Source organism: Protopterus annectens, chromosome 14.part0 (assembly GCF_019279795.1).
Source record: "Protopterus annectens isolate FY-2018-M chromosome 14.part0, PAN1.0, whole genome shotgun sequence".
NCBI classification, from domain to species: domain Eukaryota; kingdom Metazoa; phylum Chordata; order Ceratodontiformes; family Protopteridae; genus Protopterus; species Protopterus annectens.
Genome location: NC_056748.1, coordinates 974653040 through 974797218, shown reverse-complemented (window position 1 = coordinate 974797218; position 144179 = coordinate 974653040). Strand labels below are relative to the sequence as shown.

The window sequence follows — 144179 nt, the reverse complement described above, 5'->3', positions numbered from 1 at the left end:
ATTTTATGACTCTGTGCCTTTCTATACATAAGACACAGTAATCACTGAGTGCAGCAATTTCAATGATCAGTGCTACTTTTGTCTTCTTTTCATGGACTACTATATTTGGTTTTCTTGTATCTATTTTATTAACTGTTGGTAATGGGTGATCCCATGTGATATAAACCTCATAATTTTCTATAATGTTTAGTGGCTCATGTTTCCAATCCTTCTCAGATACTTCAGTATTGTAATGTTTGCACAATTCCTTATGCAACAGTCTTGCTGCTTTATTATGCCTTTTAGTATACAGGCCTTCTGCCATTGTTGTATTGCACCCAGCAACAAGATGTGTGACTGTTTCCAATTCTGTTTTACAAAATCTGCATTTGTCTGTTTTTCTGACATGTTCAATAGACTTTGTAAACCAATGTGTATGCAGGCCACTATCCTGGCCCACCAATATTAACCTTTTGTCTTTTGATTTAAATTCAGCTCTCCTTAACAATTCCTGTGTTAGATCCTGAATGACATGAGGTTGCTCTAGGAGTTTTCTGTACTTGCAACTATATTTATGCATTTTCCATATTTCTTGCCTTCTCATCTGATCCTTTACCTTATATTGTTTTTTTCTGTTTTTTAGCACATTCAGTTGCTGCCTGATTTTTATCTACTTCTGGTTTGATTTCCATTCCCGCTTGTCACTGATATGCTTCTGCTAACCTAAGCAGGGAAGTCATCTTAGAGTTGTTCTCTTCGTGTTTTAAAACTTTCACTGTGTTTGGATCTTGTGAGGTCAGCAGATATGCTTATAGTGCTACAATCGCAGATCTATACATGTAATCAATATTGAGGAGTCCCATACATCCTTCAGAACAGGGAATATATAATCTTGGTATACACTGATTTTTATAAATCATTTGATAAGCATGACGCTTTTTTCTTGTTTTCCTGTCCAACTGATCCAATGCCAGTCAGTCACCCCAAAACTGTAGGTTAGAACAGGAAGAGCAAATTGGCTTATAGCTTGGACTTTGTTTCTAGTTGTCATGCCTCTTTTTCAATATTGATTTTAGTCTTCTAAAATATTCCTTACTAAGTTTTATTTGCATTTGTTCATGTTTTATTATTGATCCTTCATCAATTCCTAAATATTTATATACTCCCTCTTGCTCAAGTTTTTCTACATCACATTCCTTCCCCAGACTGATGTTTTCTTGGTGCTATAGCTTTACTGCTTTAAAGGTTGCTTTTGCACATTTATCAAGATGAAATGACATTCTTATATCATCTTAGAAAGTTTTGACCACTTGCAGTTGTGCTTTCAGTTCCTCATCTCATGAACTATATAGTTTTAAATCATCCACAAAAAGAAGATGAGAAGTCTTTATACTTTGTTCTTTTCTGGGAACCAAATTGTAGCCATGACCTAATCTGTTAAGTGGACAGCTTAATGGGTTATAAGGAAGAAAAAAGAGCAGGGGTGACAAAATGTCACCCTGGAATATCCCCCTTTGAATTTTTTATCTCTGGATAATAATTTGTCCTTTATGATGGCTTTGCTTTAAAGTAGTTTGCCACTGTTTCCTGGTCACTGCAGTGTAATCGATCAGTGTAAGGTGTATCTTACACAATTGTAATCACTTTTTTATCCATTTATGTGGGATGCTGTCAAATGCTTTATAGTCTGTCCATGCCATATTTAGATTCTTTCCCTTTTTACAATTCTCCCTTATAACTTTATTTAACAACAAATGATCGTTTGTTCCATATGACTTTTCATTTGTTACCCTTTTGTTCTATTGTCACAATTTTCTTTTCTTTGAAATGACTATAGACTCAATCCAGCGCATAGTTTATATGTTGTTGGAAGGCAGGTTATTGGTCTATAGTTTTTAGGATGGCTTGCAGGTTCACTCTTAAGGAGGAGTATCATTTTTCCTGTTGTAAACCAGGTTGGTGTCTGTTCGGGGTGCACATATAAACAGTTCTTATTCATGGCTAAATTGTCATGTAAATATGTTATTACTTTTAGCCAGAAGTTAGGTATTGCATCTGGGCCTGGGGTTTTTCATTTAGGAGTTTTTCTTAATTTTGTTTCAATTTCTCTGCCCGTTACTTCATCACATTTCATATCCTGTACATTTGAACTTGTATTTCTTCTTTTACTTCTTCTATCCCTTCAACATCTTTGTTATGCTCCACAGGATCTTCATAGACATTTCTCCAAAATGTGTCTCGCTCTTCTTTTTTTGGTGGTGCTCCTATTCCTTTTTGCATTGTTTCCCAATTTTCTGTAACAGTTTTGTATTTTTCTTTTATATTTATCTGTGTATCTTCTAAGTTTTTCTGCCTGTGCTGATATCTTTAGTTTATTATTTTCAATAGTGCATGATAGATCCCAGTCTGTTTTGATACTGCATTTTGCTTTTATCATGTCTATCTTTCTGAGTATTTTTGTTGATCTGTTCCTTCTTCTGTACTCTTTTACCAGTGACACTTCTTGTCTTAATTGCTTTATAATTTTCTGTATTTGATACTTCCATGAAGGCATTTGATTTCTCCCTCTGTTTTCATGATAAGACTTTATCTGTTATTAATGTAGCTGCACAGTAATATATCTTATTTACTTTTGTTATATTGCATGAATTTCTATGGACAGTCTTGATTACTTTATTCATTTCTTTTATCAAACTTCTAATGTTTTGGGTCACATTGACATTCTGTGGTCTAAGGAATTATGTAGTTTTGCATCACATAATTTAGTCTCATATATAACATCACACTGTAAAAAATGAGAAAATAATAAAACAGATCATATAGCAATATTTAAACAGTCCTTATTGCAATCAACAGCACACATTATCAAAGCCAGCCACACCTGATATTACATGTAGTTTAAATGATACGTTGTATTCAAGTATTTTAAAGATGTTTTACAAAGTTATTTTTCTGTCTTGCTCTGCAGTTGTTTTCACTTCATGCTAGGTCATTGTGCATCTCTATAGAGTAGTAATCTTTTGATCAAAACAATAACCAAAACTGCAGTATAATATATTGTTTTTCTCTTCTGGTTTATTTTACGTTTTGAATCGCCCTACTTATTACATAAACGGTCATTGTCCATTTCATTTTGCATGCTTTTTCTCACTACCTGAAAGCTACAACTTAATGGGTACTTTGTCTTCCTCAATTTGGTCTGATTGTTTAGTCCCTCCTTATGTTTCATTGCATGTCTTTCAAGAGTTTTTAATCATCAGTATCACTTCATGGGATATCATTATATACTATTTTGAGGAGAAATGAGTTATAATGCACATCAGGTTATCATCACATTATCAAATGAGTAAATATTCCTTACTAGCAACACATATAAGTAAAAACAGTTCTGCCTCAGAGCTTTCCATTTGAGTGAACAAAAGTAAACAAAGCGTATTGGAGAGTAGTAAAGATGAAAACTATAACTCACTCGTGGAACTATATCTGAAACCCATATCCAAGATTAGAATAAGTATATTTGAAGGATAACAAGGAATCCCATTACTTGGCCTGCACTTGACATATATTCCAGAGCAGTGGGAGATGCTGGGTGATGAATCTAGCCCTCCATTTTGCTTTATTTATTTCTTGATGTAGATTTAAAGGTACAGCTACTGCCCATCAAGGAATTGAACCCTGGTTCTCCATATGCACAGGAAGGGAAGGGATACTTACCACTATACTAATGAGGAAGACAAACAAAAGGGCTCATCTATGATTTGAACCTGGTACCTCTGACATCCAAAGCAAGAATCACCCCCCCCCCCCAACTGATAAGCCACATTGGGAAGGTATGAGAATTATGGAAACTGAATTGATTGATGAGTCTGACTGACATATGACTGATGAGATTACTGTCAAATAGTGCAATGTGATTGGGAGTTGGGATACACTAGCTAGAAATGACTGGAGTTCGTTGTCCATAACTGGGTCATCTTTCTTCTTTCCTATATGGCCAGGCACTGAATGACTTCCAATGCATAAGTATATGACTGATGCTGGATATGAGTTTATGAACTGGAAGTCTGCAGGCACCAGAAGTGGTAGTGGAAAGGAGATGTTGCCAGTAATGAACCTTTTACTAGAAGCTTCTGTGTGGAGGAGGCAATATAAGGTGGCAAGTTAATATGTGGAGTGCAGCACCCCTTCTAAAGGATGGGAATCCTCAGTACAAACAAGCAAAAATAATTCATTCCTTTTATAAGCCAGTCAGGAGTTTATGTATACCTGATCACCCTCTGATGCTGACCAGGTATATGCCATCTGTGCAAGTGACTCTTAGATTCTGAAATGCTTAGTTTTCCCACTTGAGAATGTCTTCATTCCTAATAAATATAGCTATTGGTATGCTATACATAGATATTCAATAGTGTGGGACTGTGTTTAAAGCACTGAGTTGTGGAAAAGATACATTTAACAGCTCTGGGTCTGAATCTAACAACTTTTACTTGCAGACTGTGTGTTTGAGGGAGGTTATTAAGCTTAATCAGGACAAACTCTCCTAAATTAGCAATGAAATCTACTTATTATGGTGAATGGATTTTACTTGGTGAGAAAAGATCCGATTCAGTAGCTTTGATCCATAAGGAAAATTACAATTGCTATTCCTCACCTATTTGAAGTTAATCACATTTTATTCACAAAAGAGATTTCTGGCCATTTCCAAAATGATAACTGATAAGAAACTAAAAACAGAGGTCATTTAAGAATGCTATTTAACTTTTTGTCATTTCTTCTGTAACTGACAAATATTTTTTTCTCAGAATTACTTAAAACATGGACTGTATGATATCAAATTTGCACCACATTGTGGTGATACTACTACTACTACAGGCAGCTTATGTTTAAAATTATTTTAAATTTTACTGTACTTACGATTAAAGTCAACCTCTTGTAGTAAAGTAAATCTTTTTTCCTGTAATTCCAAATAAAGTACTACTGTGGCATCAAAGTCTCTTTACATCTTTTACTACACACAGTTCTTGGGTTCAAAAATATAGCCAGTAATTATCAGACTTCTGTGTACATGACCCCTGGCCAGTCAGTATTCAGTCTGCTCTTTAACTAACCATACAGTCTAATCAGGTTTACCTAATGTTGTGAGTAGAACTGGGTCTGCTAGTCTAAACGTAAACACAGTAATAAGCCTGGGCAGTCCTGCAGATGTTGTGACCAGCATCAACTCTGAACCTATTGTTTATGGCTTCACTTTGATTTGTTTATAGAACAGCCCAGAATGTAAAAAAGGCCTTGTAACATCCAATACTATGACATCTAAAAAGTCAGCTATTAATTACAGGGGATGGTTAAATGTAACACATGCAAATATATAAATGCCCCATATCATTTTACTCATCCCATCACAGGATTTTGTGTTTATTTTATGCAGGGACTGCAATTTAAGTGGATTTATCTATTTGGTTAGTTGTTGCTGTTCAACATTTTACACAAAGAGAGCCAAGCAGGCACTAGATAGCAAGGAGGCTGAACATCAGATAAAAAGATGTAATGAAATGAATGCGCTATTTGAACTTTTAGTTGATGCTGACCATAAAGATGTGTTTTTAGTTCAAGTTTTTAACTTGTGAAAAGAGGTTTTCTAGCTGGGGGTGTGGATACTTCTAAAATGTCACATGCCACACAGTGGAGATGTTAGGGTAAATTAAATACAGGTAAGGGTAAAGGGTTACAAAATACATTTTCACTGAAATAATTTTACAAAGCCGGGGTGATACAAAGTTCATGTGGAGAGGAATATATTTTGTATAGGATATGGCCACACAATTGGATGCACTAATACCGAATCATGGTAAATTGATCAAAAGATTGAAACACAGAACATCAAAGCCATTTGCTACTGGCTTTTTTAGCAGCACAAAAATTAGTAGCATGTTGTGTGAGATTGTGGTACAGTGAGGACTGTTTTTTTTTTTTGCCTTTCTCTTGTGGTACAGTGAGGAATATTTTCTGGCCTTTCCCCAAAGTAGTTTGATATGTAATTAGCAGGGGGTGTGCATGGTTCAGGGGGCTTGGCTTGACAGATGCTGTTTGTTGTGTTTTCAGTTCCATGCTTTGACCTTTTTGGTTGATGTTTTGTGATTTGATATTGGTGGGTTTGATGTTATGAACGTATTCTGTTTTGTATACAGTAACATACTGACCAACGTTTAATAATTTTATTGCTATAATTGTTTATGACCAATTAGTGTGAGGCAAGAGGAAGGTTTTTTAGTATTCTGTGGTAGGATATTAATCTGATTATTTAATGAGATTATGATAATCTGATTATTAGTGATTAATACTGCATAACTGTGGGATTTCTTTTAGCTTTTTTGTCTTTGTGTTTGTACTTGCAAAAGGATGTGTTTTTCTGAAAGCATTCTCTTATTTTATTTTTAAATGTTTCTTTATTGCTGCTAGTCAACAATTGACATATTTATAATACAGTACTTGCATATCATAAAGGGACATTTTACATTCAATTTCATTTAGACTTTAACTCTGCACTCTATCAGCTTCCATCTTCATACTGTGGTGCTCTATTCCTTTATTCTCTTAGCTGCATGAATCTTCACATTCTGGAAGTTGATTTAAACACTTCTCAAAACTTAGGAAATCTTATCACTAAATAATCATATAACTTTCCTTTATATTAACACACAATATACCTGAGAAGAAAGTTAAATATATTAACCTCCCACAACTTGGAACTTATTATACCCTATTAACCAATTATCTTCTCAAAAACATCAGTAAAATACCCTTATTTGCCTGTTTTCCTTTCTGTCAAGCCACCAGCATCTACAATCTTCTCTTCTAACCTTCTTGTTATATTATTACTATTTGCCATATCCCTTTGTTCATGAATGTGATGTTTTCTAGCCTTTTTCCAAAATCTTTAATCAGTAAACAGGTTAAGAATGTTCATTAAACTGTCCTATGACAGTTTAGTGCAAAAAAAAAAAACTATTTAAACTCTCAGATCACTCTCCTCTTTTAAACATTTCCTGCCTACATCTTATTAATAACTTACTAATCTAATCACTTTCCAAATGCATTTACCATTATTATCTTATCAATTTAAGCTTAATATTTTATTACTCAGTTCAAAATGCATCTTCTTATCAATATATAATATCCAAAATCATGCAGCTCATAATAGTGTGGTCATATTCATTAAATTTTATACTTGCTGACTTCACCATTCTGTATCATAACCCTTTCTACAACCAAGACATCACCACATCCACACATCAGCCTAATTAACATGGGATTAGGGGGCCTGTTCTTTATTTTTTGTCATCAAAATTTTAAATGCCTTCCATAGCCATCCTGTCAAGTCAAATAAAGCAGAGTCAACATGAGTAGTGTAACTATTGTAGATCACATATATTCAACAATCTACTTGAAACCATAACAATTTATACCCATCACATCTAGTTTTTACTTACTTCATCATTCGGTATTGTATCCCTGCTTTGATGAATGCATTGTTTGATTTCTCATATTGCCAACCAGCATAGTATAAAGAACCTATTATCACCTTAACTGTAACAACTATTGTAGACATCCAACACGGTCTCCTGTCCAGTCAAATAAAACATGGTCAACACAACTGACATAAATCTTACACATCTCATAACCACTTCATTCTTACAATGATATGCAACATTGTCTTCATGACTAAGCAAAACTCCTCCAGTCAGGGTCACCAGTCTTTCATAACTTATGAAGAAATTCTTAAAATTTCTGTTAGCAACATCTAATGTTCCTCTTACTGATCCCCAGCAGAAATATTCATATCTAACTTTTAGACTTCATATATGAACTCAGTTGAAACGCCTTACTATGGTCTATCCCTTTGCAATCAATCATTTTATTTTGATTTTAACTCAGTGTTAATATACTACTAATATTTAGCTATCTCCTCATTACATATAATCACATACACACCTTGCTTGGCATACCTTACTTCATTACCAACTTTCAGTCTTGCACTGTCTCCTTAAATTTGAAATCAGTCTCAGTCTTACAGCTACTTCTTTGTATTACGCATTGTCTCGAGAGTTCCAATCACATATCATTTCAATGAACACTGCTTCATGCTGAAAACCACATAAAACATACATAACACATACTTTTTCCTTCTATTCATTTATTTATTTGTAATTATAATGCTTCTGCATGGTTAATGCATCTCCATACTCTGCACTTTTTATTCACCTCTCAGCACTCATCATATAATGGGTACTGTACCCTTTCTAATCAAATACATATTAACAGTAAAGTATGAAAATGAAAACTATGATAATGATTATCATCCTCAATGCCCAATGCTGCAAACATAAGTTAACTAATAGAAAATGAGAAAAGCAATTAAATGTTTAAATATTTTAAAACACAGCACACATAATGTTTTGCACACTTCAAAAACTTGCTTAATCATGTGATTAATACTTCAACATATAATGTAGGGTTAGTATTTTCCTTTGACTGGTGTTTTGCTATATTCTTAGATATTTAAACAGTTTCAATAAGTGTCACACTTATTCAGTATTTGCTATATCATAAGGGTAATACTTCATCATATTCTAAGTCAGTCCTGATACTAACATTTCATGTGATTGGTACTTCACCTTACTCTCATGAAATGTATACAGTTTCAATAAGTATCATAATAATATTTGTATCCTATGGTTACAAAGCGTATTTAATTGCACAGTTAATACTTCATCACATTACAGTTTCATCGTTGTATTAACCCCTTCATATAGTTGTTATTTAACCATATTCTCTAATAGCTGGGTAACGTCAGTATTGGAACTGTTCGATAATATGATTGCACTTCACCATACTTAATTTCAAACATAATATTAACATTTTTCATATAGGTTCATAGGTTCATACTAGGCTATCTGCCCTAGGGCATTTATAAGCCTAGCCAGAATGTGTTTGGCTTTCGCCACCCATTTTAAATTTTTTTTGCTATGCCCTTTTTCGAGGTTAGTATACTGTGCCTCTGTCTAACAGTGACACAGAAGTGATACCTGGGGTAAATCTATGATCTCCCATCCACTCATCAAGATTTCTCTTGAAGAGAGTCAATGATGGACTCTGCCCAACCTGGACTGGGATTTTATTCCAGAGTGAAGGGAGCCTCTGGGTTATGAATCTGTCACTCCAGCATGTCCTATTTATTTCAGTGCTGAGGTTCAAGTCTCTTGAGCGCGTAGCATGATGCGATTTGGATTTTCTGAGGTGCAGCATGTCCATTAATTCTGGGTTGGACATGGCTTTATACGTCAGGCACAGATCGCCTCTGAACAGGCGGTATGCCACTGAGTAGAGCTGGAGTTTCTTTAACCGGGCAGCATATGGCATCTGTTTGAGCCCTTTGATCCTCTTGGTGAGGTACTTTTGGGGTCTTTCCAGTTGCTGCAGGTGTCTGGTAAGGTACATCCCAAAAGGGGCATTGTACTCAATTATGGGCCTGATGAGGGATGAGTAAAGAGGCACGATGACCTCCCCTGATCTAGATGTGAATCCTTCATGATTAGGTGGGCTATATAAAATGTTTTCTAACCACTTTGGCCACGTGGTTGTCAAATGAGAGATTGCTATCAACTTGGGTCCCCAGGTCCCTAATTACTTCTTCTGTACTTAATGGATTACCACTTATGTGGTAATTTGTGGGCACTTTGTTTTGCCAAAGGGATGACTATACACTTTTGGCATTTAGCTTGAGGCCATGGCTCTGGCACCAGTTGTCTGTTTCTATGAGGCCCTTTTGGAGGATGCTTGTGTCGGCTGGAGAGTCGATTATGGCGCCCAGTTTGCAGTCATCTGCGAACTTGGTCAGCCACAGTCCTTCCTTGTTGGCCTGTACCTCCGAGAAATATATACCGAACAAGAGAAGTCCCAGGACTGAGCCTTGTGGGACACCACTTGTAACTGGTTTGGAGTCTGACATGGCTCCAGCAATTCTAACCATGTGGGTTCTGTCCTTGAGCCAGTTTGCAATCCATCTAGTGACATAGGGGTTTATATTTAAGCTGGTGAGCTTATCTATAATGCCAGAGTGGGGTATTGTATCGAAGGCTTTTGCGAGGTCCAGGTAGGCTGTGTGGACCACCTTCCCCTCGTCAATGGTCTTGGTGACTGTTTCAAAGAAATCAACCAGGTTTAAGAGGCAGGATCTGCCCTTAACAAAGCCGAACTGGGTAGGATCCAGTCTCTGTAGGTCCCCAATATCTTTATTTATGAGGTCCATGATGATCATTTCCATAGCTTTGCAGACCAAGCTAGTCAGGCTTATGGGGCAATAGTTTTCAGGATCCGTTGAGACACCACCTTTATGGAGAGGGACTACTGTTGCTGTACGCCACTCTTTGGGCACATATCCTGTAGTAAGGCTGAGATTGAACAGTAGTTTTATGTTTATGACTGATACTTCATCAAATGCTATACTTTCTAAATAGTCTCAATAAATATTTCAAAATTTATTTCATGTAAGCACTGTCTGAAATATGTTACAATCAATATTCCTTTTTTCTATTGAGCAAGAAGGAATCAGTTACAAGAAACCTACTTCAAAGTTTATCCTTTTTGGTATTATACTGGAGAAACATCATGGGAAACTCAGCACCACATTTTTGATTACATGCATTTGGGAAGTTCATTAATCCATAAATTCATTAAAAGGACAAGAACCAGCAATATCAAAGACTTATTTTAGTTGGAAAGAGATCAAAGAAGTCTCCTGAACATTATACAGCAGACAATGTCTCATCCACAACTGACACAGATTTTGAATACAGCCATTCCTCACCTGCAAATAAGCATTCCTATACTAATGTTAATAAAAAGTCATCTAATCTTTTGACAAAAGACACATGGGGGTGGAAAGCTCAAGAATAAGCAGAGAAATTCTGGGCAAATACCAGAAAATCATGACAACAAAATGCAAACTGGTACCTTTATATTGGTGTTAATTATTTCATATAAAACGTTTCTGATTATCAACTGAAAACACATAAGGTACAAGTATTAAATAAAGATTTAAATTTCACTTCTCCTTTTTGCACATCTGAGCCTCAATTAGTAACATATTTGAAAGTGTATTGTAGAAACTCAACATTATTTTTATATGTATCTCATACTGATGGTTCCAAGAGAGATTTTAGATTTACCCCTTCAGCTTTTATGTCTCATAGGTTCATAGATTCATAGAGGTTTACTAGGCTAATGACCACAGGGGCCTTTTTAAGCCTATCCATGCATCCCAAATCTATGACAAGTTCTGATACCCTTGATAAGTGTAAGCATGGGCCTGGAAGATGAACCATTTACAGGTTACCTGTGTCCATTAGAGACATAGGTGCCAAACCAAGGATGAATTTCTGGTTTCCCATCCAGTTGTTCAAGTTGCACTTGAATTGAGTTAGGGAGGAACTTTGCTTCACATGGATGGGGAGCCTGTTCCATAGATGGGATAGTCTCTGGGATACATACCTATCTCTCCAGCAGGTCCTGTTTATAGCACAGGCAAGGTTTAGGTCTTTAGAATGGGCAATTCTGGTGCTGTTTGTTTTACGGCTATGCAGGAGGTCCATCAAAGTGGGGACTGACAATGCCCTGTATGCCAGGGATAGATCTCCCCTCAAAAGCCTGTAGGAGGCAGAATACAGGGATAAGGCCTTGCGGTGGTCTGCAGAGGACATATTACTTATGCCTTGTATTCTTTTAGTGAGGAACCTCTGTGGGCATTCCAGTTGTTGGATATTCCTGGTTAGGTACATACCAAAGGGGGCATTGTACTCAATGATAGGTCTGATGAATGCCAAATACAGTGGAACAATGACTTCCTTGGACTTAGATGCCATACCTTTGTTTATAAGTTGTGTAACATAGAATGATTTCCTCATCACTGTAGATGCATGATGATCAAAGGCTAGATTACTATGTGTGTCCCTAAGTCCCTGACTTCTGGCTCAACCCTAAGGGGTGTGTTGTCAATATGATAATTACCAGGGATGGATGACTTCCCAAAGGATATTATTATGCATTTCTTGGCATTTAGTTTTAGTACATGGCTCTGACACCAGTTGTTTGTCTGTGCCAGCCCCTCCTGGAGAACATTTGTGTCAGTGTGACATTCAATGGCAGTTCCTAATTTGCAATCATCTGCAAATTTAGTTAGCCACAGACCACTGACATTTGGTCTTGACTTCTGAGAAGTAAATGCCAAAAAGGAGCAGTCCAAGGACTGATCCCTGAGGGACTTCACTTGTGACTGGCTTCTTTTTAGAGGTGGACCCCCCAATTCTAACTTCCTGGGTCCTGTTTGTGAGCCAGTTGTCTATCCAATGGGTGACATACGGGTTTGTACCTAACCTCTTGAGTTTGTCAACAATGTCCGAATGAGGTATTGTGCCAAATGCCTTGGCCAGGTCAAGGTAGGCAGTGTGAATGATTTTACCCTCATCCTTTGCTTTGGTTAACTTCTCAAAAAGGTGCAAAATCTTGAGTAGGCATGATCTGCCTTTGATGAAACCAAACTGGTTTGGATCCAGTGTCTGGAGGTTTACTATATCTTTATTGATCATCTCCATGATTAGTTTTATATGTAAAGCAATAGAAAGAATTGTGAGACTTATGGGTCTGTAGTTTCCAGGGTCTGTAGATGGGCCACCTTTGTGCAGAGAGATGACTGTTGCCTTTCTCCATTCATGAGGCATGAAGCGTGTTTGGAGGCTACAGTTAAATAGTAATTCCAGAAGCCCTGATAGGTCATGTTTCATGCTATTTAGAAGGCATCCTGGGATATTGTCTGGGCCCATTGATGCAGTGTTCTTAGTCTTAGAGAGAACATTAAGGACCTGTTTCCTAGTGATAGTAGGGGAGTTGTATTTGATGATATTTCCTGAGAGAAGGTTGAGGGGGCGAGAGGAGTAAAGTTGGAGCTGAATTTATCAGCCAGGAGGTTTTCCTATATCTTCTGCTTCAGTATAGATGGCTCCATTTACAATTAACTCTGCACACAATTGTGTATTGTCTTTGAGGTTGCTGACATAGCTAAAGAATGCTTTGTGGTTGCCCTTGGCCTGGGAGGCCAAACTTACCTCAAATTTGGCTTTGGTAGACATTATTTGTCCTCTGAGTTGTTTGTTTAGATTGATGATGGGGCTTTTATCCTGCTGGGTGCTGCACCTCCTAATTTTTGCCATGGTTTTCTTCCTCCTGTTATACAGCCAATTGATTTTGTGATTCTACCAGGGTAGCTTGTTTTTTGAGTTAGTTCTGTACTTCTTCCAGGTGGGTACAGCTGCCTCTATGCAGCTATTAACATGGTTGTACATGGTTTCTGTGAACAGTTCTGCATAGACAGAAGTGTTCTCAGAGTTTATGGGGTCTTGAAATTTTGACAGGTTGTCACTTAATAGCAGGAGGTTAGCCTTAGAATAGTTCCTGAATATTCCAGGTTTAGTTGGGGGTCCAGGTTTTATTTTTACTTCAAAGAAGACCATTTTGTGATCTGACCTTACCAGAGAAGGCATTACAGCAGGGGGTGTGTAGCAGTCTCCCATATTAGTGAAGAACAGATCTAGTATGGTTGCACCCCTGGTTAGTGTATTGACTATCTAGTTCAGAGAGTTTGTGTTTAAAAAATCCGGGAATCTCTGTGCATGTACGTTTGGTGTCTTATAGGATTCCCAGTTAACAGTGGGGTAATTAAAGTCACCCATGAATATGGTATTGGGTTGGATGGTTAGTGTTTCTAATATGTTTAAATACATGGTATGGGTTACCTGGGTCCTAGACAGTGACATATAGCTTGCAAGGAAGTGGTATTGGATTTGGGTCTATATTATATCATTGAACGCTTAAAAAAGTGAACAATGAATAATCGACCCCATGTAAGTGAAAGCTTACAATCTCAAAAGCTCAGAACAGCAATTTTTTTCCAAGGGAAAAAAAAAATCGCTGTTCCAAAAAAAAAAAAAGAAAGAAAAAAAATGAAAGAATACATAAAGTGAGGGGCTTCACCCCTCACATCCCCGATGTGGGGGGCTGTGCCCCTCACACCCCCCTACTTAAATATCCCGACTCAGAGAGCACACTACAGTGCCGAAAAAGGCAAAGTAATGGAAACGGCCAAGCAAATTCTTTCCCTGGGAAAGAATTCACTTAAAAGCCGCTTCGCTATTTTGCTTTTCGTTGTTTTAAGTTTGACCAAGATGCATTCAATAGAATGCGTCTTCAGTCATCTAATAAGAACCCTTGGATTTTACCTGTGGTGATTTGAATATGGAGCAGCTCAAGTGCATTATCCTGTCTGACCAGCCTTGAAGTATATTTACTTTTGATGTAAATAGAGACACCTCCACCTTTAGTTTTTGCCTGTGAAGTAGCTGGCCTAAATGTGTGGAAGGCATTATAACCTTGCACTGTTGGTGTGCTCTCCACAACTTTAAACCATGTCTCAGTGACCACACAGATGACAACATTCTCTAGGGTAAAGAGAGTTTCTAGGGAGTGGAGTTTTTTTGTTTAGAGTCCTAGCATTGAGCAGTAATACCTTTAGATTTTCTTGGTTTTGATTTGCCATGTTGGAAGTACTTTCAGTCTGGCATTGCCTAAAAAAGGCACTATGGGTGTAGACATATCTCCGCCCATTTCTAGTATCACAACCCTTGAAAACACTGTAATGCAGAACCTACATTTACATAAACAACACATTCTACTTTCATTATAATTTAACAAGATTGGAAAGAGTGGATTTGAAATTGTTACCACACAGTAAGTCCATTATTATTTTACTTACTAATTAAGATGGTAGTGTTGTGGTTTGGAACCAGAGTAAATTCATATCTGAAGATTTAAATCTGTTGTAATATGCCAAATGTATTATAAAATAGTATTGAATCCAACACAAGGATTTAAATGGGAAGTTGATGCATACCCTGAACTAGCATTGAATTAACTTAATATTGTTAATTGATTGGTGAAAGCATTTCAGTCCAGTATTTTTTATGAACTGTTCCAGATTCATAAGAAGACATTTAGTCTTCCAAATAAGCTGGTAGTAGCTGGCAATGGCTCTGTAACAGAACCCTTATCTGATTTTCTGGTATAACTGGCCCCTTTATGGGAATACTTTTGAGCTGGATAAAGCACATCATACATTTTGCAATTAATACAGGAACGACCTTTGGAAACACACCGGTTCTTATGTACATTGGATGTGAAATCCTTATATGACAAAATTCCATGCTGTGTAGTTTTATAAGCCTTTAACTACTGGATACATAGGGACAAATTATACTAACCTGGATTTAATGCATTTTTGCTGTACCTAAATGAACATGCACTGACCAAAAACATAAAAGACATATTTTACTTTGATCATTTTTTTATATATATATATATATATATATATATATATATATATATATATATATATAGTTTAGTAGACTGGCTATGGAGGCATGTTTTCCCCTAGTTATGATGATTTATTCAGGGCTTATTTTGAGGAGATTATGCTATATAATCCTGAAAATAACTTGTTTCTGTATGTATGGCTATGTGTGTAGGTTTGTAGATGACTGCTAGTTAATATGGACTACTAATGTTGCTGAACTGCAAGAGATTGTTTTATGTTTGAATGAAAATAAGTGGGAGCTACAGTTTAGTGTAGAATTTGACTATTTTTCTATTTCATTTTTTGAAGTACAGGAAAAGTGATTGTATAATAACACCGTGTCTATATTATGCGGAAAACCATCTAATGACAACCCAATGTTATGAGCGAATAGTTATCACGCCCTTACTACATATTTAAACGCTTGCCAAAATTCCAGTTTTATAGGGTTAAGATTATCTGTTGCACTACAGATGATTGTAATTATCATGCACAAGATTTGCTGGAAAGTTCTTTTGGCTAGAAGATACAACAGTGACATTCAGGAAGCTAGGATGGAAGCAGAGGATATTGAGATGACTGAATTATTACAATGTAAGCAAATAACACATGAAAATAAAGTTAATAAAGCTTTTATGATTACTTATGCCACTAATACTAAAGACTTTGTAGAGGTCATCCAAGATCATTACAATAGTTTATTGGCTAATGGTAAAATTGCTGAAACTTTGCTAGACAGATGTAAGTTTTCATACTGAAAAGGAAAATGTATTGAACAGATTCTGGGACACATCAAGATTAATATTAGAGGAGCTCCTTCCCAAACTATACTTTATAGTGAACATCTGGTTGGATGCCTTCCCTGTAGTAATTGTTTATTTTGTTCAAAAATAAATAAAACTAAAACTTTTACATCTAACACATTGAAATAATTCAAGTTAAAAAAAATAATTACTTGTAACACCACTGTAATAATTTTTTTATCTACCTGTATTTGTACTGAACGTTAGTTGTAGAAAAGCTTCTAGAGCTTTTAAATATCACCTCTGTGAATGTTTAAGTTAAATAATATGTAAAAGGGCTTCAGGTGCCTTATATAACTACAAATTGAAACATCCACATGCATTTACAGGTATGGATAGAATAGACAGGAAAAGCAAGCATAAATTAGCTTATAATAAATTATTGCATAAAAATGAACATAAATGGATTATTAATTTAGAGGCTATGTTTTATCCTAGTCTAAATGCATATTTCAATTGATGCAAGCAGATACTTTACAATAGTTATCTTTCAATTTTGTGTGTGTGTGTGTGTGTGTGTGTGTGTGTGTGTGTGCGTGCGCGCGCGCCATGTGTGTATTTATATTGTATGTGGCTGTTTATTTGCTTTGGGGTGGTGTTTTGTTAATGAGACGTAAGCACTTGCATGTAAATTGCATTGGTTAGTTCACTGAACTAGACCATATTGATAAAGGTGGGAGTCCCACTGAGACCAGATCGTGATTTTGCTGGTTCATGACCTTTTACTGAATTGATGAATTAATAAAGTTCCCAAATACATGGAATCATGACTGTGGTCCTGTTCATTTTTTTTTTGCATTATTGGAGGACCTGCCATGCTACAGGAAGTTATCTTGTGGTTGAACTGATATTTCACATGTAAACGATTATCTTTTCTTTGTGGATTTTGCCTCATCTTTCCACTCATTTTCTATTTCTCCAGCAGTACCAGTGTCTCTCAATCTAACTCTCCCTGTCTCCTCTTGCTCATCTTGTAACCTCATCAATCTCAATGACAATTCCTTTATTTTTGCTACTGATTGATCAGAATGTTCAGCAAGCAACATACACTGATGGTGTTTTGGACTGGAGGTATCAGGAAATGTCAGTTTGTGCTTCAGCTTTCTTATAATGCATTTTCCAATAACATGAATACTTGATGTTCAAGGACTCAGAATCCTCCATTTCAACCACTTCTGAGCATTTCAAAAATTGTATAAACTGTCTTTTCAAGTTTAACAGTTTTGTTTTTATTTTCTCAACATAATTTATTATCTCTGAAACATTTAACTGTATCAGTTTCCTCTGACATCTAGCGGATGATTGTAAAGCAGCACAAATGCCCTACTCTGACTTATGAACACTTGACTTGCTCCATCACCAAATTTCTCAGCTTTAATTGCACATTTCACTCCTTCCATCAGCAGTTGGTAAATGATACCATTAATCTTCTGTACAGTAAAAATTTGTTGAATTAAGTACTTTTACTGTATATTTTAGGAGTTTTACTTATTTAAATTATGGATTGGCCTGAAGAGGTAACCATCTTTGCCAAGCGCTGTGAGATTTCCCACTGTGTTTTATTATTTTATTAAAGAGTATATTTCTCTCATATTTTGTTCTGAAGCTATATTTTGTCTTGCAGTCATTTAATCCTACCCAGTGTCTATCAGACTCCTTCGCATTACATTTCTTCCAGAATCTTGGCCACATCTCCTCAAACTTACTCCTATCTGTGTAGAATACTGTAGATGCCCATAATGTAGTATGCATTCCCAAATAGAAATGTTAAAATGCAGAATATGTGGCAGACAGAGATCACTCATATCAGCTATAGCTTGGAGATGCAAAGGGTGATAAGGTTACATCTCTACAGGTTATAAACCCCAGCACTATTTTATGAGTCAGTGTGCATAGAGTCATAAAAATCAGCATTTTTTTCAAAGTACTGTTAGAAATTTCAATCCAAATCCTATTTATTTTTGGTCATAAGTAAAGACTAAATTATGTAATGCCTTTCACACAGTCAACCATATGCTCAGTAATGGTGATTACTTCAATAACATTCAAATTATAAGATTTTGCTAGACTGACTGATCACCCCCATGAGTAAACCCTCACCTTCAGCAAACCACCTCACATATCTCAATATGGCCTCTCTCTTCTGCTGTATCCAACTAATGTTACAAACCTCCTAGGTAAAAATACTGACAATTTTGCACCAAGAAGTGGCAATCTGCTTCCCTCATCATCTCACACCTTCTGCTATTACTGAGTATCAAACCCTATATAGATCAGTGCTAGGAATAAGGGAAAGTCATCATAAACTGATTTGAGTGAAAGGACGTTTAGTGAAAAGGACCTGTCCATTCCCAGATGCTAATATCAGGAATGGCGTATGTACAAACTACAGCTTCGTTGACAATTATTATGCCATGATAACAATTCCTGATAGTAACAAAATTGGTCACTTGACTCAGTAACTGATAAATAAACATTTAATAACTTAATCTTATTGTGCTTTCTGCAAGCCTCATAGCACCATGATTACCTTTGTTACTTTTCCAGAATATTTTAAAGATCTTAATATTTAGTGATCTAAAACTCTTATGAAACATCAATAGAATGGTCTGAATGGACAGGTTTATTTCCCAGATGATACTGCTGCTATGGAACAGATTCCCCATTCACACAAAACAAAGTTCATCCCTATCCATTTTCAAGCCCAACTTAGGTCTAGGGATGGGAAACAGAATATTTACCACAGGACTGCACCCTGTACTGCTAATGGACAGATGCAGCTCCTAAATTCTTTATCTCATGCATCCCTTCAAATTATCTATGGTATGATCGCAGTTATTCACTTTAGGGGTAATATGTAATTATCGACCTTGGATGGTTAAGGCCAGTCTATAACCAAATGGGATTGGTTATTCTGAGCACAAAAACAGAACTTGGTTAGGCTTAAAATGGCCTGCAAGGGCAGCTATCCTAGCACGTACCTATGAATCTATAAAGGTTTGCTTAATTGTGATATGCTCATTTTCTCTATCAAGCACTATTACCAGTTTAAACAGTCTAATCTCACATAAGGTAACCATTTTGGAATTCAAGGCATTACTCTTGATTGCCTCTCAGATTACCTATTACATCAAACCAAGGAAGTCAGACACAGAATTGTAATAGAAAACATTAAGTTCTTTACAGAACTGCCTCAAAGATCATTCCTAGAACCCCTATCGCCTGTGTGTCTATTACAGTTAAGTCAATGTCTTCCTTCACTGACTACTTGCTGATTTATATTGATGACTTAAAAATAATTTACTCTACCAGCTTCAAAGCATGGATTGAAACTCTTGCTGCTGACTTCACATATAAACAGAAATTAAATGATAAAAATATATATATTTAATGCAAGCAAAATATACTTTATGTTCATTGGAACATGTACCCAAGTGAGAAATAACCCACCTTGCAGAGTATAAAGTCAAAATCATGTTTTTACTACTTAAATGTATCTTCTCTGGCAAATAATTTGATGCATAATGCAGTCAACAAGTTGTCTGCTGTCTGCATTCTCTGATAGTGAAAACCCCATTGCTTTCTGTGATGGTACTCCTTATGCTCCATATCTAATTTGGGGGAGGGGCAGTCCTTGTGTGTCCCCATAACTTAAGACAGTCTCATGTCATACTGCATCCCTATAAAAATGGCATGCTGAAAGTGCAGTTAACAGGTACTGCTAGCATATCAAAGACAGATGGCATAACTCCACATCCACAACTAGCCATTAATAATACACCCCATATACAATTAAAACAAATGCCTTTCCCCATAAACATAAACTATATTACAGTCAGCAACTCACAGACACATCTGGTCACATCCATGACGAGCCATAGACTGAAAACTTATGAGTACAAATTTGTATATTTCAGCACTCTCACCTCATCTCAGTTCAGTGTTGGCCAAGGAGATGTACAGAAGGCTGTGCCAGCTGCTGGTCATATTTCCAATCTCACTAACACCAGTATATCAGTCCAACAGTTCAAATGGGAAAATTTGACTTGTTTTATCATAGTCACATTAGTAAGTTAAGGTGATAACTCTGGTTAAAGTAGTTTTAGATAAGCATCGGGAAACAAAATGGAAGTATAAGTATCAGTCTATGGCTTCACTGAAAACCACAGATTCAGAGTATTCGCGTCTTTTAATCTTAAACTTAGTATAATTTACAAATCGTTTAATATGTTATCAATTAAGCCAAACTGGTCTCTGAGAGTAATCCCTTCCTTGCCATGCTTTCCTTAATTACCTGATCCTCTCTGGTGATGGCAGGCACCTTCATAGTAATCTCTTATCTTTTGAGTTACAGCTGATAGCCTCTTTGACTGGCTATCTCTGTTACCACTCACTGCTGGGCACTGAGAGATAAACCAGCTTCCATATTGAAGCTAACCTTTTCACAAAGCTGAGTGAATGAGATGGTTAATTTCCCATAGATCATCTGTACCAAAGTTTCAGAGGAGAAACATTTTCAATACAAGTGCTTTTACTGGCAATAAATGTGTATTACATATTCCATATTGATTTTAGAATATATTTATCATGACAAAACATGAGAGAATATCAACTTGACTTGTCATAACAGCATTTTATTTTTGATGTGAACTCATGATATCTGTTTTGTTTGTTAAAATTGTTAAAATATTGCTTCTCATGAGTACAAAGTATATATATTTAGTCTTGTAATGTGTATTTGCCCTAAAAATGTTTTAACTGTGATTTTACCAAATTATTCTATAACTGGAAGTGTCATTTCCATACATTCCTAGGAATGTGTTGGGAAACATGGAGTTCAAGGTTTAATTAAAAAAAATCTAGTTCTGCTTGAGGGTTTTGTGTGTGCATTTCACTGGTTTAGATGGGAGTTTATTCTTAATAGATAGTTCAGGGTTTTGCAAATTTGTTGTCTGATATTGCACTACAGCATTTTTCTTTGAAGATGTGCACCATGGTGCTTTCTATTGTTTAAACATGGCACAACTTAATAAAAAACTAGAAAACTAGCAATAGTAAACAAATATGTTAATTCTCCAAAGCATGTTGCTTTTGACAAATACACAGGCATGAAATTGTGTTTTCAATGGCTTGTTTCAACTGAACTGTTCATTCCGAGGCAACTGCCTTGAATTATCATCAGAACAAAACCAATGATAAAATGAATAAATCTAATCCCCAAAAAACCCTGTTAATTTTGAATGTGATTAGCAGATGTTTGCTAAGGTTTATTTTACACTGTAACCTGATTTCATATATCCATCAGAAATGCTCCTGCCACCATTAACTATGTAAATTATTTTAAAGTAGCTGTTAGATTAGAGACATCCATTTTAAAGTATGCCAGCATCCCAGCATTTCTACAGATTGTTATTGTTTATCAGCACTGTTAATGAAGACAGTGTTTGAATATTGCGAACATCTAATAAAGCCTTATTAAATGAACTACAGTGTTTGGAGAATTCATTCTGAAAAGTATACAAGGCTTGGCCCATAAAGGAGAGACTGGCACCTGTTCAGCATGAGTTTGGGTAATTAACAGATAAAGACTTTCATTCCAGTCTCATTTCAGTCGTTTCCAGTTAATTACAGTAAAGTCAGAATCTCATCAATTCTTACAATGGCGAGCCACTATGAATGGGGTAAAACAGTTAAAGTGACTCCCAAAACCCCATAGCAACCTTGCATCAGCAGTGAGACTACGTGTGTTCTACAAAAAATCTACAGAACAGCAGTGTTTTGTTCAACTACATGTGTTTACAGACCACAAAATAGCAGTTTTCATTCCAAGGAACCTTATCAGCACTACATGTAAAACATTTCTTCAGAACTTCAGCATACACAGCTGTAGAGAGTAACCCTTTCAAGTACAGTTTTTAGTGCAGCACTCCATGTTTCGTTCAACTACATGTGCTCTACACAGCGAGTATTCCAAGCAGCCTTATCAGCGACACTTCAGAACTTCACCAGAAAGAGCTGCAGTAAGTAACCCTTTCAAGTAGAGTTTTAGTGCAGAAGCCAGTTTAACATCAAGGTTTCATTAACAGTTTACAGTCATACTTTTTCCAGTCTATCAGTAGCTACAGCAGTTTTTTCATAACAGAATTTTCAGCAGCACACCAGTGTTTTTCCATAACTGAAGACTTTCAACTCTGTACAGAATAAACCAGAAATAATGGCACTACAGTTTCTCATTACAGAGCAGACCTTTTTGTAAGACAACACTAATATTCCAGATGTAAACTTCATGCACAATACGGACAGAACAGACAACCTCTACATACAGTAATTGCAGCTGTTAAACAAATTGCTCAGCATCAGTGTTTACTTTAGGAAAAAGCCTCAAGGAATTCAACAGACCAGCACTAAATCAACAAACTTCAGCAGTTTTCCTTTAGAACATAAAAGACATTATCCAGTTAACACCTCTAAAAACTTTCAAGTTTCCAGTGTGACATCACACAGCCAAGAAGCAAGAAAAATGTTAAAAAGCTGCAGACAACAGGACACATTCTTCTGCAATCATAAAGGTATGTAAGACTTTATATGCATATTTTAGTTAATAGCTCAAAAAAGTTTAAATTCATCAATAAAAGTCATTTGCATATCTGTTGTATAAACATGTCAAGTAATACTTCTACAGTTAGGACATCCGTAAATCTTTGGTTTAAAGTTAAAACCTTAGTAAAGCAGTTTAAAAAGAAAACATGTTCCAGAAATGTTTTTTTTATTTTAAGTTAAAGGTTATTAGTTCAGGAATGTTAAATATTTCTAAATGCAAAAGGGTTAAATCACAGAAGCAGGCTATCAGTATGGTTTCAGATACAAGTTCTTGTGTAAATGCTTCAACACATACAATTCAACATACAGAGTTAAGTTGTAGTACAGTTTCAAATGCAAATGTTCAGAATGTAATAAATTCTTGTTTACATGTATTCAAATACAGAATTATGTTGCAGTATTAAACATACAACTGTCAACACAGTCAACGCACATAACATGCAGGCAATGTCTCAAGTTCACATTACTTTACCTAGTTTCTTATTTTCAGAAGCAAGTGCAAATATTGCACTGAGGGGGTTAAGATGGATCAGAGTGCAGATTTTGAAAAAGTAAATTCCAGCATATCTGAAAAACAGACTTCAACGCAAAGTAAAATTGCTACTGTTTCAGAGAAAAATAAAGAATGCATTCCATAGCTATCTATAAAGGGTGCAGCAGTCCAACATCAAACCAGAGCATTGATCTGTCATTGTTTAAAGTTAAATGAAATGACAATATTTCATTGTTTACAGACAAATCAACTTCAGTTACACATAGATCTTTATTAGAGGACACACATGCAGTTTTGTCAGGATTTAAAGGGTCAAAGATTACAGCAGCAACAGTTCAAAGTGTAACAGCTCTGTACTAGGTATGAACATGTCATTAGAGTTATATGTTGTTTTAGACTTCAGTGACAAGATTTTTGCAAATGTACATAATATGAAAAAATGGTTATAACAGGAACATGCAGATTTATGGTTTAAAGATAAAATAAGTTCCAGTTCGGCTGACACAGCTAAATTGCTCAGAAAGACATATTAGGTGTGGCCAGTTAAAAAGAAAAAAGGTAACCATATGTATCTATGTTGTGTAAGGCATATCAGAAATGGCAGTCAAGTTAATTTGCAGAATAAAGGGTTTACAGTTACAGATTTTGGCAAATTATTATTTTTTTTTGTTGTTTAGCAGTCATTAGTTAAGAGCTTTGTATTAAAATGTTGCAATGCATAAACAATATCTTAATACAGACAGAGACAAAAAAGCATTCACAAATATTAAATAATGTTTTGTTAGTTTACAGAATGTGAAAGTCAATGCTACATTGTAAAAGTGATAATGCAATCAAAAGTTCAAATCCTATGCATAAAAACAGCACATCATAAATATTATGTGTCAATAAAGCCACAGGTTCAACTCTTATGTTAGAAAGAATAGACAAATAAACTTCCAGAATCAGATAATTTTAAATCTGGTAATAAATGTATTTGTGTAATCAGTTTAAGATGGTATATATTTCATACAGAAATTGAAGTTTACCAGGCACCAGATTACAGCTAGTTTAGGAAGCTGAATTAAAGACAGCACTGTATGCCATAATGCAGTATGATGAAAATCAATTTAATGCATTTACAGGTTTTAATATTTATCCAAGAAAATTGTGGACAGTAATGATAAATTCTTGCATTATTCAGTAGTACTGAAAGGTTAAATTATGTTAGCTAAAGAAACGGTTATGGTGAGATGGTGGGTGGAGTTTCACTCACTGAACAGTATGTCAAAATCTAAGGGTCACGAGAGAAAATGTAAAAAGTTCAACACTTAAAATTAATTTTATATAGGTGCAGAAATGCACAGTATTACATTACTACTTTAGTTTCATTTGAAGTTATCAGTTTGCTTACAGACTTGCAAGAGTTTATTAGTAGCAAATGTTTATTTCATGCAGAAAAATGTAAAGTCAGCAGAATAAGCAATGCTATCAGTTTATAATTGTTAAAACTGCAAATGTTTATTTCATGCAGGAAAATGTAAATAAGGTTAGGGCAATAAGCAATGCTATCAGTTTATAATTGTTAAATGCAAATGTTATTTTAAGGACTTGATACTAAATACAGTCAAGAACTTTAGCCACCCAGCCTTGCACAAGAAATGAAAAGAAGAGGTTTAAAAGGCCTAAATATAAAAAGGACATTTCAACATTAAAGCAGGCCTTTCTTTACCTCATCAGTGACTGGGACAATGCAGAGTAAAATTTGGCAAGAGCTGTGGTGCAGAGGTTGACTGTTTATGTGTTTCAGTTATTTCTTCAGTGTTTGTTTAAAGTTAAAATGTATCAGTTAATGCAAGTATGTGTGTTTCAGACAGTTATATAACAATATTAGTTTCAGTTTATTTTTTATCTATGTTCAGGTAACACTGTCAAAATGGTCTCATATTTTCAGACAATTATACAACAGTACTAGTTTTCAGTTTATCTGTGTTCAGACAATGATGACAGAAAAACAGATTTCAGTTTATTTTTTATCTATGTTCAGGTAACACTGTCAAAATGTTCTCATGTTTTCAGACAATTGTACAACAGCACTTGTTTTCAGTTTATCTATGTTCATACAATACTGACAAAAAAAGGTACTAATAGTTTGGTTTTCAGAATATAACATATACCCGTTATGCTTTTATCTGTGTTCAGTTAACAATGGCAAACTATATTTTAGTATTAGTTTAATTAGTTTCAAGAATATACACAGCTATTTTAACTGTTCAGTATAAATATGTATCATGCTAATGTAAATTTCAGTCAAGATTCAGAATATGAACAAAATGCTGGTATAGGCACTCCACGATAACACACAGCTCGAACAGGAAATATTTTATTGTAAATCCAACAGTACACAATACCAAACGTTGTGTGATAAATCGAAATAAGTTTTAAAATCAGTTAAGCGCTTTCATCTGTGCAAAATACAGACTTCATCAGAACTAAGATTTGACTTTTAAAAACACCATTTAAATAACCTCTTTGGCGCCAAAAAACTGCATAAACGACATTTATAATTTAAAGAAACATTGCCTAGATAATGAATAACTAATAATAATTCCCCTACTATAAGATAGTCTGGTGAATAAATGATATCATATATTTGATAAAAATTATATCATATGTTTGATAAAAATATTTGTCAACAATAAATATGCATTAATAAATAAACATATAAATGTGCAATGAAAATGCACTATAACAATATATAATTTATAAAAACATATATAAAACCAATACTATGTCATAATGAGAAATGGCTTAATACTAATATGTTCATTTATACCATGAGATCTTGTAGAGTCAGTTATAATTTGCCATTTACTTTCTTTACTAGCCAATAACGCTTTCCAGTTTTCTTCATATGGTGAAACATCAACCTGATCTATTATGGCAAACTTGAATTGATGTGTATCTCCTTTAACAGACAAATGTCTGTTTAGTGCATTATTTTTATCCTTCACTGTTATTCTATAAATATGTTCATAAATCCGTCATTGCACATTTATATGTTTATTTATTAATGCAGATTTATTGTTGACAAATATTTTTATCAAACATATGATATAATTTTTATCAAATATATGATATCATTTATTCACCAGACTATCTTATAGTAGGGGGATTATTATTAGTTATTCATTATGTAGGCAATGTTTCTTTAAATTTTGCAGTTTTGGCGCCAAAGAGGTTATTTAAATGGTGTTTTTAAAAATCGAATCTTAGTTCTGATTAAGTCTGTATTTTGCACAGATGAAAGCGCTTAACTGACTTTAAAACTTATTTCAATTTATCACACAACGTTTGGTATTGTGTACTGTTGGATTTACAATAAAATATTTCCTGTTCGAGCCGTGTGTTATCGTAGTGCCTATACCAGCATTTTGTTCTACTTCTTTTTCCAGTGTTGCCTGCTTGTTAAGATTCAAAATATGACATTCATACTTAGTTATGCATGTTTGGTATAATACATTTCAGTCAAATTTCAGAATATAAAAATAATATCCAGTTATTTCACATTATTCAGTCATTAGTTAAGGGTAAAGTGACAGACTTATTTGTAACAGGCTTATTACATCATACATTTCTACTACATCATCCTTCACATTAAGTCATTAGTTAAGGGTAAAGTGACAGAATTATTTATTACAGGGTTATTAAGATAAGTTATCTAAATAATAGGTAGTAATAGTTATTCAGTATACTCCAGGCATAACAGGGCAGGTTTAATTTATTAATTAATTTACAGACTACAGTGCACATTTACAGATTACAGTGCACTTTGCATAATTATTGTACATTAGAAAATTAAAAGGATATTAACAGACAATGCAAGGGTATAGACTTAAAATACAGAAAGCATAGGTTTTAGTAAACTATTTTAATTCATAAATATTTATAGAATATTTCAGACACAAATTTAGGAGGCAAACATCTATTACAGCAGATAAAAGTTAAAAAGGTAAGTAGCATTATTAGCAAATCTAAATGAAAATTTATAGACACAAGTTAATACAATATATGGTAATTATGCTTCAAGACAAGTTATAGAGTTATCTCTTTAGTGCTGATTTCAATTAGTCTGCAGAAAATTGCTATCATGCTCAATAGACTATACAATAAAAAACAAACAGTACAATCTTTAAAAATGCAAATCTAAAAACAACAGAAAAATGTTTCATTTGCTATAAAAAGAGGCATCATGGTACACTAAGGCACCAGTTCATAAGGTAAAAAGCATAGAATGTTACCATTACAGCATACAGACAGGGAACAAATAGGCAGGGTTAACAGTTCGTACTCTGTCTAACTTAAGAATGTGTGTGGCAGTTTCTAATCAGCTTTAAAAGCCACAAAATTAAAAGATACTAATTTTCCGAATAATGTACTGGTCTTGGATATATCACTCACAAATCAGAATTTAGACTTAAAGACTCTAAAAACTATGAATCTAGGTAATATGGAAATTAAATCATAAAGTTATCAGACTTCAAGCCTAGTGGTCAAAATGAAAATTGTAAGTTTATTCACCAGATAAAGAAAAACAATTACCTAGTTATAATTAAATCATAAAGTTAAGAGACTTCAATCCAAACAGGTCATAAAGGCTCAAGTGACACCTAATGGTCAAAATTAAAATTGCAGGTTTATTTACCAAATAAAGAAAATGTATTTTCAGATGATGAGTCAGGTAGCATAAAGCTGTATACAGTTGTTAGCAATACAGATGTAAGATAACTTCAAAAGTAGGTCCCTGTAGACTTTTGTCAGGGACCTCTGGGGCAACTGTTAGATTAGGGACCTCCATTTTAAAGTAGTTAAAGCTGACCTGGTGTGACTTAGTGTAAGTTTCTTCATTGTATGGATCTTTTACTGTTTTTTGTGTAACTGAATGACCTGCTGCTAAATTCTAATTCTGCATAGACTGCTCTATTTTTTTGCAGAGGCTCTATAAGTAGCTAGTGACTTTACTGAATTTCTGTGGTAATTGTGTTTAAACTGAACCTGTACCTACAGAAAGTGTATAATCAGAGCTCCTACTTGCTGCATGTGTTTTTAATGTTTAAATTGTACACACACATTGAAGAAGTGCTTTTATGACCTGAATAACTTGGGCTAGCTATACCTGAAGTGCTTTTACTGGCAATTTTCCAGTTGTACAATTGTGAACAATTGATTTAGTTTTTCTGGTATATCTTTAAAATCTGGCAATTGTTTATTTACTGCATTGCTCTCTTGCTTAGGTTTCTTAGCTATAAATCTTAGTTCATTCTGAAGTGTTCTACTTAACCCCCCCACCCTCAAACCTTTCTGAATGTATTATTATAAAATAACTGACTGTTGTTGCCTTTATGCTTACCCTAGAATCTCTGCTTTTCTCTTTTCCTAGTTGAACTCTACATTTTACCTATAAAACGGAGTCTACAGGACTGCAATTGGTCACCATAACAAAATCAGTTTCTCTCAGCATTTAAGCAGAGTAGTTTGCACACAAAAAGCATTTGTTAAGCTTTCACTTACAGTAATGTGTAATTAAGCAGGTCACCATTTTGGTCAGCCATAGGGCTCGTTTTTCTACTTGAGTGTTTTCCTCCTTCCCCTGTAACTTAAGTAAACTGACTCTTACATTAAGAGCTATAATACTTACCTTATAGCTTTAGGACACCTTAGGAAACCTTGTAAACTGCAATAGCCCCGCTACATTCGCCCTTGCTATGCTCCGGCTCTCTTCACTCCCCTTCCTGCCCCCAATTCCCTCCCGCCCCCAATACCTCTAAATTTAAAGTACTGTAGCCACTCCCCCACTTTCTAGATCCTATCTGCTTTCATCTGGGATAATTCATCCCACCCCCATTCTTCTACCTACATTTTAATAGCATCTATTAGCTTCCATCTGGCATTCTCCCATCCCCCTTCCAGTACCTTTACCTCACCAGTCTATCTTCTGGTGTTGCATCACCAGGTAAAACAGTTCCTTAACTCACTAGCTGAATCACAAATAATGTTATACTCCTCTTTACTACCCCTCTTGTTCGCACCATGCCTCCTTATCTTGTATGAAAACTAGTTTCTCTCGGGATTTCAGGTCCCAAAAGGCCATACTATCACCCCAGCTGTACATCCTCCCACATTCAACCATATTTACAGTACCAGGTCCTATCCAACATCTTGTTCAGTCTATCAACAGCTCAACTCCAGGCACATTAGCTCTAGATCCAAACACTACCACAAACTAATAAACAAATTCCTGAAGTTCATCACCAAGTATAGACTTAACCTAATACTCGGTGGTGATATTCACCCCAATCCTGTCCCACCCACTTCAGATACGCATACCCCCTCTACTTGCAATCTAAGCTACATACCTACAATTAATAGGCCACCTAACTCTCTCCTAGCCTGTCATCTCAATATTAGAAGCATTAATAACAAGGTACATGAATTGCATGCACTTCTGGATGTCCACTCCCCAGAGAGTCTCTGTTTATCTGAAACCTGGTTAAAACCTAACACTACAGACAATGACGTGTTACCACCTGGGTGCAACATACACAGGCTGGATTGTGCTTCCAGGAAGGGGGTGGGGTAGCTGTACTCTATAAATCTGAGTTGAATGTCACCATAGATGTAATACAACCACCTCAGATTAATAACTCAGAGATTCTTGCCACCAAATTGCAACTTAATAAAAATAAATGCATTAATATCATCTGTATGTACATTCCTCCAGGTAACAATATATCTACACTTGAATATATCCTGCACTGGCTATCATGTCACTACCCCCAAGAAACCCTACTACTTTGGAGACTTTAACATAGATTGGGGCACCTGTTTCTCAGAATCCCCAACCACCCATATTAACCTGCATGCATTTCCACAAATCATATCCACCCCTACCAGGATAGGTAAACCCAACCAAAAAGAAAGCATACTTGACTGGGTACTCATAAATAGTCACCCCCAACTGTACACCTCTGATACCCTCTCTGATACCCTCCCTGTTGGCCTAAACGATCACCTTCTCACATATGTAATTAAGCACAAAGCCATTAATTCCCAACAACCCTTACTCAGAAAGGTTAGAAACAATAAAAACGTTGACCCTGCCAAATTCCAACAAGAACTAAACTCATGTAATCGGTCTATTCTAAAGCACCTCCCCTTAGAGGAAGCAGTAGCATACTTTAACAACAAATTCCTTGATATCCTTGATTTGCATGCACCTGTTCGTTCAAAGAGAACAAAGGCAAAAACTGTGCCATTGCTTTCTAAAGAGACTAAATTCAAAATTACCCTTAGAAACAAAGCATGGGCTTTATGGCATTCTTCTAAAGACCCTCAAGATCATATTAAATACAGGCAATCCAGGAACGAAATTAAAAAATCCATTTTACAAGACAAAAAACAATACTACTGTAATTTACAGACAGTAACTCAAAATAACCTTCAGAAGTTTTGGGCAGGTTTAAATAATCTACTACATCCTGGACAAACTTCAACCCCAATCCCTGCTGCTACTATTGATAAAACCTCAGAAGATGTTTCTGACAGTTTTAACCGATTCTTTACTGAGACAATTCAAGCCCTGGCTAGCCAACTACCTCCTAGCTCCCCTGGTCCTGAAAGTACCACCCCTAGAAACCTACTCGCGTTCAGCTTCCAACCAGTCACCACTTCACTTATCCGTACCTTGATCAAAAAATTAAAACCCACTACACTTTCTGCTGATCAACTCCCTGCCAAGTACCTACAAAAATCAGCTGATGCTATTGCTTACACGTCTCAATACTAATCAATTGAACCATAGTAGAAGCTAAAATTCCCACCATCTGGAAAATATCCTATGTAAACCCACTTCACAAAGGAGGCAGCTCTACTGAATTCTCCAATTACAGGCCAATAGCTATACTCTCTCCACTTGCAAAGATTATGGAAAAATATATTCATAGACAAATCATGCACCACCTAATCCAGAATCACCTTATGGCAGACACTCAACATGGCTTCCGTCCTCATCACAGCACTACTTCAGCCCTCCTAGCCTTTACCAATGCCATAAGCCATAATCGCAACAATAATTATATATCCTCAGCCCCCTTCTTGGATCTTTCCAAGGCATTCGATATGGTTGATCACCAACATTTAATCCACACCCTGCAAACATTCTGTCTAGATACTAGAGCCCCTCAATGGTTTCAGTCCTATCTGAATGGTCAACAGCAGGCTGTCCTCTGGCAGAACAAACTCTCTAATCTTCTACCTAGCACCCTTGGAGTACCACAAGGCTCTATACTAGGGCCCTTGCTGTTCTCCATCTTCATTAACGACCTTTATACTGTCATCCCAAAAGTCAGCTGTATCCAATATGCTGATGACTCTACTCTGATTTGCTCAGCCACATCTCCAATAGAGTTATGGTCAGCTACCCAGACCACCTTTAATACAATAGAAAACTAGCTTTCTGAATGTCGTCTGATGCTAAATCTCAAAAAGACTAAAATGCTGTTATTTTCACCAACATGTAGGTCTACCACTTTCACCTTTACCATAAATTCAAATGATGGCACAATAATCTCCCCTGAACCCTCTACAAAACTATTAGATGTCATCATAGATAATAATCTAAAATTCGACCTACATGTTAACCAAACTATCAAAACCATCAATAAAAAACTAGGGTCACTTTACAGAATAAAAGCCTTCCTAACCCCTCCAACTAAAATTGCCATAGCTCGCTCTCACCTTCTTTCAACCCTTCTGTATGCATCCCCTCTACTCTCGAATTTAAACAAGACTGTCCTTAACAAACTCTCAATTTGCTACAACCACATTGCCAGGTTTGCCACTGGGCTGCCTTTTAGGACACATCATTGCATCACTCTAAATCAGCTTGGGTGGCTTGAACTACCCAGCCTAATCCAGTATAACCAACTGATTATGACATATAAAATCCTTTATAATCCGGACAATACTCCTGCACTTAAAAATATTATCACCCCCTATAACAATCCTAGACCGCTTCGATCCTCTAACAAACTACTAATTCAGACTAGCAAAATTAATAACACAGCTGGTGACTGTCTCTTTGCAAACTCTGTAAGTAGACCCTGGAACTCACTTCCAGCTGACATTACCTTACTTTCTACCTTAGGTCAATTTAAAACTAGACTCAAACAACATTTGTCACTTAACTGGCTATGTCAATGTATCAAGCCTGGCTAACTCTCTCTAGAAGGTGTAGAAATCTGTTAACCAGTTTGCTGTGTAATTTAATTTAATCCTAACTTACTCTCGGTATTAACTCTAACCTGTGGAACTTGTTTAACTTTCTTACTTATGTAATCACTGTAAATAGCGTGTTTGTAATATGTAATGCTGGTATTATGTAATGCTGTATCTGCTTATCCTTGGAGCTTTTCTCCCCGGGCCTACACTGAAAATGGACATGCATCCAGTCGGACTATCCCGGTCAACAAATGTAAAATAAAAATAAAATAAAAGTTATTAGGCATTATGCAGACTTATAGGTAAAATATGTAGTGTCAGACAATTTACAAAAGATTTAATTACAGTAAAGTAGAATCTCATCAATTCTTACAATGGCGAGCCACTATGAATGGGGTAAACAGTTAAAGTAACTCCCAAACCCCCATAACAACCTTGCATCAGCAGTCAGACTACGTGTGTTCTACAAAACATCTACAGAACAGCAGTGTTTTGTTCAATTACATGTGTTGTACGGACTACAAAATAGCAGTGTTTTCATTCCAAGGAACCTTATCAGCACTACATGTAAAAAGGGCTTTGGTATTATTAAAATATACTTCAGATACAGTTAGTGAAGTCATTCCATTAGTTCAGCCTGTTGTACCAAAAAGATTAAATATCCATTTCAGAAAGGAAGCTACAATAAAGACACTTGAGCCTGAGTACAGAAGACAGAACAAATAAAGACTGTTACAGTTTACATTAATACACATGCAGAAACTTTGGATATATTTAGCAGCACTGTTATTACTAACCAGCATCCCAGCATTTCTACAGACTGTTATTGTTTATCAGCACTGTTAATGAAGACAGTATTCAAATATTGTAAACATCTAATAAAGCCTTATTAAATGAACTACAGTGTTTGGAGAATTCCTTCTGAAAAGTATACAAGACTTGACCCATAAAGGAGAGACTGGTATCTGTTCAGCATAAGTTTTGATAATTAACAGATAAAGACTTTCATTCCAATCTCATTTCAGTTGTTTCTGGTTATTTACAGTACAGTACAATCTCATCAATTCTTACAGTGGCATGTTAGTAAGTTTGTGCACTTGAAGAGGGAAAGTGTAAAAAAATCCCTACAAATTCTTGGAATTATTGTCTGAGCATTTTGAGTGAAATTCTGTCCGAGTTTTGAAAGAAGGGCAAATGCTTTACAAGTTAACCTGTACTGCACTGTCCAAGGGACACTCCAGCTAAGAACCCCTCATTTTCAGTCCATCTTCTTTTACTTGAGAACATGGATGCTTTATGACACAAGATTTTATTTGGCTTTTGTTATTCCTAATAATTTTAAGGGATGTTAAGTATTTTATAATTTGTCTGTAGACTTTAAGCAAATTCAAGTATCTATTTCTGTCTCTTTGTCTCTGTCCTAATCTTGACCACAAAGAATCCATTTCAGAAAGAACAGAAAGTTCTAATACCAAACTTTTTACTAATTTAATAGCGGTGAACTCTACAGCATATATTAATTATGCCAAACTGATGTGATCATTCATTTTTATTGTGCTTAGGGCTTTATGTTTGCTAATGTTTAAAATTAGTTGTTATAATCATGCAATGGTTTAGCTCATTTTAATTGTTGATGAGTGGCTAATATTCTGGTGATGTTAAGATGTGTAAATGGTTGAATGCTGCAGATAATGTGTAACTACATATTTATGAGTCTGCTTTTTATGTTGCTTATTTTAGCTATTGTCTTTCATGTCTGCTACTGCTGATGCTATGATTAGGAAACACACTTTGCTTAAATGACAGCCCTGTCTATGCAATGTTGCTTCTAAGTTTAGAAGTCTTTCACTGCATTTCAATGTACTTTTTGAAACTCATGATACTGCATTTATTCATGACTTAGAAAACAGGGGTAAAATTAAGGACGGTCTTCTAGATAGTTCATGTTTTTGTGGGCAGAGGTAAAACCTTTCCATTTTATAAAAAGAGATATTCTGATTAATACAAATCATGGAGAGATGTCATCTAAAGCAAGTCCTTGTGGTGAGGGTTGAATCTCTACCTTCAGTAAGTAGGGATGTTTCAGGACTGTGACAAATTAGGGACCCCGTATTTCTTACAAATTGTCTCCTGACTCTTCCTAATCTTCTTTAGAAGGGAACCTCTCCAGATCAATCATTTCTCCTGGGTACTAAGTTCTGCCTCCATGAGTGAAAGTCCTTTCAATGAAAGTTGGAATTTCAAACCTTCTAGAAAAATGAGCAAGCATCTGAATTGATCTGTGACTGAAAAACATTCTGAAGACTGGTTATAAAACAAAAGTTTTTTTGTCAAAGGCCCATGTCTGGCCTGTTACAATGATATCTGCACCTCTTATTAACAAAATAGGAGTGTTTGTGTGAAATGTTCAGACAAAAGACATTAGACATGCCTACCCCTCCACATTACAAGTACACTGGATGCTGTTCTAGATTAGGAACATACTAAGCTAGCGATAACATGGACATAAATTCCTAGCCACCCATTTCAAGCACTTAATTTGTGTTTACCCATCCAGTTATCGACTGTCCTTAAAGGAGCTAAAGTAGTACTTCATTGACCTGTAGTGGTAACCTGTTCCATAGGGTTGCAATATTTTGAGTTAGGAACTTACCTCTCCAGTGAGTCTTATTTGCTGGTACAGCTGTAAGTCCTTAGTGAAGGTGTTTGTAGAATCAATGGTCTTGCAAAGCAATAAGGGGCCAAACAGGACTGAGTCCTACACAGCTCAAAATGTAAGACAAAGGTCATCTCACAGTGACCTGTAGGATACCAAGTATAAGGAGAACTGTACTGATTGATCAGGGTAGTTGAAGGATTTAAAATATGTAATTATCTTGGTTAGAAATCTTTGGGCCTTTCTGATTGAGCAATATTCTTTGATTTGCACATACCAAAGGGGACACTGTATTCAGTAATGGGTGAGATAAGGGAAGACTACAGTGGCAGGATAACTTCTTTGGATCTTGAAGATATTCCCTTGGAAATTAACTGAACCAGATTGAAGAATTTCTTGACTGTGGTGGAAAAATGATGACTGAATGAAAGCAAGCTATCCATATAACTTCCTAGGTCACATATGATTGTATTTGTCTGAAGAGGAGAACCATTTATAACTTATGAGGTGGGAGCAACCTTTCTGACAAATGCTACTATGCTGCACTTTTTTCGTTTAGTTTGAGACTGCTTTTGATTAATCAAATATGCCCATATTCCATCCCCTGCTGGAGCTGTTTTGTATCAGTGGATGAGCATATAACAGTGCCTGGTTTGCAGTCATCAGCAAACTTGTTCAAACACACTTCTGGGATATTTATTTGGATGTTGGCAAAATAAATGCCAAACAGGAAAGGACCAGAACTGATCTCTGTGGTACCCCAAAAGTTACAAATTTGTATTCAGAGATGGAACCATCAGCTTTCACATCTTAGGATTTGTGGCTAGCCAATTTACTATCCAGCAGACAATGTAGAGTTTTACATTAAACTTGTCTACTTTTCAATAATACCAGCATGGGGGATATTATCAAAAGCTTTGGCCAGGTTGAGATAAGCAGTGTGAACAGAATTACCACAGTCCACAAAGCTTATAACCTTTTCAAAGAAGCTTGCTAGGTTTGTGAAACAGAACTTGCACTTCACAAAACCAAAGTGATTGGGTTCTAGCTCAGGTAAGATGCCTGCATCTGCATATAAATGAGTTATGTTATGATAAGTGATTGGGGTCTAGCGCAGGTAAGATGCTTGCATCTGCATAAATGAGTTATGTTATGATAAGTGATTGGGATCTAGCTCAGGTAAGATGCCTGCATCTGCATAAATGAGTTATGTTATTGCTAAGTGATTGGGATCTAGCTCAAGTAAGATGCCTGCATCTGCATAAATGAGTCATGTTATGATAAGTGATTGAGATCTAGCTCAGGTAAGATGCCTGCATCTGCATAAATGAATTATGTCACGATATGTTTCATGGCTTTGCATATAGAGCTGGTGAGGCTGATGGCTCTATAATTACATGCATCTGTACAGGGCCATCCTTGTGTAGGGGAGTCACAGTTGCTCTTCTCCAGGCTTCAGAAACAAACCCTGTAAATAAACTGAGGTTGAACATTTTCAGTAATGGCTCAGATAGTCATTCTTTGCACTGATGAGAATGCAGTCTGGAATGGTGTCTGGTCCCTTGGAAGTATTATTTGTAACCTTTGATAGGGATAATAAGACTGGCTACAAGGTGATTACAGGGAAAACCAAATACTCAGCGATAGCAGGAGCAACACTGTGGGTATTCCTGAGTCAAAAGGTTTACTGGAATCGAATCCTGGATTCATAAAACCTCAACAGGTATCTCAAAGTATTGAAGTTCAGGATAGCAACTATTCAAGGCCTTCTGTCCTTGCTGTCTCTAAAGGCTTAGATGGTCACTTTTGAGACCCTTATACTTCAGAGAAAACAAGTTATCCAAATTGTGGCACTTCCAGTTTCTCCACATTGGGATTTTGACCTGGGGTGTTACTAGCTACTACATTATGACATTTATCAGACCCTTGTACTTCAGTGAAAAAATGGTATCCAAAACCAGGTATGTTCAGCTTCTTTACAAATGTACAGGTTGGGGTTTTTACCTACAGTGTGTTACAAGCCGCTCCATCTTAACAAGTACTTAATATGTTTACCTTGTAGTCAGTGTAGTTGATCTGTGTTTTACTTGTATTCTGCTGGTCAGATAAGGAATTTTTCATTCTCATTACAAAAATTAAGAAAATTATATTTCAGTAACCTGTGAATCTGAAACCCATTGTACTCGTATCATTATAAAGTGTAGTTAAAATGAATATGTAAACACTTGCAATCAAAATACAACAGCTTACACTTGGAGAGAAGGTGGAAAAGGCATTTCTATTGAGGCAGCTGCTCATAGGTTTAGGTTCATAGGTTCATACTAGGCTATCTGCCCTAGGGCATTTATAAGCCTAGCCAGAGTGTGTGTGGCTTTCACCACCCCTTAGGATGAGAATACTATACCCATTAGTTTGCTGTGCCTCTGTCCAGCAGTGACACAGAGATGATTCCCGGGGTAAACCTACGATCTCCCATCCACTCGTCAAGATTTCTCTTGAACAGAGTCAGTGAGGGGCTCTGCCTCACATGGACTGGGATTCTGTTCCATAGTGTAGGGAGTCTCTGGGTGATGAATCTGTCCCTCCAGCACATCCTATTTATATCCGTGTTGAGGTTTGAGTCTCTTGCTCTCGTGGCTCTGGTGGATTTGGATTTTTTGAGGTGGAGCATGTCCATTAATTCCGGGTTGGACATGACCTTGTATGTCAGGTACAGATCACCTCTGAGCAGATGGTATGCGGCTGAATAGAGCTGGCGTTTCTTCAGTCGGGCATCATATGACATATGTTTGAGCCCCTTTATCCTTTTGGTGAGGAACTTTGGGGTCTTTCCAACTGCTGCAGGTGTCGGGTAAGGTACATTCCGAATGGGGCGTTGTACTCAATCATTGGTCTGATAAGTGAAGAGTACAGGGGTACAATGACCTCTCCTGATCTGGATGTGAATCCCTTCATGATCAGGTGGGCAATGTAGAAGGTCTTCCTAACCACTTTGGCAATGTGAGTGTCAAAAGAGAGGTTACTGTCAACTTGGGTCCCCAGGTCCCTGATAACTTCTTCCGTGTTTAATGGATTACCACCTATGTGGTAATTAGGGGTTACCTTGTTTTTCCCAAAGGGTATGACTATACATTTTTTGGCATTTAGCTTAAGGCCATGGCTCTACCACTCATCAGTTTATCAGTCCCTAAGGGACCAACTCACTGAGCTCAACTTTGTTGTAATAAGGGGTTGGGGACTGACATAATTGTTAAGGTGTTTAATGGGGTACAGGGGTTCTTTTTTCACTATAAGATGAGCACTCTGCATGTCTTTGAAACCTGTTAAGTGTTTTGTGTTAGGTCAGGGGTGAGGGGGTTGGCATAATGATTAAAATCTTTACATCACAGATAGAAGGTGTGAGTTTGAATCTGACCTCTAGTTATTGGCTAGGCTTGTCATAACCTGCAGACTGATAGTATTTACCTATAAACCTATGAATCCATGCAGTTAAACTGCCCATTTGCTATTTTGCAGTAATTGTGCTTTTCTTTGTGCTGGCAGTGATTCCTTTCTTTGTGAACATTTCACATAATTTTCATGACTATGCAACCATGGATTAGTATATAGTAGTTTGGGGAGCTCCCACAAGGAGAGTGGAGGAAATTTGCCCCTCTGCAAAAAAAATGCTTACATTTTTATTTGTTTCATGTGGTTGATTTCTCAAGCATTTGTGCTTGGCAAGTTGGATCCTCAAGGACTTGTAACTTGATGAGTCATAGTGAAAGCCCACGAGCCAGCTACCCCAGACAAATGGTATCTGCATTGACAAATCTGTGCTTATATCATAAAAGGTAGGTTCACAGGTTCATAGGTTCATAGATTGGTACTAGGCTATCTGCCCTAGGCCCTATACAAGCCTAGCCATAACAATTCCCTGGCTATTTCTTCCCACACTATTTATTTCCCTGGACCCCTGTCTAGCAGGATGACTGACATGATCTCCGGGGTGAATTTCCTTTTTCCCATCCAATCTTCAAGGTTCCTTTTGAAGAGGGCCAAAAAGATGCTCTTCTTGACATGTATGGGCAGTCTATTCTGGGGTCTGGGGAGTCTCTGGGTCAGGAATCTATCCCTCCAGCATGTTTTGTTTATTGTGATGACAGGGTTTAGATCCCTGGAGCATGTGGCTCTGAGAGACTGGGATTTCTTTAAGTGTAGCATGTCCAACAGCTCTGGGTTTGACATGGCCTTGTATGTTAAGCAGAGATTGCCTCCGAGTAGATGATATGCGACAGAGTATAGCTGGAGTTTTTAAAGGTGGTCAGTGTAGGGCATCTGCTTTAGGCCTGTGATTATTTTAGTGAGGTATTTCTGTGGCCTTTCCAGTTGTTGCAGATGTCTTTAGAGGTACATACCAAATGGGGCATTGTATTCTATAGTGGGTCTAATGAAGGACGAGTACAGTGGGACAATGACTTTCTTTTTTCTGGATGTAAAGCCCTTAGTGATGAGGTGTGCCACATAGAAGGATTTCCTGACTGTTGTGGTGATGTGGTTAACGAAGGTGAGACCACTGTCCACCTGTGTCCCTAAGTCTCTTATCACACTTTCGGTGTTTAGTGTACTGCCACCTATGTGGTAATTCATGGGTACATGTTTTTTCCCAAAGGGGATAACTGTGCATTTATTGGCATTGAGCTTGAGCCCATGGCTGTGGCACCAAGCATCTGTTTCTGTAAGGCCCTTTTGTAGAGTATCCACATTATTTGGGGATTCAATAATGGCTCACAGTTTTCAGTCATCTGTGAACTTTGTTACTCAGAGTCCCTTAGTGTTAGCCTTTACTTCAGAGAAGTAGATGCCAAACAAGAGTGGTCCCAAGACTGAATCCTGAGGTACTCCACTTGTCACTTGTCTGGAGCTGAATTTGGAGTCGGCTACTTTTACAGTGTGGGTTCTGTCAGTAAGCCAGTTGGCAACCCATCGAGTGATGTATGGATTAATGCCCAGCTTAGTAAGTCTATCTATGATTCCAGAGTGGGGGATGGTGTCAAAGGCCTTGGCAAGGTCCAGATAGGCTGTGTGGACCACCTTACCCTCGTCCATGTCTCTAGAGACTGATTCAAAGAAGTTAATCAGATTCAGGAGACAAGATCGGCCCTTCACAAACCCAAACTGGGTGGGGTCCAGTGTTTGAAGGTTGCCAATGTCTTTGTTTATAAGTTCCATGATAATATGTTCCATGGCCTTGCAGATTAGGCTTGCCAGACTGATGGCAGTTCCCGGGATCCAAGGTGGATCCCCCCTTGTAGAGTGGGATAACTGTAGCTGTGTGCAACTCAGTACGAACCCTGAGGTGAGGCTATGATTAAACATGACACTTAGGTGAGGTGTCAGTTCATTTTGTAGTTCATGTAATACACAGCCTGGGATGTCATCTGGTCCTATGGATGCTGTATTCTTAGCTTTGGAGAGTGAGTTTTTACCTGTGTGGCCATTATTACCTGAATTTGGCAGTCTTCCGGTATTGAGATGGGCAATTTAGGGGGTAAGAGGGGGGTGAAGTTGGCACTGAATTGATCTGCCACGATACTGACAATACCCTTGGGATCAGTATATTTAATGCCATTCTGTTGTAGCTCAGAGCAGATCTGAGCATTGACATTTAAATTTTTGACATAGTTATAGAATGCCTTGTCATTGTCTTTGAAATCTTTGCCAATTTTATTTTCATAACTAGCTTTGGAGGATTTTATGAGGTATCTCAGCTTCTTACTGCGGCTGGTAAGGGAGTTTTTTGCATCCTGGGATTTTCCTCTTTCCTGCAACAGTTTCTTCCTTTTGTTGTAAAGTTTGTTTATGACAGGGGACCACCAGATTGGCTTCCTTTTTTTGGAGGAGAGGATCTTGGTTCTATTTGGGATGGCATGATTCATGCATGAGTGGATGTGCTCATACAATGCCTTAGTGTAAGATTCAGCAGTCAAACTTTCAGTTCCCGTCTGCATGGGTGTCATGAAGTTTGTCACTTCTGACTTGAGTAACATGAAGTTGGCTTTGGAGAAGTTTTTTATGGAGGTTTCCTTACTCGGGGGTGGGATGTGGATGATAAGGGTGATTAGCTTATGGTTAGACCTGACCAATGAGTGGGTGACCATAGGTGTGGAGCATCGATTTCCCATGTTGGCAATGACCAGGTCTAGGATATTGGAGCCCCTGGTGGGACTAGGATTAGTAGATCCAGTACGCTGGAATTTATGAATTCCAAGAACCATTGGGCAAAGGTGTTGGTACACGAGTAGTTTTCCCAATTAATGGCAGGGTAGTTGAAATCACCCAGTATTAGGGTGTTTGGTTGTTATCTTAATATTTTACAGTATGCTTAGAAAGGTGTAGTGAGAATATTGGGGCATAGTGGGGGATCTATAGCAAGCTACAATTTGGATTGCAGTCCTACCTAGTGTTAGTTGCACCTGGAGAATTTCAGACACATTGTGTTGGACAACTAGCCTAGTGGTGTGACTATCCATGGTGAATATGGACACTCCTCCACCTTTAGTGTTTCAGTCCTGGCTTGGTGGCCGAAAAGTGTTGTAAGAGTTGTAGCCTGGTATTACAGGGGTGCTCTCTGGAGCCTTGAACCAGGTCTCAGTTACTGCACAGATATCGATGTTCTCCATTTTTAGGAGTGCCTCGAAAGAGTGCATTTTGAGGTTTAGACTTCAAGCATTGAGTAGCATTACCTTCAGAATTTGCATGCTTGTACCTGTTACGGTGGTGGTTTTGTCCTTTGAACTTTGCCTGAAAAAGGTGCTACAGGGGTGGCAAGAGCTTAGCCAGTAACCTGAATCCCAGGGGTGACAGGCACAGACCATCTCTGGCAAAGCATCGTGGTCTGCCAATCATGTCGTCCCAGGCAGACAGATACTGGATCCCCCTTGAATGACACCAGAAGCTTAGCCAATTGTTGAAGTCAATCATTTTGTCCTTATATTGTCTCAGCTAGAGCGTCTTCTGTGTGGAGACATGCGTGAATGGGCGTACCTTCGTTGAAGGTTGTGCATCAGGGCCGGCAACACAGCACGTAAAAATCTACTGCCAATCATTAGCGGACCAGAGTTCCTCTGTGGTGAGCCCTAACCGGGAAAAGCCGAAAGACACAACAACATTGTGGTATCATTCTGGGTGAAGGCACGATGCTACTCAGAACTAGGGTCATACCTGCCTGGGCCACATGATCCGAGAGCTCTTCCATCTCTCTTTTCATGTAGTCCAGTGAGGTACATCTCAAGTCATTCACTCCAACATGGACAATGACAGAGTCATATTTGTACTTGTTGTGGAGTGACTTGAGTGCATGTGTTATGTGGCGGATCCTGGCACCCGACAGGCAGCTGACTGTAATTTTCTCCTTGTTCAACCTGGTGAGTGGGACATCAGTGTGCCTGACTATAGAGTCACCTCTGACTAAAGTGTTAGGTATGTTGTCTTGCCTTAGGAGCTGTTGCTGGGTGGCACACTGGTGTTGTGAGCTATGTGACACTTTGCTTGTGATTGGTGTTTGTTTGCATTTCAGCTTCGGAGGTCCTTGTTGCTTGAACAGGTAACAGTTAAGGGCCTCCACATATGTGGATTTAATGTTGCTATGTGTGGGTGTTGGTGTGGGTTTAGAAGGGCTATGTGTTGCTTGAGGTGTAGTGTGGTTGTTAACCTTCTCCTCTTGACTGTCTAGCACAATCTTGGGTGGAGAGAGCTTTGCTTCCAGTTTGGCTATGTAAGTGCATCTCTCACAGGTTGTAGTATTGGGTGGTAGGAGGAGAGGGTTGGCTGCGTACATGAGGCAATTGCTGCATTGCCCCAGCATGTCCAGATTCACCAGGTGTACAGGAGAAATCACCAGAAGCTGACCCTTGGACATGCCTGGTTTAGTGCTTTTTTTGTAAAGTACAGGAGCTGTTTTCCCTTGCCTTAGCAAGGTACTTTGCAATTATAGGCTGTTTAGTGCCTATGATTAATTTCTCCTTATTAACAAGGAGAGTTGAGTGTTTGTATCAGTTTAAGGCTTCCTAGTACTTTCCAGCAGGTTTTAGAGCAAGTGCTAGTCACAGGGATGCTTAAAGGTAAGATGAAAAAAATGGTTAATCCTAAACACTGCAGTGTGCACTAGATATGTTAGATGTGAAAGTAGGTAACTTAAGTTTTACCTGTCTAAAAAGTTATGTTTTAGTGGAGAGTCACTATTTTTAAAACAGCAAGATAGATTGAAAGAGGGTGGTCACTTTTGTATTCTGGTACTATGGAATACAGTAGGATGGTCAATAAATTTAAATAGTTGAAGGGGAGTGATTTCACAAAATGATAATTTTGTGCTTACTCACACAAGCCAGTGAAAGCAGCGAGGAAATTAAATATATGGTCAAATTAACATAAGAGGCAGGCAACTAGAAAGACAGTGGAATTTAAGAAAATGACGGTGAGCGGGTGGGTGGGTGAGAAAAAAATTCTGCCTGACTCACAAGAGACAGAGCTGTGGTCTCTTTTAAAGTTTTAATATGCAGTTAAAAGCAGAATACAAGTAAAACACAAGCTAAAGAAAACAAATCACAGTATTCAAAATATAAAAAGGCAATAAAGTAATACAAAATACAACAAATAAAAAGCAAACTAACCTTTCCTTCACAGCAAAGTGTAGCAGATTCTGGTGAGCTTTTCTAGTAAAGCTCTGAAATGTTTTATTTTACCCCTTAAATAGAAGGTTTAGTTCCTAGCTCCACCCCCCTCAGTTCACAAATGATTAACCTTAAGTGACCTCTTCTATCTTATGTATGAGTCCTTACTTGATCAGTTCTAATTTCTGCATACCTTCCAGTCAAAGGAAAATATATAACTAGATCAAGAAAATAATTTTAAAAATCCGTTATAATTTCACAAGTTAGTAATTTAGAATAAATGCATATCTTGTTTTAGTCACTAACTTAACTCTAATATAATACATATGATGTCAAGAATCACATAATTATGTTGCCTGCCCCCCTGGAGTTTAACAAATGTCTACATATCTTTGGTAGGTGTTCTGTCAGTTTAAATCTCCCACACTGGCCAAACAAGTCCTATTTCATTAAGCCATTGTTGTTTTGCTAAATATATTGATTTGATACAGCACCAGTAGTTCCAACCCTGTTACATGTCTGGTTTTCTTCTGATCAACAATCGATTCTGATATATTCATTTAAACAAAACATCAGGATGTCCTCTGTAATAAATTACACTATGAATTTCTGAAAGTGTATTTGTATGTCTGTTTCTCTACACTGTGATTTTGCTATATTTATGGATCACTAAAATGTGGTGGTTTTCCAGGAGCTGTCATTTCATTATGTTTCCAAGGTAAATTGGCAAGGTTCATTGCAAATGCATTTATCTGAGTCTGTGCCATAGTTCTAATAATTGTATCTCAAAAATCAGGAAAAACATGAAAATAATCAATGACAGTCGTCCCCAAATCAGGGACACTTTTAAACACTTTTATTATTCACTTACAAGTTTAATAGAATAAATGTATTTGCAATGAAATATATTTTCTGAAGAATATGAAATATATGACTGTATTATCTGTCATTATATAGTGACTATAATCCTTAGTATATTTTACAGAGTCACAGATTTTTGTGAGGAGAAGAACAAAATATTGGGGCAAAATTATAAATAAATCTCCAAAATTCAGACATGGTTTGATTTAATTTGCATTTTCATCAATGTATTTTAGTGTTTTCCTAAATAAAATGAAAATAAGTATGCAATCATGCAGAATGTGACTTTATTGTTGAAGGTAATATGCATTTTATTGTATTGCCTCCAGCTTTCCATATTTAGATAAGATATCTTACAGCATAGCTGTCAACCACTTACCTAAAAAAATAGGGATAAAGGCTCCACATCATGAACATATTTAAAATATGAAGTTTATTCACTTAGGTAAAAAAATAGAAATTATTTTGAGAATTTTTAACTTAACATTGCCAAGATTTAAAAAAGTGTTTCTACTTTTAAGCATTTCCCTAAACATATTTTGATCAATGTATAACTCTGGAGATAAAAGTAGAAAGACACAAACTCAGGTTAAAAGCATTTGTGTGCCAAAATTACAGGACTGTTTTTTTTTTTTTTTTTTTTTTGTATGTTAAAATACAGCCCCGTGAAGAAGGACTACGGGTGCATTTCAAAAGTATTCAGCAATCATGCATTGTGAACTCTTAGACAAGCAATGATAGTCAGGAACATATTGTTTAAATAATACTCCTACTTTAAACTTCTGATACGTTCCTGTAAAAAAGTGTTGCCCCTTGTAAATTATCACGTTATTGAAAACAAACACGTACAAATATTTGTAAATTATAGTTTCCCATGAATAAAAGGTAGACTCGTATTTGGTAAAAAATACGTCAGAGGTCACGTGACTAAACAGAACTCACAAAACCATGAATCAAAACGTCTTTAAATAGTGTTAGAGTCAAAAGGTTTTGCCCCCCCCCCCACACACACACACACACCTCTCTCTCTCTATATATATATATATAAATATATATATATATATATATATATATATATATATATATATATATATATATATGTGTGTGTGTGTGTGTGTGTGTGTGTGTGTGTGTGTGTGTGTATATATATATATTTTCCCTTCAGCCTTGATTTGTAGGTATGTACTACAAACTTTTATATCTAAGGTCATTGCATTAATAACGTGCCAGTCAGTAAAGGAAATGTGTAGTGGTGTTCCAGAAAACAATATTTTTGCGAAATATTACATTTTTTTTCCATTAAACGCTTGTCTCAATGTAATTATACAGAGCTGATTCAAGCTTTAAAGTACACGTACAAAAATATTACTATTTCTTGTAATCAGTAAATCAGTGGCAGTTTAAGACGGTCTTGAATCAGGCCTCAAGGAAGACAGTATCTATTTATTTTGTGTATGACAGTGTGGTATTTCTTTTACAACTGTCAATGTAACTAAACCGTACCTGACTGTCAAAGTATTTAAGTACTCAGCTTAGATGAAGAAATAGTACAGAAGGTTTTGATAGTTACCTCTCTTTATCAGCTTTAGAAGTAGGCAGAACCAAATTTAAAGATTTATTCTGCACTGCGAATGAGGCATGATTTGGCAGGTATATTAGAAAGACTGGCTTATGTACCTATACACACTCAGACACACATGCATACCCTTTCGCTTGACCAGAAGATATTTTTGTCTGCTTGTATGCAGCTTAGCCCTCATCCCTATTAATAAACCAATGATACATATGTGTGTCTATTGAGCCAGGTGTTCATAAAACCTAAAAGAATTATCTAACTGTATATTTATCAAATATAGTATACCCCCAGGCTGAGTCTGAAAATTTTCAAGCGTATCAGTACCCTGGTTAAGTACACACGCACACACACACACGCACGCACACGTGTTTAAATATAACTAATCTTCTGCATAAGTAAACGTATGATTAGAAACTGTATGTTGTATTGTTCTGGGTCACACATACAATTATTAAGTTTATGGCTACAACAAACACTAAACAGTTAATAAGCATCACAGATTGCTAATATTTATTGATCTTATTGCAATGATTTTTGCGTGTGTGTGTGTCTGTGTGTGTGCGTGCGTGCTTGTGTGCACGATTATCTGGCTGTGATACATTAAACAGCAAATGTTTATTTTCGAGAAGTATTAGGGTTGAATCCTGTCAACCTGAGCATCGTTTTTGGGTTTAAAAAAGGCAAAATGTTTATCCATCGATCACTCTGCACGTATATATGCATACATACGTATATATATATTTATATATATATATATATATATATATATATATATATGACAATCGATCAGAAGTATAGTAAATGTTAATAAGTGCACTGCATCTTTAATAGGATAGGCACGAAACAATTTTAAGTAATTTAATAATATATTTCAATTACAATATCAGTTACACGTCCAATATACTTCCAAAACTTGAACTACTTAGCTAAAGTGTGTGTGTGTGTGTACGTGTGTGTGAGCGCTGGATTGCTTCTCAGCCTTGCTTTATTACTGCCTACAATCTTTATTAAAGCAATCACTGTGTGAGCTACACACAGGGATAAAGAAACAACAGAGGATGCGTCCCTTCATTAAACTGATGATCCGTACATGAAGTCAATTAACTCCATGAATCCACTGGACATCAAGTGTAGAGGGGTTATGGGAAATTAAAAGCAGTCACCTTGGTCTTTAGAAAAATGCACTCATAATATCGTCAATTACAACTTTGTCCAAGCGTATCCTACTGCCTCAATTTTACTAAATGGAAAATTAATTTTGTTGTATAATAAAATGAAAAACACTTCACTACATCTACAAAACATTACGGTCACATTAGTCACGTTGTATAGAGGTGTTATATTTGCAATATTACAAATAAATGCAAAAAGTGTGTGTGTGTGTGTGTGTGTAAACCCACAGCTGTGCATAAAGCATCATGTATGGTTTTGCGTGTTTGTTGTCTATTGCAATATTTCATCAGTTGAAATAACTGGTATGTTAATTAAGGCGTGTAGATTGATGTTTTTTGATGTGATCACCGATTAATTTTCAGTACTACATTCCTTGCTACTATTACAAACTTTTTACAGTTATAAAACAGATGGCCATCTGAAATCCAAAGGAAGAAGCAGAACAGACTATTGGAAAGCAGAGTGACTTGATGCTAACCCCCGATTTATCGGTGGAGTTGGAAGGGTAGGCTTCCTTACCTCTCCATGGTGCTGAAATGCGCTGTCCTTCTAGAGTACATAGGTTGAGCAACAACTTAGTTTTACAACCTCATCCCCTAACAACGTAATTAAATAAAAAAATCTATTTCGTATAATGTACGTTTTTCATCTGTTTACATCGCCACTGTGAATAGTTGACCCCGCCAAAACCTATAATTCAAATGCCCCCAAACATAAACAGTTTTTGTAAGTGGCGGTGGCCCTGGCGCAATGTTGCTAGTTGTTGATAGGTGGTTGAAAAAAATGGGAGGTTGGGGTAAAGAAGAAGAAGAAAAGCAACTCTAAAAAAGTAAAATGCGCAACAGAACGAATGCACATAGACTGTAGAACATAAGTGAAGTGCATTTGTTGAGCTGCAAACAAATAATTCTTGCAGTTGTTGTAGCGCAGCGAAAAGCGTATGCTCTAAACATGAATTATAACCCACTTAATGGCATTAAACAAAGTTACCGAAGTTATCTTTGATTATCATTTGGAAAGAATCATACGCTTGGGTGTGCATTCAGAAAACTTACAATGTGCTGCCCTTAATAATAAAAATAAAAAGTGTGAACATGTAACATAACTTGAATAAATACAATGCACAGAGGTGCGTGAAAGGTACAATTAAACAAGTGTAACAGAATGCCTTCCGTCAGTTCGTTGAGAACATTAAACATATCTGATATTTCTTCCCGTTTGCACTTTAACAATGATACTCCACATCACGTGAATCGATCTTATTGCACTTAATTGGAGTGTACAGTTTTTGTTTTAACTTGGGACTGGATATCCAGACCTCTGCAAGTGGTCACCATGTATTTCAGGACTTATTTTTACCTATCACTTCGCTACTAAACTCCATACTACATCGAACAAAGCACACGATCAGCCAAATGAACGTATATGCTGTAATTATTAAAGGTAGATTCTGATAAAGTGCTTAACTAAAAGTCACTGAAGGCCATTTGCACAACATAAGGACAACACGGACAATACTAAATGTTGCAGACATGCTGCAGTTAATGGATGTTTACGCAGCATGTTTCGCTTTGCTTTAAACACCTGTCTGCACTGCCAGTGGCCAGTAGATAGCAAAGTGCGTACCTCCGTTGTTTTATTATTTCCCTATCTTCAGTCACCCCAAGTGTATTCAGAAGTGTGGTACTTTTTGATTGTGGGTGTAGTGCCAATCAAAAAAAAAAAAAAATACATGGGCTGATATTTAGAAGTACTAGTGTTCTAAAACCTCCACATTAAACTGTGACAGCATTTCTGTTTGAGTGATTTTCCACAATAAAGGCCAAATATTAATTTTGATTAGAAAACAAATTTATGACGTATTACATATTGTTTTAATGTATGTAGCATACATGTGCTATTATAAAGCTTTATGGACTAATTTTAGTATAGTAGTTTTGAATTATGTCACAGATAGTACTCGGATGTTTTGAAAACAACAAAAATTCAGTTTTAAATAATGAACGCAATCACCACCTCCAGTCTCTGGGGAGATTTGAAGTTCGAACTTTCTGAGTGATTTGGCAAAGCTCATTATTAATGCCATGGATGCTAAAGTTATCTAAACTCATTTGTAAGCTACATATGATGCTATGTGCCTTTAACTGAAGAGCAGCGTCTACTATTGTATTTGTTTTCCTTCACCAAGGAATTGAAAACGTTTATAAAATATTCAATTTGTGTTGAGCGTCCAAGGAGCAATCCAACCAAAATATGAAATGTGGTAGTCTAGACAACACACAGACAAAACTTATCAACAGTTGTCTGACTTCAATTTTTCTGACGCGTCCTGCAGTGGGGTCATGATGCTAACTTTATTTTCACTGGTGCATAAATTAATTACACGCATTTAATAACCAAAATATCATTATATCCCTCCTTAATATCATAAAGGCTTTACGCCTGGGAAGTACTTAATAGTGCAGGGGGCCATAACAGGCTATTATCCTTGTGTAATGCTGTTACAGATCCAATTACGCGCCATTATAGCTGCTCTTTTCTGCAGTTTATGTGATTTGGTCCAATCCTGAGCCCTTGGCTTGAAAATTTCAGCTGGCACTTGGAGTCTAATTTTCACCAGGCAGTAGAAAGCGTGATCACCATCCTTTGGGTCTCTGATGCATTTTAAAAGTAATTGGAAGGGTCCCGCTGCATATCATTTGTGGATGATGAGCGGGCATAAATCTAAGGACTCATGCTGTGAACAAAATCAAAATTCTGCGGCAAGAGACGTTTGGGAAAGCGAAACTCACTCCAAAGTGTCCCCAACCCCACCCAAATGTTCAATTATTGACTGATCGTAAATGTAGAATACATGATGCTGTGATAACTGCAGGTTTATAAAAGCGTATTATTTTCCCGCAAGAGCATCCAACGAGGGAGGACGGTATCTGTTTACGATATGGGGAGGGGTAATCATTACTCTCCCACATACTGCAAGCTCTGTGTACAAAGAGAACACAAAGTAATAATGTTTCTTGCTTTTTTATGTGAGTGTGCTGATGCTTGCTGAGAAATGACGTTCCAGGCCACGTGGGTGTTGTAGGAAGGCCCTGTAGACCTATGGGAGGTAGTCAGTGTGGAAAGCGCTGAAAATAATCTGATTAAGGCCAATTAGGCGTGAGATTATAAAGGCAACTGCTGAAGGTCTGCTGTCAAGCGCTTGTCGCGTATTGAGCATATATAAAAGCCATCTGGCCATTGTGTACAGGGAGCATATCCATCATCAAACCGGTTTGTTTCCAGTAAACTCTTCTAGCAGTTTACACCCTACAAGACTGGTATGGTCAACTACTAGTTTGTGAGGTATGTATCTCTGTATTTAGCTGGCTCCTTAATGACAGATGAAGAATAAATTAAGGCGTTTGGTTTTAGTTACTGAACGTGTCCGATGCACCTGCAAGAAGTACTCGGCATATGAGGTGGCTGAGAGTGGGTACCCGTCTAGATAAATAACTAACAAGTAACTATAGCCATGTATTGTGAATAGCAGTTTTAGTTAACATAAAAAAATTCAGCATAAATTAAACAATGCTTGAAGAAGGAGCTCTTATTACAGTACGTAGTTGTTCCAGCGTGGCTCTCTTAGAACTGTTCATCTTCATTGCTAGTGTATTTGCTTGTAAATGCAAATAATATAATTACATGCAGGTTGTATGCATTACAAAGTGGAGAGATCCCTCTCCTAAATTTGATCACATACAGCGTAAAAAACACATTGTGGAGGAACAGTAGGATAGCTGTCATCAGTTTTTAAAAATGTTTCGACCACTTATCATTGTTTTCACTGCTTTTGTATTTTGCCTGTAAGCACGCTTTCTTCACCGAGTCTTCACAACTTACTTAAATGATACTGAGTGTTGATGAACTTATTCTGTTAGATACTACAGGCAGCACGGGGTGACAATAACTTAACACGTTTCACCTCTTCATTTACAGAAAACAGAACACACCATCGTCCCCTTAAGCCTGCTGGATTTGTGCTTATTCCATTTTAAACATGTTTTATTTCCATTGCCCACCACAATTAGACGGTGAGTGTTGTCGCACTAGTATTAGCAAATCCCATAAGTATAATGTGTATTTCAAGGTAGCAGAACTATAATGCATGATGTTAGTATCACAACTGGGGATGGCATTGAGATTGTGTGTGTGTGTGTGTGTGTGTGTGTGTGTGTGTGTGACGGTTAAGGAGGCTGTCTTGTTGGACATAGTGCATTTTTGTCCTCTAGTTTAGCACTGTTATAAATATTATTGTATGCAGTACACAACTGTTTCTCACAATTTGTTGTAATAAAAGTCTGAGGCATCTATTTCATATGAGACTAAGTAATAAATTAAGCATAAAACATTGCTGTTCTGAGTGAGCAGCACCTGTCTGAAAAACTATACAGTAACAAGGTTTCCAAACACTTTCCTAGATGTTCTTTTGTTGCATTAGCATTTCGTACAAACTGTTTGTTCTGTATGGTCAGAAGTTTGCATATTTCCTAGTGTGTCGTTAACAGGTTTACCTTACCAGGCCTGCGATCTTCCTTAGACTGGACACCAATTGTAATATTTCTTTTTGACATTGGGTCACACTTTCTGTATCAGTTCTTTGCATTCGGGTACTCATGTATTCATCCATGGTATCTTTCTTATCTGAAAGTGTTGTTTCAGATTTTGCTGGGACACTTTCAGACATATGGACAGTAGCACACGCGCGCTGAATAAAAAAAATGTTAGTTTGAAGATAGTTATCCTGCAAACAGACATTGAAAAAGCAAACCCTAGCTGGTCGCATGAGGCTAGAGGGCTGTCTCAGCACGGAAGGTTTAACAAATATTATTTGGGGCATATCCGTGTCACAGTAAAATTTCCAAAAGTTAATCAAACTGAAAGACAGAAATATTAAAAGAAACTTCTTTTGTGATGGATAAAGTAGCACTCGTTTAGCCTTTCAATCTGTTATTCGGCATTTTAGTGGAACGCATTTGCCCTGGAAAATTAACCGCTTTTTTCTAACCACATTTTTTCCACCTGCCTCCTTCTTCCACAGTCTCTTTCTCTGGATGATCCTACCCTCGGGCTATCAGAAGACATTTCTTCTTACCACAGATGTTTGGTGTCATGCCTCCCAAATTAATTGGCACGAAAGGGGCCGTCACGCTCCACCCCTCTCCAAACGTTGCTTGCATGCATGTTTCATGGGTGTGATTTTTGCAAACATCTGAGAAATGAAAACAGTGTGTGTGTGTGTGTGTGTGTGTGTGTAATATTTTTTTCAACATCTTGTTTGGTACAGTGGCAGTGCAAATCATTTACTTTTTATATGCGACTATTTAAGTCTTATTTTAATAAGCCTACAAGATGTTAATTGGACAAAAATGATCTGGCAGTTAGGAAAGATGGCTAAAGCTCTGAGATGTTAATGAGATGCTTCATGTTCCAAGGGCACAGGGCTTGAATCTTTTCACCTTCATTTGCCTACTGTGTGACCTTGAGCAAGTCACATAACCAGACAGTGTTTTGGGGTATTGGAAATGCAGGCTAGGCTCCTTAATAGTTTCCTGGACTGCATGGCTAGTAACTATAGATGAACCTATGTAACGTTAATGATTTGAATTTTATTAATAAATTATTAAATGTCAGTGTAATTTAACCTTTCTTGCTTGGAATATATGTGTTAGGCCTTCAAGCTTGTATATATGCTGAGGGCACTAGGCATGATGCATGACAATAAAAGTTAAGAACATTTTTGTGTTTACTAATAGTGCAGACTATAAACCAGTTTCACCTTCTCTGACTGTTTTCTCCATTTAATACTAGTTTACATATATGATTAAACAATTATTTAGCCATGTAGCTGTTGGTTACCTTTGTCATCTGCTAAATTACCTAACTGTCTTTCTATCTTTCTAGCTATCCAGGGAGCCTTAGTTTGTTGGGAGCTGATTTGCTATGGGAGAACAATGATTTAGTAAAACATTGACTTCTGAAACTCGTGTTCCTCTTTAGATAGCTAAGAAACAAGCTATAATGAATTATGAAATACCAGTTGCCTGATTAATCTTTTAGAACTGTGCAAACTGAATAATATCCATGTCAATTTATTTTTTTAAGATACAGCAGTTCCATTTTTATGAGATTATTTGTGATTGATACATCTGATGTTTGTCAGTTAATTGTATCACTCGTTTAATGCCTTTGTAAACACCTAGAAGAAAACATTGCATATATCGAGCACCACATAATGAAAACTTAAACATACAAGCTATGTTGAGTGAGTGATTCTAAGTAACATATTCCATTCCTTGATTTTATTCAAACAGCCCATATTCTGGATTTTTTGATGGATTTTCCCTGTGGTCTTGCTCTTAATTGTGATTATTCATCTAAAATTACAGTAAATTTCATTATTTCCAGCACACCTATCTAGTGAGCAGCTCTACGTGGTAAAAAGTGAAATATGAAATCTGTTCATACAGTAATGAGTAATGCAATTAATGTGGACAATTAGACTTCCAGAACCATAACAGTGCGATACTGATGGTAATCATGATTACAGTGATAAAGCCTAAATGTATGGTTGTCACCATACATGTTCTTTGGCATGGTCATGTAGGATTACATTACAAAACACAAAATTAGTGTAGAGTTAATACAAAGTTAGTACAGAATTAACAACTAAAGGAACACAATGCTTGTTGACTAATGCACACAGGGAATGAAATGGATTGTTAAAGGATGTAGCTGTCCTTTAACAGTAGTGATGGCAACCAGTTACAATTACAGCAGTACAAGTCCAAACCCTCAGCCTATTGGCCAAAAAGGAATACTCCATTGCCATAACTATTCATACCTATTTGTTAACTGACAAAATAGTGAGCTTACAAAGAGGTTATTGTTTTGTCTTCTTTTCACCTGCATGTGTTTCATTTGATTCATAGCTCTTTGGAGATAAATCAGTAGCAGGAAACTGGGCACGCTGTTTTAAATAGGAGTAAACTGACTAATCACTCATTTCCATGTTTCTTGCTCTGCCATTACTATACATTATTACTGTTGCCACTAAAGTAATCAGCTGACATTCTCCAGTGTAGGTGGTTAACATATGGTCTTAACCCATTTTCTTTTGCAGTAAATTAAAAAAATCTTAATTGATTATGTGCATTTTTCCAGCTAGGTAAGATTCCATTTATGGATCGCCATACAAAAGCACTACATTCATTTTTATAGATGTTGTGTCATAATTATCTATGCTGAAAAAGATGTATAATAAATGGTGTGGCATTTTATTTGGGGAGAATAAGTTTTTATTAACCTTTTAAATGGTTTATGTTAGAGTTTTGTTTATTTACCCTTTAATTAGTTATGGTGGTATAACCCCCACTTGATCTTTTACAGCCAAGACCCAGGCCAGAAGAGAAGATCAAAAATTCAAGAACAATATAAAGAACATAAAATTAGCATAACAGGATGTTACAAAAATCACAAGGCAATTAATAACATTCATTGTGAATGTATTCACATGTGAACCATTAATTAACCACGTTTATACAATATATTTGTTATTTCCAGTTCTCATAACATTTGGCAGACAGTATTTTGTCCACTGTCCACTGATTTGCCATTATACCTGCAAATGTGATAGGGATGGATAGTATCAAACAGAATTGCATCACACCAGAAATACTGGGGAAAAGGTTAACAGGCAACACTGACTTTAGACTTGAACAAGAAAAAAGTTATCTGTATATCCTCACTCCTTTGCATCAATACATATACTAACTCTGTTATTGTGCTACCTTAAGGGCAAAGAGAAACTCCCCTAACCCCCAAATTCCTTAGTGTTGTGTAGAGCACTAGCTTCTATTTGTCAGAAATTGGATTTGACCAAGCATGATAGATTAGTCCCATTGTGATTAACGTCACTCAATGGAAAGTGTGTGTGTGTGTGTGTGTGTGTGTGTGTGTGTGTGTGTGTGTGTGTGTGTGTGTGTGTGTAAATATATATAATATCCTGGGCAGAAGCACTTTACCATGATAATGAGCAACTTCAGTGGACTGTAAACAACATCTTTCCATAGTAGTTTCTTTAACTAATGCAACATGAGGAAATGTTTAATATTGTTTTGATTGGTTGTTGCTTGAAGATGCCAAGAAATTGATGTTGGGGTAGGGCGAACACCTGTTAACATGAACTGCATTGCTTAATATATTTCATTCCATTTTCCAGTGAATTCCACTTCCTTTGGTAGCCATGCTGCAGGAGATTTTGATGATGGGTTTCTTCGAAGAAAACAACGGAGAAATAGAACAACGTTTACTCTCCAGCAGGTATTGGCAGCGAGATATAAAAGGGTTGTTAATTTGTTCCTCTGTGTCTCCAGTATATGTTTTCTTGTACTTTCTTAAAATAATTTGGACATGAGTTTTTACAGCTTCTGATGTTTAGCTGAAATAACTGCAAAATTAGGCCAGAAGAGACATATATGAGAGTATGGTTTTCTTCAATTAAGTTTATTCAGTACAATTCAGAGGCGTAAAAGACAAACCAGATTCATAAAAAAAAATTGTCCTTTAGTACACCAGTCTGTTAATACTTGGAAGTAATGTATATGGAAGTGAGCAGAAATACAAATAGTATACAGAATGAACTTAGTGAGGAGACAAGAGACACTGTTTAGCAAAACTGAATCATTACCTGCCTCATTTCGTATGATCCACTTCAAAACTGCTTGCCTTTTCTAGAACAAAAAAAAAGTTTTATTTCATTAACTCTGTTTTAGGTCCTATGAGTGCTGGGCCCCTGCATCGGGAAATAGTTGCTATGGAGTTTTAGCTTTGCTGGCTGAATATGAACATAATCCATTGGCTACATCCCCCCTAATCTGGATATATGCAGAGCATCCATTGGCTGCCCCATTGCACTAAATTTCTGCATATTTCTAGCTGTATGGACATTTGATCTCTTCTGTATGTCAGTCATCTTGTGTACACAATGTAAAATCGTAGAACTGATTGTTTTGAACCTCTCCTAATGTCCTACAGCATAACCCTCTTCCCAACACACACGCACGCTCACACCATTCTCAGTGCAGTCATTTTGAGTTTTTTGAGCGAAAGTTTAAAATTTCTCATATTCTTCACATTCTTTTTTAGCTAGAAGCTTTGGAGGCTGTCTTTGCACAAACACACTATCCTGACGTCTTCACCAGAGAGGAACTAGCCATGAAAATAAATCTCACAGAAGCCAGAGTCCAGGTAGCTATGTTTTTTCAATATTTTTAAATTATTCAACCATCTTTGAACTGGTAAAGTTTTTTTTCTCCTAATGCAAAGTGCACAGTTGGCCAAAGAAAGTAAATGAATACTATCTGTCATTTTCATGATGCACTTTAATAACATCAACATAATGTGGAATATTAGATTAGGTTGATTAATCGGTCATTCATAATTAACCAGTGATAATGTTCTACACTAATTTGTCCGCGTCTCTAAGGTACTAAATTACATCAGCGCACATCCATTTCCTTGGCTTAGAAAAGAGCTGAGATGGAATTCTTAAAGGCAAATAGTCCCACTTGGCGGCAGACTCATGATGTGTGCCAGCAATACGTAGATTAATATACAACGCTATTTTTTGTGAAGTGATAACAAGACTTAAGATATATGCGTTTGTGCGGCACGAAAATACACCGTATCTGTAAATATCTGTATATTGTATGTATAGTCGCCAAGTGTGCATATGTACATAAGGGTTAAATTGTTTTACAAATAAGTGTAATGTACTCCTTTTCCTTGCTTCATCCAGAGCATCGCATCAAAGTCCATGTTTTGCAAAGCTAATGCATTGTTCTGCTTTATTGCATTATTATGTTTGGAGGTACAGAGAAAAACATCAAACTTTTTTTCATGATCGTGCATTCTGCTAATTTCACACAGCTAGGATTCCAGCTGTCCCTAATTTTGCCTCAGAACTTTGATCTGCCTTACATCACCAGTGGTGCTATTTTGACACCAGATCGACTGTATTTAATAAATAATGTCAAACATCATAGTTCTAGCTGTCTTTGTCTTCAAACATGAATAGAATAGGTCTATCTTTTTTTGTATTTCATTTTATTAGCGCATTGTTGTATATACAGACCACACAGGGAATTTAAAACATTACTACAGAACACCTACACTAATACAGACCTTTCGTACTTTTAAAAGTACCAGATTTTTTTTGGACATTTTCTTTATTGCCGGATTTGACCTTGATCCATGGGGAAGTAGGGCTGAAAGCCAGGTTATACAGCTATATTGCATAAGCATATATAATGTATTTCTTGTGTTTATTTCATTGGCTTCCGGTAACATACAGACGCAAATCTAATTGAGAGAAACATAATACTGTGGTTTGCCTTCCCTCTCTCACTTTCATCTTAGTGTCGCTTAAAACCAGTGGCTGAAGCGAGATAATATAATTCACTGCTGCAAATTGGGGGATTGTAAACGCATTATTCGCTTTCTTAATCGGATTAGGCGATCCTGATTATTAAAGATGAACACGAATCACTGGGCATAGTGAGGGCAAATTAAACTTGGATTATGAGCAGAAAAATGAAAATCCTTCCTGTCTGCTCCCTTTTAACTGGGATGTGGCTGTATAGGCACCTTTTACTACTGGTGCCTAAAGTCTAAACTAAAAATTGAGATAAATGGAACAATTATGGATCCTTCACAGGCAGTAGATCATCACTTAATGCTAAAAGGTGCAAGGGTGAGATAGGGTTGAATAATTCTGTTCTGATAATCCCTGTTTATTCTTTTGTTGTTCGCAGTCAGAGGAAAAAGCACCAGAAGCTACATTTGTTTGGCTTTCTTAGTTTTGTTACACAATGTGGTCCAGGGTTAGGAAGCTGCGTTTATCCTTCCTCATTCAAATATGATTAATGCCCTCCAAAACAGTCTTAATCGAAGCTGATGTTGTCAAACAATAACTAAATAGGGAAATAAACGACTTCATCAGGCTCTATCCTCGGAAGCCGGCGGACTGTCAGTGGAAAGTCATTAAAATATGATAATGAAAAATAGCTCAATTAAACGTTGTTATGACTGTGACCTTCATTCAATTAAGATGCAAGAAGTTGTCGGAATGAGCCCGACGTCTAAGCTCTAAATTTGGAGTGAAATCGAGACAGCAAATTTGGTGCGAGTCCTGGCCACATTTGCTTATTTAGTTCTAATAAGATGACGCTTCCCTTTCAAAAATATACTCTGTAATGTGTGGTTATCACATTATAATTTTAAAACGTGGTTATGAAAATCACTTCTCAATAGGTTTTATCTGTAATAAAGAAAATATGTTAAAATATATAAAACAAAACATTTATAAAGATAGATGGAAAACATCATGAAGTAGTTAAAGCTAATAGTTCAATGCAGCAGTGTTGCCTGGTCACGTTTTTATTCACTGAAAGGGTTGTATGCCTTTAGTGTTTTTCCTGAGGATGCTGTATACCGTGCCAGAATGCTGAGGCTGACTTGATGCAATTACTGAGGTTGCAGGAAGAATTGGGTTTTGGCTAAAAGGACGGATTTGCTAGATTCAGTAACCACGGTTTATGTACACCAAGTGGTGGTTATGGACAAACTTCTGTATGTCTAGACAGTCTAGTTACAGTCTATTGGAGGAAACGGGAGAAAAAGTGGATACGCTTTCGTGATACAGGAGTACTAAAATAGCGGGTGCAGTAAAGCCGAGGGTCACAAGAGTTCTCGATTCTCCTCCTGACTTGCCTTTCATACAGAGAGAGCCTGCATGGCCTCCCTGAGTTTTCACCAGAATCTCTGATTTCTTTCCACATCCTGACAAACGATTACAGATAAGTGAATTGGCGGTTCTCTAAATTTGCCCTAGGCATGCATGCAGCCATTGAGGGACTGATCCCTCCATCCAAGACAGCTCCCTTGCTTATCTGTCCTGTCTTATCTCTAGCTCCCTCCCGACTCTGAATAAGATAAAGCATAATAAACTTGAATGTCGGAATAAATGAACGAGTAAATTGATATAATTACAGTTTAAGCAGGGAGGACACTAGTGACGTGCTTTGTGTCACCCACTGGGTAGCAGATGTGAGATCTGGGTAATTGATATTGCTTTCCCTGGAGAGCTGTCTGTAAATGTATCTAGGTAGTGCTGAGGATTTGGATGTTTCAGCATGCTGCATGTTTCTCGTTTCGTATGTTTTATCTGCTGCTTGTTTGAAACGCAGTACACTGTATTGTTGGTTGGTCCATCCTTTCTCTATATACAAAGGCTAATGACGCACGATGTTTGAAAGGCAGTAGTAAACCACTCGGGACGATTTTAACAATTATGGTTTCCTAAGAGAGAGGCATGGACGTAGCTTAGTGATGAAGGCCTTTATTTCATCGTCGTTAAGATAATTGTGATATCTGATTGCTGTCGTTTTTGAAGTTTCCATGCTCTTTCCATGTCTTCATTGGCTTTCTTTGGACACTTTGGCATCTTCTCCAAGCTCTCTGGCTAAATACCTACTTAAATCTGTCCGTAGGTATTGTATTTACCTTTGCCCTTTTGATCTACCGTAAGCCTTAGAAGTGTCTAATACCTCTCAACTGTACAGATTTTCGCAGACTGTCCAGATTTTTGCCTTACATTTTTGGTCTGTTTTTCATAAAATTGTGGCTTTCTGGCAAATTAGTGGCAAGTCATTAAAGATTGAAGTTAGAAAATAAAGACGGGTTTGAGTTTTAGTCTTCATAGTCTTCAGAAAAGCCATGCTAATGCAAACCCTGTTATTCTATCAACTTTCTAAGTTTGTAAGAGCAATATTTCAAAACTGTCCCTATTTGTACTACTTTTTTTATGGCTTTGTCCAGATTTCTTACTCTAAGAGGTTGAGAGGTATAAGGCAGACAACTTCACTTACCCAGATTAAATTGCAAAATCAGACTATGGGAGCAGTCCACCTATATCAGCCTCCTCCACATAACAATGCTTAACAAGGAGTGGTTCTTGAACTTGAAGCACTCGAGTAATTGCCAGGCACAGTTTTTTATAAAAAAAAAAAGAAGAAGCTTTGTGGTGCTTCCCGTTGCAACGAAAATATTGTTGACTGACAATCTCTTAGGTTTCTCCAATTTCGGCGCATTTCTTTGTTTTTGTGCTGTTTAATAGATGTTATAGTTATGACTATCAACTTATTTGCTAAAGAACCAAAGGCAAAGTCAAAACTTATGAGAGACAAAAGGCCCCAAAACAGGGCACACCATGTTAACATTGCTCTAATTCACTTAGATAATATGATATCAGGTTTTGCATCATGTGTTTCCTGAGGAATAAGGAATGTGTTTGTCTGAAGCCTGGCATTAGACTTATTTAAAGCCTAAGTGGTTTACCAGAAAATCAAACCGTTTAGGAAGGACAGAGCAAAAGTTTGTGTAAAAGCAGAGGCGTTCTGCAAAGTCAGGGATAGTTGAGAGCTGCGATTATAGTTACTGACTAAAGTAGTGTCCCGTGAGGTTGAGTTAGAAGGTGTGATATCAAATTATGTTAATTTATTTTTCTAAGCACCCAGTTAATTCGTATGGTCCTTGTGTGAAAGGAGAACGTCGTACTAGCCTGCTAGCTGGCGACGAGGACATAAAAAAAGTCTGATAAGGAAAGGTTGTAAAATTAGGACAGTTGGGCTTTGTACATCTGGTTATACTCAAGTCTTAACTTCCCAACATTAAATTCAAGTAACTAAAGCTAAAGTAAACAAATTGATGGTGGTGGTGGTGGTGGTGGTGGTGGTGGTGGTGGGTCATCCTCTTCCTGTCCCGGCAGGAAGAACGACTACAAGAAAGTGGTCTATCACAGAGTACAGACTTCCAATAATTACATATACACCAAAAATAATTTGCCTTCACTTCAAACTACATCAGATAATAACTGCATATTTATTATTATCCATTCATTCCATAGAGAGCGCAATTGCTCCACACTTTTTAAAGCAAAATGAACATAAGTCCGACAAAGATCAAGGGTACTAAGACCTTTCCTTGTATACAACCTTATCAACCTAAAAACTCTTTCCCCTTATTTGCTGACAGACTACCCCAAAGAAGCACCCCTTACAACTACAATCCCCATCATCAATTCATAACCTAAAAAAACACTCAAATAAACCCTGTTCCACCGATTACTCTCATTTCTAGGCTGTAGTCCCTGAAATATGTGAATTCCTCCCTAAAAGTAGAAAGTCCATATAATTTTACACTGAATTATGCCTCTCAAACTGTCCAGTTTTTCACAGATGCCCGGATTATTGCCTTATATTTTTACCCGGTCCTTAAAATTTGCAGTTTTCTGGCAAATCAACGGGGGTTAAATTCATTAAGTAATGACCGTCATTTTACTTTCATTCTTCATACCTTCAAAAATGCATGGTAATAAAGGCCTGCTATTCTATTGACTTTCTAAGTTTATAAAAGCAATACTTATAAGCTGTTCACATTTTTGCGCCCCCCCCCCATTTTTGGTTTTGTCCAGAATTCTTGCGCTGAGGATGAGATTTATTATTTCGACTTGAACTAAAATATCTACCTACATAAACTTTCCCAGTGCAAATGCCTCAATAATACTAATGTCACCCAGGCCAAAAGCAAACAGTGACAGCTAATCCAGGCTACAGTACCTTCTACATTTTCCACTAGAATTAACGTAATCAAATAAGAAACATACAACTCCATCATATTCTACTCTTTCTTCTTCAAATCCACTATAACCCTTCCCTTCTCTATCCACCTATCCCCTCTTGGTGCATACATTCTCCTTCAAAAGGTAACTACAAGATGACCACTGTAAAACTATTGCAGTGGTGAGCTTAAACAAAATGAATGGACATAATAACAACAACAATAATAACTATAATAATAAATATAATAATAATAATAAATATAATAATACATATAATACATATAATAATAATGGTTATTGTTGTTGTTATTAACTTGCTGACTTATTTACTGGGTTTAAACTAGGTGAACTTTGATCCAAATGTACCTTCTCAGGTTCAGCCCGGGATTACAACAGATCAAGTAAGAATCATTGTAGGTATGTATTTGCAACAAACGTGTAGTTGGACTACGCATTAAATAGCAAACACCATAGATCTAGTTAGATGTATACAAGCAGTAACACAAGAAATTATGCTATTCACAGTGGCTGCAGCCGTAGTAAGTAAAGGGAAGAGGGATTGTAACGGGAAACATTTTAATCGGAGACTGTAGTAAACCAATAGAGGAATGATATCTAGTTATTCAATCACATGCCCGATTATATTTCTGGCTAAGTACAACAGATGCCACTAAACTCTTTTCTCCTGTATTTATTTTTTTATATAAATTGGGCCACCATTGTTTCAGTGGGTCAAACAATTAGGGACTCTAAGACAAATTAAAGCAGAGCACTCTGAGTACTAGCCAGGAAAGAATTGTAGAGAATGATATCATCTCGAGAGGAGGACCCGCATTAAGTTATTATGGTTACCTCTTTCCTGTTAATTGCCTTTTCCCGTGTACTCCAGTATTGTATCGTGGTGTTGTGCCGCATAACACCTGTTGTTTTTCAGACTTTGCCAGGTTATTACATGCATCCTTTGGGGTTACAGTCAGGTCGAAAACTGAAAGCATTTTATCCTGAGACCTGCACCATAGCCCTCAATCAATCGGGCACAAATCTCAACAGAATCAGGGAATAATCCAGAAATCGGGGACAATCAGGGAGTAATACTGGTTTATTAGGAAAACATTAGTGTACTAATAGATAACAATACTGATGCATTGAATTTACGAAGAAGGAGCAAACATAACAAAAATACAAAATGATATTGAGACATTGACAGAATAAGAGAAAATGAATTAATATGCATTTTCTGAACTAAAAAAAGTCTATAACTTGAATTACTATCATTATTCATTAAATGCAGTTTTCCACCTTTTCTCCAACATTTTGACGAAGTGTGAGCCCTTTGATATTCTAATAAACCTTAATGCAAACATTTGTGCAGAGTACAGCCTAACACAATTATACTGCCATAGGGACATTTAACTAGATAAGAAGCAGGAAAAAAAAATGAGTCTTCAGGAAAAAAAAGGTTACGAATACAGGGACTGCTAACAAATTCTCACTTTTCCTCTCTAAAGTGTTTCACAATAAAATGGTTCCAAATAAGCAAACTATGTTGTATGCATGCAGGGTCTATTTTTAGTTGATGAATGTACTTTTATTAAGATTTATCAGTTGCTATTTGTTGGAATATGAACCGTACCTATTATTTCAGCTACACACATTATCAGAGTTGACCGCTCTTGTTTATCTTATTATTGTCCCTAGGGGTCACCAGTTGACCCGTCTAGAATATATCAGCCATGGATGTGTCAATATCCATTTTTCATTTATTCGTAATTTTTACCTCATACAGTCTTTGCCTTTCACAACACCAAAGCAGAAGTGGTAATGCGCTTGTAAAGACTGTCATTATTTTATTTAAGAAAAATACTGAACGCAACTATCATTTATTTAGCATTGAAGTGTCAGGTTACAAGTAGTAGCACCACCAAGAAAATACCAGTATTCACCGAAAGCAATATTACACGGGAGTTCTCAAAAGTATTTTGCTATCTATATCAGCATTTTCTCACTGCGAACTACTTCCTTAAGGACTTTAAAGTGTTCATAAGTGCCTTGAGAGGTATTCAGATCTCCCAAAGAAAAGAGTATGGGGGAAGGGGGTATACTATCTTATGGCTTCACTAAGGCAAACAGGCTACCTGTAAATGGTTCATATCCCAGGCCCCTGTTTGTAAATGTTTCATCTCCCAGGCTCCTGCTTACACTTATCAGGGCATCTGAACTTGTCAGAAATTTGGGATGCATGGCTAGGCTTAAATGGCCCTTGTGGTCGTTAGTCAATTGAACCCCTAGAAACCATAAGAAACCCAAACGCTGATTTTTGAGACCCGACACAGTTTGCATTTACTACTGTATATTATTCTGGAGTATTACGAACTACAGCTATTCTCCTTGAACAGGTGTACACGATATATTTAGCTGCACGTATTTTGATGGTTGCCGTCCTTTCAGTTGCATTTAAAGGATACATGCTAGTCTGCATTTTATCCTAAGATGTAATATCGCGAGGGACTGACATTTGCTCTGCAGGCTGTTGAATTTTCCAGACTGCATGATTTCGTTTGCACTGAAGATGTTGCAAACATCTGGTTTTCACTTTGGCAGAGGGCACTTTTCTGTTTTTTTAATCTGTCCCTTCTTAATTCAGAATGTCTTACTCGTTTTGGTCTGGAAATGTCCCGTTTCCTCTTTTGTACTGGGAATATACCAAAATTATGTAATAATTGTTTTGTTTGGTTTTGTATACAACATACACCTGTATTACTGCTCTTTGCTGCACTGTTTCGGTTCTTGTGTACGTGACATCTAAAACTGGACATAACACTCTGTGTATATCCCTAGATCCCTCAGTCAGCCGTGACCCATCTAGTATAATATTCATCTGTTTTATTTTATTTTATTACCTTATGCACTGTGTCACCATTTGCTCCAAAGTCTTTCATCTTTGCATTCTGTAACACTTCGCTGTAGTCTTGCCACCTTGCTTGGTTACTTACTGGTCATTAGATACAACTTACCAAAGGACAGTCCTTGGATGGCTGCTTTTAGTAACTATTATCTTCTGAGCGATCTTGTTAGATAACCTCAGGTGTGCGAAACATTTTATGGATTCTGAGCTGCAGCCATTATATTCACTGCCCCCAAAGGAAATCTATTAATTTTTTGTACCATAATAGTACCAACGTAACGACAGCTCTCAACAAACTGTGATTGCACAAAGTGCCCTTAATTTTGCCTCATATTTTTGGTCTGTTCCTCAAGAAATGTGTGCTTTTTGCCAAATCATTGAGGATTTACGTCACTAAATGATAGACATTTGAGTTTCAGACTTTATTCCCTTTGCAAAATGTATGCGAATACAAACTTCTTATTCTAGTAATCGTGTTAAGTATATAACAGCAACATTAAAAAAAAAAATCTGTCTGGTTTTGGGCATTTGTCCCATGTTACTATTTGGCTTTGTCCTTGATTCACGCGTTAAGAGGTTGAGAGGTATGATACCATCTAATTCATGGCTTTCCATGTCACCTGGAAAAGTAATTTTCCTTCAAGGGACTCTTGTAGTTCCATTGACAAATTCTTCATCATTTAAATAGCAGCACAGTTTCATTTCCCTCCAAAAACATCTTACTAGGAAAATCATATACTCTACTAGCATTACTGGACATAACTCATTTAACTTGCTCTGGCGATCTGACCTGCTCTTCTTACTTCCTTGATGACAGTATTGTTAGCCATATACCCGCTATACTTACTACCCTAAAAGAGAAAAAGTAATGATTGCAAATATGAGTTACAGTTGCGATCGTCACTTTCCTTGCGCTAAAACACAAAATAGAAAAAAAAAAATAATAAAAGGCACAACTTCATCTGTCTGATTATCTTCTCCACTTGGTGTAACCTATACATGACATTGTTGTACAAGCAGCCTTATTAAATAATGCCTAAAATGCCACCTGCATTTTTTAGATTTAAGACTAGCTGCATTTCAACAGTGAACTATTTCAAATATGTAACCTAAACCACAGTAATTTATTTCCCTTCTGTGTTGCAAAGTAATACCAGAACATTTCTTTTAATAGACGTTTACATTACTATTACATTTTTTAATTTTTTTGGCTTTCATTGGACGTTAAATTTGAATGTCTTTCCAGCTTTGTTGTATGGCTCCAAAAATACCGAGTGCCCTTTCTATAATTTGTACCCCTATTCTAAGTGCGTACATCTTATGTGCTAGGCAGCTAGTTGATAGTTTTCAACAGAAAAAAATAACAATAAATAAACAACTGACTGCTTGAATGAATGAATGCCAGAATTATTGTTTCTAAACACATTTTAAAGTGTGCATAACGTATCTCATTAAACAGCTAAAATAACACATCTCTCGGCTTCCTTACCCCAGAGTTTATTATTTTATGATAATCGAACCTTATTTCATTTAAATATTTGATATGAGTTACAGATTAGAGGATGTCTGGATTTAAATGTTTATATTTATTAGGAAATTAGAAGACTTACATAATTTATAATGGGGAAACACATGTACAGATTCTATGCTGCCTACTACATTTCTAAACATTATGCATAAATAACTTTGTTACATTTTTGGTGGTTTAGTCAGAGACAAGGGACCCAGTGATATTCCATATTTCATTCTAGGCAGGTGAACGGGTATAGAAATATAAAGTAGACAAAAAAAAAAAACCCTGAAATTGTCATGTTGGAAAAAAAATCATCAATTTATCAGATATCTGCATTTGCTGTTTTTCTTTGCAATATATTAGTCTACCTCAAAAGTGGTTGCAAAGAGTGAATGCATGCTAAATATTAATGAAGGAAATACAAGCAAATACCTATTAAAAGTCTTAAACTGGAACAGTTTCAACTGATGGATATTGGTGTCTGCAAAAAGTCTATAAAAACAAAATGGTCCCCCTCCTTACAGTTTTCAATCACCTTTTGAAAAGTGAGTAAAATGAAGGTGCAACTGAATTCCTACCAGTTGTTTACTTCCCACAGGCTGTATTACAGAGTGTAATCAAAGCAGTAGGATTGAGTTTCACAAAACTACACAGCAGAGACCATATTTTACATACCTAAAAACAAAGTACATATATTGTGCATACAATCTGTTTCTCTGACACACACTGGTGCATACATGTCTGTGTGTATGTAAAACTATATCCATAGCTGCATCTTTCTAGATATCTAGATGCTAGTTTAACTACTGTTTGATGCTTTATTCGCTGACATTTATATCAGTAATTCCTTCCAAAAGATAGTTTTCATGCTTTATTTTTTGACATTTGTATCCATGGTTCCTTCCATAGGATAACTATTACTTAAGGTTATTGCAGTTTGGAATTTTTCTTAGTCCAATGTATCATGACATTGGAGTTCAAAGAATAAAGTTTGTGCTGGGTTGGGGTTGTGGTAGAACTATGTACATAGGGTTGCAGGGGAGATTGCCTTCCCCTCCAAAAGGGGATTATTTTGCAAATAATGCATGTTCAAACACACCACATAGTCTTGTCTGTATACACAGAAACAAAGATACACACACTCATACACAAATGTTTATAATGTGTAAAAACTGGAAAAAGAGGGTTGTGGATGAATGGACACACACACACTCATACACACACACACACACACACACACACACACACACACACACACACACACACACACACACACACACACGTGAGTTAAGCTGTGTCTGTGTGTTAAGTGTATGATTGCTTTTAGACAAAATGCATGTGTGTATGTAGGTGATGCATATGTACATGTGTACAACTTATATTAATGTGCGTTGGATTCTTACAGTTATGATAAATAAGTCTCACCCTTATTAGTTAACATAGCCCAAGACTCCCCTACAAGAGCTCTGATGGGTATCTGTGATTTTTTTATTGCAGATTTGTCATATTTTAATAACTTTTATCTTGTCTAATTACTAATTCTTCAACATTTTACTGTTAAAGCTAGGTGGTAGTGTATGCTAAAAAAGCTTAAAGAGTGAGTCATCTTAATGTAAGATTTTTCTTTTAAGTGTCTAAGAGATGTGAAGATGCTCAAACCAATTATTCTAACCTTTTAATAATCTGATGAAAACCTACCTTGATTTTTAATATTTTTTTGTTTTTTTAAGTCTCAGTCTTCATTTGTAGGAATTAAAAAAAGAAATGAATGTATTGCTAGATATTTGCAGACATTCATTCATTGATTTCATTCTCCAGTTACCTGCTGAGTTCAAGTCAGGGTTACAGGAATCTGGGAGTTCATTCCAACATTCACTACATGCAAGGCAGAAGAGCTTATCTTGAATAGGTAGACAAGTCCATCCCATCCCATGACACACAGACACACACACACACACACACACACACACACACACACACACACACACACACACACACACACACACACACACACACACACACACACACACACACACACACACACTCTTACAGGCAATTATGAGGAATGCCAGTTCACCTGCAGTATGTCCTTGGGATGTGAGAGGAAGCAGGAGCACCCCCCAGGGGCAGAAATATCCTAGACCTGGTCATCACCAACATGGGTGACCGGTGTTCCACACCCGAGATCAGCTCCTCGTTGGTCAGATCCAACCACAAGCTAATCACCCTAGACATCCACATCCCGCTCCCACCCCATTAGGAAAACAACCATAAAAAATTTCTCCAAAGCCAACTTCACACTTCTGAAGACAAAAGTGGCAAACTTCACGACACCCATGCAGATGGACAATAGAGGTACAACTGTTGAATCCTACACAAATGCACTTTATAAGCACTTATACGAGTGCATGGATCATGCTATCCCTAACAGAACCAAGATGCTAGCCGCCAAAAAAAGGAAGCCAATCTGGTGATCTTCTGCCATAAACAAATTCTACAACAGAAGAAAGAAACTGTTGCAAAAAAGAGTAAAATCCTACGATTGGAGGAACTCCCTGGTCAGCCTCAGTAAGAAGCTGAGATCCCTCATAAAATCCTGCAAAGCTAGGTATGAAAACAAAATCACCACTGATTCTAAAGACAACCACAAAGCATTCTATAGCTATGTTAAGAATCTCAATGGCAACACTCAGATCTGCTATAAGTTACAGCACAATGACACTAAATATACAGAACCAACTGATACTGCCAACATCTTGGCAGATAGGTTCATTGCTAACTTTACCCCCTCTCACCCCCTAAAGGGCCCATCTTTATACGGGAAGAATGCAAAGTTCCTGTAATCATGGCTGCACAAGTAAAAACCTCACTCTTCAAAGCCAAGAGCACAGCATCCATCGGACCTGACAACATCCCAGGCTGCCTTCTACACGAACTACAGAATGAACTGGCACCCCACCTAAGTGCCATGTTCAATCATAGCCTCACCTCAGGCCTTGTGCCCATTGAATGGCGCACCGCAATGGTTATCCCACTCCACAAAGGGAGGGCACAACAGATTCCGGGAACTACCACCCCATTAGCCTGACAAGCCTGGTCTGCAAGGCCATGGAACATATCATCATGGAACTCATAAACAAAGACATTGGAGATCTCCAAACTCTGGACCCCACACAGTTTGGTTTTGTAAAAGGCAGATCATGTCTCCTAAACCTGATAGACTTCTTTGAAGTAGTCACCAAAGCCATAGATGAGGGTAAGGTAGTACACACAGCCTATCTAGATTTCGCCAAGGTGTTTGACACCATCCCCCACTCTGGAATTATAGATAAACTCACTAAACTAGGTATAAATCCCTATGTCACAAGATGGGTTGCCAGCTGGCTTACTGACAGAACCCACACTGTGAAAGTAGCAGACTCCAAATCAGACTTCAGACTAGTGACAAGTGTAGTACCACAGGGTTCAGTCTTGGGTCCTGTCCTGTTTGGTATCTACTTCTTTGAAGTACAGGCTAACACAGAAGGTCTTTGGCTAACTAAATTCACAGATAACTGCAAACTAGGAGCAATAATCGAAACTCCTAACGATGTGGACACCCTACAAAAGGGCCTCACTGAGACAGATGCTTGGTGTCAAAGCCATGGTCTCAAGCTCAATGCCAAAAAGTGCATTGTCATCCCCTTTGGTAAAAAATCTGTACCCATGAACTACCACATAGGTGGTAGTCTACTTAACACCGAAAGTGTGATAAGAGACCTTGGGACACAGGTGGACAGTAGTCTCTCCTTTGATAATCACATCACCACAGTGGTCAGGAAATCCTTCTACATGGCACACCTCATCACAAAAGGTTTCTCATCCAGAAAAAAAGAAGTCATTGTTCCCCTCTACTCATCACTCATTAGACCCATTATAGAGTACAACGCCCCTTTTGGTATGTACCTCACAAGACAACTACAACAACTGGAAAGGCCACAAAAATATCTCACAAAGAGGATTACTGGCCTCAAACAGATGCCTTATGCAGACCATCTCAAAAAACTCCAGCTTTACTCCGTCGCATATCATCTACTCAGAGACAGTCTCTGCCTAACATACAAAGCTATGTCAAACCCAGAGCTGATGGACATGCTCCACTTAAAGAAATCCCAATCCCTCCAAGCTACACGCTCTAGGGACCTACACTTGTCACCACAATAAACAGAACATGCTGGAGGGATAGATTCCTGTCCCAGAGACTTCCCATACTCTGGAACAGACTACTTATCTATGTCAAACAGAGCTCCTTATTAGCACTCTTCAAGAAAAATTTTGATGATTGGATGGGTAATAGGAAATTCACCCCGGGGATCACTTCTGTCTTTCTGCTTGACAGGGATGCAGGACAATAATTTTCTTGGGTGGTGAAAGCCAGGGTACCTTTTTGGCTAGGCTTGTATAGGCCCTAGGGCCAATAGCCTAGTACCTACCTATGAACCTATGAAAACCCAAGTGGACACTGGGATGACATGCAAACTCCACACAGAAGGTATCCCACAGTTAAGTGGTTACATTGTTATTATTGTACTATGGTCTCTGATATACAAATGTCCATTCATTCCAAGTTTTATTACAATATCCCCTCAGATACTCCAGGGTTCCCCAGGTATTACTCATCATGACTGATGTTTGTTTTCTCTAACCCTCTCTGTCATAAGTATCCTTGACTAAATGTGCGATCTTTTATGTCCCATGTGGACATTTAAGACTGTTTTTTCACAAAGGTGCATTTTCAGAACGGAAATTCAATAAGCTTTAAATCACAAGTTTTAGCCCCAAATGTTATTGATCAGTGTATTTCCATGAGGTTCTAAAATATTAGAGATTTTCTAAGACACAAGCTTGTTTATTGATAAGCCTTACACCAAATTAAGTAATTTACACTAAGAGCAAACTCTTTTGGAATTTGGCCCACTGTGATTTTTGAGAAGATACTGAAACTGTACAGAGTACATTAGGAAATGTGAAGATTCGTACCCTTTCCACTGAAGGTATATGCTTAATTTCTTATCAGTTATAATAAAATATATTTTTGATTTATTCTTATTGGCACTTTATTAGTCTTGGTTTTAATTTGTTCAAGAAGTCCCTTGCAGCTTGTAAGAATATTTGGAAATAAATTAGCAGAGATGTAATAGAATTTGTAATTCTCTAGGATGAGCATTTACTCAGTGATTTTTTTTTTAGTTGCTCAAATTACGTAGTGTTTCTTTGAAAGGCCTTCAAACTATATCTTTATTTTTGCTCACAGTTTGAAATTTTCAGTTTGAGCACATTCATTTCTCAGTGTCATCTGTCTAATGTTTTGACTTGCCCTTTAAGAACCACTGTGTCATTTCCATTTAGAAGACCAAATCCCATTTCTCTGTAACCCCAAATATTTTCCCACCATAGATTTTAAATTACATCTGTTCATGCTTATTCTGATAAGTATTTAAGGGACTATTTGAAAGTATTTTCCATGTATGGTTATATTCAGAATGAAATTCCTGAGATCACTTAGGAAAAGGTAAACTCAAAGTATATTGCAAAGTCTATGTCAACAGTTTGTAAAAAGGGTGAATAGACTTGATTGCAACATTAACCTATCTAAATCTAAAATTTACTCATTTGCTTTCAATAGAATGTTGTCTCAGTGTTAGAATGGGAAATAGTCTGTCTAAAAGAATGAGCAGGAATATTTCAGTAACGAGTGACAAGAAGCAGCAACATGGCATCCAGCTGGGCCAATGCAGTGATCTGGTGTATTGGTACAATGACATAGTGCCAGTACTGAGGTCACTGGCAGTAAACAGTGTACTGAGGTCACTGCCGGTAAACACTGCTACCATTGGTACATCAGTGTGATGCGTTATGACTGCTCTTCAGCCTGTCTGTAGATATGTGAGGGTCCAAACATGAGGTGGATGTGCACTGGATGTTCATATCAGAGGTCCGTGACCATTGCAAACACAGTATCAGTGTCACATCCTGGCACCAGGCCTGCCATCCCTGGTCATAGGCAGTGTCATTTGTCAGGCAGTATTTATGATAAATCTCTTGATGGTATTCCAACAATTTTCTGCAATCTAATCCATGCGATAGGATGGATGTATCACCAACATGGGGAGCCAGCAGTGGGTACTGCTAGTGGTTATGCAGGGGCACTACAACCCTTTCACTGGATGATGTGATCCTTGATATCCCAAAACTCCCCAGATTACTTGGCTACCATCCTCCCCTTCCCTCCCAAGACTGTACCCCCACTTTGTCGGGTATTTGTCAACTGTCACTGTATCCCCTCATCCGTGTAAGTGCTAACGGTGCTGTGCCCTACCTTCACCCTACCCTGAGCAAGTATGTTGATGTCTGGTTCTCAGTGTGGTCAGGCGATGGACTCCTCTGCACAGCTTGAACATGTCACCACATGCATCATATTCTTTGTCTGTGTAATGGCTCATATTTGTGGACCAGACACTGTTACTTTGCCAGTACTGTAATGTATTGCATATGTCTACCTTGACTGTGGTTCCATTGTTGCATTGCGTTCCACTGTATATACTTCCTGCTTTGCTGTTGTGCATAACATAAGGTATGTCTTGCCATGGTGTTATCCAGCTGTATGGTCTCTTTTTGCAGGATCACAATGTGTAGGATGGCAACACTACAAATATTTTGCCACATGCCTGAGGATTGTACAGTAGCAACCCACTGCAGGCATCAAAAAATCAGAATCCACCCTTCAGCAATCTAAAGACATTGTCCACATTGTTCTGGTTTTGGCATGACTCATGTGGGATGCCATTTCCTCCATGCTCTACGGGTTGCAAATGACTCATCATCCATAGGTCAGAGGCATTGCTTGCAACCCAGAAATGCATTATATTTTACCTGCTTCCAAAGTGCATTCTAACTGTCTGTATAACCCATTCTTCCTGGTGTGCGTGTGTGTGTGTGTGTGTGTGTGTGTGTGTGTGTGTGTGTGTGTGTGTGTGAACCCACCCACTAGGTGACTCTGAGAAGACCCTTCACAGGAAATGTTGTTATAGGTTGGAATGTGTTTGATTTGTGTGAACTCCCCAGTTAGTGCATAGACATATTACAGATAATGCCCTGGGCATTGCAGATCACCCATCAGATCAGGGAGTGGTAACCATATGTATCTCTGTGCATCTTATCTGGTGGGGCCTTAAAAGCAACATGAGTACAGTCAGTGGTGCTCAAGACATCAGAGAAGTTTGCAATTATATATGATATGCATATAATACACATTCTCTCCCCTGGTGACTTGGAAATTAGATATGTTCCACTTCATGATGTATCATTTTCAAGGAATTCATGAGGTGGACATCTCCAGGTTACATAAGATGCCCCACATAGGTTGCTGGAAGCTCCCACTAGTTAGGTTGGCCAGTGCTACATATACCTGTGTGTTCACAGGAATGGAAATACCATCCGTACCCCTTGATGTCATTCGGACACTGTCCTGTAGTTTATCACTTTCCATTCTGACATGATTAGTTACCTACTGATCTGTGAAATTTTGCCATGTGACTCACTTCCTGTACCATCTTCTTCTTTGGTATGGGTAACACTGAGGTAAGTGTCTTCCAATACTTGAGCTGTTGCCACTACTATGTCTAACATGGCTCCGATCATGTGCTTGGTAAAGCACTGAATATACATTAGTGTCTCCCAATACGTGAGCTGTTGCCATTGCTATGTCTAACATGGCTCCCATCATGCATTCTGTAAACCACTGCATATACATCAGTGTCTCCCAATATGTGAGCTGTTGCCATTGGTATGTCTAACATGGCTCCCATCATGTATTTAGTAAACCACTGCATATACATTAGTGTCTTCCAATACATGTGCTGTTGCCACTGTTATGTCTAACATGGCTCCCATCATGTACTCGGTAAAGCACTGACTATACTTTTATGAATTACTCCACACTCTTGTCCTCCTGTATTTGCATATTTCTTGTTTATTTGCATGGGCCACCTGATCATTATACACTCATTTGCATGCATAACACATGCAGTTTTGACCATTGCAGTTTTTTGCTACCATTACCAGTGTCTGTAAATTGTTCTCGCCAAGTGCTTGGCGACTTCCCAAGCTGTTCTATGCGGTGTATTGCACTATCCCTTTGAATCCTATCTCATGTTCTAGCACATTTAGTTTATGTGCATAAACTATGGGGTTGTCTGACTTGTGATTTAGTCAATTTGTGTTAGGTTAACTATTGCCACCTAATAGGGTTTTGTCTTTTGTTGCTGTCGTGTAACTGTGAAGTCAGTATAGGGATATATAGGGCAAATCCCCAAATGTAAATGCTAACTTTTTTGTTTATTTTTGTTTTATTCTTCCTGGTTTTGTTGGTCCAGTCAGGAAGTATACAGCTTATGAGACTTTTCATTTGTGGTTGATGTACTTTTGGCTGTAAGCTTCCTATATATGTTTAGCGTATTGGAGAGGTTGGTTAGTGCTGTTCATTTTGCGACAGTGTGAAGAAGAGGAAGCTTTTTGACTTTTACTTGTAAGATCACTTTACCAGTGAATAGGTATACACTGTTATAGTTAGAGCATGAGGGTTTGACTGGAGGAAGAAATGAAAATTTCTGGCCTCACCCTTGTTACTGCATGGACAGATTAACAGTAACCTGATAGGATACTAAATAAAGCTGCTTCTTTCATGATGACTATCTTATTCTACAGCAACTGTTATTAATTTGTACTCTGGACATATTAGAACCTTTAAAGAAAACCTGTTACACTAAGTTACTATGCATATAAATTCATGCATAAAAATTCTTATACAGTGTATAACATTTTTTACCTTCTGTAATTCATCTCACCATGCCATGTCATATGGACATTACTGTTCCCATATAAGAGCACTGCAGCACACTGATTTAAAAGCTACTTCCTAAGTAAAACAGTGCATTATTCTATTATATTTACTTTATAAAAAAAATGTAAAAGAAAATCACTGAGTAGAGCTGTCCATATACTCTTCATGAATAGTTGTAGTTTCCCTTTCAGATGGCTTAAAAGTAGTTTTACTCTGTCACTTGAGGTTTAGACACATAGGACTGAATATTTCAAAAACCGAGGAAGATAAAGCAGTTACTGCAAAATCCATTTATATACCTTCAGGCTGGCATTTACACCATATCCATACTCCAAATCAAACTTAAAATCCTCCATAATCATTGCCTCTTTTGGAATACAAAGAAATGCATGTTTCTCTTGTTTCCATCCATACGCTTTTCTTCTGTCTTCTACTCTCTGCTCATGTCTTTATTGTGGACACTGAGAAGCACACTATCCCTTTCCTTATATGGTCTTTAGAACTGTATGAAGTTCTCCGTGTCAGACTCAAAGGAGTTGCTAATCAGACTCGATGTAGATGGATTGTAGTTTCTTGCAGACTGGACGTTTTCCATAGAGTATCATCAGTCCTTCAGTTGTAACTTATTTATCCTTTGACTAGGATAGTAGTCTCTTTTCACAGGAGATTTGAAGTGGTATTTATACTACTAGGGGAAATTTGGCCAGGGCATCCTTGAATGTGCTTACTCTTTTTGGAAGGTGCTGTGGGATCTTTTACATCCACATGCACTACCACAGACTTAAGCAGGTGGGACCTCAGCTTAATGTCTCATCCGAAGGACAACACACTTGGGTGTACAGCACCCTCCTTAGGCTACACCTCAGTGTTCTGCACCTAAGGCAAGTGTGTTATTTCTGTTTACACTACAACTGTTTACCCAAAATATTTTGCATGCATACTAGTGATAGACTTTTCTGTATAGTTCTTCTCTCCGTGCCTGATGACCGTCACCACTCACTTCAGGGAGTCATTTTATATGATATGGTAGTCACCAGGGGTTTGTGATTAAATATCTAGCCATACTACCTGGTTGCTGACTTGAGGACTTGTATCACTCCACTGAAATTCTGTGTCCTTACCTGGTATGTAGGGATATCCAGACCTAAAATCACTGACATGGGCTGTCATTATCTTGCGGTCCTGTGGCCACAATGGCCACAATTGTCATGGAAGTCTATTCTTTCATGGTAGCAATTTGGATGTCTAGATAACCATTTTCCTTCCCCTAGTATGTGAGAATTAGCATAAGCCACTCCCTTCATCCCTGTCCCACCTGTTTCTTCTATTGCCCAGACATCTAGTAAAACTCCTGCCATCTGGGTCAAAGTGTAAGCTTCATCCCTCTATGGCTCAGAGCTGTGGCTTGGTGATGCACATATACTGTTGGAAATTTGCTCCAGTAATAATCACTCAATCTTGTCAGTAAAGGTAAACACTGAACCTACAACAATCTAACCTTTCAACTTTCCCAATTAAGGCTAGTAAATTAGCACTCAAGTTATTTTTCAAACATCTGAACAGCAGTTTGCTTTCTGTTATCATGGATCTTTTTTTCTTACCATTTACATACCTTTAGCCTCAGTATATATATTTTGTACTCAGAAAAGGGGTGTGCAGTTCAGTATCCTAAAGTAAGATGTTATATTTCTGAGGTAGCTTGGACTTATTTTTTGTGCCTCTTTCAATATACCTTCTAAAGTAAAATCTATTTTTCAACTAGGTTTAATGCATTAAACACATTTAACAATATTTATTTTAATTACTTTGGTATTTATTTGAGATATGTTTTAACAAATTAATAAGAGTATTCATTGCAACATGTGTGCACTTGTGTGATATGTATATTCACATTATAAACATAGACATATGTATGCCTATTTGTAGTACTGTGTTGGGATCATTCACTCAAGCATTACTTATTTTGACCACATAAATGATATGCTTCAGGAATAAGCCACTCAGCTTCTCACTTAAAAATTCTTTTATTGCAGAAAATAAAACAAAGGTTCCATTCTTCAAACATTTTCCATCTGATAAACAATTTTAGAATTTAGTATCCTCACATTACTTATGATAGTAACATTTTTTCTTATTGAGCTATTTCTCACTTATCAGACAGGATAGCATATTGGTAAACAGCAACCCTTAATCTTATTTGGACTGCAGGGACTTGCTCCCACATACATATAACTTCTCAGAAATCTCTCCAAGGGTTCTAGACTGAATTGCTTGATTTGACGCAGCTCAGATGGTCTCCAACAGCCATCTCATCAAGACCTGTTTCTTACAGTACTTAGGTTATGACCTGCAATACCTTCATTGTTGACCAAGAATGAACTGCCATTTTCAAGAATTTGAGGGTATTTAACTGTAGGCTTCCTGAGGAACTACACCCTGAATCTTCCTTGGTAACTTTCTATAGGTAGTTTAACCCTTTCAGCTGACACACTAGACTTTGCCCCCCCCCACACACACACATACAAACACACTTATATATAGCTATATCTATCTATCTATCTATCTATCTATCTATCTATCTATCTATCTATCTATCTATCTATCTATCTATCTATCTATCATGGAAAATAATGTAGCTGACATGCTCGTCTTTGTCATGAAAACAGTTTTATTTACAGACTTTATATTAAAGCCTGGTTTTGCCAAAGTATAATGTAATGCCTGTGGTTATAACAGAAGCAGTAGGTGCTGAATGGAACAGTCTCTGGATCTAGCCTACTTCCAGAAAAATGGGTTCCAGGTCTCTCTTCTTGAAAGCAGCCCTTGGTGAATGTCACTTTTTCAGAACTGCTGCTGTAGGCCCTTAGTTCTCTCACTTGACAATTGCAGCATCCTCTGGTTCTTCACATATTTCTGATTTAGGCTAATCAACTCCTTCTTACTAATATACATTTCACTGACACCTGTGTCTAATTGCAGTAATACCTTTTTAAGGGAAACTTATGGCATCTGATATGCACATATGATGAGTGTGTACTCCAAAAATAATAATACTCTCATGTGGCTGTGTGAGAATGCAATATATATATATAAAATCCAATATATGAAGGCTGGACATTATTTTAATTGATTAACTGAATCCTTTGCTAAAAGGCATTTATCTACAGCATATAAGTAACCTTCTGTGAAATCACTTTCAGTACTAGCTGAGATGATCTCTGTTAGTGTAGAAATTTAAAGTGACTATCAAACATTCCTTTCATAGTAAAATTAGAAAGAGGAGTAATTAATTTCTTTTTTCAGTTGTAGGTCAGTCAAGTTTTAGTAAATGTATAGAGCTTTAGAGTTTAAATATACTTCATTGACTGATATGTATACACTGACATTCTGATTACTGGAAAAAATCTTTAGGTATGGTTTCAAAATCGTAGAGCAAAGTGGCGAAAAACAGAGCGAGGGACATCAGATCAGGAAGGTACAAAGGAGGGAATTGCTGATGGTTCTCCACCAGTTAGAAATTTGAATTCTCCATCCCCAGTAGACCAGGTTCGAAACAAAAAAGAGGGCCTTGAGATTCAGCAAAGGTTTGGTTTTAAATTATATTTGTCTACATGAATAATTAATTTATGTTTTTGCCAACCACATCCACTAAGTATTCTTCTATCACTTTCCCCTTTATCTTCTTTTATACCTAGCTTAAGTAGGACGGTTGGGCCTGCCGGATCTTTCTTTCCATCATGTCTACCAGGAACACTTTTGAACACAACTACATATGCACAGGCATTATCACAAGTGGCAAGCTTAAAAGGTAAGATGGTTTATGTACTTCATAATGCCTGGATTTCCTTTAGGTACTGTTGATTCAGAATTATAACATTTCAGTCATATTGATATGTGAAGCTGACGAATTAGGTTTTACCTATTAACTGCTGAATCTAGTAGACTTGCAGTATACTGTAGTAGCAAAAATTACTGTAGCTAAATTTATGCTTTTTCATATGAAGTCCTAGAAGTTCACCCTTCATAAGACGTGTCCATTTTACAGGAAAGTTACTTAAAAACAAAGAACAAATGCGGCACCAGATTAAAAAATATTCAAAGTGATTTCAGATCGTACTTTATATATTGTACTTTCTAGCAAATCTGTATAGCTTAACTATGGAATTTAGATAGGTATTATAAATATAATAACTACAAAAAAACTATCAGATATGAGATACAGTGGGATTTATTCCTGAGTGGCCAGATTTGAAGGTATTTTAGCTAATATACCATGCCAGCAGGGTTTCATTTTGTAACACTCTTTCTTACTCTCAGTCATATGAGAAATGTGCACTTGCAGTTGTGTAAGTTTCGGTACTTACTTGCATAGAAAATTAAACAGGTTCAGAATACAAATTGAGTTTATGCTGCAGATTATAAAATTTGTGGTTTCATTTTACTGCCTAAGTGTACTAAAGTTTACAAATTCAAAGTGCTATTACTTTTGAAGTTTTACTTTTCATTCTGTTGATTTGAATCGGCTGGGAATGATGTACTTTGAACACCTCCAGGCTGAGTTGTGCATTCCACATTGCTCACTAGTATTACTCCAGCCATGCTACAGTAGAATACAATTCCCCGGTGGATCTTTGCAGTTAGTATAGGTGCAGTCTGTATGGATTTGATAGTAAAGGTGTATCACGTGTGGTTTGAGTATATGCAACATTGTACAGGTATGTTTTGTGCTCTAGAGCTCTTTTGGTTTTAGATTGATTATCAGTAGTTTTGAACATATTTTCAGGATGCAAATCAGTATTGTCTGTATTTTAAATGTTAATTTGTTCCTAATTTTTGTATGTAGTGTTCAAAACAGGCTAAAAAGTCCAACACCCAAAACATGGGAAAATCAAGCAAGCATTCGAGGTAGTACTGCATAGCACTGTATCTGTATTTTCTATACATCAGTCCATCTTGTGGAAAGGATGTCCAAATTAGGATAAAAATGATTTGAGAAATAAATGTCTGCTTATGCCCAATCATTAAGCAAATTGAGGTATGCTGATGAACTGTTACAAGGGATGGCTAGAAACTATCTGCATGAAGACGACAAAACCAGTTATCATTCAGGAACTGATGTGCATTAAGGAATATTGGAAGGTATACAAAGAGTTATTAATCTAGAGAAACAGACTCTATTTATATTTAGACCAAAGATATGGTTATTTCTTTTGTGAGCTGAAACCTTTTTTTGATAATTTTTAATGCAAAAGGCAGATTACTAAAATGAGTGCCGTTTCTTCAGTAATGCACTTTCTCTTAGTTCAATTTGCAATAAATTCTTTATTGTTAAAGGAGAAAAAAAAACACAAAAATACATTGCCCCTTTGGGAATGTTTGACCCAGAGCTAGCCAAAAGATAATTGTAACATTCACAATTAACATGTATAATTTTGTACTCCACGTTTTCTAGTCAGAGATATCCAGATCAGTTGCACTGAATGGGAAATAAACCCATTGCATATTTGTCAACACAAATCATACTCATGAATCAGTTTAACTCATTGCAGCTGTTTCTGTGATGTGTCTGGTAGGTATTCCTTTTTTATTTTATTTTATTTATTTACACGTTGACAGGCTTAGTACCACTGGGCCAATGGCAAAGAAACTGAGAGAAGTCACATTTTTAGTCATTAGACCAAACTGACTTCTACTTGGAATAACTGTTTATCTCCTTTAAAAAGGAGGACCAGTAATTGCAGACATGTCCCAGAGAAACTGTGCGCCTTCAAGAATGAACTGTATAGGAAAAGAGACTGCATTTCTTTTTATGCTATTTCATCCAAGAATAGATAAATATGCATTTAATGTTACTTATTCTCATCAACAGACAGAACTTTGCTGTATCAGTTCTAAGTAAATTTAACTATGGAATGCACTTGGTTTTAAATTCCAAATGCAGGATACAACTGATACCAAAACTACTTTTTTGTTGATTTATAAGTCAGGAAAAAGTATGCCTTTTAACACATGAAACTTGTATGACTTTAAAGGATCACAGTTAATGGTGATACCGGTATTATTCTCAGTAGGTTGAAACATCATTAACTCTTCAAGTTTGATAAATAAAGCAGTTTTAGAAATAAATGCTCATTTTGTAAAGGAGTAATAATATGGGAGAAAATGCCTATGTCTCATTACAGATCTAATGTTAAAATCCAGCCAGGAGTAGCTTTACTGAAAGTTAAGTGTCCATGTGTGTGTGTGAATGTGTGTGTGTGTGCACATGCATGTGTGTTGTGTGTGTGTGTCTGTATGAATATATGTATGTATGTATATATATAATGGGTCTACTTCTATTCGCTGACAGCCCATTTCACTGAAACCCATTTCGTTGACAAACATTCTAGGTGGGGGGCTGCGCCCCCCACACCCCCCAATGTGGGGGGCTGTGCCCCCCACACCCCCCCCAACTATATATAACAACTCCACAGTCGCACAACAGTGGGGAGGGGGGCAAAACCCAGGTTTTTGCCTTGAATACTTTTGTCAATGAAATGAGCTGTCAACGAAATGGGTTTCAGTAAAATGGGCTGTCAGCGAATAGATGTAGACCCATATATATATATATATATATATATATATATATATATATATATATATATATATATATACATACATACACACACACATATATGCTTCACCATTCTTGAAACTGAATAGAAAAGAAGAAATTTGGAATTTTCAGTCTGCCTTTCAAGATAGTATGGCTTAGTTTAATAATTTAACGTAATGCATTTGGGATGTGATAATGGAGTTATTGCAAAGTAAATCATCCTTGGAAAGATCATCTTACTAATGGAGGTTATCATTAATAAACTGAATATGAACTTGTTTTAATTGTTAGTATCAACCCTTATCAATGATCTCATGAATATTAGTTCCAGTGAAGCATACATATCCAATTTATATTTCACTTCAAGGCATATGAGTTCATTTAATGGAATATTTATGCTGCTGCATTATGATAAGTAACATCTAATTTTTATTACTGATTTGTATTACTAAGGGCAAGAGAGTCGATGTATTAGTTTAAGTTACAGTTTGACATTTTTCTCTAATCTTCAATTACCTTTAATAACTGATGCATAGATATTCTGAAAATATAAGGATATCAGCAAGTGAGATGACATTGATAGATGAGATGAAAAAATTATCTCCAGCAGTGAAGGGTTGTGAAGAATATTATAATGGACTATCAAGATATAAGATAAGTTGGATGACAGAAGACACATTTGCCTGGATTGTAATTGACGGTCATAGCATTGCAGGTGGAGGCTGAGTCATATAAAGTTCAAATGCCTTGAACAAAAGTTTTTTTTTTTTAATCAGAAATGGCACCAAGTACTTTAAGTAGAAAAAATGCACACATAAAAGTAAAAAGTTCTGCTTTCCTTAAGAGAAAAAAGTTCTTCCTGGTTTACAAAGCATTAATTGTAATACAGAATTAGTTACGTGTTCTGCATCTGAGATTCTGTGAAGCCTGACAGAAATGTGGAAATGATTCTGTCTGCCATTAAATGAAATCTACAAACTGAAACTGTATATCTTGGTATCAAGCAAGATCAGTAAAACAGAGCTATAGTTTTTCTTACTAGATTAGAATTCAATATGAGAATTAAGATAATCTTTGATCTGTGTTATTTGCCCCAAAACAATTACTCTTGATACAATTACATTTAATAATACTGGGTCGAATTGAATTTATATTCTTTAAAGACAACAACATTGAAACTGTCTAAGCTTAGTGCCTTACCCATTTTAAGTTATGTAACGGCAGATATGTTTCTTCAAGGTAGAGGTCTGCATAAACATTAGAATGAAATGAGAACACTAGTCAGTGAAAAGCCATATAAATAATTGTTAACATCAATTACATTTATATACAGAGTTGTCAATGCTTATATTTCTTTGTGGTAGTGTAAAATGATTAATATATCTCTGGTTAAGAATATAATCATCTGTTCACTTGTATCAATGCAATATTAAATCTATGAAGTAATTTTTGTAAAGTTAGACAAACATTTATCAGGAATTGAAGACTCTCAGCATAGTTTGCTTGGAGCTTGGATTCAGATAATGAAAACTTTAATGCATGTAATGATTTGATTTTATTTTGGTTGCAGTAGAGAGTCAATTAGTCAATTATCCGAACCAGCCTTCCAAAGTTTTTGGGTAGGAAAAATCATAAAGTCTGAATATGTAAACATTATACATATTCACCTGAACATGCTTTTTGAGCTTGTAGCCAGCTCGTGTGTGAAAAATATTCTTTATTGTCCACTGGAATCAATGAATGGTTGAAAATTGTATTCCTGCATGCAGAAAAAACACGATTTTAGAAGTTTTTTATTCAGTTCAATAATATGTTTGATTATCCGAACAGTTTTAATTATCCAAACTACCTTAGGTCCCAATTGGTTCAGATAATTGACTCTCTACTGTATTTACTAATTGTGTAAATTTATCTTGATCAAAGCCAGATTGCAATTCACTGCCTAATCTTTGAACATATTTATTGAGATTATTAATTTAGATTGACTTATTTTTTTAATGTGGGAGGTTCTACTGATAAGAAAGCCACATCATTTAGATTTAAAAGGTGCTTCTCTCATTTCATACGGAATCAAATGTCTTGGTGTATAGTAAAAATGAGTGACTCAATAATTCTAATTATTCCCCTTAATCTGTTTCTTGTAGAAGGTTTGGACTTTGTATCTGGTTGGCAGACAGCCATAGCTGGCTTATCTGTTTCCACATTCCGATGCCTCTCAATACTAGGTTGGGGAAAAAAAAAGTCTGTTAGGTGCATTCTCTGATCAGGCACTCCTTCCTTCTCTCCTGAGACTGCCAGGTCTGTCACACTCTCACAAACAGCAGAAAAAGTCTGTTCTATGATCTGATGATTTTATTGTTGCTCAGCCCACAATCCTACACAATTTCAACAACTCATTTAGGACTCCTGTACCTCCATCAAAACTTGGTTGGCCAAATTTGACCTCATTATGAATCTAAAGAAGACGAACTTACTCCTTTATACCCCTAAGTCCAATACTGATGGCAAACAACTTCAAAATTGCCTCCTACAACAACAATACAATAATTGAGGTAGTCTCCATCACTACTCGGTGTCACTGATGACAATAACTTGAAATTTGACTAACATATTTGATGCCAACAAAAAACACCCCAGATTCTGGGCCTGTTATATAGAATTAAATAGTAACTCAGTGAAAATAGCAAGACAATCCTTGTCTCCTCTCATCTCTTTCCACACTTATATATGCCTCACCAATTTTCCACAACCACCAGTCTACAAATAACAACAAGCAGTGTTACAATAAAATAAATTTGTACCCAGTAAAACTTGTTCCATTCATCACTGCATTGTCCACAAACCCCTTAACTGGCTGCCACTACCTGTCTCTGTCTCAATTACAACTAACACACAGTTCATCATACTGAGAGGTGTCCTGGCCTATGATGTTTGCTATAAAAGTACACCCCATATTTGCAACTGCACTCATCATCTCCTCATGGTTCAAAAGTCCAACAGCATAGCTGGAGATGCTCAGTATTCCAGTTATGTCTCCAGGATCTGGAACTCCATCCATTCCTCATCCTATTAGACTCACTGAAAACCCACTCATCTTCAAAACCAAAGCACTCCTCCTTAACACCAGGCTATTCTGTTGTTATTCTCTGGGATAAGATTACCAGCCAACCAACACTACCACCATAACTAATGTTGCACTTAAAATTCTGTCGAACCATCTAAGTACTGAAAATGTAGCACTGTTAAAATACTCCTATAATGTACTATTCCTAATATGAATTAGGTATATTCAGGAGCCTTTTCTATCACCATTTCATACTAATATGCACAAATGTATATTCTCTTATGTATTACTACTATGTACATATATTGTATTAGTATTTGCTTAGAATGTGAACATTTTTAATTGTACAATGTGCTTTTTTATGTTCCTGGAGCTTTTTTCTAGGGGCCTCCATTGAAAAGAGGCCTTGTGCCCAACTGGACTTTCCCACTTAAAAAAAAAAATCTGGTGCTTCTCCTCTCTCTCTTAAGGAGAAGCCCCAGGACCCATGTGATCTGCCCTCAGGTTTGAGAGGAACAGCAAAAGAAAAACAAATAGATTTACTGATTGTACTCCCTAACATCTTATGTCCCCTTTGTCTGTCCGTACTATACTTCAGAGATGGCCCCTGTGATATCATTATATTCAACAGTTATTTTTAAATGTGTCATGGAGTGATCAGAAAAATAATTTTGTTCTGAATTATATAAGAACTGCTATCTCATAAATAAACTAGGAAAAGCCAGTTTCTGACCACATTTGATGATGCACTGAGAAATTAAGATCTCTATAAAGGGGTAAAGAGTGTCTTGGGAGTCAAATAAGTCCTAAATTCAAATTAGGTTCCTGCACATACTTATTGTAAATATCATGTCCAGAATGAGTGTATGTCCTTTTTGCACAGACTGTGCTACTGATATCATCATTTACACAGATTTTTGAGAAAGTAACTATATTGCATATCTGTATACGTTTTATAACTTGCTTTAATTAGCATTAAGCAACTTAGAAGTTCTTGGAGATCTTGCTATTTTCCACTGTTCTATGGGCCTGGGTTGTTGTTGAAAAGGGTCTGAGGGCCTGCCTAACAACTGAGGTATGAAATGTAATAAACAAGTTCATGCTTCAGTAGATTTAAATCTTAATTTTGACATGATCATATGAAGCCCTTTTTAATTTATTGAACACAACATTGTATTCTGTTCTTTACAGTGAATAATTCCATTGTTGCTAAAAAAATTGCCAGAATTTGGGAGAGTTGGAAAAATATACAATCATGACATGAAGCATATTGCAGCATGATAATTATGAGTTGCAAAATTAGTGAGCAATTGAAATCTTCTCGAATGAATCTACTTTTAGGGCACTCTTGATTTAAATAGTTTGTAATGAGGAATCTCTCTTGATTAAAACCTCCCTTGACTAAAACAGATAATCCACAGCTGTTTGTCAAAGTTCCCAAGGGATTTTCTTTCTTTTTTTCTTTTTTATGGAGCTGGAGTGTAAAGAACTATCATTAAAATTGCATTTGTCCCTTGTGAACAAAAGAAGTTTGTTCTTCTGTTTACTTCCTGTTCCAAGGTGGATTAGAATAGCAGCATGCCTCCTAAAACATTTATAAGGAGTACGTGGAACAAGTGGCCGTGAATGTGAGTGGGTCTGTGGTGACTCCTCAATGCAAATATGTGGTTTGCATATACCTGCATGATTAGCATGATCATCAAGAAGAAGGAATAGTGATTTTGGTTACAAAATAGAACATTGTGATTCATTTTGTATATTAAATGTAATAACCAATGAGGTAGTTTTTAATGAAATACAAGTGCAATGTTTCTAATATGTTCACAAATAATGCAGGGGCTTTAGCTGAAGGAGATTCCTCATGTCATAAGTGTACATATTTAAATGGTATGAGGTAGGGAAAAATAAAAAAAGGAATGGTAGTACTATGGAAACTAAAACTGAAGATTCCCACCCCACCGATGTTAATGCTTAATATTTGGTTAAAATAGTCTCAATGAACCCCTAGGAAGACATGAAAAGAGTTTACTTTATAATGGAAAAGTTTGATAGTTTTATAGAAGTCATATTTTACTACAAAGCTGATAACTGAAAGACGAAATGCTGTATTCAGAATTGGAAATGGGAACAGAAATCCATGGATAACATGACAGAAATGTACGAACAGTTTTATTCTAAAAGGGATTCACTGATTAAGGATTATGTAAAAATTAAGAGGAAAGCTGCTCATACAAAACAAAGTTGGCCTGGCTGGATGTCTTATAACCTTAAAAAGATTATTAATAAAAGGAAAAATAATGAAGTGCCCAGGCTGAGAAAAATATCTCATCTTATAAGATTTGGGTCACAAATGTCAAAAAATGAATAGATGAGTCATAAGGAGCTATAAGTGTAAACTGAGTACTCTGAGAATAATAGGAAATTGTTCTTTAAACATGTTCTTGTTAGGAAGCGTTATGAAAGTTTTGTTTTATATTTTACAAGAAAATGATGGTATTAATTATAATGATTTTTCAGTATTAAAGACTTAGGAAAGGTTGATCTGTTATAACAAATTTAATGTCACACCCACAAAAATGATATAATGGTAGGTTCTAGGCAATGATTTACGTATGACCAGAAAGCATATGTAAATTATATACTATATGACCACAGAGTATTATGGGTAAGAAAACAACAGTTTACCTCTTTAGAGGGAGAACTTCTAATGTACATTGTGTTTCACTACTACACTGTGTTTGCTAATTTGCAATGTGAGGTATTCCTCCAGCAAGAACTAGTTGGCATCATGTTTTTCTAGGAAGCAAGAAGCCACTACTGATGCATTTATCATGGAAATACTGTAGCTTGTACATATATTTAGGCAGTGAGGAATTATGGTTCCAGTCTTTCATGATGTTATGGCAGGAATTTTCAGCTCTGAAAAAATTTCAGGGGGCCATCCTTATCAACAAAATAAAATACAGAATGAACACACTGTTACATCAAACACTGTATAATTCTGGTATTGTGCATGGTAAGCAACTTATATCCAACTCCAAAGGTTTGTTTCTATGACTTGCTTCAGAACATGACCAATACACTTTAAGAAAAAGGTACTTCTTAGGACAATTTAAATAACTTTTTCCATAGATTTATTTGTGTTGGGAAGGCTATCTAAATCCATAACAAGAACTATTACTGAATATGGCTTGGGTTGTTGTATATGTTTGAACGCTGATATTCTAATACTGTAAAGAATTCAGAAATGTTCATTAAACAGATTAAAGGAGCAGGTAGTACTAGCTCTGAAACTAGACTTAAAATATCAACCTGTTCTCAATCTGTCTTAGGTAAATGAGATACATTGATCTGGATGTACAAGAGCTTAGAATGTGGAATTAGAATATCTCATTGGAAACTCAGTTTTAATGCACAAAAGATGTATCCAATATATTTGTTAAATTTAGAACCAAAAAGGAGGAAAGGGGATATGAGGGGGCATCCTTTCAGTTTAAAGTAGGATGGAGATGGAATCCGTTATGCTGAGAGGCAATTCTTACTAATACTATTGATTAAAGAAAAAAAAATTGGTTCACTGGTATGGAGGAGGAGTACTGACGTTTACCTGCTTGGAGATTGGCCAGCAGTACCTTCTTCTGAGGTCATTGGTCTTTTTAACATTGTAACACTGTAATCTAAATTTTTGTATAAATATGAAATTGGAAATCACACATGCAAGATTCTTGCATGAAACAGATCGTGGTACTAATGTTGAGTAGGCAATGTCAGAAAGGTTCCCTTTTAGAAGCCACTTGGATATCATGTTGAGTTCCATAAAGAAACATTAAGCTCTATAATCCCCTGAATCATTTCTCAAGATAAGCAGCATACATACCCACTTGAATCTCCATAAAATATTATTTATCATAGAACAATATAGTTTTGAATACCATTGTGCAAATGTATCACATTTTTCAAGTAGGTACAAGCCTCAACAAAATTAAGCATTAGATGTCAATGCTAGAAAAGCTTCTACCCTACATCAGGACCAAATACTGAACTCCTCCATCCTGGCTAGATCAGTGACAAAAAAATCCATTACCACACCAACAACTATAACATAACAAAACATAACATAACATAACATAATATAACATAATATATCCTACTGTTTGTGAAGTTCATATCTTAGTCAGCAAAGCAGACAGGGGCATATGTAAGATTCATGATACTCTCCCCCATACTCATAATATTGTAATCTAAATGCATTTTAGGATAAAACTTGTGTATTGTGCAAGCAACATCAATAACTGAAATTCCATCTTGCTAAGTTTCCAACTTGCACTTGAGCTAAGACCTGAGCCTTTCACAGGTTTTAGCTGCTTCAAATAAAAAATATATAATTGACAGTGTGCATAAAATATAAAATCAACACGTACTGATAATGTTTCAGTGACCATACACTGGCTAGCATCACATGACACTTCTGAAAAGAAAGCCCTAAACATATTGCATTCATTTGCATGAAGGCCTTCATATATATCACAAAGAGTACTTTCCTGCCAGAATGTTAATTCTACAACTCCATCATATGCATTTCCATTAAGCAGAAAAAGGCACCATAAATGTTCTACCAATAGCATACAAACATCATCGAGTAGTTGGGCAATAAGCAGCAAAACTTGCTAGATGGGGTTCATGTTATCCTATTGACTTCACAACCCATAGAACCATTAATCAACTGTGTGAGCTCAATGAAAATTGAAGGTGTCAGGAGTCTTATTTATATTTTATAGGATATCATTAGTCAGATTATAAATGGCTTTTTTAGTGCTTTATCCCGACCAAAACACAAATTGACGTGGAAAGAGGATATTGTATAATTTGTCAGCTGAGAAATTACTAATTTTAACAAGATCTGAATATTAGCATAAATCCTTTGTGTTATTTGGTTTGGCGTTGTTAGGGATTCAGTTTGAGTATAGCATCTTTCCATTCAGCTGGCATTGTGATTTTTGTGAGACAGAGATTGCATAGGTGATAAACAGGAAAAAAAATGTGTTTTTTTCACATTATGTGTAAGGGAAGTATACCATCTGCCACACTGTGAGTATCTGAGGGGATCTGGTCTATATGCTTTTCAATATCATTGCTGTTAATTGATATGAAGTGAAATGGGGGCTGTATTTATGAGATTCTGGTTGGGGATTGGGTAGGTTAGGTTGAACATAGGGGATAGTGGGGAGTGTTGCAAAGTTGTTGAGAAAGTCTAAAGCAGATGGGGTCCTTGATGTAGTACTAATTGTATTTTATTTTCTTTAAACGTTTTTAAATTGAGAGCATGCAGTGATACAATTAGCTGTGTTCCAGAACTGCTTCTGTTTGACTTTAAATACCATGTGCTGTGCAGATGAAAGTTGTCCTTTGATCTTCTGATGGCTTTTTAGGTTTTACAGGAATATAAGTTTTGTTTTAATGTGAAGTGGAGTTGTTTCCTTTGATGCCAGGCTGCATCTCTCACTTCATAGACAACTTTTAGTTCCTTAGTGATTCATTATTTTTGGGGTATTCTTGAAGTCTATAGAGACTTTTGGGAAGTAGTTATTGTGTAAGTGCAGTAAACATTATCTTAGTAAAATTGCAACTTTAGATCGGTCATCAGTTGCAAGTATAGGCTATGAATTCTTACTTTAAGGCTATGGTGATTTTTGTGGCCTTGGATGAAAGGTTATTCATTTATGTGACTACTCCTATGGATTTTTACAGATAAAATCATGGGACAGTGGTCACTAAAGGAATGAGGTAAGATGTCTGATATCTGTGATTTTGCCTAGATACATTTGTTGTTAGGCTGAGAGTGGAGTATTTCCATGACTTTAAATTGTCTGATTCTTTAGTTAGTTGAATCAGGCTGTCATCTGATAGGAAATTCACTGATTTATATAAGATGGCCCAACTACGTTCAAATTGAAATCACTAAGAATTATGATAAAATTTATTATCTGTGTGCCACACTATTTGATTCATCAGTAGTTTGTACTTTTTCAGATTGGTGGAAAAAGCAAGTATGCAACTATTAGAATAGAACTTTATTTGTATTGCTTAACTCTATATTGACTGCTTGCCTTTTGGAGAAGGTACATATTTTCCAATGCACTTTTCTCTTAGGAGTGAAGCAATGATGACTTGTTGAGTAGTATTAGGGTACATTCACCCACTGTCATACCAGATTTGATGTAGAATAGGTAGTTCTATCTAGAAAGTTTTTGTTAAGCTTGGAGAAGTCTTCATGACTCATTTGCTACGTCTTGGTTGCTAGTTGATAGAAACTACTGCAGTTTAAACTCCCTGCAATAGGAAGTGATATTTTTAGTTGTCTGTTTCTGGTATGAGAATGGTTTGTTGTAGAGAAGTAGATGGTAGCTGAGTTCCTGGATTTTGTTCATCAAAGCTATGTATAAGAACTACAGAACTTATCAAAATATTGAATTAAGTTGTTGGAACAATGAATGCAGTATGTGCTGAATTATAATTTTAGGGTGTCTTTTATCACCAGGCACAGAGAGTTGTTATGAGGGCAGTCATGGAAAAATAACTTTGTTTTTTCATCTAAGAACAGTGAATATATTCACTTGTATTATTATTTTTGGCTGACATTATTTTTTACTATGGTCATGTAGTAGTGATTTACAAAATTAATTTTTAAGTATTTATAAATCACCACTGATTTTCTAAGGTGTATATGTCATTCATAAAAAAAAACAGTGAACCACTGTCATTAAAATCAAATAAAATAATTTATTAAACAAGCTTGATCCCTTTCATCCCCTTTCAGAAACTTCAGAATCATTATTTAATCAAAACGTTTTTCTTTTAATAACAAATCAGAACCAATGTGTGACCAAATGTCAGTAAAAAACATCCCCTAGTTTATGTTGCAGCCCTGTTGTTTTTATATTTCAAGTAAATATTCTTAAGGATTTTTTAATATAATAAAACTCATTACATTACACGTTCATTTATTTATATAAATATATTTCCATCCACCTTTATGAAACAACTCTATTTAAAAATAGTATACACAATAATTTTCATAAACTGTACATGAATGAAACTAATTATTCCTTAAAAAATCTTTCTAAACATAATTTTTCTACTAAAGTATAAAATGAGTGGAAAATAAAAATTTTTTTCACAAGATTACACCCCATAACTTGGTGAATCTTAATTATGATACACTAGCAATAGAAACATGGTCCTTTAAACCAGGATCAATTGTAACATTAAATCTAAGCTGGGCTTAATGAATCAGTTCCATTAGTACCTAAATTAAAGAAGAGACCCCTAAGAAGGTAGTTAGCATTAAGGCACAGTTTTAGCATGTATTATTTATGTTTGATGTTGTTGCTTTTTATATTAAACTTGTATGTCTTTTTTAAGCTTTGTGTTTTTAAATTTGTGTTTTTAAATTTGAATTTGTATCATGTGACTTCTGATGTATAAATAGGGGTGTGTGTATGTTAGTGCTTTTGTAATACATCTGATGATGCCTGTTTGGTGAAAGCGCTTGTGTTTTGTTGCACTGCAGTAAAAGATTTGAACTGGATATATCAGCTGTTTCTGTGTCTTCCTATTCATTTGTTGATTAAATCTAAGCTGCCAAACTAACTCACAGTACTATAGTTTACTATTCCATGTTCCACATTCTAAGTCTTTATCAACTTTTTTGAGCACAAAAATACATATCTTTTAAAATTATTGCAAAGTAGAGAATGTTTATATAATGCATTATTATTTTATGTTGGATATCATAATGTTCATATATACACATTTTAACTATTTTTCCCATCTTCTGTATATTGGAAATTTTACAAGTTAAACTAGATGCAATATAAACCAAATCCCATGTTTCACAGGTGAAATATCCATATGTTTCACAGGTAAAATATCCATGGCAGCCAATAACTCTATCATAATCTTGTACATTACTAACATTTGGTCTGTTGCTAATATATGTTTACAAAACCTACAACATCCATATTTAGCCATACTATTATTACTCTTTAATGCCAAACATTTTACCATTCCATTTTTCACTCTCCAAAATACCCTTAAGATTGTTTGCCCTACTAAATACAATTAATAATTTTTCACCCAGTTTAAGCTTGAAATCATTGTTAAATGCCAAATTTCAGTTCCTAGTGATAATGCTGTAATTTAATTTGCAGCACTGGACTATGGTAATATCATTACCTTTACTTTTGTTTTCTTTTTTGATTGAGATTCTTTCATTTTATTAGATCATTTCTTAAAAATAGGTTTAAAGCATATATGTCTTAAATTACTAATCTCTTTATATACATCCTGTAGTAAATTAGAGGGATACCCTCTATACAAAAACATCTTTAGTGAATAGTTTACTTCTTTAAAAAAAATCTCATCATTAGTTATTATTCTAGATATCTGGGCAGATTGCCTGTTGACAATATTCCTTGTTCATGATTAATATTAGAGAATGTGTCCTTCCTATAAATATTGGATCAAAACATATTCACTTCACTATCCTTTATTATCATCATATCAAACTAATTAATACTTTTAAATCACTTGAAAAAGTGAACATCAAAAAATAAGTTGGTTTAGAAATATAGGCTATAAAATTATTTAATATATTCATCCCCCCTTCCATAAAATAAAAAATATCATATAAAATCTTCCATAATATATAATAGTATCTGAAAGACTAGAGGAAAGAAATGTTTCTTCCCATTCTAGAAGTTCTGAGTTTGCAAATATAGGTGCACAGGATGCGCACAAAGCTATCTGATTCATTTTGTGGAAGTACTCTAGTTTAAAAAAGTATTAGTTATATTTTAAAACTACTTCCATAAAATCCACCAGGACTGTTATTTCCTTGTTAGACAGTTGGTTACATCCATTTAATATATCTGTGAACCAGGCTAAACCTGTAGAATGAGGTATCTCTGTAAAAGGGTTTACCACATCAGTGGTAACAAATAGCAATTGTTCATCATATGTAAATTTATTCTGACTATCTCAAGTATCTTTCTGTGTTTTTATTAGTAGTACTATTTATTTTTTATCAATAAAAATAGTAAGTGTTCTGTCTTGAAACTGGTCATTGACACTATTTATCTCATTAGGGGGTTGTAAATGTCTTTTATCAATCTTTGAAATGCTGAAAAATGCTGGTATCATTCATCCAAAGAAGTTACCAATTTCTTAGACATCACAATTTATAGGGACAGTGTTGGCAGGAAGTTTTGCTCTAACATTTATAGGAAATCTACATATTCAAATGCTTACCTTCATTTTAATAGTAACTGTGCATTATGGCAAAAAAGAAACCCGTTAGAAGGCTAGATGATCAGATTATCAAGACTGATAAGAGAAGATGATGTGTATAATGGAGTGCATGTTAAATGATGTAAAATCTTTATTGACAGAATACCCCACTGACTTACAGTACCAACTAAAAAAATGAAATTGCACATAGAAGAAAAGGGATTTTATCCTCATGTTAAGAGCAGTAACCAGACATTACACTAACATGACTAAAATGAATAAACATAGAATGGATTTTTCTAAAGCAAAGGTCATTCCTAGTTTACATAACAAAATTTCTATGAATGTGTTAGATATTATTAAAAGAACATAGGAAACCCCCCTCAATCAATATGCATTTACTAATGCATTGGGTCCATCACCAACCTTCACATATAGGAGGCAGCAATATTAGTGATTTTTGAGTAACTCAAAACAGTAAAAAGAAATTATGGCATCAATAAAGAGCATTAAATGGTAAAACATTGAGCCTATAAGTATTGTAAATACATCCAAAAAAAATCATCCATAACATTAATCAAGCTGGACAAGAATCTAAGATTCCCAAGCCCTTGTTCTTATAAAAGTGCATGGCCAGTATGTTTAGGCAGCTGTCTATCCTGTGATGAATTTTACATAGGCAAACCAAAGAGGCAGCTGTTGCAATAGAAATGTCCTTTGCAAACATTCTGCTCATGTGATAATTTCAAAAACATGTATATTTTTTGGCAGTAGATAAATGTGAAAAGTATCCTAGGGTAGGTAACTAGCGAGACACTCTGACCTACAGATAACTGCAATTGCAACTGCTCTTAAATGTAGCTAATCCACTAGGGTTAAATGAACACATTTCAATTTCTAGCACTTTCACATTAAGAGCTGCTATATATAATAAATACTTTTTATTTTTCTAGTTATCAAATATACGTTTTAAGCACTTTTACATGCAGATATTTTTAATATACATAGTCTCATGAACTGTCCCGTTTTTGTAACACTTTTCACAACAAATGGGCTTTTAGGATATACTATTTTCATTTCATGTATAAGTAATGTCTTTTAATTTATTTAAATTAACTACATATTATCTTGACATTTAAAGCTTGTGCCTTTAAAAAGCTTTGAAGGACATCCACCTAGGCTAGTACCAATTGAGTTTGTCATTTGATTCATTTAAAAAAAGGAAGTACTAGATTGTAATTAGGGGTTCTCATGATGTATTTACGAAAAGTATTGTCAGACAAAATAGGTTAACTGGATTTTATAATTAAAAAATATTTAATGATAGTTAATTAAACCAATTATTTCCTGCATCTTGGGACTTGCATTACTGATGTGAATATTTGGTTTTCTAATGCACGTTTATAGGTGAGGTAAATTGTACTCAGTTTGAAAAAACTGAGGGAATGTAGGTTTCTGTCTTGAATGAGATAATATTAGGGGGGAGGTGGGAGTTAGGATGTAACTATAGTTCTGATGTTTTTTGCTTCCTGTGTGGAAAATAGGGTTGCAAAGAGTGTAAAGTTGCAGGGTGATGGTAGCTACTGTTGATTTATGCTTTCTAGGTGGACTGTAGATTTCATATTTAAATTGGAATGTTTATTATGAAGAGAATAATTAAAATCCTTAAGTATTTTCATAATGGTGGTAGTATAATCCATATAAAAGGGCTGGAATATATCAGGAATCAAAGTATGATGATATTAGAGACCATGAGGGTAAATGTTTTTGGTAGTGCTATCATGAGCAAAGAAGTGCCTTAAGAACTATGTAGCTAAAGGAAAGTGGTAGTGTGTTTTTATAATATATTTAGTGGAATATGCAGAAGTGTCTTGTGTTACTACATCTGTATATGATAAATATGCATAAATAGTTAGGAGTTAGTAGGGCTGCCGTGTTGGTGCAGCGGTTAGCGTTACCACTTCACAGCAAGAGGCTCTATGGTACGATCCTCTGCTGGGGTGCCTTCTGTGCGGAGTCTATATGTCCTCCCTGTGGTTGCTTGGGTTTCCTCCAGGTGCTCTGGTTTCCTTCCACATCCCAAAGACATGCTGTAGGTGGATTGGACACTCTAAATTGGCCCTAGGCATGATTGCTTGCGTGTGTGTGCCTTCTGTGGAAGGTTGGGCTGGCAACTCAACACCGTAAAACTCCACTGTCACTCATGAGCAGATAGGTGATCCGCTGTGTTGACCCCTAACTGGGAAAAGCCAGAAGAAGTTAGGAGTTAGTAATCTGATGTAATGGGTTGTGCAAATACAGCAGCTTATAAATAAGTTATTCATTGCAGTTTATTGAACATGCATGGCTATAGTACCTATTTGTATGTCAGACATCACCCTGTTGTGGTACCTATTTATATGTCAGACTTCACACTGTTGTGGTACCTATTTATATGTCACACCACACTATTGTAGTACCTGTTTATGTCGGACATCACACTGTTGTGATACCTATTTATATGTCAGATGTCACACTGTTGTGGTAGCTATTTATATCTCAGACATCACACTGTTGTGGTACCTATTTATGTCACACATCACACTGTTGTGGTACCTATTTATATATCAGACGTCATAGTGTTGTGGTAGCTATTTATATGTCAGACATCACACTGTTGTGATACCTATTTATATGTCAGACATCACACTGTTGTGGTACCTATTTATATGTTAGATGTCACACTGTTGTGGTACCTATTTATGTCACCCGTCACACTGTTGTGGTACCTATTTATATCAGACATCACACCGTTGTGGTACCTATTTATGTCACACATCACACTGTTGTGGTACCTATTTATATATCAGACGTCATAGTGTTGTGGTAGCTATTTATATGTCAGACATCACACCGTTGTGGTACCTATCTATATGTCAGACATCACACTGTTGTGGTACCTATTTATATGTCAGATGTCACACTGTTGTGGTACCTATTTATGTCACCCGTCACACTGTTGTGGTACGTATTTGTCACACATCACACTGTTGTGGTACCTATTTATATGTCAGACATCACAGTGTTGTGGTACCTATTTATATGTCAGATGTCACACTGTTTTGGAACCTATTTATGTCACACATCACACTGTTGTGGTACCTAATTATATCTCAGACGTCACAATGTTGTGGTACCTATTTATATGTCAGACGTCGCAATGTTTTGGTACCTATTTATATGTCACACATCACACTGTTGCTCATTAAAGTTATAGGTATACAGAAATGATGCAATGCAAATGTGAAGGACTGTAGACAGCAGCAGCAATAAGTAGTTATCTGAAATGGCTAGAAGCATGAATTCAGGAAATAAATGGAGAGGAACAATCACTTTAAGAATTAGGGATTGTTATTGTAGGAGTTAGGAAATTATAAAAGTAGAATATGATGGGGAGATACAACAGCAATGTGGGACATACCTCTTGAATTAGCATGAGGCAGTCAGCGTACTCCTGTGCAACATTAAATACTCACTTTTACTGGTACATCCAGCAACTCATCAAAGTTACAACCATCCAATAAGCTACTGTTTAGCTGCAGAGGCAAACAAGTATTGAGCACGGTGATGAAAGACTGGGCACAGCTAATTCTCAGTGAGCACAGAATCTAGGCTGGGGGTGGGTAGCTGATAAATATTTTTACTATTATATACATTTTTGTGTTACAGACATTATTTAGAACACTTTTCTCATATTTTGGTCAGTTTGTAGTATTCTAAATATATATATATATATATATATATATATATATATATATATATATATATATATATATATGGGATCCCTATTTAATTTTTAAATACTGAAATCCCGAATTTCAATATTTCGAAATTAAAATACCAAAGTCTTGAAATACCGGTAAACCAGAAGTGCGAAATTCAAAATCCTGAAGTACAGAGATTTTGAATTAGTGCTTCTGGTGTTGTGGTGTGTGAATGGTAAGATGTGAGTTTGGGTATGTATGTGTATGTCTGTTGGTTAGGGGCTTTAGTGTCTGTCAGTGTGTGTTTTGACTGTGATGTGTGTGTGTGAGGGTGCATACAATGTGTGGGAGTGAGTTGCTTGTGTGTGTCTGTGTGATCTTGGAGTTAGTATATATAAGTAGGGGGGTGTGGAGGGCTTGCCCCCACATGGGGGGTGCACAGGGGCTCGCCCCTCTGCTTATCTGTAGTGTAGGATGTTATATTTGAGTTGGGGGGAAGTTGTGTGTTTGTGTTTGTGTGTGCTGTATCAGGGGTGTAGCTAGGATTTTCAAATTTGTACTGACAGCTCTCAAACTGCTACCCCCCTCTCCAGCCAAGCTACGGCCATTCTCGTAATTCACGGTTTGCTCTTTTAGTGTCGATGAAGAGGCATTCGCTGTAATGCCTCTTCAGTAATATAATATAAATTCACTCAAACTCGGTTCCTTGAATTGAAAATTAACCTGAAATGTCAGTTCTTTGAAAAATGCAGCATGGTAGTTGGGGTAGAGACTTTATGCTTTTGTTTTCTGTAACTAAGGTACAGGTTTTGAGCTTGAGTAAATTACTAACCACCTGCTACCACTAACTAGGATGTTTCATTCACACACACACCCCTACCTACCTCTTAGTGCAAGAAATATGGACAAAGCCTAAAATAAACAGGGACATTTATTAAATAATGTTCTCGTGAACTTAGAAAGTTGCTAGAATAACAGGATTTGTGCTAGTATGAATTTTTCTAAAGGACATGAAGTCTGAAGCTCAAATGTCTGTCATTATTTAGCAATTTCAGCCTTCAATGATTTTCTAGAAAATCACAAAATTTATGAGGAACAGACAAAAAATATGGGGCAAAAATCTGGACATTCTGCAAAATTTAGACAGTTGAGAGGTATGCTACCTACCACACACACACAACCTCTCAACCTCTTACAGCAACAAACTCATAAATAAAACTGAGGCAAAGGCCCAAAAATAAGGAAATTTTTTTTAAATATTGCTCTTATAAACTTAGAAAGATAATAGAATAGTAGTAGGTCTTGCATCAGTACGAATTTTCTGAAAGGTATGAAATCTGAAACTGAAATGTCTGCATTATTTTCTAACTTCAGTCTTTAACAATTTGTCACTAATTTGCCAGAAAACTGCAATTTTATGAAAAACGGACCAAAAATGTGATGCAAAAATATAAAATTGCCAGACAATACAGCTGGGAACCTGTCAAAGGAGGGACACCATTTTAATATGAGCACAGTTAACTTAGAGCAGCTGACAAAATTAGAGAATCTACATGCATTTCTGAAATAAATGTAATGTATAACTCTGATCATTACAGTTATTTATAAAAGTAAACCCTCTATGTTTTCTTCCAAAATTGATATTTTGTGGAGGGATCATTAGGGGAAGAGCAACATTTTGAGCCAAAATCAGGGACAGTTGAGGTTTGGCTATGCCTAATTCTATAAAGCAATTTGCATGTACCTCTCAACCTGTTAATGCAATAAATCTGGACAAGGCCAAATATATTGAGGGAACATATAAACAGTACTAAAAATTGCTCTTGTATAAACTGGGACAGTTGATAGAACAGGTCTTATTTTAGCATGCATTTTTCTGAAGGTTATAAAGTCTGAAACTAGTGTGTCATTATTTAGTGACTTAATTCCTAAATCATTTGCCAGAAAACCACAAATTGAGGAACAAACCAAAAATAAGAAGCAAAAATCTATTAATTCTTTGAAAATCTGGACAGTTGGGAGGTATAGTTCAGCTGGGGCTGTCTAAGTTTGCCGCCCTTCCCTCACAAAACCATGGTCGAATGGAGCCTCCCCTGCAGCCATTCCAATGATCCATTACTTTGCTATTTCACTCCATTTACCATAAACACTAATGTGCATACTGATTTACTTCTATGATGATTTGAACTTCATTTGAAAGTTTTATTTTGCATTTTACAGCACAAACACTAAGACATCTGCTAAACAAACTTGGCATTAAAACTTCTCTGCCCTTGAAACTCACATTCATTGAAACAACATTAAAACCCACATTCAAAGAAAAATACATTTTACCCGTGGCAGATAAAAATTAATTCTGGGCTGCTTTTAAATCATAGGCCCCTTGCATATGAAACATACATGTGCTCTTTGATACACCTTCCTATTGCTTTGAACATTTTTCCAGTAAACAATGAAACAAAACTGCCCAATTCAGAACATTTCCATCATAAAAGTCTAGTCAAACTTCTACAGTCCACCGTTATCAGTAAATAATATGCACAATCTCTGAAGTAGTAAAAAAAGTCATCTAAATAATTCCACGTTAAATAAATCTAACTAATGAAGAGGTTGCTGCTAGCAATCACCTTTATATTTCATGACTTCACCGAAAAATAGTGTCTGATGCCCCTGAGGAATAAATTGCCTAAATTACATTAATAATAAGCTAGTAATATTGCAATAGGAAATGGATGGCAAACTGATAACAGGCTCATAGTTAGTGTCTTAACTTTCAGTACAGCAGCATTCACCCCTTATGGGAGTAGAACCAACAACCTTCTGCATTAAAAGCAAGTGCACAACATTTTGTGCTACTAGCAATGTGAGCCGACTTTGCATAATCAGCACTAAACTTCTCTTCCCCTGCAGCTCTCAGTTCCTTGTAAAATCTACACAATACTCAACTACATCTCAACTTCACAGCACAAGAAATCTGGAAAAAGCCAAATTTATTGGGGTGGGTCAAAAGAGCAAAAAACAGGAACACATTAAACATTGCTTGTATAATCTTGGAAAGCTGCTAGAATAAAATGCTGTGTTACCATCATACATTTTACTGCCAAGGTCACTGTGCAAAATAGTCAGAACAACATACCACTATGCCAAATCACCTGCTTTGTGAAAGAGAGGAAGACTGAAACTTAAATGGCTATCATTTAATGAATTCAGTTCTCACCATAGCTGTCAACCTCTTGGCACAAAACACCTGGACAAACCCAGTAATGAGGGAATACAGCCCTCAAACATATTCAGTGAATTCAGTTCTTGCCATAGCTGTCAACCTTAGCACAAAAAACCTGGACAAAGCAAATAACAGGGTATTACAGTCCCAAAAATAAGGACAAATTTCAAATAGTCATAAACTTAAAAAAATTGCTATAAAAAAGGTTGTTAGTACATATTTATTGCTAGAATAAAAAGTTGTTTTACTATGTCACAAACACAGGGATAAGATGCAGACTCCACACAGAAGGCACCCCAGCCAAGAATCAAACCAGAAAACCTACAGCTGTGAGGCAACAATACTGCCACTGCACCATCAAATATGTAAGGAAGTAAACATTCAGAAACCTGAAGTCTGACATTTAAATGCCTGTCAATTTGTTAATCAGGACAGTCTGACTTGGAGCAAAAGAAAACACAATTCTCAGCAGAGGCCCAGGAAAAAATAATGCAGACATGTCTTTGTAACATGGGAGGACACAAAAGCAAACCCACACAAACACAGGGAGAAGATACAGACCCCCCCCCACACACAAAGAAGGCACCCCAGCCAAGAACCAAACCCAAGAACCTACAGCTGTGAGGCATCAATGCTACGTTGCTACCACTGCACCATCAAATTTCAAGTATTGCAATATTTAAAACCCACAGATACATACAAATATTGATCAGATCAAATATGAGGCAAAAATCTGCAATTTTATTTACAAATGGTGGCGGGTAGGGAATTCTGGTCTTTAACACCTGCATACAAGGTACAGGGTTCAAGCCTGAGGTATTCCCTACCACACCACCATGAGTAATCACACCAGTACATCCCACCTGGGGCATTTACACACACACACACACACACACACACACACACACACACACACACACACACACACACACACACACCATGAAGTGAGACCAGCTCGGGAATCCTGCTCACACCAACATAACGAATCCTCTCCCACAGTCCCAACGTGCAGTAAAGCGAATCCTGCTCACACCAACATAACGAATCCTTAATCCTGCTCACACCAACATAACGAATCCTCTCCCAGTCCCAATGTGCAGTAAAGCGAATCCTGCTCACAGCTCACACCAACATAACGAATCCTCTCCCAGTCCCAACGTGCAGTAAAGCGAATCCTGCTCACACCAACATAACGAATCCCATTTGGAGCTCCCAGAGTCCCAGTCCCAATGTGCAGTAAAGTGTGACAAACATAAAGTTTAAAGCGCGAAAGTTTGAAACGCTACCCGCTCGGAAAGCATTTGGAGCGCTGACTGGCTGCCTAAAGCGCGCTGACGTCATTGTGCAGTAAAGGAAAAGAAAGTTTAAAATGCTACCCCCCCTTCTACATACGTTGTACTGAAATCAGTACAGTGCGTATGCCTCCCGACGTCCCTGTGCTGTATCTGTAGTGTAGAGTCAGGATTTTGAATTTTGCGGTTTTAGGGTTTCAGTGTTTGGTGTCTTCGGGTATGTAATTTCAAAATACTGAAATTTGGGATTTCAGTATTTCGAAATTACATAGTGAATCCACACACGCACACACACACACACACACACACACACACACACACACACACACACACACACACACTATCTCTCTAGTTTATATGGGTAGTAATATTTATTTATATATATATATATATATATACACACACACACACACACACACACACACACACACGTGTGTGTGCATAGAACTATATCATATTGTAATATCATAAGGTCTTTTCTTGTCAGCTTTTTGGAGAAAAATAAAGCACAAAACAGATTATATGTGAAATAGTGTCTTTTTCTGAGGAAAAAAATTATTCAGTGAAATAACAATGTTTAGTTTTCACATAAGCAGATTAACAACTAATTCAACAAAATATTTTTGACTTTGCTTCACTTCTTCATCTTGTCTTTGTGCAGTTCAAAACAGAGTTAAAACATCAGAATAATAGTTCATGCATGAGAGCTCAAAGTTTAATTGGTATTCCTTTTAGCTGTTCATTCAGCAAGCATAAAAGATTTCAAACAATTGTAGGGCAAGCTTTGGAGTCAATACACAGACTCCACAATCTATAATAGTTTCTCTGTTTCTCAGGCTCCAAACTGCAGAATAACTCTTCAGCTCCCCACCCAACATTCCTTCAGAACAACCCCGGGGTATTTCTTCTCCAACCTCTGTCTCCCAGTGCAAACCTTTCTGCCTCTTTTAGTCCCTTTGTTTTAGATAAATTCCTCAAGCTACATTCATAACAGCAGGAACTCTGTCTGTTGTTAAAATGAGCTCTACAATGAGCTTCAGTGCTGTCTTAAGCTGTCTTGTATGAACTCCTTTTCTACTCTGCCTCTCTTGGTAGGGATGCTTCCTCCTGTTTGCTTCTCTCTTTCATTCAGGCGTCATCCTGTGAGTGTCTCACCCTCTCTTGTGAGATGTACTTTGGTGGGTTCCCAGAACTCCAGTAATCCTTTTGGTTCTGTTTCCAATCACTTTTAAAAGAAAGAGGGTGTGTCTTTCTCCACTCTTGGCATTGTTCACACATAAAAAGAGGACATGCATTTCTGCATTACAGGTTGATGTGTGGGCATGTGCTTTGTCTCCATAGATTGGTATTCACACTCCAAAGAGGCAGTATACATAAAATCACCTTATTGCACCATCTTAAATATTCTGCAACCATAACTCTATTGTACCTGTGCCCCTTACCCCAGAATTACACATTATGTTACTAACACCCCTTTACTTAACAGTACCACTATTCAAACAGTGCCCAATTTGGATTTTGTTGCTGGAGTTTACTGATACTGGGCTTTTCAGCAGGAAGAGAAGTATTCAGATTTTGTGCTTCACTCTGTTGTATTTAGGGTTTTGTTCATTCTTTCTCTTTTTTCTGTTTTCTATCTTTTATGACACAGTCATATAAAGTGTGTGTGTGTGTGTGTGTGTGTGTGTGTGTGTGTGTGTGTGTGTGTGTGTGTGTGTGTGTGTGTATGTGTGTGTGTGTGACTGAGTAGAGCTACTTACATATGTTATACTGGTTGTACGTTACAATATTGCATATATTCTTCAGAAGTTGCAATGTTCTAGTTTAGTTATTCCTTCCAGCTACATCCACACTGAATATTACCAGAACATGTTCATGTTTATATCAACATGTATATAAACGAGTGAGAGAACTTTAGTCAATGAAAAGCTTTTCCTGCACCCTAACTAGGTGAGACTTACCAGGTAACTTTTCTTCAATGTACTTCATAAATTTTAAACCCTGAAGATTATAACATTAATAGCAAAAATCTTCTGATCTGAATGTGTGTTCTGCTTTTATCTCATGTTTCATCTTTATTTCTTCCCTATTTCTCATATAACCCTTGTTTCTTCATGGTCATCCATGCAAAAAGGAGAAATGCTGCCTCATTCTGGGCAACAAATATGTAACAAAGCATTGTTAAACTTAAGGCTATGTAAAAGAGCAAAACCTCATTCCTACACTTGTCTGTTAAAGAGTTGCTGAAACTTATAGCAAAACATATGGAATTGTACTATTTCAGCCGTAGTATTTACTATTTGTTTAAAAGTCATACACTATTCTTTATTACTGTTTACAGTCTTAATAGGTTTAGAGATTTATTTTTCTGACATGTTAAGTATTTGTAGAGAACTGGAGTGTTTTCTCTCTTTGCAACTGAATTATTACTTTCTTTGCAACATATACAGATTGGTTATTTCCCCACTTCTTTAATACTTCAAGATAATTAATGTGATGTCATACTGTGCTACCTATGATGTCACATAGTTTGACTGTTATGTCACAGGTATAGCACTTCTGTAAAATTAAATCCATCTCCTAATCTCATCAGTGGTGATAATAAAGTTGTACTGTCTTTGCAGGCTTCAGCATTCCTCCTCTCAGCTGATTAGTTGTTAATCTTCTGTAATTCTATTTGAAATCTTCCGCCATTCTTGAAAGATATTTAACTGTCAGTTATGTGATTATTAGTGGCACAGGAGTGTGCGTTGTGTATATGTTCCTGCTTTAATGGAATTAAATTTATCATCTGCTATGATGCGTACAGTCCTGAGACATTTTGAACTCCTTTATTATTTATTTCACTTTAATTACCATCATTATTCGAAAAGGTCCAGAATGCATCAGAAAGAAGCAAACGGAAGGTTATTTTAAAATGCACATTCAAGGAAAAACAGGACAAGGGCATTATAATGCTGGGTACCTAGAGTGAGGGAGATGGAATATGGGAAGGATTGTTAGTGCAGTGATTTATCAGTGGCACATGCATGCTGGCTTACAGGTGAACTAGATAAAATGGCGCATATGTGCAGTGGAGCACAGAGTGCTTATGTGTAAAGTAATATTCATTGCATAGCATACAGTTGTTAAACCATTGTGTTTCTTTGGGCAATCCTTATCTGCATTAATTGATACCTGTATAGGCTAACCTGTGTAGTTATTCATGAACAAATAGAATGGGCTTATATATCAACTGTGTCTGACCCTTTTATTCACAGTTCTACCTGTGTTAAGAGATGGAGTACAGCTAAAGCCTTTTAATTGCAGGGCACATGGATGAAACCCTAGTGCATTCTGTTTTATGAACATATCCGGAATCTGATGTACTGGGACAGTAAATAAAATACCACAGCTGTGGGGGGATGAAAGGGTTAACTAATTCAAATTGTTTAAGGGATATGTAAGGGATTTAATTGATAAAATTAATGACAGGAAAAACTTATGGAAGATTTCAATTGTTGGAAATAATATTAACTAAGTATACTGTATGTATAAAGGTGGAAAATGAGATTTAGGAAGCATACGGGTATCTCAGACAAATAATTACCAGTCCTTTAACATTTAAGATTAATGACAAAAGATTTCTGATGGAAAAAGTTCACCATTAATTGCTTACCCAGCTATAAACAGACAGAAAGACTTTAAAGAAAAATAAAGCAAAAGAGGCAGATGAAGTATTAATGAATTTCCACAAAAAAATTATTTTTTTATGGCCCTGCTTCTACTCTGACCATGAACTCTTATCTGAGATCTCTTTCTGGGCAATGGTCTAAAAATGTGGCTTGTCTCTGAAATTGAGACACCCTATAACCATATGGAGTATTTTTTCTCAGGGGGAGAACCAAACCTTGAAAGATCAGGGGATGGGGAATTCAGGAAGAATCTGGAACGGCATGATCTGTGGCACCCACTATGGATTTTATTTCTTGCATACTCCTCTTCTTTATGGTGTCTATAAGCATTATGAATGCAAGGCCTGTAATGTTGGGCCACACGTGGTTTGTGTCCATAAACCGATTTCCCTTCTATAGCATGATCATTTCTTGAAAGGATAAAATGCTTCAACGTATCCCTTCTCAAGCCAGCATCATCCGTCTTACACATGGCATTCGAGTGGTGGGACAGCAGGTGGTTAGCTGACATGGCTGCTTATGGTAATACTTCTCAGGTTCCTAGGACTTACTACCTGAATCCAGATCACAAGGAGCGCAGTCAGGCAACACAGTATGCTGGAAACCAATTGAAAATACTAAAAGCTTTGTTTTTGAGAGCAGACTCTTTTCTTGAACCTACTGAAAAGATATTTAAAAGTGACTCTTGTGATGCAGAGACCAGAATGAGCAATAGTCAGTCTTATCAAATGTTTTACTGAAAGAAAATTACTGAGTTGTGTGGCTTTATGGCTTACCAACTCTGAAGGGTTAGGATAATAATACGTATGTTTTTGTATGCATACATGTATGTGAACAGTATAAGAAGAAATATGTGTACTGCAAGGTGGGAAAAGCATGTAATCAGTGAAATGATGGTATAAGAAGGCATATTTCGAGAAATCTACCTGCACATATTATTTAGCTGAAAACACATGAGAGTTTACAGTAATAAAAATGTTACGGAGCCATGTAAGTTGAAGTAATCTGAATATAGCTGCATTATATCAAAGTTTGTTTTATTTTAATGAGCAAGTGAAATAGCACAATTCAAGATGTAAACCCAAAATACTTAGCAAAAATAAAACTGATCATACATTGAGTATTATAAAGAAAAGAACACCTAATGTGGAAAAAATCATTTAAATTATTTTGTGCAGCTGAAAAAGGAGATGTAGGCATATTAAAATACAGAAAAAAAACCCCGTTTCTGTTAAACATATTCAGTAACAGGGTAGCAGATATCTGGGACAGCCAGTGAGTTATAAACATGCTTTGATACTGCAGGTTAAGAGATGTGAACTGTCAACAGCAGCTATGTATCTTTGTTGGTCCATAAACAACAAAACACATCAAGACAAAGACAGATACATGAATAACACAGATCCACATGGCTGCAGCACAGGATATATAAATGCATAGTATTTCTGCTACATTGGAAATGAGGAACATTTTACAAGCACAAAGAGGTGGGAGCAGAATTAAACTAAATGTAAAAAAAAAATTAAAGCAATTACTTAGGTAGTATATGTGCTTAAGGGATTTTAAGTGCAGGTATATTCAGGTTCATTGAGTTTCACGCTTTTTTGTGATTCATTTATCTCTTTCATAAAATATACCATTGGGATGGAGCTGTTAGACTATAAACTAGATGAAATACAGTAATTAAGAAAGAGGTCATGCAGAGTAATGGTTTTTCTAAAGCATAGTGGTTAGAAGAGTATTTATTAAAATAGTTAATAAAGGGAGGAAAAACTCTCATATTGGTTAAACGTTCATACTCCAGGAATCTGGCCAGTTTTATTGGCAGAATATGGTGGAGAACCACATTACAAAATATTTGCAAAAAAGGATCTTAGTCCACATATCGGACTCTTTTACCATGCCCCACATGATCTTTCACCAAAGAAGGTTTTTTTCTTGTATATTATGTTAGCTTTCCTCCCTCTCCCAACTGCATCCCGCATCAGATTATATGCTCTTCTGTTTCCTTTTTGCAAACTTCCCATGACAATTCATGCAATTAAGGGAACTATCCCTACCATTTATTGTACCAGTTTTTTTTTATTCACTGAGATTACTCACTACCTAAGTGTAATTTGTACAAGTCTCTGCTGTCACCCTGTAATCACTGCACTACAGTTTTGTTAGCCAGGTCTGATGTTTTATATACTTCCCCAAGGATTATGTAAGTTAATAGCTATATCCAGCCCCACTAGCTCTTTGTTTTGAGGAAGAAATACTTAAGCCTGTCATCTCTTTATTGCATGTTCTTTCCTATAATTATCCTGACTGAGTTACTTACCTCATTGGACAGCCTTTCCTAAGCTTGAAACTTGTATTTAATTGCAATAGTCCTTGTTACTGTCTGGCACAAATAACTGCATGTTGTAAATATATGACATTTTTTAAAGAATTTTAAAAGTTGTATGATGATTTTCCTGTTTTCTGTTTTTGTGATGTACCTAACCAGGCAAAGAGAGATTTTTTTTAAATAACACATACCTTTTTTGACTTGTGAGGCAGTCATCTTCTTACAAGAATAGCTGTTTCTCTGTACTCTTCTGTTATTGCTAAGAGCAGTACACTAGCTGCATGGGCTAATATATTGCTGCAATATAACAAGGGATTTCCATTTTGTATTTACACAGACATACTTATGGTCTTTCACCCTGATTCACATCTTTCCAAATGTTAAAGTCTGCACAAGAAATGCACATGAATTTTTGTTTCATCTGTTTCCCTATACCTGCAAAAAATTGTTCTCATACAAACAGTCCCATTTTTAAGCAAGTTGAGTGCAATTCTTTTTCAGAGATATTTGCTTTGAAAGCTGCAGAGATCTTATTGCTTCTGTAAGCTATAGTATTTAGAAAAAGCACTACAAAAAACACACTCAGCACTCAGTTTGTATTTCATTTTTCTATATTTGTAATGTTGAATAGACAAGACCTATGCGAATGCAGCATCATGCACTTTTAGCTCATTTAAGCATGTTTGCACAAGCACACAGAATTAACTAATAGTGATCATCTCTGACTGCTTTATTTCTAGCAGTACAATAAATATTACAAGCTACAAAAGAGGGATAGTGCAAAATTGTGAACAATTCAGTGATGCTCCAGGTACTTTTATACTGATACTCTGTATGGATTTTTACTTTTTTTATATAATCTTTTATGTATCGTGTATACTAACTAGGTAGAATGCTAATGGAAGCACTGGACATCTTGACAAGAAGTAAGCCATAATACAGTGATGACTAATATGTATCAATCATCATGACACTAGATGGTGATGGTCACTTCTGAGGTATATTGTTGTTGAACTGTATTAATATTGTTTGGATGAAAGAGGGCTAAAACTCTGAGATCACCACAGGAGTCTAGATTCTTCTAAGTTGTGACACTCAATGAATTGATTGTTATGTTGTATGGATGTGGGGATATAGTATCAGACACTGGGGTGTTTTATGTGTAGTTCAAATGGATTTGACTATTAGTGTAGCAAAATGACATTCTCAAAATATGTTTCAATTATCCTAAGTCTGCGTGATATAGATGTGAAACAGTTTCAGTACCTTTAGCATTGCAATCTATAACTGTCATCTAATTCTTTTTAAAACATCCATTCTATACTCTGTAACCTGGTTTCTATTAAGACTTAGAAATTCACTATATTTGATATGGTTTGGGGACTAACATTTTGGATTTCTCCTCAGTTTACTCCTGGATAGAATAAGTATACAGTGCTGAAGAAATCCAGCATTTTCAAATGTAGTCAAACATATTGGTGTTATTGCAAAACTGCAAAACATGAACAGACAAATAAATTAATTAAAAAACAAGTAAACAAATGTATAATTTTTACTTTTGCCGTATCAAGACAGTAGGCCCCTGGGAATTTAACAGTATAGAAGGTGCGTGTAAGTCTCTTCCAGTTGTGATCTGCATGTATTATGTCACTTTAGTAAGTACATCTTCTGCTAAGCGCTGATATAAAATATTTAAAAGGTACCCTTTAAAAGTTATGTGCTAGATAACGCAGGTGTTAGTAAGAGTATGGGTTCACATGCTTGACCTGCTAAAGTGTGCACTTTCAGGTATATTAGCTGATGATAAAAAAAGGATAGAACTATATTCCTGAACTGTAGTAATTTAACCATTTTAAGCTCATTAACAGTACATGTTTAGCATATGCATATTTTTATTGTCTGAAAGACTGAAGTGATTTGAGTTTACTGCATTGATTATTTTAATGTTTTACTAGCTGCCCATTCGGTTCTGGTCTATTACTTTACAAGTACTATTACAAAGTAAATTGATGCCTGACATTTGTTGTTGTTCACTCTACGTTAATGCTCCTTTAACACATTTTCTGTTTAATGTGTGTGATAATCCCTTTGTAGTTTTATGTTCAATATCACTGAGGCCAGAAGCTACCTGCTTTCTATGTTTATATGAAAATTGTTCTAGTCCATTTTGGGATTCATTTAATATGGTTGTTGCACACCACTCTGCACTTCTAGTTAACAACGTTTTGTACCCTTTTAATCAAGTAGCTTTACTGGCATCTCAAGTGCTAGATGGTTTTTTCCTTTGTGCTCTTGCTGAAGACTATATATCTATTTTTCAAAATTAAATATTAAACTTTTAATTTTCTATTGCAGCAGATTAATAATTTCTATTGCATTGAAATCACTGTAAAGTCTGCACATATGATGATTTGCTTCTCCTTAAATATATTTCCATGTGTGAGATATGCATATAGGAAAGTAACTACTGAATTTATAATACCCTTACATTATACACAGAAATGTCTGCTTCTGGTTAAAGATTAACATATCAGGCCTGATTCCAGAAGACTTGCTCTCTGTGTAAGTTATAGCAGGCTAAGAGCAGCTGTTTTGGAATCTGGCCCCATCTGCAAGCTTATTTATAGATAGACCTTCACCAAAGTAAGTCACTTACACTGACAGCAAGTCTTTTAGAATCAGGGCAGACTTGCACTGAAAGCAACTCTTTTGGAATCTGGCCTATTGTATTTTTGCATTTTAGAGGTGGTAGTCTTTGAGCATGATTTCAGGGAAGCCTTCTTTAAGCACTGATTTATTCAAGCAATGATGATTTTATCCACAATTCGCAAACACTTTTTGGTCGACTTATAAAATGCTGACCAAAAGACTGAATTACAAACTATTGAAATCTCCCAAGTGGGCTTTAGTACGGTTCCTGCAGGTGGAACAGGTCCATTTTCCTTGCTCCTTCACAGTGAACAACTTGTGTTTCAGTATGTTTTGATTTACATTCCACGAGTTGATCAAAAATGTACAACAAAAGCTGTACATGTGGCAGTGATATTTAAGGCATGGTCCTCAGCAGATCCCTTCTATATAATATATTCATTCACTATGCTACTATTTATTTTTTGTTAATTAGGAAATTCCATCTGAGAACATCCAGTTTGAAATGGTCTAAAATGCATATACAGATTTTATAAACATTACAAGATAACAAGGCAAGTGATGTAGTAAGCATTTTGCAATTGTAAGGTTATATGCCCATAACATATAAGAGATACACAAGATAAGCACACAATGTTTTATATTAGTTGAATTATATTAATGGATAATTGGACATCCAGGGGGATTTTCAGTAAGGATTCGTGAAACAGCGGATTAGTTTCACATTTGCAGTTTCACAATGGAATTAGTCAGCTCCTGAGAGCATGCTGCACTGTGTTTTGTGGGTATTTGATGATTTCATATTCAAATGCAGACTTCCAGTTGATTTTGGGAAGCAATATTCTTCACTATACAAGTTAAAGGATCAATTGTTGTGAAAGGGTGTATGGTACTGCAATAAGGATTTGGTGTCAGGGTATGTATTTGGTTAATATAGTACAATATGGTCATTTCTTAGATTATCTATTGATATTTAGTTGGTGAACTCAAGCCAATAAAGCTTTTTAATTAAGCACAATTTATAGTAGAATTTATAGAGGCAAGTTTAGCCATCTTACTGTAGGTTTATTACAATCAGTCACACTGGATAGAGTGGAAGGTTAGTAAAAATACTGGAAATATACTGCACACTTGGAATAGAGTTCTTGATATTAAAACACACACACACACACACACACACACACACACACACACACACACACACACACACACACACACACACACACACACACACACACACAAATAATTATGAAATATAAGAAGGCTAAGTTTTTGTTAAGTGCAAAGATCTATTTACGTGACATATTATAAGTTTAAAAATCAATAGTGCAATGGGTCTGTAATCCCAGGGGATGAGCCTGTTTTTCCAAAACTAATCAGTCTCTAAGGAGTAAACTACATCCAAAGGAGAAACAATGATTCTAAATCAAACATTTTGGACACAGACCACAGGCAGAGCTTTAAAACTTAATTTTATTTCTTTGGATGATTCTGTCCTTGTTGGATTTTGTACTGCAGTGGCTTCTTCCAGCTTCTTCTACATAGCTCCTATGTTTTTTATCTGAAAATATAGCATCAGGGCTAAAGAAGCTACATCTTTCTCCATTAATTTATATATTTTAAACCCACAAAAACAAATGAACAAAAAAACTCAATGTAGCCCACACAGTGTCGTAAAAAACACAAACCAAGAAAACCCTCCAGAGTTCACATCACACAAGACAGCAGTTTATTAGCTGAGTGCTTTCATTCCCTCTCCAGTCACAACTTCATCAGGACTAAAACAAAATAAATCAATTTACTGTTAATTACACAAACACTAAGTCATGTGATCATCCCTGTCATATGAAGTCAAAATCTAGTCTTGGATAAGGCTGCTGGATTTTATTGCACGTGTGTGTGTGTGTGTGTGTGTGTGTGTGTGTGTGTGTAGGCCAAAAAAAAAAACATTTTTTCAATTTCTAACATATTGCAACAGGAAGAAGTTATATGAAGAGCTAATGCTCCAATGTACATTTCCAGTGCAGAAGAGGCATTTTCTTTCAAAAGACCATGCAAACTTTTAAAGTGAAATATGAGCTACAATGAAAGCAGGACTTTGATTGCTCTTTATGTTGTATGGCTGCAAAAAGTCAATTCCTGTGCAGATAGTTCATTAAATGTTAAACATTGTGCCATTACTTAGTACTAAATGTACTTGTAGGCCTCATACATGTTAGTAAGTGCAATAAATCAGTTAAATCTGATATCCCTAAAATAGAAGTTTTTGGTTTTAACAATTAGACAATGCTTGCTGTGCTGACTAATTCTTAAATCAGATTCTGATGGTTTAAATAAAGTGATGGTTATATACAAGTGATCAGATAGAAGGATACTTTGCTGTATCAGTATCAAAGCTCAGTTATAAATATGAAATGGGACTTGACCATGCAATTGTATGATAAAAAACTGCCATCTGAATCCCCATAAAAAACTTGCAATTGCCTCTATCTACCTTCCTCCTGGTAACAACCTGCACATACTTGAAAACATCCTAGCCTGGTTCTCCCACAACATACCATATGAGACACTTATCCTTGGTGATGTCAACATTGATGGGTCCAAACTCACAACTGACTCCCCCCAACTCAATATCCACCTACACGGCTTCCACTCGCTTCCATAAAAATTCCACTTCCAGCTCCATCATAGACTGGATCCTTACCAATTACCTCCACCAATACCACAATACCACCACCTTACCTGACTCCCTCAGTGATCATCTCCCTACCACCATCTTTAGACACTACTCCCATATTCCTAAACCCCACCTTATCAAAGACTGTCAAACTATCGACTTTCAATTCACCCCAATTTAACTCCTTTCTCCACAACATAGATTGGTCCATCCTAAAACACCTCCCCCTAAACGATGCTGTAAGCACTTTCAATAGCATCTTCATGAATACTCTAAACTCCTTAGCTCCCTCTAGGAAGATCAGAGTAAAGTCAAACCATGCTCCCTGCCTCTCCAAAGAGACTAGGTCCCTTATGAAATAAAGAGATCATGCTTGGAAAACCTGGACTAAAACTAAACAACCACCTTTTCTTCACAAATAGACAACTGAGGAACCTTGCAAAAAAACATACAACTAATGACAAAAAGTTATACTATAGCTCTGCTCAGCTTAACAACAAATCCAATCCTCGAAAATTTTGGTCAGCTGTCAACAACAAACTCTATCCTGGAAAGTCCTCTAATCCCTCCTCATACGCTAACTCTTCCTCTTAGGAAATGGCTACCCTCCTGAATAAACACTTTATCTCTTCCATCCAAAATCTGGTAACCTCTAAGCCAAACTCTACTTCGACACCCACCTCTCCAAGTCCCACTAACACAACTTTGGTTTCTTTTGAGCCAGTTCCCATTACTTACATCAAATCTCTACTACTCAAGCTAAAACCTTGCAGTCCTTCCACTGACAATCTATCTCCTACATTCCTCAGACTTGCTGCTGACTCAATTGCCTATCCTGTATCTATACTAATTAATCGATCTATTCTGGAATCAACTATCCCCACCCTTTGGAAATCTTTCTTCACTATCCCTCTTCATAAAGGTGGAAACTCCACTGACCCCTCAAACTACCGACCCATTGCCATTCTTTTCCCCCTATCCAAGATATTAGAAGAATGTATTCACTCACAGCTTCTCAATCACCTCCTCACACACCACTTACGTACCCCTACCCAGCATGGATTTCGTCCTCACCACAACACCACCACTGCCCTCCTCTCCTTCACTCATATCATTGCAGAGGCCCTAGACAACAATAAACTAATTTCCTGTCTCTTCCTAGATCTCTCCAAAGCCTTCGGTACTGTCTCTCATCCTCCACTACTATCCAAACTCGCAAATCTCCACCTATCCCCCTCCACACTTGCCTGGTTTAATAGTTACCTATCTTGTAGGAAACAATCTGTCAAATGGCTCTCATCCTTCTCACCTTTCCTTCCCATCTCCACTGGTGTTCCCCAAGGCTCCATCTTGGGACCCCTTTTGTTTAACATCTTCACCAAAGATCTTTACACCTCATGCAAAGAATCCTCCCTTATTCAGTATGCCGATGACTCCACACTTATATCCATCTCAAATAACATTCCTGAACTACACTCCCTTACCCAACAGGCCCTACTATCCACTGAATAATGGCTCTCTCACAACCTATTGATCCTAAATCCCAAAAAGACCAAACTCCTAATTTTCCTTCCCCATTCTCCTTTTCATCACAAAACCTCCTTTTTTATTACATCTTCTAACAATTCAAACATCCAACCTGACACCCACACAAAACTCCTAGGGGTCATTATCGATGAACTCAAGTTCAACCTACACATACTCCAATGTATAAAAAAAACCAAACCAGAAACTAGGTCTGCTATATCGGAACAAAAAATTCCTAACCCCTGAATCTAGACTTTCCATGGGCCAGGCACTCTTCCTCCCCTCCCTCTTATACACCGCCCCAGTTCTTACCAATATCCAGGCCTCCACTCTAAACAAACTGCAACAGACTTACCATAAAATAGCCAGATTCATTACTAACTCCCCATACAACTCACACCACTGCATTTCTTTAAACTCTCTTCAATGGCTTGAACTTCCCCAGTTTCTGCTATCTTATCAATTTCATATGCTACACTCTATTCTTTATAAACCCTCCTGTCCACCTCTATCTTCCTTAGTCTCCATCTACATCCCATCCCGGACCCTCCGTACTTCTAACCAACAATTACTTGATATCTACCACCCAAAAAGGTCAGTAGGCAAACTACTCTACAAAGACTCCCTTGCCCATGCTTGGAACAAACTTTCCCTTGACTTATGTTCAATCTCTCACACCTCACACTTTAAAAATGAACTAAAAGCTTATTTTCTCAATTCCAGAACCTGCCCTTGCCATGACCCTACCTAGTCTTCCTTCTCTTTATGTACCCTCAAAAGGACCATACTTAGTACCTCATTACACCTCTCTCTCCAATGTGTCTATGCATTTGCACAATTTTATACAAACAAAAAATGTTTATTGTTGACCTATTGAACTATATCAATGTAAAATTGGTACTTAGCTTCTTTTTAATGCAACTTTAACTTTATGCATGTAACCCAACATATATGTGAATCGTTTTGCTATAACTGCTATTATATTAGTATTGTTTAAAATTGTACTTGTTTTAAAATGTATTACTGGAGCTTTTCTCCTTGGGTCTCCACTGAAAATGGGCCACAAGCCCAGCTGGACAAAGCCGGTTAACAAATATCAATAAATAAATAAATAAATATAATAATAAAAATAGGAAGAAGACAGCATATGCAACATTTGAACTCATGGCACTGTGGTAGATTTAATTTACGGTATGTCAACTAGCTTTGATACCCTGTTAAAAGTGAAAATTAGGCCCAGCAAACAGTTGCACCAATTCATTCTTTAGAGGTCATTGACTGCACATGATTCTGAGGAAGACCATAACTACTAGATTATGGATAGCGTTTATCTTCCATGTCAGTGATCACCAGCAATAATTTGCTTTGTTCATTATTCTAATTAGAAAAAAGGAATTCAATATAAAACTGAGCCCAATAATCACCTGAAATATCCTGTCTCTTCATTCCCCATTTGTAAGCTGTTGGTGATCATCATGCAAAAAACTAAAATATACAAAGCCTGTCAAAGCAGTTACAGAAACCACCTTACTCATATCTGCATTATTTGAAGGCAGCTTCACTCCTACATCTGTGTGGAAGGCCATGCTTCTTAACCTACAACTAACATACCCTTCATAAATCTTGCATCAACCATCTCCAGTATAGCCTTCATAGGTTTCCTAGCTCAGCAAATAATTAAAAAATGCAATTAACAGGGTGTCTATAGTGATCCCAAATTGATTAAATATGAAACCAGCCAATACCATGAATCTCTCTTTTTTTAATTTTTGTTTATTTATTTATTTATGTGTCTTACAATTTACTCTGCAAATTACTCAATTGTCCACTTCCCTCAACAATCAGCCATCAACTTATTAATTACTTATACTTCTGAATAATTTAGGGACTAGTAACAGTTATTTCAGGAAACTATTTCAGGAAAATGGGAAATTGCTGTATGGTACTTCAGTTTCAGACAGAATCATGCTGTATTTCCAGAAAAATGTCCTGCAGTATAACATTTTCAGGGTTTATGAAATTTTCATTGGTTCCAGGACTTCTGAAGTTACAAATATTAGACTTTTATTGACATCAGTTTGAATACAAGACAGAAGACGACTCGCTTAAAGATGGTTTTAGAAAAAAATATATATTCAAGGATAGATTGTACTGACTTGAAAAATATATTTTATTCACTTATTCCCATTGGTTGAACATAGTAGTTCTATTGGGTTAAACATAATGCCTTTTTAGTGGAGGTCCAGGTACCAAAACTCTGCAGCTAGGTTAGACATATAGATACAAGATACACAAAGATATACAGAAAAAAATTAACCTGTGTGGTTAAAACTGGAAGTTTCAGAAACTTGAGTATACAGAAACATTAATAACACTGCACACAGTATATAGACTAATAAGTATTTACCAACTATAAAGTAACATGCGAGTAGAGCAGGGAGAATACTTGAAATGTAATAGTATAAACAGAATTATGAAATGTTAATAGTCTATAACAATGGAGTAATGACTGGAACAGATAAAGGTCAATTGAGATCAGAGGGAAATTAGAAGAGCTGTGATGGGTAGTATGTTTAATTCAAAGTTGTATTCAAAGATGGATTACTTTCAGGTATATTCAAAGGCACATGCTTTTGGATTTGTTGAAAATTATACACTGGGATTTTGCTTGTCTTATTTTGCAGATTCTGTGGATGCTTGTATGCTTCTTCAAGCACTATGCTTTGCTGTATTTCAGTTGTTCACTAAGCAGTACAGGGAATTGGTAAATGCAATTATTCATATGGCAATTGATACTTTTGCCTTTCTTTTTATAGGTTCATAGGTTTATACTAGGCTATCTGCCCTAAGGCATTTATAAGCCTAGCCCAAATTTTTGTGGCTTACGCCACCCCTTATATGAAAAAATACTGTGCCCATTAGTTTGTTGTGCCTCTGTCCAGCAGTGACACAGAGATGATTCCCGGGGTAAACCTACGATCTCCCATCCACAGGTCAAGATTTCTCTTGAACAGAGCCAGCGAGGTGCTGTACCTCACATGGACCAGGATTTTATTCCACAGCACAGGGAGTCTCTGAGTGATAAATCTATCCCTCCAGCACGTCCTATTTATATCCATGCTAAGATTTAAGTCGCTTGCTCTAGTGGTTTTGGTGGATTTGGATTTTTTGAGGTGGAGCATGTCCATTAATTCCGGGTTGGACATGGCCTTGTATGTCAGGCACATGTCACCTCTGAGCAGATGGTATGCGACTGAATAGAGCTGGAGTTTCTTCAATCTGGCAGCATATGACAGATTTTGGAGTCCCTTTATCCTTTTGGTGAGGAACTTTTGGGGTCTCTCCAATTGCTGCAGATGTCGGGTGAGATACATCCCAAATGGGGCATTGTACTCGATCATTGGTCTGATAAGTGAAGAGTACAGGGGAACAATTACCTCACTAGATCTGGATGTGAATCCCTTCATGATCAGTTGGGCAATGTAGAAGGTCTTTCTAACCACTTTAGCAATGTGAGTGTCAAAAGAAAGGCCACTGTGAACCTGTCAACATTTAATAAAAATGTTTCTGGTTTTCATTCCCCTGTGACATTAAACCACTGGGGATTTCATCCTTTCCCCATTTGGCTTACTCATTCCCTCAATGGGAGCAGGAAGGGTAATGGAATGCCTAGGCTGTCATGTTATAAAGCTGGGCCTTTGCCTCTTTTCCCTCCACCTTCCTTTATCATGATAGACAAATAACCCCAGTACAACATATGGGTATCTGGTGTCCTCACTCTTTCTGGCTGCCATCCAAACAAGTCTTGCCCACTTCCCAATAAAAGAGAGCTGGTCATCAGCTGCTCTAGTCCTTAACTCTTGGCTGTCTTTTAGGCATTTGGAACATTAACTGAACCTAGGTCTCTGGCATTATAAATGTGAGCTCTCTATTTCTGCAGTTAAGCTGAATGATAACTATATCCATTCTGAATTTGAATCACATCACCTGAGTTTATATAGGGGTCCCACCTACGAATGTAAAGTTATCTAACAGTCATTTATTTTATGTGTAGGTTCTGTTTTAATATTGAACTAAATTATAGTACTACAATATGTAGAAGTTCAGTGTGTGTGTGTGTGTGTGTGTGTGTGTGTGGTTTAGTACAGGCGAAGGTCAGACAACCATAATTAAACACAATTAAATTTATATCAAACAAAGCAGTATCATGGCTACTTTCAAACTTAATCTTGATTAATAGATGAGCAGTCATAAAATCCCCCTCTAATTTATTCTGTGTAGCCCTTCTAGATAAAGGGGAGAGAATGCTATCAAATTATGGAGTAACTCAAAAGAGTTTATTTGGCTAGACATTTAACTGTCCTAGTGACTGCTTGCTTAACATCAGCCTATGATGAAGCTGAGACTGGACAGCTGGCACATCAGAATACTGAATTCATCTGACATGTGCCCACTTGCCATTCACATCTACATGTGGGCTAAGCAGTGAGCCCTATGGGACTAACAGATGAGGAGAGGAGGTAATATTGCATTTAAGTGCATAAGTCCATCTTCAGGATAGCTGCTGAATTACTGAGTAGAGGTTCCAGATAGTCCAGTGGCAAAGAGCTTGCTTAGGAATTGGTGGTTGATAGTTTGAAAAGCATGAGTATGTACAGCACACATGTATTCTGCTGAATATAGCTTGTCTGTGGCCTACTTTTATATGAAACACAGACAGTCAAACCCACTTAACCGAAAGGGATAGCAGCAACAGTCTGTGTGTGTGTGTGTGTGTGTGTGTGTGTGTGTGTGTGTGTGTGTGTGTGTGTGTGTGTGTGTGTGTGTGTGTGTGTGTGTGTGTGTGTCTGTATGTGTGTGTGTGTGTGTGTGCGTCTGTGTGTGTGTGCGCGCGTGCAGATGTTGAGGGAAACAAATTCAAGATCGTAGAACCTCAAGGCCAGTTATATTAACTTGCTGACTGCCCATTTGACTAATTAGGTTTATCTGCAGTCTTTCTGAAAAATACATTGCATCTAAAAACAAAAACAATTCCATTATATCAAGGAGAGCTATAGCGTTTCCATGACCAGTTCAGACTCCATACTGTGAATGAAATTTATTGTGAACGCTGAAATAATGATACTATAAGTGTCGAGTTTTCCAGTACTTTAGGAGGATACAGAAGGTTAGCTGGCTAATAGCTACTGAATGAAGATGATGGACCGCAGTTACATATGGATTATTACTTCTAGCTTGTTTAGGAACACATTTCTCTTTTGCTTTGCACACACTCTAGACTGCCTTCAGGACCATCAGCAACCAGATCACATTCCTCTTTTACTACTTGTTTCCAGGCAAAAAGGTCTTCATCATTCTGGATGTTCATGATAATGTAAACCTTCCTTTCCTTTTAGTATTCTTGCCACCTTCTCTTGTACCCTTTAGGTTAACATCATCTCCCTCTGTCTAAGTGGCCTGGAGAACCACGTACTATACTCCAGCTTGTACTGCAGTATTGCCCCCTAAACTGGGTATATGACCTTTTAGGGTCTGGTGTTTGTTCCATGCATGATGTAGCAAGCACCCTGTTCGGTTTCACCATAACCCTTTCATTCTGCAGCTGGTAATCCAATCTTAGAATTGCCACTCTCCCAGATTGTCCTTTGTCTGATCCATTATGTCCTTATTAGTCCCACTAATGCATGGTGTGCCCTTGGAGTGTTGTAGACTCAAGGGATGCCTTATATTTTTTTATGTTAATATTTAGCTTCTGTTTTACTTTGGCCTCATATCATCCAGAAATGAAGTCCTGACTATGTCATAGGCAACCTCTGTTCAGTCAGTACTATGTGTACTGGAGGGTCCAGCTGGGCAAGGATTGTCTCATCCTGCTGACATCATCTTCCATATCCTAGTGGGGTGGGAGGTGGCATAGCCAGCCACATTGGTGACATCTCCTGGACATGGATCATCAGTGGAAGAGACAGGTTTATTATGTTAAGTGGTGCATGTGCTACTGAGTCAGCACCATAACTCTCAACCTCTTAGCACAAGAAATCTGGACAAAGCCAAAAATAATGGGGAGACAAAGGCTCAAAAATGGGGACAGATTTTAAATATTGGTGTTATAAACTTAAAAAGTTGCTAGAATAGCATGATTTGTGTTAGTATGCAAGTTCTGAAGGATTTACCTGCAAGAATGTCCTTTTTAAATCCTTCATGTGACCCATGTCTTTATACTGTCCTTCCCTGTCTGGCTTTCTTATTATTCTTCTAAGACATAGAGCCAAATGCTTTGAGGTCACAGTATGATGACATCATCTGGCATTTCCTTGCCCAGTTTTTCTAGCAGCTGACATAAAAGTGCACTGGGTTTGTCTGACAGGATCTTTTAGTCACAAACCCATGGTGGCTAGTGCTCTGGAGCTGGATGTCCATGTTTTCTACCATCTGCCCTGCTATTGAAGTATGTCTGACTAATCCATAGTCCCCTAACTGGTGGTATGCCATTGATGGGACAGTTCAATGAACTTAATTGTTTTCTCTGTACTGCTGTAACATTGTAGGTAATTTATTTTAATAAGAGGCAGTAGGGGATTTTTCTACCTGTTAAGAAAATGGGGGGGGGGGCTTGTTACTTTTGTTTTTTGAAGTTTGCAAAAGTATTCACTTTCATGAAACAGAACTTGATCACATGACCTTTACTTTGCTGCTTGTGTATGGCCATGATCACATCCCTTTTCATTGCTACATTGCTTCCCCTATAGTCTCACCCAGCTGCATAACCAAGTTTCTTCTAAGCTTCTTGTCTCCACCCAGTAACAAGCAACAGCCAGCCTACCAATACATTATTCCACCTTTCCCCAGAGGAGAAGTAAGTAGGCTGTATTGTGCCATTCCTCTCCCCGTGTCAGCTTCAGCAGGTACTGGTCACCTGGGCTATGCTTAAGCCTTTATTCTTCTATGCCAGATGATATGGCTAAAGCTGTACTTGTCCTATGACCTGGCAAAATCTCAGTGCCATTCCCTCTGGCTAGATGTTGAAAATGTAACACATTTCTTTTTCTACTTATAATAAGAAATACTGTGCTCAGTATGTTAGTCAGCTGTACTCAGACCTGACCTGTGTGCCTCTCTGTTGCTCTACCTTAACACTGCTCCTTCCTTGCCTTGCTCCACTCCTGTCTACCTTACTCCCTGAAGCATAACTGGTAACTGCCCCCAGTGTGCTGCTCTTGTCTGTGTGGCTGTAGAGCCCATAGGTACTTTCATATAGCAGAAACTTCTAGAAGCCCTTAAGGTCTTCTGATTCTGAAAAAGTAAGATATTGCATAAAAAGACATGGCAGGACAACTTGATATTAGTTGAACATGCAGACTGAAGGCAAATTATTGCAGTACTAGAAAAAAAAATTGTGTATAGTAAAAGTAACTGGTAGATATGGGACACGTCTTAAAAAGCATTTGCTTTTAGGACAGTTAAAAATGTGATTAGGGCAGGTGGGCAGGTAAGATGCAAACTACTGAAAGATGCTGTGCGAGATGTTATAAGGCAGTACTAGCAAAGTAATACAAGTATGTACCCTGCTGGTTCAGTATGACTAAGATGCTTTTGTGTATGGTGGTAAATGGAAATGCAGCACAGCTGTGCAGTGGTTAGGGATTTTGCCACACAGAACTTGTACTTGGGGTCAGATTCTGCACAAGGTACCTTCTGTGTGGAATCTGAATATTTTCTGTGTCCATGTGGGTTTTCGCTGTGTGTACTTGGATTTTTACACATTCAAAGATGTGCTATAGCTGATTTGACGATCCTAAATTGCTCATGGGGGTGTGTGTTTATGTAAGTATATGTGCACGTGCTCACCCGTACGCACATGTCTGTTTGTGCATCTGGAGATAAATTGGCATTGCTGTCCAGAACTGCTTCATTGCCTTACACACTCTATTTGCTAGTAGAGGTTCCAGCTCCCCGTGACCCTTAACTGGGTAAAATGGGAATCAGAAACTGAGTGAATGAATGAACCAACTTATCTACCAAAACTAATAGAGTTTATGCTTATATTTTATCATATTCCATGTATGAAAATGTTTTAGAATAAGTATCTTTATATATGTTAGCATATAAAGTGTCTGTTTATTGCCTGCCTTAGTGAGCATCAAGTGTCTTGCAGATTTTCTTCTTCACCCTTAACCCTTGCTCCAATACTGTGAGTAATTTGATATTTTCCATTTTGAAGTGCAATATACCTCAAAAACTTCAAGCTGCCAACTATGATAACTATTTTCCTAGATGAAAACAATCAACTAGGAAATTGTTTTTTTGAGCTTTACATATGTCCCAGATGTCAATAAAACGATTCCTCTGAAACATCATTTCATATCAAACATTTGTTTTTACAGTTCTAATTTAATATGAGGCTTTGATATCAGAATTCCCACATCTATCAATTTTCTATTTATTTCCTAGTTAATTAGATTGAATGGCTTTCTTGTTATGTTCTTTACTCATATCAGTGGTATACATGTACAGAAATTTGTAGTTCTTTTCAGACTTAGATTCATCAATGAGTTTCATTACGCATTTGGTTCTTGCCCTTGATAGACATTTGTGTTTTTGTTAATTTCATCTTTTGCATGTCATTTTATCTGTAGCGCACAAATTCCACATTAACTGCTACCTATTTGAAGTGTTTCAGGGTTGAACTCTTACCTTTTACTTCCTTTGCATCTGAATGCGGCAACATTCCTTTTCTATTAGAACTTGCACTCATTATCACTACAGTATGTATGTGGGTCACTTTGTTATATTTTGAGGGGAAGCATATGACCTTCCAAAGTAAACTACAGCTTTAAATAATGCCATCAGTACAAACACAAAAAAAATTACCATTAAATACACGCTGCACCAGGCAAGAACACATCATCACCACGTTTGATATTTCACACTTAGACTGGCACATTTGTTAACCATACAACAATGACCTAAGTAGTCAACCATATAAGCAATCAAGCCGATCTTCATCAACGTCCTAACAATAAACTTTCATTTGCAAAAGTCAGCTCAATAGTTTTGAACAGTAAGAAAAGTAAAGTAATAAATTTAGGAAGCACAAATGTAAACAATACATAGCCATCCGTAAGTCAGTCTGCTCAGACAGTGACATTGGCATCATAGCAGGCAACTGGGCATTAATAAAAATCCAAGCAATGTAGTTAGGAAGTATTTTATCAGTATTAAATCATTTTTAAGAACACTTTCATCTCAACATCCTAAAGTTATGATTCCTCTGTTTAAGAGGATAAGATCACAGATGGAATGTTCTATATATTTCTGCAAATATACCACTAGGCATGGTGTAGAACAGATTCACAGTTTTTTACTAAATGCATTTCTACTATCTGCTGTCTTGAGGTTAGAACAAATTCAGAAACTTCTACCCTGTCCCATACTTCAGGAGGCTGGTAATGTTAAGAGTGCATTTTAATTAGTAGAGGCTGACTAGAGATTTACTTTGGGTTTACAAGTGTTCAGAAGATGAATACTTAGTGACCATAACAGGGAGTGGGTTCACATACTATCACTTCCAAACATCGCTTCATGTATGATTATCCTGAGGTTTTGTGTTCCCACTTTGATGTTACACTAATCTCCGAGCAGTAGTAATAGTCAGTAAAGTGAAGGAGTCAAATCCCCCATTTAAGTTTTTTTGTAAACCTATAAAGTTTTCATTTTTTATTTATTTTTTTTAATTTTGTAAAAGACAAGGAGAAAAAAAAACACTCCATGACATGAGAACACTCTCAGGTGAGAACATTTTGGTATTGTTATTCTGTGTTTGGAATCTCAATATTTTTTGATATAAAAAACTTTTAAAATATTTTCATTACAGTTGTAATATAGGGAACAAAATTATGTAAAGAATCTATAGGATGCATATAAAGTGCTGGCACTGGAAGAAAGACATTTAAAGAAGTATTTAGGTTAGGAATTGTGAATAAATAGCCTTAGGAAACAGCGAGGCATGAGACTTGCATAAAACATGCAACAGTTAAATATTTTTATTAAATTAAAAACACTGAACAAAGCCAATGTTTTATGCTTTTGGAGATACAATACTGTTGTATTTTACAGAAATTATTAGGTAATATCTGAAGTATTTTGATAAATTTCATCCTTGGTCTGCAATATAAAGCTTTAAACTTTTTGAAAGTTCTCATGCATTACTTTCCTATCGATTGAGAAATTGTCAAGTATGTTGTTATTTCTTTTTTTGAAATGTAAATTGCTTAGTGTTGTGTTTCTAACAAACTGACATTACAGTTACTAATAAGCCTGTGGCAGTCATTAAAAAACATGCTTGCTGTAATTGCTTGAAATAGATAAGACATAAACAAGTAAGCATGTGTAAAGTGAATATAAATGTGCAGAAAATAAAAAAAGTCTTCATAAATCTAATAATATTAAAACATGTATAATTTCACAACAGTTAGTCAAGAAAAATGTTAAAGAAGCACTACTACTATCACATTTTCCTGACATTAAAATCAAATCTGTTTATTTATTTGGAAAATAAACTGGTATGGTTTTATTTGCCTTATTCTTTTTCAGGAAGCCCACTTTGCTCATGCTGTGTTCCAGATCCAATGGGACTGTCATTCCTGCCAACTTATGGATGCCAGAATAACCGTACAGCTAGTGTTGCGGCTCTACGGATGAAAGCGAGGGAACATTCCGAGGCAGTACTTCAGTCGGCGAATCTCCTACCGTCAACAAGCACTACCCCAAGTCCCACAACAAAAATCACAGAAGACAGTATCCTGGACAAACACAGTCACAGTAAGGAACACAGTGAGAAAGACAAAAATGTATGAACATATTCCTCTGGAAATATGTATTGGTGTATATACAAGGACATTACAAACACAAGGATATACTATCAGGTTCCCCTCCAGCTTCCAGATACTTAAGGAATCATTTCTGAAGAAAATCTTAAGAATTTTAAGAAGCATATTTAATGCACTGACGTTAATCACTTCCCTTTTACTTGCAGATTTCTTTTAGCATTACTTATTTATGTGAGCAATTACTAACTTTTCCACTTATTTCACACTACGTAAACATATTATATTAATATGGACCTGGGTGGTAGCAGTTCGCTATCAGTTTGTGGTTGATCACAAATAATTCCACTAATTTTGCAGTTTATCATATTTATATTATGGCTGAGGCAGCCTGTTTGTGCATAAAGGGGAGAGAATTCAGAGGAACTCTTTAAAAGTTGATCAGAGACTGATTCCAATGGCAAAGGTATGATTCCAATGGCAAAGGTATGAACTGCTACACAACATATAATGCTGATGTCATTGTAGGCAGCTTTCAGCACAACTTTATATTTGTTTTATGTTAAGAGACTCTTATAAACGGTTTTCATTTGGCTTATAGAATTTCTTAGATATTTACATAGCATGGTTACACAATTCTTTGATGTCTTTTCTTATCTTTTGTATGTAATGTACAGTGCAGGAAAATCTGAGTCCAGTGGCAAAGCTGTCTCCAGCTTTGACTAAATCCTTTTTCTAAAATAATAAATAATAAAAAAAAAAAAAAAGATATGCACACGTTATCTTTTGACTTTCCAAGTTAAAATAACTGGATAATAATTACCATGCCCATTCAAAAAAAAAAAATGAAATGGTGAGTTTCACAGCACTTCTATATGACAAGGTTTATTGTTCCTTGTTTTTTTTTTTAAGTGTTTGGGTTCTAGACTACTTTGAAAAAGACATTTTGTTCAATGATGTGAAGTTTTGTTGGACCTCTGGTATATGTTTATTGAAAATGGTGGTCTGACAAAATTGATATTGCATTGCTTCTCACAAAAAGAAAAAAAAAAACACTGGTTTGACTACCCTTTGTGAAAGGACCGCATGTTTCACATAATAATTGTGAAAAGTAGTGTAATATATTGTATAATATCTGATTTAATAAAATATATTCCATTATCAGTTAATTGCTGGGGTTTTTCATTATTTTGTATAAGGTTTATTTCTGAAATGTTGTTTCAAGTTCTACTATGGATTGCCAAACTGCAAATTTGCAAGTGTCACAAAGGAAGAAAAATAATGCCCAAAACACAGGAGAGTGACAATTTTAACTAAAGTATTGTTTGCAGGGGTAAGTCCCCCTTGTAACCCCACACATGGATTGCACTAACTTGAAGAGACAAATCTTCCAAATAAGGGAGTCATTGCTGGTGGATGCATAGAAATCATACTAGCAATAATTTCCTATGGAAAGCAGCAACTGACATTATGTTCCTCTGTATTTTTGCTTCGATCATACACTTGAGGAATTTTACCTCGACCACCTGTAGGGAAGCTGTGATTTCACTAAAATGTAATTATGTTATGTTTTCTAAATTGCCCTAAACTTCGTGTGAGAATCTGTCATTAGAGTGTATGGAGGCAGACAGACTCCTGTATACCTGCCTTCATTTAGCATGCATTTTCTTTACAATATCTATTACAATTAAAATAATAATAATTTATATTCTTTTCTATCTCAAAAACCTGCTTTATAATTTGTCTCAATGACTTACAGAGACAGGTGAATTATTATTAATATATTTTATTTAGATGCAGGATGTCCTTTTCATTTTTTTAAGAGCTAGCCAGAATTGTGTAAGTTAAATGTCCAAATATGGCCACTAGTTTTGGCTTGAGCCAGAATGGTCACTTACCACTCTAGACTGTACGGAGTTCCATGAATGGGACAACACAGACACTCCTAAGGCTGACAATGAGTTGTCAGCAGGTAGAAAAACTAATTCCTAGAAGGCTTCTACTGTGCATATGTCTATAGTGGGTGAGATGTGTATCTCAAAGAAATAGTTCCTGTTGTATAAGATGAGCCATTGACAAGCGTAGGCTTTTCATCACCTGTATGACTGTTTACCAAATGAACTATAATCTTATAGGCTGTGTTTGTAGAAGACTTTATAAACTTGTAAACTGCATTTTGATTCAGTAATCCACACCGGTTTGCTACAGAAGGCATATGAAGGTTTCTAGTGTACCTTTATTTGTGGAAACGCATCTGTGATCAGTACAGATATTTGGTGTTAACATATTGCTTATATAAGAGGAAGATAAGACGTAGTATTGTGCGTTTGAGTATCATGAGTCTAAACATAAGATAGATAGTATATTTATTTCAGAGGGCAGGGACTTGTTCCTTTACATGAAATATGTTGATTTTTTTATTTAAATATTTTCTATTTCTATTTGACTAGTAGTGTTTGGACGGTACATCTTTCTCATGTTGCTCTTTCCAACTAGAACAAAGTTTTAGAGTTAGGATAGGCTAGATTAGTATGGCTCAGAACCTACTTTACTAAATGAATTTTTCAAGCTAATGCTACAAATAGTTATTTTCTATTTACAATGACTTATTACTACCTAGCCTTAATATATTCTGCATCATTTTGTAAGGTGAACAAAGAATATGAATTTTCTTTATATTTTATATTGATTTTTTCATGTTTTTTCTGTCAGTTAAATTATTTGGTAGCATGATATACTTCTTTAAACCAATCCAAACAATGTGCTGATGAAAGTAATACTGCAATTTTGTTTAAAGCTTCTATTTATTTATTTATTTTGTGGAAGGAAGATGGCAAAAATTATTAAATTGCTTTGGGTGGGACTATATTTTGTTACAGCTCATTTACTGGAAATGTGAACTAGTCCAATAACTCTTTTTAGCAATGACCTTGTTCAAATAGGCAGATGATGTATTCATAAAACTAGCATCCAGACAGAAAGCATTCATTGTAACAGTACAGTACAGTTCACATTTGATTTGAAAGCAATCAACAGAACATATAGAGATGGACATAAAAAAGTGAATACAGTAGCTATTTCTGAAGAAGTTCACAAGGAAATAAAAGTGAATGAAAGCGCTAATTTTTGGTGTCCGTATTTTCAAGTCGTTGGATTTACCCTTACAGTTTCTGTGTTTTATCAAGTTTTGGTGTTTTTCAGCAGTTTTCTACAGTAGCTATTTCATTGTAACTGTATAGGGTTAGTTTACATTTGATATGTAAGCAAGCATCAGAAAATGTACAAATATACATAAACTGAATATAGTAAATCTTTTATGTAATGCTAGAAAACAGATCTATAAGGTGACATGTTGTATCTCAGGAAAGAAAGTAAATGTATTTCCAACAACTGATGAGACTAGCTGGATATATTTTTATTTCATTATAATGTAGAACAAATAAAGCATTTTGCATGTCTTGACTATATCTAGTATCTGTAAAGCAGGTACACTGTAGGTAAGTTAGAAGGTGGTTATTTAGCACAGCAGTAAAACATTTGAAGTTATTTTTTCAAACATCTGAGGGAAGATGATACCAGATAGCTGTAGATTATTTTGAGAAGACATTTTCTAATGCAGCTGTGGAGAGGAGGGAATTTAGGAAGGTAAATCCTTTCTTACTGCTAAGATGGTATTTATCTCAAAGAAATATTTTTTTAATGTCAGTCCAATCTAGCTCATTAGCGCCCAAAAATTAATTCATTCTCCTGAGGACGAGAGACAGAAATTTTCCAGCCCAGGTGAGAGTTCATTTATTCCCAGGTTAGAGGGTCTAATCAGCCTATTTATTCTCCCAGAGAGGTGAGATCCAGGTGGTGGGGTGCTTAGCAGACAGCTAGACCTGATGAACTTTGCCATAATCCCCGTGGGGGTTCCCCAGAGCTGTGCTAGTGCTGCTAACCGAGGAAAACATGTGTGCCTCTACCTGCTGGCTGATTCCTGGTTCCTACACAGAATGTGGTCTGCAGGTTCATGCTGCATGGTTGTCATATTCAGGCATCTCTTTAGCTGTCATACAAGATGTGACCCAGAACCATCTCCCTTCATCAGGATGAGAGCTATCAACACCTGTTCACTCTCATTCACCCCATCAGTGCCCATGACACTAACTGAACACAGGTAATCTAGGTCACAGGACTTCATCTTTCTGGGCCACAGTAGTGGGGTCACAAAAGAAATAGCTTCCTAATACTGCAGTTCAGCAAAAGACACTGCACACTGAATTTTTTATTTTCCATTCAGGCTTTATAATACGTTTTATAAAGGCCATTAAAAAATTGTACAGATATGATTCTTGGCTGGGATTCTTTCTGTATGGAGTTTGCATGTGGCCTCTTGATATCAGAAGTGTTGATTTTGTGAAGCCAGCTGAGTACAGCATGGCCTGCATCCTTTTTTGATTGTTCCAGTAAGATACTTAGTTCTTGCACATACCCTTCCCCAACTTCAACAGAAAAATTTCTCTCACTCGGTGCCTTTTCAAATACAAAAAAAAAAAAAAAATCATGGCTCATCACTGAACTGAAAGCTTTGCTCAAACTGGAGAATAACATATTGTCTTTATGGAGACAAAATTCTTCACCAGAAAATTATACTGTCTTTATCTCTCTACGTAACCTAGCTAAGCAATCCATACATATGCACAGCACTAAATATTTCAAAAATAACCAACTTACTCTGCTAGGCAAATCGAAACATTTCTGGCAGGAAATAAATCTTGTCACTGGTTAAAAATCCAAATATCCCACCTCTACTTTCACCATCCAGACCTCTGACTTTCTCAAAGAAGCTAGCAACCTTCTTAGTACCGCAACCACTGTCTCTCCCCCTACCCACCCAAACCCCTCTCTTTTTACCCCTCTTCTATTTTAAGAAAGTTACTCTCAAAGACCTTGACCCTCTACTAGAAAACTTACCCTGGATGCACCCCCCTAGTGCAGAACTACTCCCTTGGTTTAAATCACTCGGCAAAGATCTCTTCTCCATATTTATAATCTCTGCTTAACTCAAAATACAATACCAGACATATGGAACACTGCTCTGGTTAAACCACTTCCCAAACAGCCTCAGCCAGAAAATATCTCCCAATTCCACCCTGTCTCCATCCTCCCTACACTTGGGGAAATACTTGAAAAACTAATCTTCAACCAAATGTCCACTCACATCCAGTAGTACCACCTCTCCACTCTGCACATCCATAAATCAAACAGGACTAGAGCTACCCATTCCAGGGACCTAAATATGGCCTGCAACTTAAATAGGACGTGCTGGAGGGACAGATTTGTCTCCCAGTGACTGCTGCATTTTTGGAATAGGCTGCCAATTTATGTGATGCAGGGCACCTCTATGACACTGATCAAAAGGAACCTGGGCAAGTGGATGGGGCACCATAAATTCTTACTGGGGAGAGTGCCCACAACCCTCCTGGACATGGGGAGTCATTACTAAATACAATCCTGGGTATTGACTAGAGTATCTATGGTACTACATTAGGATGAAATGGCTAGGCTTGAAATGACATCTGGGTTGATAGCCTAGTAACCTTCTATGATCCATATAAACTAACTAGCTAGCTAACTAACTAACTAATACTGAGGAAACTGAAGTATTACAGAATGGAAGCTTTAATGATGATGATTCTGTCTGGTCTAGGCTTTTTCTGTTTCAGTAAATTACATTATTTGAAGTACATTTTTATTTAGATAGTGTCAGCTGCCTTTGTTTCTTTATGTACTCAAGTACATGTAAGTAGTATGCCAGCTGATTAAGTGTATTTTCACTGTTGGCTGCATATACTGAAAACATTGCACATCTGGTTGAATATTATGATCTTAGCAACAACACTTAGCACATTCTGGAATTATTTCCAAAATTCCTTCATGAGCCTTTAATGAAAATAACAGTCGTTGCCATTAGAATCCATAGCACATAGCATATTGTATTAATCATATTTATTCAATTTAATTTTACACTGTAACCAATATTTGATAGTTATCAGAAGGTAGAAATGTCATTTAATCAAATGCTTTTATCTTTGCTTATATATATATTTATACATATATAATCTGCAATTTATTATGCCCAAGGGTTCATAAACCTCAAAACAAATATGCCTTCTTTTTTGTTAGTGTAGCAAATATCCTTTGCATAGCATTCTTTCACACTGTCCACTCAAACTCCTTACTTGGCCCTGGAACTGCTGTTATACTACAAGTCGTCTATTTTCTGCCATCACTCCGTACTGTGTTTGTGAAATTGTATGAAATTTTAAGTAACATGTTTATTACAACTTCAAATACTTTATCTTGTTGGCTCTCTATAGCTGGCAGTAGCTGCCTTGGACACTACCAATTGTATGGCCTTTTGTGTTTATTTTCAATGAGTCAGGAACTTAGCAAAGAAATATTAGGTCAGAAGACAATGATGACTTTCATTAGACTACATACTGGTGCCCGTAATCATGCAAGACATAGATTCAGATAGTTCATTTTGTAAGGATAGGCAACTAGAATGCAAAATAAAAAGAAAAAAATACATGCAGAAAGAATTGGTCTAAGGAAATACAATTTTAGCCTGCTACAAGAGTGCTTCACTCATCATTTGACTACAAAAAACAAAATGGAAAAAAAATCCTCTCTTCAAAACTGCATTCACTAGTATTCCCGATGCACAATTCAGGATTTAAATCCTCATGTACACAATCTTCAGTTTAATTGTTTGATTAAATTTGTATTTCCTCCAGAAAGGTACATAAATAAGTGAACTGTTGAGCAAATTAAGAATACTTAACAGCATTGCATCTGAAAAGTAGTTATGCTGATTAAATTTTGTGTCCTTGAGGATTTTCAGGAAATTACTTTTGATCGTCAATAATACAATTAAGTAAACTACATGCACATTAGCATGAATAATTGATAAGAAATTATGTATTGCCATGAAGTACTAATTTAATAATTCATGAAGTGACACTCTGGTGACTGCGCAGAACTGAAAAATATCAAAAACAAGATCTGCTTGACGTTGCTGGATAGATCATTGAACTGCATTTGGAGAGGATATGGTACGTCATCTGGACGTATTTAGAAAGGACTATTGCACAGCATAAGGTCTTTGTTGACATAAAAGATGACAGAAAACCTATGAGACCTTTTTCTCTTTTGAAAGTAACATTTATGTTTTGTTAGATTACAGTACATCACTTGGAGAGTACTTGGGTTCAAACAACTTTATAGCTTTATTTAAAAGTTATTATGCACATCATTGAAATGATGCAGTCTTACAACCCAACATGCCTATACTATTAATGCTACTAAATTTCTAAAGCAAAATAATATATATACAAAATATGTGGTGATGTTCCTTCGCAGAAACTTTGTTTTACAAGGCTAGTTCTCTTATTTTTTATTGACTAGCAGAAAGTAGAACAATGTTTCCTCTTTTTTTGCGTCTGTGTTTGTGTGTGAACATAACTTGCTTATTTTCTGTTGTGGTGTTTGGTCACTGTGCTTGGACATCCAAATGCTGGCAGTACTGAGCAGTTTGTTTAGCAACTGCAGTATGCAGCTGTTAAATATTAACTTTGAACTAAATATTTTATTACTGAGCCAAACTGATACACCGGTAACTAAGCAAATATGCACATTTTTATTTAAATAATCTCTCAAGTACTTTGGTAGGGTAGCATTAATGTTTTCCAGAATGCATATATTTACTTTTTATTCATACGTATGCAGCTTTGGGTAAAATATAATAGTCTATCTAGGTGAAATTCTTATGAAAAGGAAAAACAAAACATATAATACCCTTTAATCCTTCTTGGTTTCAAGATAGCATACAACTCCAGAACATATATTGGAAAAATGTGCATGTATTCATATATTTGCTAGATGCGCAATGGATATTGCCCCTATATTTAGGGGTTTGTGTTTGTGCATTAAAATAGTGCACATAAGCATATTTATTTTTTGTCATGCATCTGCTATCTAACTGAAGAATGCTTTAAGATTTTATTTGCAAGCTGTACTAACTTAAATTATAGAAGTTAGAGTTACAATTTGCAATACATAGTGACCAGCAAAGAAGCAAAATGAACGTCAGCATAAATTAAAGTGTGAATTGAGCAGTGTGATGTTCCCTCTAACAGAAATCCATTCACAATGTGAGTGTAAAGTAGAAAGGAAAACATCTAGTTGCATTAAATCTTACAAAAACATATGTCTCATAAGATGAAAAGCAAAATTATATTTCTTGCTGATGCAGAGAAAAATACATTAAGTAGATAATGCTGAAAGACATTGTACTGCATGATAAAACGGCTCTGCATATGCATGTGGGTAAGCAGAGAAATCAAGGCATTAAGTAATATATCAGAATTACATAAAATAAAGTGTGGCTGTGATTTATTAACATTAAGCCTGTTACATGCAGCTTACTCCATGACTACATCAGGCCAAGAGATGTTCTAGAGAATATGAAGTGAGATATAGCATCTAATTAACATCCACTGGACTTGAGTGTTATTGCACTAAGTGTATGCAAAGTAACTTTACGTGTGAATGGTAAGTGAACATGTTACATTTGTAGATGTCTCTGCTATGGCAGAAGGTCCAGCAGAGAATGCTAGTAACTAATGCAGAAGGTGTGGTGGCTGAAGTGGTAAGAGACAGGGAATAAGAGACAAGGGGCTCAAAAATCTCCGAAGAGGTAATGCATAATGCTTGTATGAAATAAATAAGCCAAGAAGCACTGCTCTTACATAGCAGGATCTGGTTAGAAAACACTATTACATTACAAATACTAACCAAACAAACCAGGATCCAGACAGAGCCAAAAAGCACCAAAAGATCTATAGGTGAAATATCCTTCATTTCAAATACACACAGTGGCTTTTGGGCATTCCAGGGCTTAAGCTGAATAACTCAAAGACCAATAGCAACTGATAAAAAACAACTTCAAATGTCTCAGTTTCAATAGACAATCAATCAATAACAGAATGACATCACCTTCTGAGTAAAATGTAATTAATATGAGCTCTACAGCAATTAAATATACATACTAAAATGCTGTTGCTTTCTGCCAGATTCGTAGAATGTATTGTATTGAAAAATGGAGCAGATGTTTAAACAACAGATAAGAGAACACTGAATGATATTACACAGCAGGACTAATGCACTGACTTTGTACTCATTTATGGCTATTTGTACAGTTATTTCTAGGTTTCAGATACTAGAAGTTGCAGTACAAGGTGGGGTGAGGAACATACAAATGCATTATTGCATGAAATAAAGTAACAGATTGAACTAAAACTCAAATAGCTGATACCTCATTGTTGAATTCTCTTTAAAACCTTATTCAACAAGTAAGGTTAATGCCAATTTTTGATGGAAATGCATTTTTAAATGACATTTTAATCAGCAACATTCATAAGCTGTCATTGTAATGTATATTTAGCAGTGGTAGAGTTAGTTTTTGTTGAAGTTTTTTTTCCTCAGAAGGGGATGCCATTCTGTTCCCAATTGTTTGGTTATTTAATTGAATACATTTGAAGTTAGGTTTCTTATATAGTGCTTATATTGTCGAGTTATTCAGTCTTAGGAAGGAGTAGATTGTTTGAACACTTGCACTGTGTATTGGAAATAAAGGCTATTCAGTCTGTAGCTATCTTTTTTATCTGCAGACATGTTGGTTTTTGGATCTGTCTGAATCCTGACCTGCTCATTAAGTTTATATCAGATTCCTTTTTTTGAAAAGCAGTTGGCAAGGGTGTTTTGTGCATTATTGGCAGAATACATTGATTTCCTTTGAGCACTATTACTTTTGCTAAAGACTGGAAAATGGTTGACAAATTTCTCTTGCTTAGAGGTCACTCTAGGAGGAAGGGACACACATTTAGATGCCTTAAGATCTTCATTCTGCTCTGCATCAAATTCTACACGGTAGACTAGTGTTCATAATTACTAAATCTCTGATTCGTAAATACTTGGCAGTTTTTTTCTCAAGCGCTAGGGAGCAGGACAGCTTGCTGGTCCTGGGGAATGACCTACTCTGTCCCCACTGGGAGCACCCACTCCCTCTTGGCAGATCTGCTGAATGATTATTGCAGCCTCATGAGGGGAATTATGGTTCTATACACTAGATTCCCAAGTTCAGTTGGCTTGGTCTCAACTGGAACATGTACTACTCCTGTCAGGTGTCACCTTATGTGGCAAGCCAAGCCAACACTACCACCTAAGCTAGGTGAGGTAGCAGGGACTGCTCACTGCTATTTTCCCCTGCCAGCTCCTACTGGTGCCCAAGCAGTGAACTGAACTTGTGACCTGTACTTTAGTTGGGGCTTTATCCCTCTACAACATGGAGCTGTCTCAGTAGAATGGACTTCTCCATGGGCAGCACTAGAATTTATGAGATTCCAACCAAAATTCTTAAGTAAAAGTAGACTACTTCACACAATCCCAGGCTGTAATACATACAAATGGAATACAATCAACAATGGTAGAAACTGCAAGCAATATAAGGCAAGACTACCTAGTATCTCTATTATATTTGTATGAGCTGCTTTATGTCTATAGCTGATTAACTATAACATGTCCTTATCCTGAATGAGAAATATTAGTACCTCAGCCATTGTGGTCATATCTGGAAACTTAAGTTTCAGCCTTCCTGAATAAATGTAATATTCACGCTGCTAAATCATGTTTGAACTTTCTGTAGAAATTAAGATTCATACCATCGCGTTCTGGTACTTTACCAAGTGTTCAGTTATCAATAGTTGCATATATTTCTGCAAGTGAAATTGAGTTGCTTATACCTTGACCTGAACTTTAGCATTATCTTACAGTTTTTATGTAATATTTATAAGTCATTTTTCAGATTCAGGGCCCTTATTGCTCTGAAAACATAACATTGTTTATGCCAGCTACATCTCTGATCGTGTTACTGCTAGTATCTATCAGTACATTAATAGTCATTTATTCCCTTTCTTCTTTCCTAACATGTTATAGAATCATTTTTGTGATGTTATACCTGTAACCTAGAAGAAGGATTTCAGTCTATCTACTTTTTCCTGTGTTTCATTATATTGTGTTTACATAATGCTTTATGACATGGAAGTATCTATTGGCGTACCGGAGGATTTTTATATTAACCCTTTTGTACATTCTCTAACTTTGTCACTTTTCTAAAGAGCTCCTCCATAATCTAGTTGCCTATCTTATGCTTTCTTATTAATTACAAAAGTAACTTATTTTAGTTTAATGTTAACACATTCCCACTAAGCAAGCATACTAACCTCATTTTTCTTGTATGCTGCACGGTCATTTGTATTCAGTAACTGGTTACATCTTAATTTCTTTTGTCTTTTAATAACACTGGGTTAAATTTCCAAATTCTGATGGGTGTCTGGCCTGAATTGCTCTATTTTCATGTGAACTATACTGTGATCTGAAATGGAAGATGCAAGAATTTGGACATTAACCACTTTTGTTATTAAAAAATGTGAGCTTGACCATAAATGTGGTCTTCTAGCTACATCTACTACTGGAGAAAGATATGCAAAACCTATTTCCTCTGTGTGTAGGACATCAGTTGTCTGTGAGATCAAGTTTTTTCATATCCTTTCTTATTTCTGCCACCCTGTAAGTCCTATTACCTACTTCAAGCTGTCGGCTCACCCAGATGTTTAGTATAGCTTTAAAACGTAATCATATAAAAGCAAGGCAAGAGATACTATAAAGTAAGTCTAGAATTTCAAAAGAGGAATTAAGGTGCATGTATCATTTGTGTTAAGTCTACTGAAATTATCCATCACATGAGGAGTGATAGAAGTCTGAAATGAAGTTGAACTCCTTCTGCCTTCTTTATCATACTATGAGTGTATTTCTGGCCATACTAATGTTGTGCTGAACCTGTTACCACCTCTCTGCTATGGCTGGCAATTTCCCATTTTGTAAGAAAAATCCTTCATGTGTCTTTCTTTTGTTGTAGGAACACCAATTTGTATTGTTTTATTTTAATTTAACAGAGTTCTGCTATTGCTTAAGAGAAGTCGATATTCCTTTCGTATACCAGTATATACAAAAGCAAATATTGCATTCCTCCAGCTGTTCATTTGGTGCAGATTTTTTTTCCTGTTTAAAATGTTCCTAGAAATGTGTATTAATATTTGGTTTAATTATTTTAATGGTATTTGTCCTATGCAATACTGGGAAAATAAAAGAAAAAAGTGAAAAACTTGCTAGAAACGAAGTACTTTCATTACCTAAACTGTGTTACTATGGCGTGTAGTTTGTCATGTGATTACTCACTATAGTTACCTTCTTGGCCAAACAACAAAAGGAAAACTGCTGTTTTATATGAAATAAGCAAAACACACCAACAAAGTATTCCTTGCTCCTCCTCCCCTTCTGTGGGCTAAACAATACCAACAATAAGTATAAAACATATCTAAAACATCAAGCAATTGTACTTGTTCATTCATGCAATCTTTTAAATTCACATCATCATTGGCTCATTCACTCAGAACTCCTCAATGATAAGCAATCATTCTATTGGTTGTGACTATTTTTACACTGGATTTGACAAAGTACCCACCTTGAAATACCTGAGATAAGTGTTGTTAACTGCGTTTTTAGGATAACTCTGCATTTATTTTTGGTATTTATTGCAATCCGAGATTGAATTGCTTTGGTTTAACTCTAGCAGAGTAGAAAAAGAACCTGGCCAGTTCTTGGCCTTGATTTTGCTGTTGAACCTTGAAGTGTGTTACTTTGCTATTGGCTGGTGGAGTCATTTGAATATTTTTACTTTTTCTGTGCTGTCATTGTTACTCATGCTTGCACAGCTTTATGCTCATTCACTCAGAGCTGCTCAACACTAAACAACCATGCTACTGTTTTAACTATTTTAAACCAGGTTTGACAAAGTACTAGCCTTGACACACACGGGATAAGTGCAATTAAATTCTTACTGAGTTACTGTGATAGCTCTGTACTTATATTTGATGTGTATTGTTATCTGAGTGAGAACCACTTTGGTTTAACTCTAGTAAGAATAGAGAAAGGACCTAGCCATTTCTAGACCTCTGATTTTTCTAGAACCTTGAAGTGTGCTATTTTTCTATTGTCCAATGGGCTTGTTTGAGTATTTTTATCTTTTCTGTGCTGTTGTTGATCATTGTGCAGCCATGTTTAACCATGCACAGTATAAACAGATACTTAGAACCATAATTTTCTCTATATAACCTACTCCAGAAATTCCTAGCATACGTAACAGTCAGTAGTTATCCAAAAAGTTCCTGGTTGGAGTGAAGAATTGTGGTGCTCTTTGTATGCAAACACTGTTCATTTTAGTCAGACAGCACTTAAGTAAATTGACTCCTAACCTCTTAGGTGCTACTTCCTGTTAATCCCACATTAGTAAGCAACTGAAAACATTGATCTGCACTTTCCAAATATCTCTGTACCCAGTCTGATTGAGATGGGCATCCAGAGACAAAGTAACATAGCTGGCCTTGGGCATAGGCCAACTAGGCAGCTGCCTAGGGTTAGGGTTGCCACCCCTCCATTTTTTTCCGGACTATCTGGAAATCAAACTGATTCTCCGGAAAACACTGTACAAACACCAGTATTCTGTTTCAAAAAAGGAAACAGACTATCGAAGTTTGTAAATCGGCTGATTTACTATGCTTTTTTACAGAAAAGCATAGTAAATCAGCCACAAACAGGCAGCAGGAATGGAAAAGAGGGCATTTCCCATCATGTGATGTCATCATGATGTCACAAAATGGGTGGAGCATGGACAGGAGAGGGGGTGGGGGGATTACTGGTGGTGCGAGGGGTGTGGCTTTACTCCAGTTTTATCCACAATGAAAGGTGGCAACCATACCTAGGGTACCACTATAGCAGGCATGCTTTTCCAGTATTTATACATTTATTGTTTTGTAGTAAAGAAATGATTTCTTTAAAATGTGTTGAATGAATACAGTAAAAACTGAAGAGTAAGACAAACTGTGAGGAAAAAGTAGGAACAAAAATAATCTGTATGGTGTAGATAGACCAGGATTGGGACATTGGGTGGTGTATATGTGTGTGTGTGGGGGCACTGTGGAGTCCTTTTGTCTAAGGCACAAGTTGATCAAAGGCCAGCCCTGCAAAGTAGCATTGTCTCATGTTTACTGGCAACCACCTACTACTAAAACAAACTGACGCAGTGTGCGAGAGATGTAGTTAGTGTTAATGGAGGCAAAGCTGTCATACATACCACTACAAATAACAAGCAGGTTGTCAGTATCACATAACACCACATTAAACCAATCACACACAGCTCAGAACAAACATAATGCTAAATATGTATCACATAACACCGCATTAAACCAATCACACACAGCTCAGAACAACCACACATAATGTTAAATATGTTGAGGCTCTTAAAAGTAACATAACTAAACCACAAAGGCCTCCTAAATGCAACCCAAGAGAAATGTACCCACAGCAAACCCACAACTACACAATGCAGAAATCTCTCTCCATGAAAAACACATACAAGAGTTGTGTTGTCTCTAGTCAAAAACCCATACAGCAAACTGCCACACAATCCAATATCCTAGTTATTAGTTACTCTGTAGGGAGGTATGCTGATGTACCACTTATTAGTATGTGCAAGGAGAGGGTGTTTGTGTGTGTGTGTGTGTGTGTGTGTCTGTCTTACTTTACTTTACATCCAAAATAGAACTCATGTAAGTATTCAGAGTACTTCATACAACAACAATAACATCTATTACACCAGCTTTGAACATTTGGCAGAGGAACTATTTTACATCAAAAATATATTAAAAAATAATATACTAATACAAAAAAAAATAGAAAATGTAACAGATGTACCTATGAAATCAGGCCTCATAACACCGCTGGGCAGTCTGTTATTTTCCCAATAATGTCCACCCTAGCAAGCATTATTGTTGCAGAGGGTTATGACTGTGAGCTGTACAGGGTTTGATTCCCTCAGCCCTCATTTGCCTATTGTGTGACCTTGAGCAAGTCACTTCACCAGCCATTGTTCCCAGGTTGACCCAGAAAAATGACTGTGTATCTAGTGGCCTTCCTGGTTAACAAATGGGTACTGATATGTTATTGATAATTAAAAGAAAGAAAGAATGAATAATATGCATATAAAACCAAAGAACCAGACAATATCAATGTGACACTTCTTAGGCTAGGAGACTAAATAAGAAACTGTCTGACCTTGTAGCACATTTGCATAAGGAGCTCATTCATTGGTTCATATGTAGTTACTAGGTGTGCAATTCAGGACAACATTAATGAGCTTAGCCCAAATTCCCAGTTACCCCAAGCACTGTCTGGTTAAGTGACTTGCTCAAGGTCACACATTAGGCAAATGAAGGCTGTTGGAATTAAATGCTGTGGCACAGGAAATAGTGCAATAACAGCTCACAGCCTTAACCCTCTCTGCCAACTGCCATTATTACGGAAACCTGGTTTAAGAGTGCAGAAAGCACCCCATGTATGCCAAGGTTTTGCACCTACCACAATGGAAACTTTGGTGGAGCATCCATATTTGTTAAAGACCACATTACAGCACAACAGATTCCCAGAAACCCACGAACCAAACTTACTGAGATTCAGCTCCGCCTAAATAAAATCAAACTGTAGTATGTTACATGACCCTTTCAATGTGCCATGAAAACCATGTCCAGCTGTTAAATTCATTGGATGAATTTCAAATAAACAATAACACCATCATCCTGGGATATGTTATCTTTCTGTCGACAAACTTGGAGACCTATACCTCAGATGTAGGCAACCCACAAAAATTTCTCAGTTTTGTCAACAAGAATTCCTTGGATCAGTTAGTCAAACAATCCACTAGAGGTCAAAATATTCTTGGCCTAGTACTTACAAATGTGGCAGCTATATATATATATTATCCCACAGGTTTACCCTTACCCGGTCAAATCTGGCCATAAATTGGTAACTTTCTCTTTCAAAATCTCCAAACCAGCTGAGGCAAATATCACAATATTCAAATACTTGTAATGCACAAGCTTCCTACAATTCTATGATGAACTCTGTATGCTGAAATACAATGGCACCCCTCCCCCCTCAATGTAGACACTGCTAGTAGTTATACAAATAAATTCTACCCTTACCTATAATCCTGCCCATGCATCTCAAAACTTGCAAAAAGGGAAAAGAAAGAGTAAACAAACCTGGTGGTTCACATGCATAAATAAACAATACAATAAGAGAATGAAGCTCATTAGAATATGTAGAAAATCTAAAGATCTACAAATCGTGGTTAACATCAAATGGTAAGCAAAGGTACTGCAAAACAACATCAGGAAAATTAAGGCTTCCTATAAGTTTAGGTTAGCACTGGAAGCTAAGGATAATTACAAATCTTTCTTACCTATATCAGGAAGTTATAAAATAGCACTCATCATTGCTCTGAACTCATTCAAAATGGCATTACCTACTGTGATTCAATGGATATCACAAATATACTGGCAAACAAATGCAGTGTTAAGTTTACCCAATAGACATCTATAACAAACTCCACATTTACCTCAGGATATAAAATACCATGTTATTTATTTATTTGCCATTTGTTGACCAGGTTAGTATGACTGAGCCAAAGGCCTTTTTCAGCGGAAGCCCAGGGAGAAAAGCTCCACAGATTATACAATGCAAGTAGAAACAAAAAATCAGATACAGTAAAATTATAAAAACTCAGTAAAATATATCCGGAGATTAAATACATTCTAACATCAATAATGTGCGAGATCAGGTAAAACAGTAAGAACCAGGTTACATCAGTGGAATATAATAAGCTTGACATTAGATGGGACAAAGTCAAGCTACAACTTATGAGTAGGAATGGAGTAGAGAAAGGGAGGTGAGAGGAGGAAGAGCAAGGGGTGGTCCGTCAAGGAAGGTAGTTACAGTGGCAGATCCAAGTACTGTTTAGATCGTTTGTAGCAGTTTTGAAATTGTGTCGGTACTTGATATTTCTGAAATCCAAAGGAAGTTTGTTCCAAGACTGGGCTGGGGAGTAGCTGTAAAGATTTTGTTCAGTTCTAGTTTTACGCCTGTATATTTGAAGAAGATTTTGTTCAGCGCTATGTAGGGACCGTGTAGAGGAGCAGAGTGAGACAACTGAGGCAATGTTTGGACAAGAGGTGGGTAGATACAAAATGGAATGAATTATTTGAAGCTGTGAGAGAAGCAGATGGTGGGGAAATTCTAGGCATTTTAACTTTTTAAGGGCAAGGCAGTGGTATGAGTGATAGTAATGATCAGCAGCAAATCTAGCAACTTTATTGTAGGACGCTTCTAGTTTTCTTAACTCATTCACACCAATGGCGTTCAGGAAGTTTGCGTTATAACTTTCAATGGGTGGAGCTTAAGCCTTTTGACAGAACCAAAGTATTTACTCACATTTAAACAAATGGTCATATCTCTGGAACAGTAGGGGTTATGAAAGAAGTATAAATGACAAATTCTTCAGCACTAACTATTTGTATAGCGGTAGTATTCTTTAGGTTCTAGGTCTTAAAATGAATTTTATAAGCTATAGTAAACATAGTAACTATTACATTTGTAATATTTTGTAAACCACTTACAATATCTCAGCAACCACTCAAGTTACACACAATCTGTCACCAGTATTTTATTCATCCAGCTGAGGTCTTTCATATAAGGCTAAGGA

At 36.5% G+C, this 144179-nt stretch overlaps 1 protein-coding gene across 1 annotated transcript; it reads left to right on the top strand.

The window, feature by feature from the left end:
• Positions 1 to 50655: 50655 nt before the first annotated feature.
• On the top strand, positions 50656 to 127185 carry DRGX (dorsal root ganglia homeobox). The gene is made up of 7 exons (XM_044056769.1): positions 50656 to 50855; positions 51489 to 51583; positions 55771 to 55871; positions 56697 to 56798; positions 78940 to 79112; positions 79224 to 79336; positions 126186 to 127185. The coding sequence occupies exons 2-7, from the start codon at positions 51550 to 51552 to the stop codon at positions 126446 to 126448; spliced, it is 786 nt and encodes a 261-aa protein (XP_043912704.1). The 5' UTR covers positions 50656 to 50855; positions 51489 to 51549; the 3' UTR covers positions 126449 to 127185.
• The last annotated feature ends 16994 nt before the right edge of the window (positions 127186 to 144179 follow it).

Bases quoted from the DNA above. Each gene is read 5' to 3' on its own strand.
- DRGX (XM_044056769.1), top strand. From the start codon at position 51,550: ATGTTTTATTTCCATTGCCCACCACAATTAGACG. The intron at 51,584-55,770 runs GTGAGTGTTGTC...TCCATTTTCCAG, and splicing joins TTGCCCACCACAATTAGACG to TGAATTCCACTTCCTTTGGT. The intron at 55,872-56,696 runs GTATTGGCAGCG...ATTCTTTTTTAG, and splicing joins CAACGTTTACTCTCCAGCAG to CTAGAAGCTTTGGAGGCTGT.